At 41.5% G+C, this 144,179-nt stretch overlaps 3 protein-coding genes and 1 pseudogene across 4 annotated transcripts; 2 read left to right on the forward strand and 2 right to left on the reverse strand.

Moving 5' to 3' along the window:
- The first annotated feature begins 4,066 nt into the window (after positions 1-4,066).
- Positions 4,067-6,111, forward strand: gsc (goosecoid). Its single transcript, XM_085343410.1, has 3 exons — positions 4,067-4,382; positions 5,113-5,372; positions 5,962-6,111. The coding sequence occupies exons 1-3, from the start codon at positions 4,067-4,069 to the stop codon at positions 6,109-6,111; spliced, it is 726 nt and encodes a 241-aa protein (XP_085199536.1).
- Positions 6,112-44,476: 38,365 nt separating this feature from the next.
- On the reverse strand, positions 44,477-48,304 carry LOC146611568 (GTPase IMAP family member 9-like; annotated as a pseudogene).
- Positions 48,305-49,029: 725 nt separating this feature from the next.
- On the reverse strand, positions 49,030-52,057 carry LOC146611569 (GTPase IMAP family member 9-like). Of its 2 annotated transcripts, XM_085343689.1 has the most exons (2): positions 52,035-52,057; positions 49,030-49,963 (listed from the first exon to the last, which is right to left on the reverse strand). In XM_085343689.1, the coding sequence occupies exons 1-2, from the start codon at positions 52,055-52,057 to the stop codon at positions 49,030-49,032; spliced, it is 957 nt and encodes a 318-aa protein (XP_085199815.1). The 2 variants fall into 2 exon arrangements, with proteins under 2 accessions (XP_085199815.1, XP_085199816.1); XM_085343690.1 differs by lacking the exon at positions 52,035-52,057 and having other exon boundaries at positions 49,030-49,986.
- A 6,270-nt stretch (positions 52,058-58,327) lies between these two features.
- Positions 58,328-108,725, forward strand: galcb (galactosylceramidase b). The gene is made up of 17 exons (XM_085342597.1): positions 58,328-58,469; positions 58,622-58,690; positions 58,766-58,829; positions 59,155-59,268; positions 59,769-59,908; positions 60,796-60,834; positions 69,923-70,053; positions 94,942-95,097; positions 95,304-95,428; positions 95,814-95,941; positions 96,014-96,103; positions 96,189-96,278; positions 96,367-96,511; positions 96,618-96,798; positions 96,972-97,135; positions 107,222-107,298; positions 107,933-108,725. Exons 1-17 carry the CDS (start codon positions 58,329-58,331, stop codon positions 108,074-108,076), a joined length of 1,998 nt encoding a protein of 665 aa, XP_085198723.1. The 5' UTR covers position 58,328; the 3' UTR covers positions 108,077-108,725.
- Positions 108,726-144,179: the final 35,454 nt, after the last annotated feature.

A 144,179-nucleotide genomic window follows, 5' to 3' on the forward strand; every position in this document is an offset into this window, starting at 1 on the left:
GGCTGGGATGTAAATGACATGGTATTTTGTCTGAGCAGTTTTGTATAAAACTCTGCATGCACTGCACTCTTTGCACTGCAGGGTTGTTGGGATCCATTTAATGGTTTCAACTCATATTTGTGACGTTGTTTGACAAATTTTTTTACATGATTTCAATTTATGCAACACAAAGCAAAAAGTGAATTACAGATTTGTCTGGAGACTGGATTGTCGGGAAGCATCATTCATCACTTTTTTTTTCTAGTAGGCCGGCTTTTTGTGAAAGGATTATTGTGTGTGCAACTTACTTGAAGCTCATGTGCGAAGAAAATGAGTGCTGAACAAAATGACATTTTGTGATTCGCGTCCTTTCATGTGTGAGGCAGATATTAAATTTGTGGTCAGGTTACGGGCACTTTGTGGTTTGCTTTGAGCAAAAGATGGTTTGCATCGGGTGGTGGTGGGAATGATGAACGGAGGAAGGGTGGGCTGCCTCCTTGAACCTAGCAAGTGGTTCTTAGAAACACATGGGTCCCATAGTGGATCCCTGATCCAACAAAAGGAACCAGACTCTACATGACAGATCTGACATGTACATATGTAACTATGTGTGTGTGTGTGTGTGTGTGTGTGTGTGTGTGTGTGTGTGTGTGTGTGTGTGTGTGTGTGTGTGTGTGTGTCTGTGAGTTGATGAATTTGAAGGTCTGTTAATCTAGTTTTCAGTTTCCTTTCAAATAAAATGCAAGTAAATTCAATCACACACACACACACACACACACACACACACACACACACACACACACACACACACACACACACACACACACACATTCCATAATATTCATTTGTTAATGCTGGTACTATGTGTGTTTTTTAGGTTTGTTTATGCATTTTCCTTTGAATTCACATCACTTATGCAATGCTGTTTACAGTAATTTTTCATTTTATGATTTATACAGTTATGGTAGAGTAACGGTATATACAGTGCAATGACAGTAATATACACTGATATGCCACAAGAACTGAACACTGATGACCTTGTTATTACACTACAGTGGGTTTCTTACCTTCATGTGGCTACTTTAACACACACCACACCCAAAAACGCTGTTTGAAACCACACAAATTGTTGCTGACCAAGTGGTTTCCTTAACCAGGACAAAAACAACACATGGACAGTTTGAGGAATGCAATAAACGGCTGAAGCTGACCCATCCTCCAAACTTCCTCTATCTATCTATCTATCTATCTATCTATCTATCTATCTATCTATCTATCTATCTATCTATCTATCTATCTATCTATCTATCTATCTATCTATCTATCTATCTATCTATCTATCTATCTGATAATGTAATTATTCAGCCTTACCATATATTTATCACCTCTTGGAGGGAAGCATTAACAAGTTTGTCTGTTTTTATTTACCCTGTTTAAGCAGGTTTTAAAGATCAGGGCTCTGATATATAAAAGATGCATCTGCTATTGCAGCTTTGTGAGTCTTCTTCAGCTTCCATCTGCAGCCTGATTGACGCTTCTATTCACCTGTAAGTGCTGCCTTCACGGTGCTTTTCAACGGCTTTTAATTTCAAATGGACATTTCGTTTTGTGGCAATCCCTTTTGACTCGTTGCTTTCACTGCCACTTGGAAGTAGAAATATAGAAAGAAATGTGAAAATAATAACAGCACATGGTCCTGTTTTGCTCTCTCTCCCGGTCTCCTCTGAGCTAGAATCAAAGTGTGACTGTATTACAGAAAAGGCTTTCAGCCGCGGGAGCGTGTTTCCAGACCCAAAAAAGTCACACTGATTTCCCACTACACACAAAATCAAAATGTGTCACAATCAAATCAATCAATATCCACTTGAATTTTTTTCATCTGGAATGTAAATAAGTAATGCATTTTATGTATTTTTTAAAAACGAAAAAAAATTATCTTTTGCTTCTTATACTGTATATATGTAATAACCACAGTCATACCAAAGGCCTGACACTGCACACTGCTCGTGTACGCATGATAAAGAACAGAGTAAGTTTAGTCTTTGTCCTGTGAACATCCCCGTGTCCACATCGGCTCCTATCTAAGGTTCGCTTTGTTTTGGTTACATGGCTGATAGATTTCAGATCAAGTGTCATACTTCGAATTTCCCATGCACGCATGCTGCAGCGGGATGAAACGGAAGTAAAAGCTTTGAAAGAGCTTCATTCTGGATAAAAGGCGCATTTTTTTTTATAACATAAGATGCAGTTTTGGGGTTGTTGGCTCAGAGTGCTGCCGTGCACTTATCTGTAAAACAGCGTCCTCAGAGCAGCAGGTTGTAGTTTAAAGGTCAGGCTGCGGCTGAACGGCAGGAGTCAGCCTAGCCTCGCCGGCACAAGCCTACTGAGGGCTGGCAGCAGCGCGCTTAGCTTTCACGATTTTTGCAAAACTGTCAAAGCAAAGAAGAGAGACACACACGGCCCCGGAAAAGCGCCCAAACACAACGTGACAAAAGAAAGGAAAATGCATCTGTGATCACAAACAGTGTCTAAAATGACGCTGAAGGACCAACGCATTTTATTTGCCTTTTTCTACTCTTCACGCGACTTGTTTTTACCTTACAGAAAAGCCATCGTGCTTATCCCAGTGTTACTGTACAGAGGTTTCAACGGAATATCTCTTTCAGGGAAATTTCGTAGTAGAAGGTTAGAGATAATAAATCAATCGTCTTAAATTCAATTGCTCTAAAATTAAGAAAAGAAAAGAAAAAAGAAAGAAAGATTTTTTTATTTCACCCGATATTTCAAACAATTGCAAAAATGTTAAAAATAAACGTTTCTTTAAAAAAAAAAGGTGCAGTGTCTTCGTTTTCCGAAACAGGCTGACATGTACAGGGGTATTTCATCCACATTTTTTAAAATGCTGTAAAAACAATTTGATGGATGGTCTGCAGGTAAGAGGAGTGTAAACTTAGAACAGAGCTTGTGTGTAAACTGTGCGGCCACACAGTGCTAATCACCTCCGTATCTTCACAGCTCAGGCTTATCTGGCCGCCTGACAGCAGCATGTGCGAACATCCTGCAGAGTGTTAAATGCAATCATCGTCCCATTAAGGTCTGAGCTGGAATCCACGTTCCACTGCAGCAGCCAGCGCCCGTTTCCCGACCGCTAAGTCTATGTTGATTAGCCATGTAAATACTTAATAAGTTCCCCTTTCCTTCACTGAATGGAAGCGATAATGGGCCGTTACCTTCGCCCGGTCAGGGGGAAAGAAAGACAACTATGGAGGAAAGCGCTGACTTCCTCCCCACGGAACAGCGAGGGTGGATAATGAGATGACCCCCAGCTTTAATACAGCGTGTTTCAGGGTGACATTTTCATTTAGTCATGCAGGAAGGCAGAGGAGGTAACAGGTAAAGCCCCGGTCACACTTTCACCGCACTCATGCTCACAGATTGTTAATCTAATGGTTTCTTTGTTGTTAAGTAGTCCTAAATGGGCCATTAGTGATAGATATTAATGAGCAACAAAATAACCGTCATGTCTGCTCACTGCTCGAGCTTTAGCGACTTTCTTGCTTTGAGTCAGTAATGATGTCAGAGTGTCCAGAGTGATGGGCACAGCTCACGGAGACCGGTGCACTGGTTTTATGAGGACTTTGATCTGTGCTGAGGGGCACGTTGAAGCAGCCTGTAAACGCTGCTGTGATGTCCTGCACAAAGTCTCGCTGACACCGCGATAATCGGATTACTCTGTAGGAAGAGCCCCCGCGGCCCAGTGACACGTTTCTAAAAGTCTGCAAACACTCTGGATTATCTTAATTGAATTAATTCAATACACAGCTCCGTGGCGCGTTCACGCAGCAAGACGAGCGCAAGGAGACTTGTTGCTGTGACGTCAGCAGTGTATAAGAACAGCCCCGGACTCAGGCGGTTCCCCCAAACCTCCTGTCCGTATTCTCCAGCAGAGAGAGAGAGCACACACGAGTCCCGGAGCCGCGATGACGCAGTTGTAGCTTACGTTCTCCCGGAGCACGGAATCCCGTCAGTCCAGGACGCTCACAGCTGGTTCCCACTTTTCGGAGAGTTCCCGCCGCACACCGGTGTGATGCCCGCCGGGATGTTCAGCATCGACAGCATCCTGTCCGCGCGGCCGAGCTGTAAGGAGCCGCTGCTGCTCCACCGGAGCGGCCCGGTGGTGCTGTCCGCCGGCCTGACGGACTCTCTCTACACCGACTACAACGGACTGTATTCAGCCACGTGCGGGCCCGTGGCCCCCCCGGTGCAGCCCGTGAGCGGGAGCAGGATCGGATATAATGGCTACTACTACAGCCAGCTGCACGTCCAGGGCGCCGCGGCAGGGCCCCCGTGCTGCGGCTCCGTGCCCGGCCTCAGCCCGCAGCAGTGCCCCTGCATCCCCACAGGTAACACGGCCAGTCACAGAGTGTCACAGACTCAGCTAAGACCTACGCAGTGAAGGATCCGCCACGGGAACTTTTTTTTCCCCTCACACTCTGTATTTCTCAGAGAAAGCATCTGTGGAGCGAAGTAGCTTCCAAGCCAGAGGGCCCATCAGCCTCTAGGTCAACGCGCGTAATTCCACCGTGAAGTAATTATTCGTTATTAATACAAATTAATTACAATCATGCGTAATATTTCATCGCTTGCGAGCACTATCTTACAATTAAGATTCAGTGTAAACACGCCTGAAATACGCGTTTGTAAAATTATTTCAGACTCCATGCTGCATTTCAAAGCTTTGTAAAAACTCGCAAATGTTCACGTGTGAAGTCTTTTTGTGAGACATTACTGTCGCTGCTGTTTCGCAATCAGGACGAATATCACCGAGCTGTTCTGGATTCATACACAGGAAGCAGAAGCGCTCAGGCACGTGCGCGAGCTTAACTTTGAATACAGGAAAGACTGGAGCTGAGCTTTTCCATCGCTGGGATCTGTTTTGGTGTTTCCACACATTCTGTCATGCATAAAACAGCCTCTTCCACAGTTCATTTAATGTATTTTATTTTATATTTATTTTATTTTATTTGTTTTGTTTTGTAGTAAAAAACGGAGTGATTTTAATACGCCAAATAATTGAGTGTATATATAGGGTTTCCACCCAGCCATGATGTGTGCTGTCTGTCCGTCATGCAGGCTATGACAGCCCGGGCTCGGTGCTGATCTCTCCGGTGCCCCACCAGATGATGTCCTACATGAACATGAGCAGCCTGTCTCGGACCGAGCTGCAGCTCCTCAACCAGCTGCACTGCCGCAGGAAGCGAAGGCACCGCACCATCTTCACGGACGAGCAGCTCGAGGCTCTGGAGGGCCTCTTCCAAGAAACTAAGTATCCGGACGTCGGCACTCGCGAACAACTTGCCCGCAAGGTCCACCTCCGCGAGGAGAAGGTCGAGGTCAGCGCTTTTATTTTTAAAAGCTATCTTCTTTCAAAGCTTTCACTCCACTCATAAACACACTCACGTGCAGTGAGTTCTAAAACCCGGCTGACACGCGCTCACAATGTTATTATTATTATTGAATAATAATAATAATAATAATTAAAGTTTGCTCACCTTTATTATTATTATTATTATTATTATTATTATTATTATTATCTTTTTTGTTGCTTCAACAAAATTCACAAAAATCACTATGTTAGAGGTTGTATAATATTGAACAGAAATGTAATTTAATTCAATTTTATTAAATGTTTCTGTTTGCAACAGTTTATCTTCTGCCCTGATTCTGAAAACAAAGTCGATGCTTATCTACAATGTGCAGCAAGTAACACTGCTTCAAAGCAAAAACAAAACAATAACAACAACAACAACAACAACAACAACAAAACAATAATAATCATCATCATCATCATCATCACCATCGTGATAGTTATAATAATTCATTGAAAACAATAGATTAAGAATAAGGGGCTGAGCTGTGGCCGTGCTCAGCATCAGTCGCCACACAGACACGTTCAAAGTGTGCTCTCTCTCTGTCACGCAGGTGTGGTTCAAAAACAGACGTGCGAAGTGGAGGAGGCAGAAAAGGTCTTCATCGGAAGAATCAGAGAACTCTCAGAAATGGAACAAATCCACTAAAACGTCCGCGGAGAAACCCGAAGAGAGTAAGAGCGAGGTGGACTCGGACAGCTGATAACAGAGCGGACCTAACACGGCCTCATCGGCTTGTCCCGTGGAAATCGATGTGGACCCCGAGACATTGTGGTGGTGTGGTGTTGCCATGTTGCACAGTTGTATATATATCTACATTTTATTATTGACTGTGTTCATTATTTAAATTTAATTTAAGCTGCTTTTGTAACGTTCCACACACAGGGATGAGACGCCCTCTGAACTGACTGACATGTGTGAATATATCGTGATGTTCTCTATATGTGATATTTTCATGGATATTAAATGTTGTAATTCTATCATTATTATTACTGTTCTTTTGTCTTTGGCAAGAGAAACGTATAAAGGACAGATAAATGTGCGCTCATTTAAACAGTGTGCGCTTTCATTCTGCGCTCGGCGGCAGAACCACAGACTGAAAAGAGCTTGTAAACAGGCTGTGAAATATAGCGCGAAGAAAACGAACGTTCTGGGGTTTTTTGTTTTTAGCTTCCAAAACGTCAGGGAGAAAAGCTGCTGCAGGCCTCCACATATAAAAGCCTTTATGTGAAAGTAAATGAAATGAAAGATGATTTTATTGTTATCACATCTGAACTGTGGCTCTTTTATGTCCCGCTGACGATTTGGGGTTTGTTTAAAACATCTTTTGGGCAATGAGTTAAAAAAAAACAACCCCAGAACAGGACAGGTTAGAGAGGTCAGGTCGATCATTTTAAATGGAAACCGTGGAGAAAACAACCGCCAACAAACAACTGCAGCTATTTCCTTCATTTTTTTTAAAACTTGGTACGTTTATTATCATTGACAAACCAACAACAACAACAGTCCAGAAACGTTTGGCCCGCTCAGCAGATCTGGATCAAAGTGTCAGTGTAAGCTGAAACAGAGGAGCAAAGAGACACCGAGCAAAGAGAAGGTATGAACGCTATCTGCAGAGTGTTGAAGTCCCTCTCTCTCTCTCTCTCTCTCTCTCTCTCTCTCTCTCTCTCTCTCTCCATATACATTGTAGAAAAAATTATTATTATTATTTTATTTATTTATTTTTTACAGTGCCTTAACATTTGCGCTCTTTATGGCCTCCTCTCGATTATTTCCCCCAGTTAAAGGGCTCAGCTCACATTGAGCTCCTCATGTCGTTTAGAATGAGCAAACATGAGCAAATGCAGCTGCTGATAAACACAGCATCAAGGTCAGAAATGCCACATACGAGATAAAGGTCAATGTGATTATGAAATAGAGGGCAATGTGATTGCATCAATAAACTGATGCAGTAAACACACAGCTAAATACAATGATTCATTAAATATATCTACATAGAAATAAAAGTGGCCAGATAAACGAATGGAGTCCGGGCCTCCACGCTTTCGCAATAGCAACTTCATTTTTCGATACAAGTGGAAAAACAATCAAGCTCTAAAATCGGGTTCACCTTTCTCTTTTCAAACACGTGTGGGACATCCACTGTCTTTAAAGTCATAATTCCATATCAAAATGGACTTCTTCAACAAAACCCGCAACCTTTAGCCTTCTTTCTTTTTCTTTTCTTTTTTTTCCTACTCTTGTGTAAATCGTCCTCGGGGTTCTTCAGAAAGGCTATACAAATATGTTATTATTATTATTATTATTATTATTATTATTATTATTGTTGATAATAATAATAAAACAACAACAACAATAATAATAATAATAACAATAATGATAATAATAATAAAAATAATGATAACAACTGTGTTGCGCTGGCTATTGCTCTTTTCACATTTTTCAGCTGGAGGCAACAAAATTAAGTGACCCGGACACTCCAGTATGCTCACAGATGAAGTCTGGCAGGTTCTGCTGGTTCTGGTGTGCTGGTTTGGTTTGAGTCTATGATTCTGAGCGATCGTCTTTAGGTGTGGGTATCATTCACGACTCTTTCCTTGATGAAAATGAAACAGTTGGTCACATGTTCTCACCTTTACAGTAACCAGAGCAGCTCTCACACATGTGGCGGTGAGCTCGGAGTTCTGTTTCCATCTTCTGAAAGAATGTTGCCTGTCGCTTCAGAGCAAATTTCATCAGATGTGGACTATCTGTGCTGAGGAGTAGAAAGATACTGCGCTGGTTTTTCCTTTAGCTGGTTGCTCATTTGTATTGGAAAAAACAATCACGTGTAAACTGACACTTTTATATCAACTGTTAAATCTTACATGAATAAAAGTGTATTCACGAGTAGTTTAGCTTCTATATTTCTGAAAGTTTGTGTTTGTGTACAGCAATGGCGTTCTAAAAGCTATTAAAACTTTGAAATCCACACAGAAAAGACTGCTTGTGATTGCTGTTAGGTCATATTTATTAAAAAGAAAAATTCACACACTTTTTGTGTGTTTTGTGTTGTACCCTTTATTAAAGGGTTTGCGCATTTGTATGGGAAATTTCAAATTTGCTTTATTAAGTGTTCCTAATGAAAGGGTGTTACCCACCTCTTTAGCTGTTTACAGTAAAAGATAAATATTGTTATAAGCTGTTGTTTAAAATGCATTGTAAAAAGTAGTCTCCATGGCAAACTAGGGGTAAAGACTTCTGCTGCATGCAGGTTCTGTTGTAATATAAATGCTAGCACAGCAACGATGACGCATTAAGTTAGAGCAGATGAACCAGTCCTTAAGTACATTATTTCTTTCTTATGAATTCAGTTTTCATCAGAGCCCTGCAGACCTGCTGCCTGACCGTCACGCTGTATGCTGTCTGTATCCAGAGGTGAGTGTCTGTGGTGTTTTTTCATGAACACGATTGATTGCAGACTCAGCGATCAATCGATCGCTCTTGATTGATTGATCGATCAACCACCGATCAATCAATCATCTTTCTGACACCATTTTAAAGGAAAATTACTATTAAAACAAAGGTGTTTAATTCACTGAGGACTGAAGTACAGCTGATGTTGCACGAGTTGCTTTATTTAAACGCAGATATTGTTTTGAGGATTTTTACAGATGACACCTAATTATTTGTCATTAACATTCGCATACTTTCTCTAATTTGTGTTTTGTTCTGTTTGCTGTTCTGTCTTCTATTTTCCTCTCCATGCCTAACCAGTCGTAGCAGATGCCTCTCCTGGTTCTGTGAGAGGCCGTTTGCTCTAAAAGAGGAATTATTCTCGCACCACACTTTCACATCAAGCTAGTCTGGTTGTTGGGATTTTCTCTCTAATATTGTAGGATATCCATCATACAGTCTGGAGACTGGAGACAACTGTTAGAGTCAGCTGGTAAAAATAAAATGTAATTGAACTATATATCGACATTCAAACTGGGTAAGATTATTTAATTCCAATTTACATTAAATTAAATTGACACTTAACCTTTCCTTTAAAACTCCAAATACCTCTCAGCAGGTAAAAGACTGAACCGAGGATTCTTGCAGGAATAATGAAGTGTTATTTTACTTGCAGCCAAACTCTGCTGTAGTGCCAGCATAGATGGAGTCCTTCACCTGTGCAATAAACAGCTTTTATCCAAGCTATGGTTTTAACTACATATTTAAATTTAATTTATTATATTTCACTTAATCTCACTTTATTAGGTCCTACAACAGAGTGCAGAGTCACACTGTCCCTCTGTCATTTTGAGTCAATTTCTCCCCACTGACTTAATATTGTTTTTCAGCTTTTTGTATAGTGTTTTTTTAGCCACACGGTAAAGTCCTCGAGGCACTCAATCCTGTTTGTGCAGTTGTATTAGCTGGGACTATTTACTGAGTTAATGCTTGCCATGTGTTCTCATTTTAAAATATTACATGTCATCATTTTAAAATATTACATATCAAAGGGCACTCTGCCACTCATCCTGAAGCAGAGACATCAGCACATACATGTATCCTTATGCTCTGTCAGTGACCATAAGTGCTGCTTTTCTGGAGGCAGATGATATTGAAAGTCCAAAAAGAAATGTTCGATTTCACTGCAAAAATGATGGCTTTGTATTAAATGTCTTTTATTCCCCCAAATGTTTGTCTTTTCAAATAACATAAGAATTTATGTTTATATTTTTGTTATAATGCTCACTGTAACTTATTCTTGGTGCCTCTGAGAACTTCAGTCGCTAGTCTTATATTATGTCATTTTTGTCATAAACTAGGACCAAGTTTCAGTTTTCCAGCAAAGCAAACAAAAAAAACCACAACCACAACAAAAAAGCCCTTTAAATATAATAATTTAATAATATGTAAAAAAAAAAATGATTATATTATACTGAATTAGAATTTTGAAAATTAAAAAAAACATTATGTTAAAAAATGTAGTAAAAATATTGGCACAGTTAAAAATGACAAACAGATCATACGATAAATTATTTTACAATTATTTTGTTTTTATGCATTTATATAGTTATGAACTTGGAAGATTTGGGTTTAATGTTGCATTTTTGGTATAATTCATTTGCCAAAAAATGACAAAACAAAATAAATGAAGTTTAAGATGAATTTGACTGGGAGTATTAGAGCTATTTTTGCAGGTTTTAGACAGACATTAGCACAACAATTATGAAGTGAAAATCTGATATTGTGACAGCCCTAATCTAGACAGAAAAAGCAGTGAAGCTGTGAATCACTTCTTTTGACAACCAGGAGAGAAGCTGGAGTTCAAAGAAAGGAACACAGCTGGCATCAAGAGGAGCACAAACCCTCAAACTAATGAGTACACCACAACACAAACCACAATGTTCAGCTAAACAAGCACGTTGTAAATTAAGAAAGTACAATTTACAGTTATCAGATATCAATTTTTTACACTAATCAGAGCATGCCTAAACATGATGAGGAATGACATCAGGACAACACAAAGCCTGGTAATGTAGAACAACAAATATAGTTTGAAGTGCATGTTTTTGCTGCCCAGATCCCATCAGTCTATTATACAAAATCAGCTCTAAAAATCATTGTGTTTTCATGGTTATGTTTAGGAAAGTCACACACATGATCAGGGAAAATTATTGCTTAGTTAAAGATTGCAAATAAGTCAATTTCTTTTTAGTTTGACAGAGCATATTTACATTTTCAGTATTTATGCAAATCTTGGTCTAACCTTGACCATTCCGACATGCAAGGACACACAACACAAATCTTCATCGCTGCAGCTCGTGACCTCTACGGTGTCATTCCTGTACGAAACAAAAACATGTAACAATCGTATCTCTTTAGTGCATATAGCTCATATAATTGCCATTTTTATGAGTTCGGTCAGGTTTGGGTGGCAAGAAGGTTTCTGGTTTGAACCCCAGCTGAGGTCTTTCTGTGTGAGGTTTGCACGTGTCTGTGAGCCCAGGTGGTTTTTATTCCCCCCACTGTTCAAAGACAACATGTTAGGGTGGCTGCTGTTGAAATTTTTAGAGGATACAATTGTATACAATACTATAAGAATTTATGGTTACAAGTGCTTTGAGTTGTCAGTAGGACTTGAAAGCTCTACATAAATGCCATTCCATTAATCAGAATGAGAGTATAACGTGAAATTACCCAAACGCTGTCAGGAAGATGGTGTACAGAGAACCCTTTGTTCCCAATCTTAAAACCCTAGAACAAGGAACCATTAAGTTCAAAGAAAGTCATGAAATTAAGAAATCATGAAAATGTAAACATTTAAGGCAGCCTTTTAATGTTTTTAGATCAAACACCTTAACTTTTCTCTGTCTGTTTTTTTTTTTTTTTTTTTTTTAGATTTTTAAGTATTTTTATTACATACCACAACAACAGTTTGCTTATAATAATTTAGTTTTAGGTCAACTCAAACACGACTTTGTTTTTCACATCATTATCTTTTGTAGTCACTGAAAAGCAGTGCCTCACTGTAATCACAGTCCTTTCAGCAATCACTGTAAAATAACAATAGCATCTTAAATTAATTCACTCTTGGTAACACAGCCAGAAATTCACTTTAAAAAGCTTGGTATTTTACAAAGAGAGCATAAAACATTTTCTGTTTCATTAACTCAGAGAGAAAACATCGCAGAAATTCAAAGCTTTAAGTAAAAAAAATAATTTTATACCTGATGACCTGCCTCTTGCCCTATGACAATTGTGATTGTTTCCAGCACCCCAGTGACCCTGAACTGGGTAACTAGAAGAAGATGGATGGATGGGTAATTAGGTTTTCAGTGCCTAATCTAATTAATCACTTTGGGCATTTGTCTTTCCACCACTATAGAGTATAGCTTTTACTCGAGTAAATTTAAAAGAAATTAGAGAATTTTTTTTTAAATTCTCCATCTTTTTTTCCTAACATTATCCTAACTGTCCTAACTGTACATGAATTTATTATTTAAATTCATGTACAGACTTAAATGAAATGGATTACACTTAGTTATTTGCTGACAGAACAAATAAACAAGAATTTTCAAAGTTAGCATTAAACATTTTTCTGTTTTCCATTTAAAACAGAGAGCTATACATGGCTTTTCAATTATTAATAGTACAAAGTGGTGAAAAGTACCTTACATAGATTTTCTTGCCGATCTTGCTTTGATCAGTCTATCAACATTCATATGCCACACAGGCTCCCATCAAAGAAGAAATCACCTTGCTTTGTGGTGGCTGTACTCAGATCATGAGGAGAGTGACATAGAAGCAGGCTGCTAAAGAGACTTTTTAAAAAACAGATTAGAGCCTGGATCAGTTCAAGCTCCCTGAGACTTGGCACCCACACAAATAGTGAAAAACACCATCCCAATTAACTCCTTGTATGGACACCAGTGATTTATTAAGTACCTCTGTACAGAGCTCCAGTGAGATCCATGAGCCCACAGCTAGAGCCATTTATCTTTTTTTCAGCTGCAGTCATTTTCTGTTTCACAAATTTAATGCAACCAGTTAAAAAAAACAAAACATTTTCTTTCTTTGACCTTTTTTATACTGTTCCCAGCACTTGGAAAAACAAAGGTGGAGTCCAAGAAAAATTAGGTATTGAGTTAACTTTCAGAGTAGATAAATCTTTACTCCTTCTGCAAGCATTTTGGGGGGAAAAAAAGAAGTTGTTTTTCATTTTTTTGGATTCTGTGTAATTTTCTGTGGGTGAGCTGCACTTACGTAAGCCCAGCTGATGATGCTGAGGTCTGATTTATTTACTTTTTTCTAGTAAATACCACCACGTCTATAGTATCTGAGCCTGTGCGTGCGTGTGTGTTTGCACGTATACATACACATATGCATGCATACACATCTGCAGTCAGTCAGACACACGCACAAGTGTGTATGCATTGTGCGTGCGTGGATGTGTGTGTGTGTGCAGATGTCTCTGAATGACGCTGTTAGTGTTTGGGGGTCTGGAGAGTTTTAGCAGTCCTGGATTTGGCGGCTGGACTGACAGCTCTTGGGTGGATTCCCTGCTCTAAAGATAGACAGGGGTGTTGGCTGCTCTGTGGTCCACGTCCAGAAACATTTGAGAAAATGGCCTCCCTCATCATGGCAGGCTCAGCCAGTCATGAATGAAAGCTAAGACAAATAATGCATATTTTTACAAAATGTAAACTTCCTCCTGTATTATTACCATATATCACTGGGATGACGTGTGGTTTGAAGTTTGTTTTTGTTTTTGTCCATGACTATCTTTTTGGCCTCTGGATCTTTCTAGAGAGCCTGACTCTTGAGGCCAGATTAAAGTTGGTTGGATACATGGCTACACATAAAGGCATGTACAAATACACAGTGGAAAAAGTCATACCACAGCCATTTAAATACCCAACATGTGGCTGCTCTATGGAGTTGCCTTTTCACTGTCTTACCATCCCTGGTTTTGCTTCCACAGAGATTTGTTGGATTAAAAGCGTTTTCCTTTCATTAAATTTTTTGTGTTAGTTATTGGATTTACTGCAAAACCAATAATATTTCAGTTCAATTCAATGCAGTTGTATTTCTCTAGTGTCAAGTCACAACAACTCAAGTCAAGGCAGCTATCAGCTCAATATTTTCACCCTTATTTAGGCCATAGGTTACACAGTACTCAAATAAAACATGCTTTGGTCACAAATATTGTCTGCTGTTAATGCATAAACATGTCAGCATGTGTATGTGGCTGCAGCTCAGGAGGTATTGCAGGTCACATACTAACTGGAAGATTGGTGGTTTGAGCCCTGGCTGCTCCAGTCTGTGTGCCAAAGTATCCTTGGGCAAGATTCTGACCCACATGCTACGCATTCTTCAGAGTATGAAATAAGTACTTGGATGAACTAGACATGTAAAATGTTGTGATAAGAGTAGAGCAGAATTATATAAGAACCCCTCCATTCAAGTGTTAGCCAGTGCTTGCACTGTTTAGACAGACAAAATTGTGTTACTCATGCTGACATCGTGACACTACTTGTAGGTGTGCTACACTACCAAATAGCTGGATGTCCATTTAGCTGGTTAAATTTGTATTTAACCTTTGTACACAGAAACCAAAAAAATAACCAAAATGTTCATTCTGTTCTTGTAACAAACAACAAAAAATAAGATAAAAATAAATGTAATAATAATAATAATAATAATAATAATAATAATAATAATAATAATAATAATAATAATAATAATAATAATAATAATAATAACAAAAAATTAAAAAAAAAAGATATGCTGGATATGAGCGGTGACTTTGTCTTCTTCTTATGCACAATCAGTGCAGACAAGATGACTATTTATTACAAATAGCAAAATCGAATTGAATGCAATTAAATCTAAACATGATTTATCATCTCCCTAGTCTGATATGTACTGATTTATGTCTTTGTGTTTTCCACTTTTCAGAGCTGTTTCAACTTTAAAACTGCCTTTAAACTATGAAATATAGTTATTGTGTTTTAGTTACTAGATGAGTAAAGTAAATATAGAACAGATGTTGGTGCTAAGCTTTTCAGTCAGTCAAAATGTGTTGGACATTTTCTGTCTAGTCACATACAAGGACTGAATTCAAGACCAGTCTTCATCATAGGTACCATAGTTTCCATTATTATAAAAAGAAGAAAAGTATCACCTTTACATGCATTAAAAAATGTCATGTGTCTGAAGAAAACAAAATTGCATCTCTGGGGCACACATGGAATTATAATTTTAGCTCTGTCTGAAAATTCAGAAAGGGAAAGGGAATTTATTATGTTTTACTCACTCTGTCCTGAAACCTCTTTTAACAGAGATTTTTTTTTAGAGATTTCTTGGTCCAAGGAAGGATAAAGAAATGTACTTACACTGCAGATGTACACCCCACCACAAACATACATTGTATTGAGCAGCGTCGCAGCACTCCCCACGATTTACAAATACCAAAATGTAAGTATCCTTTTATTGGCCGAGTTAGCGCCCGTGAAACCCCTTAACTACTGTAATGTTCTTTCTGACCAGCCGTGTAATTACACTGCTTGTCACCACACAAATCACAGCACACCCGCCATCTGCTGACTTCAATTAGCCGCTCCCCCTGGCACTCCCGCCTGGCTGGCTTAAAATCACTGAGGAACCTTAAATCTGAGGAGCTATAGTGCAGGTCAAAGCCAGGTGCTGCCAATGCTCACTGATCTCTATGGTGGAGGAGGAGATTATAAAGCCTGTGACAACTCAGGTTTAAACCACCGTAAAAGGTTTCAAGGTAAAGCCACGGTAATTCACAAGCCTCCAAAAGAAAGGTTCGTTCTAAAATGTGCATGCTGTAACCTGTAACCATAAATGAAAACTCTGTACTTTCCTGTCATTCTCCTCTTATTTTCCTGTCATTTCTATGTAGCATAAAACTCAACTTAAAGCTTGCCTGTGTTGGGTGATCCAACACTGCAAATATAAACTTTGCTTTCCCTGTTATCAATACATTATTGCTGGCTGTTTCACAGTGGATATTGACTGAAAAGTCTGCAGCCAATTCCTTCAAAGTGACAAAATAACTTTGACATAACTGAAAAAGGAGAGAAGGGACAGAAAAGACGCCATCAAAATATGTTACCGTGGAACTGAATCTCTTAATTTTATTTCCAAGTCACAATTCACAAGCTAAATGTTAATTTTTTTTTTACATGCCTTTAAACGATCGAGATTTTTCAGTAATAAATAAAAATATTATTTTTGAATTTTCAAGAGCTTTACTTTATTATTATTATTATTATTATTACACCTTTAAAAAACAAACCAAATGATACAATAAGTGTGTGTGTGTGTGTGTGTGTGTGTGTGTGTGTGTGTGTGTGTGTGTGTGTGTGTGTGTGTGTGTGTGTGTGTGTGTGGTTTTCTTTCAGTTTGTGAGAGCAAGCCACTGGGATGAATGTCTGACCACATATCACCAGCTGATATTGCAGTTTAGAGGGACAGGTTGTGGTTTGGGGGCTGCAGGTTATAGGGAGAGAGGCAGCAAGAAGAAAGGGAGATACTGATGATGAGTAGGAGGCAGAAAGCAGATTTAAAGAGAAACAATGAAAGCCTCTCTAAGAGCAAAATGTGTAACAAGTTGATCAACAGAGAACAACCCTAAATGATTTTTTTCCTAACACTTTGGAGGCTGAGTAAAAAAAACACAAGGTAAGTGTAAAAAGAGTCAAGTCTTAATCGTCAGATTCCACAGCAGCACAAACAAAGTGAAGCTGTTTTCATTGAAGTCACAACTGAAAAGCAAAGCAAGTATAAAAATATCAGAAACACTTCTTACGTAGTTTTCCGATTGTGGAGCCTAAATGCGTTTGCACAGTCAAGTTATGACGACGACTAGTATTCATAGTTAAGATTATAGCAAGTCTCCTGGAAAAGAACATATGTTGATGTAACGTTTAAAAGAAGAGGAAACCAGAGACTGTAATTTAATTTTCTTAAAATGTTTCAACGTGAAAAATACTAAGTGAACAGACAAAATTCACAGAAATGAGACCATTTTGAGAATTACCAAACACCACTCAACATAAAACCAGCTACTGGGTTTTCTGAGAAAGTATTTTCATTGCAAGTTGAAAAGTAGTGTTTTGCTGCCCTCTATGGCTGAAGGTTTCAGGTCTGTTTCCTCTCTGACCCATTGAGAAATAATATCCTCTGGGCAAAATGTTTGCACCAAATTTTGTTATGATCCATTTAGTCTATTTCAGAACAGATACTGAAACTTGGTTTCCGGAGGTGACTGAGTTTGGGTTTGACCTCTGAAACCAGGCTAAAGTGACTAATTTGACTGCTTTGAACAAAAAGTTTCAATATTTTTAAACACAAGTCTTGTTCTTCTCACCTTTTTATTTATAAAGTATTAAGGCTGAAAGAAATGTAGTATAACTGCCAGCCATGGCATTGCTGCAATACAACCGCATGAAAATACTCAATGTAAAAGATGTAACATAATTACAGCACTGACAGAACGAGCTGCAGAGCTTGCATCATTTTATGTGCTACGTGCAAAATTTGATAGTACAACAATGTGACATAAAATGTGTTACATTTAAAATTTCCTAACTTGGCTGTTCAGAGTGTAGGAATACATTCATTATGCTCTACTCACATCAGAAAGTTATTAAAGTGTAGATAACAAGTGTGACTATGTGACCACAGGAAGAAGCTGTTGCACTGCTGGGGCTGAAACCTAACCACCTTCAGTCTGAACTGAAGCATCATTTGCTGTTTGACTGTGAACAATCTTGTCTTTGTGTCAGCGAATATAAGCAAATTCTGTAATTACTGATGTAAAGCTCAAGGTTCATGAAAGAAGTGTGCGTGTGCACTGAAGACATACATGCTTGTTGTTACACTCTGTTGTGTTTATGGATCAGCGATGGTGCTGATGTGGATACAAATGTTGAACGTTTTAATAAGGAGCAGATTTGAGGATTCTATGATATTAGTTTGGGTAAAATGAGGCTAAATGCATCAGCTCTGTGCTAAAAACAAAGCAGAAATTTTACTTGATTTTTTTACTTGCTTTTTAATTCTACTTCAAAAATTAAAGCTAACAAAAATGTTTTTTATTCCATATTACATTATTATTATTGTTAATTGACTTTTTTCATCATCATTTGTTTGACCCCTCACCCAGGAGCAATTTGCTTTGGGAGACCCTACCAGGGGGCAACAAAAGCCCCCCAACAATATAGCATCTGGTATCACAGTAGAAACAGTGATACCAATAAATTAATGTGAGCCTTGACCCAAACAAGAAAAGCCTGTAGCTCTTGATTTGCTGGGTACGTTGATAAATGACAGTGTGGTGATTGAAGTGTTCTTGCAACTTGTCTGGGCCTTTGTGTTTGGCTTCTGGGGGTGGGTATTGCAGTTGTAGGTGTACATGCCCTGCTGACATCTGGGGGAACGCTCACCCTAAGTTCAATCCCACCCTTGGGCTTTCTGGGTTTTTAGCTGCTGCTTGCCTCTGTTACCAACATGATCCAGAAAAAAATTACCACAGCACCACCTGAAACTAAAAAGCAGCATGTTTATATCAGCCCATCCTCCCCCCACCTAGCTCGACTCTATAAGCAGGGGCTCACAGTAGATCACTTGTTTTTGACCCCAGAGTGTCCCCCCTTGTCCTCCTCCACTCTGTCTCCTAGTTGCTGAGAGCAAGGGGTAAATAAAACAATGTGTGGATTAATGATCATGTGATTTGATGGCTATGTTCTTCCAAGGGCCAGAGCAAACCGCTCTCTATTTACCCAAAGGATAAATCAAAATTATGGGCTGTATCAACAACAGAATTGCACTCCCTAGACACACACACACACACACACACACACACACACACACACACACACACACACACACACACACACACAACCCCCCAGAAAAAGATCATCAATGGAAAAGACTACACCACGAATTGCAAAGAGTCTCTTCTGTCTACTTATCTGATGATAGATGCTTCTTCACATGCGAGAATGTGATACATTTTTCAGTTAAATGCACAGAAATTAAGAAAGCCACTGCTGCTTGTGTTACATAGAATTTTTAAAACACCTATTTAACCTTTATTATTTTTATATAACTGATTATGTGTTTTTTAGTCCGAAAAATCATTTGCACACTTTATTTAGGGTCTGCTCACAAGTCTTTTTCCAAGCTATTAACCACCTTTCATGGTCTTCATCACTGAAGACATGGACTATTTCCAGATTTATTTGTCACTTGATAAGAATGGATGAGGGGTGGGGGGTTCTGGCACATCAAGCACAATCTGTTCATATGATACCAGCAATTGCAATGTTTTTGTGTAGTTGGCTAGTATTTTGCAGGTCACAAGTAAGTCTCATGTCTTTGTTATGTAGTCATGTCCCAAGCCAAAACCAACAAGTCAAGCCAAGTTCAAGTCCTAAACAAGTCAATATTTGTCCATCAGCTCATCTACACTGCCAAATGCACCTTTTCCTTCTGCAAAACTGGCTGACAAATTTACTCCATTGAGTGTTAGTTCATACTCCCCACACATTTATAACACTGTTTTTAGCATAATATTGTAGTGTGACTCATTTGAGTCAATGAGTGTGAAAAAGGCCCTTTTCCAACAAGACAGTTCCATAGCTTCCACACAAAAAGTTTTATAGTAAATTAAAAATGGACTGGTTCTTATGTAGAGCTTTTCTACTCTGCCCGAAAACTCAAAGTATTTAGGACTTTGCAGTTACTAAGCCAGGAGATTGTTGGCAACTTTTATACACTAGCAACACATCAACTTTGAGTGTCGATGCGCTGCTACCACGTGGTGGCTGAGTTTCTGTGGTTCGTAAATATCTCCAATTTATAATATTAACACTTGTTGAGCATCTTGAAAGGAAGAAATTTCACCAACTTACTTGCTGCGGTGGTGACAGTGATACTACAGTACCACACTCGAATTCAGAAAGGTCTTCACAGCAACCCATTCTGTCACAAATATTTGTTGCATTTAAGACTGCATGGCTTGGAACTTGAATTTATACATCATTGGCAATGGGACTGAAAACACTGGAATTCAAAGATTCAGAGATTAGGAGTTGTGTCCCAAGAGCTAAAACTAACACAGAACCTAAACACATTCAAGCAGTTCTATAGCCTGTGTCTCAACCTCTTCTCCTGTATCAGAGAAAAACGCTTGTACTTGCAGATTCTCTGTATTAATACTAAATACAAAATGGTTGAGAGTCCCAGGTGTTTAAGCCCTAGTGGGAGTTCTCCCTTAAGAAGGTAGTTGACCCACTATTGATCATCTGCCTCATGAGCCAAAGTGTGAAAAAAGGCATGGGTCATTATCTGCAGAGGTTTCGAGTGAAATCATTGTGAGACCTTGCCTCACTGTATCATGTGACCCATTGAGATCAACTGATGCAAGATGTAAGTGGGCGTTAAGGAAGGGATCTTAAATCTCTATTATAGAGGTGGCAGACAGTTGGCGTCCTAAGGCACCTCCTCTGTTTATCATTTAGATGCAAGTGTAAATAAATTATCTTTAGACTAAAGACCTATGCTCAGTGTTTCATGTCTTTCAGCATGTATGTCCTATAGAGCTTCTCCTGAAGCTGAAGAACAGCTGCATCTGCTTGAGGCTGACATACAGGGAGTAATTACTAATTGACTTTTGCATTAGATTTGCTTGTCAGGCTGCCAACTTCTGCTTTAAATAACTAGTGGATGGATGTTTAGTGCTGAGGAGAGAGCATGCTCTGGATGCAGAGATGCAGAGGCATATTCAAATCACAAATGTTTAAACTGTTGTTAAAATCTTTGTCTACACAGGCTGCCTGTGCCCTCTTGTGGAATAAAGCTATAATTACAATGAATAAATGATCCGAGTTGTGTAAATATACAACACCTGCCTCATTTCTCTCTTAGAGTGTTTCCTTATTTTTACACTTGTGATTCTAACATGTATATAAGCAGACACGACTAATTCCTATCATCAATCATGGGCTATTATACTTTATAGATGAGTATATAATGATCATAATCTTATGTCACTACAATTCCTCAGCCAGTTTCTTCTCACAATTTGCATGGCTGTAAGGAAAAGTGTATGAAATGTGCTACTCCCTGAACAGAACCAGGCTCAGAGAGTGGCACAGTTTATCAAGTGCTTGTTTATACAATATAATACATACATTACACACTTATAATTAATTATACCATCCTCATTATCAAGCACTTTTTAACACACACACACACACACACACACACACACACACACACACACACACACACACACACACGTAAAGATAAAACATTGTATGTTTGCTTTCTCTCTTTCAGGTGCTGTTATCTCTGAGACTGTGTTTTGTTGCAGCACTTGGTGAACCGTTGGGCTCATCCCCTTTTTTCTCTTTATTCCTTTTTTCTTCCTCTCTGTCAGCTCTGGCATTATTACACAAGACATACATTAATGAGAATAATAAAAAAAAAAAACTTTGAAAAATAAATAAAAAGAATAAGAAACTGGGCAACAAGAGGAGCCTGTGCAGATTTTATAGAGCTCCTCTTAGCAAAGCAAGTGTTCTTGGCACATCAGGGCATTTAGATCATGACACTGCTAAAGCCAACAGCCTCCCACCTAAGCAGCTACACTTCTTCTTCTCAGCAGGCTCGCCACAACTTAGTGCACTGCTTTTGTCCTTCTGGTGAAATAATATCATTGTTTGATTTGTTGTTACTTGATTGCTTTAAAGCAGGTTTTAGATGTATCCTTGATCCAACACAGCTGATTTAAATGGTTAAATTACTTCCTCAACATGTCTTGACATTCTCCAGAGTCCTGGTAATGAACTAATCATTTGATTCAGGTGTGTTGACCCAGGGTGATATCTAAAACCTGCAGGCCCTTGAGTTCCCCAACCCCTGCTTTAAAGGCACAGTCTGTAAAATTTCACAACTAGATGTCAGTAGATTGCAGACAGCTGGATTCTTTGTTAGTGATCTTAATTTATGTGCATAATTGTAGCTTTAGTGACAGCTGTACTACAAACATATTTTAGTCAGCTATGTTTTCACTAGAAATTTATTAGGAATAAAATTATCTTAGTGGGTATCTTAATATCCCCTCGGCTTGCTGCCTGTACGTTGAGGTTTCTCCTGGTGGATAAGAGTGTTTGTTCCCTGCACCATCAGGTCTGGGAATGGGTGGTTTTCTGAGCTTATACGCTGAACAACGGAACAAGAACAACTTCTTGGAGTTCCTGGGCGGGGTTTGAGGGTGTTCCACCTAGGGTCTCTGTGATCCTACTGGGAGACTTCACGGCTCATGTGGGCAACGACAGTAAGAACTGGAGGGGAATGATTGGGAAGAATGGCCTGCTAGATCTGAACCTGAGTGGTATTCTGTGCAAACCACAGTTTGTCCATAAAGAACACCATGTTCGAACATAAGGTTGCCGTTACGTGCACGTGGCACCAGGTCAATGATCCATTTTGTAATCATACCATCAGATCTGCAGCCATATGTTCTGGACACTTGGGTGAAGAGAGGGGCTGAGTTGTCAACAGATTACCACCTGGTGGTGCGTTGGGTGATGGAGCACATCTTCAACCTGAGCCTGAGGGGAGAGTTCCACAGCTCTGGAAAACCTCTTGTGTGGTACCAGTGCCAAAGACTCTACGTCCCAAGGAGCTCAAGAGCTACAGGCCGGTGGCTCTGACATCCCTGATGAAGATCCTAGAGCGGCTGGTCCTGGCTCAGCTTCGGCCCCTGGTGAGCTCATTATTGGACCCACTTCAGTTTGCCTACCAGCCTAGAATTGGAGTGGATGATGCCATCATTCACCTCCTGCATTGTTCCCTCTCTCACCTGGAGACCACTGGGAGCACTTTGAGAATCATGTTGTTTGATTTCTCCAGTGCCTTCAACACCATTCTTCCCACAGTCCTGAAGGACAAGCTGGAGAACACAGGAGTGGACCATCACCTCACAACATGGATACTGGACTACCTCACCAACTGACCAGAGTACGTGAGAACTAAGGGCTGTGTGTCAGACAGGGTCATCTACAGTGCGGGGACCCAACAGGGAACGGTTCTGCCTCCATTCCTCTTCACCATCTACACTGCAGACTTCTGCCACAACTCCACCCAGTGCTTCCTGCAGAAGTTCTCTGACGATTCTGTAATAGTTGGCCTCATCACTGATGGGGACGACAGGGAGTACAGAGAACTGACCCAAGGCTTTGTGGACTGGTGCTAGCAGATCAACAATAGAAAAACCAAGGAGCTGGTGGTACACTTCCACAGGCACAAAAATCCTCCAATGCAGCCACTAAACATTCAAGACATGGACACTAAGGCTGTGGACAGCTACAGGTCCATTGGTGTTTATCTGAACAATAAACTGGACTGGACTCACAATTCAAATGCTCTCTACAGAAAAGGCTGTACTGCTGCGGAGGCTCAGGTCTCAGTAAAGGGCCCACTCCTGAAGACCTTCTATGACTCTGTGGTGGCCTCAGCCATCTTTTACGGTGTGGTCTGCTGGGGCAGCAGCATCTCTGCCGGGGACAGGAAGAGACTGAACAGGCTGATCTGGGGGGCCAGCTCTGTTCTAGGATGCCCTCTGGACCCAGTGGAGGTGGTGAGTGACAGGAGAATGGTGGCTAAGCTGTCATCCCTGTTGGACAACATCTCCCACCCCATACAGCAGACTGTGACAACAGCACTGAGCAGCTCCTTCAGTGGCAGGCTGCGGCACCCACAATGTGGGACAGAGAGATACCGCAAGTCTTTCCTGCCAACTGCTGTCAGACTCTACAACAAAGACTTTACAGATGATCACACACACACACACACACACACACACACACACACACACACACACACACACACACACACACACACACACACACACATCCAATACACCAAGACAGCCTTCACCCAGTCTCTGTAATGTGCAATAGTACCAGTGCAATTTTATTCGAACTTGTATAGTATTTTTATTCTATTTTGTATATTACTTTATTCTATTGGATAAAATATTTTATCCTATTTTGTATAGTATGTTGTTCTATTTTATTTTATTCTATTCTATTGGGGGTTTTTTCTTAATTTTTGCTGCTCCTAACTTTATACTCTCCACTTTCGGCCGTGACCAAAACATTTCCCACTTTGGTACTTATAATAATGGTTTATCTCATCTCATCTTACCTTCATCTGTTAGCCTCTGACTATATTTTTCCTGAGTTTTACACTTAACATAAAATTTGCAGTTCATTTATCTGAGCTTTTCAACCTAAAACAGCTGTATGCTCCGGCAACCATTGATCACTGGTTGATGAAAAGTATGAGGTAAAGCCTGGAAAGCTGTAAGATTATTGATCGTCTCATTTAATACTTAACAGGTTTCAAGGCAATCTGAGTTCCAGATTTTCAGATCTACTTGACAATCACCCAGTGTGTCCCAAAAATGTGTCATTTGATCTGGGTAAAAGAAAAGCCAACACTAATCCAAAAACCGGTGTGATGTTTCATGAATTCACTTAAATGGCAGCTAACATGCATGTATAAATATTCAATGTTAATTTTCAGGTGAGCTGAGTACAAGGACAGCAGGATATGTTTAAAAAAGTATGGGGGGATAAAGTGTTATAATTTGTGACTGCAGTCTTCTCCTCTGACCCCAGAAATAGTGCGGTGTTGGCATCAGTTCTCATGTCTAATCTCCAACTGCTAAGTGAGTAATTGGAAGTGAGAGCTTATGTATTTTGGTAATGAGCTGACAGCATATTTCCACTCCTTGCCCCAAAGGTTTATCTAATCAACATGGTCACTCAGTTTCTCTGTTAGTGACAGCTCTCGCCACAATGACCATGAGAAAACAAAGTGTCAAACAGTGAAAAGGGTGTGTGTGTGTGTGTGTGTGTGTGTGTGTGTGTGTGTGTGTGTGTGTGTGTGTGTGAGTGTCTGTATTTTGGGTGGGCTTCAACTTCTCCCCCAACAGTGTTTCAACATCACTCCTTTTTGTCCATCTGCAGCACTGGACAGGAAGCTGCACATGATAGATAACTTAGATGAATATGCTTAGTATGAATGCAACCTTTATATGTTGTGAACTGGAAGCCCCAAGTTCACAGACACATACCGCAACATTTAGCACTAGATGATGAGTGTTTTCGTGAGAAAAACTGGGGTGGCTGTAGCTCAGGAGGTAGAGCTGATCATCTACTAATCGGAAGGTTGGTGGTTTGATCAACAACTGCTCCAGCCTGCATGCTGAATATCCTTGGGCAAGATACTGACCCCAAGTTGCTCTCTGATATATCCATCAGAGTATGATTATGTGGGAATTTTAGATATAAAGCATTTACAGAGAAAACGCACAAGAAAAAAGTCTTTGTGAAATATGTGAATGAGACATGTCATATAAGGTGCTTTGATTGCTCAGTTAGAGTAGAAAAGTGCTATATAAGAACCAGTCCATTTACCAAAATGTCTATGGTGACTATTTAAGAGAAGAAAATGACTGAATGTGCATAGCATTGGGAAGCCTTTGGAAACAAGGCATGTCTTACATGCAAGATTTAAATTTCCAATCTATAAAAATTTACTTGCTGAACAGTTCTTACATATAAAAATAACTTTTCATCTTTGTCTCTTTATCTTGCTTCTTCTATTAGTTTTGCATATTAACAATTTTCCCTTTCTAGGAAATACAGCAGCTGTATCTTTGACTAGCAGACACATCTGGTGACAAACCCTCAGTAACCATAAGTAACAATTTGTGTTTTTGAAAAGTTTAATGTGAAGTTACCTGGCACTGAAACTCTTTGGTCACTCCTCTTCTGCAACTATCTAGATTCACACAAGTTTAAAAAATGATGTTTTGAGGCTGTAAAAAATGAAAATGTTCAATCGCAAGAGCTTCCAAACTAGGAGTATTCCTTCATGTTTATTATGCAATGAATTTGATACAACAGATCAGAATGAAACCGTCACACTGGCAATTAATAAAAAAAAAACCCCAAAACATTTGTGCTCGGTCTGTGTTCTTAAAGTGAACTGCTTGGGAATTCTTGTTGGATTAAGAATGCTAAAACTGAGAATACACAGAGCTCAGAGGTGAAAAGGCAAGTGGTACAATCAGGATCCTGTCTTTTTAATCTGTAACTCAAGCTGATGGGCCTATGTGGGAAATCAGCTTTGGCTGAAGGCTTCACGGATTAGACTCTATCTTCCATGCTCCCTCGGTCCCTCAAGGCCAGTGCTCCTGACCGCAAAGCCTCAGCCCCATATCTCCATTTAGGGATACATGGGCACATGAGAGGTCACAGTGGATTGTATATGGAGGTGTTCCATTTTAAATGCCAAAACAATTTCCCTCTGGCCTGTTGAAAGCCTGTTTTGAAGGTCATCTGCCACTTGTGACATCAGTGAACCCAGAGTAACCTGCAAAAGGGTTTAGGGCTGCTCTGGACCTGCTGTGGGACTCAAATGCTGCAAACCATAGGCAAGAATGCATATAATACAGTTGTGTCATCAACATCAGAGGCTATCCCAAAGAGTGTTATATGTTTTCTGAAGTAATTACAATCACAGCCATGAGCTCTCTCCCCCCCCCCCCCCCCCCCCCCCCCCCCCCCGCCGCCCCCCATTCGTCCTTGCAGTAATCTGGAGTACTGGCAATTGTACTGCTGAGGATCTGCTATCTGCAGCACAGGGCACCAACCCATGCGTGACCATGTGTAATATAATCAAAAAGTCAGAGCTGTGTTTTATACAACTAATCAGAGCCAATCAGTGTGAGCCCAATGTGTGATGGGAAGGTAGAAAGGGGAGTATAGGGTTTGCTGGGGCCCCAGTTGAGTATGTTACTCATCAGTCTCCAAGGCACAGCGCTCTGTTTGGATTGCTGTGTTTGGATAAAGCAGATTGGTTTGCACTTAACCCTGTAATATATGCAAACTATTCTCCTGATAATACTCTTTAAGGCTGCCCAGTCACCACTGTGGCAGATACCGTAAACGTGACACAGCTTGAAGAAAAATGGCACATAATAAATTGTGACAAAGTCAATGAGTCAGGCAGAGTCTGTGTAGCCCCCCCCCCCCCCCACCCCCCCCCGCCCACACACACACACACACACACACACACACACACACACACACACACACACACACACACACACACACACAGTTATATTTCCATTAAATCATAGGGCATTTCATTGACCTATTTTTTTTCTTTTTTACAGACTAACCTTTTTCTCTCTTAAACCAAGTTAATTAAAAAATGTATTGATTTCTGGTATGGAGGTTGTTTCTTGCATATCTAGAAGATGGATGTACCAACAACATTGATGCGTAACTAGATTAATGTTCTCGCAACATGAGCAATATAAGTAAGCAGATACAACACTCTCCTCTGTAATGTTTCCAGTAAGGATATAAAATATGGGATTGCGATTTACAGATGCCGGTCAAGAGTGTGTATTTGCATTATAGTGCACATTTGAAAATAAAATTAAGTAAAAATTGTTCAAGTTTTAAATTGCAATTTTCATTAATTTCTCACCAGACTTATATATAACAATAAAGCATACATCAAAATATTAATCATAGTATTCATTACTGCAAAAACACACAGAGAAGTCTGTATAAACAGTAACTGATGATAAACATGCTGGATTCTCTATGAGTCATGATAAATACAAGGGAAAGTAAGGCCCTGATGCTCCAGAGGAGACATGCAAATTAAACAGGCAAATAAATCAATTTTTTAGTTCAGTTCAATGCTAATGTATATATTTTTATTTAAATCACAGCAAAAGTCATCTAATGGCACTTTATATTGTAAAGGAAAGACCTTACAATGAGTCGTAGATGAAGGGAAATTGTCTTAGCATGGTGTGAGGGTAGAATGGAAATCAGATGGGTTGGCAAAATCAAAGCCACTTCAGGTGTTACACTCTGGAGTATGTATTATATATGGTTAAAATACATCAAATGTAGGAATTATACACAGTAAAGACAGACAGGAAAGTATACTATTCTTTCATATGAACATAGTCTGTAACTTTGTTATTACCATATTTTTTGGGCTATAAGGCACACCCAAAATCCTTTAATTTTCTCAAAAATCGTCAGTGCGCCTTATAAGCTGGTGCGCCTTATAAGGCGCATTGAGCAAAGCAGAAAACAGACCCATTCATCGACAGAGCGCCTTATAACAATAATAATAATAATGGATTGCATTTATAAAGCGCTTTACAATTCCACTATTCATTCACTCTCACATTCACACACTGCTGGAGGCAGCTACAGTTGTAGCCACAGCTGCCCTGGGGCAGACTGACAGAAGCGAGGCTGCCATATCGCGCCATCGGCCCCTCTGGGCCGCTGAGTGCGCTTCATGGTCCGAAAAGTACAGTAGCTTTAGACCAAAAGATTCAACATTTCAGTTACATAACAAATTTGAATTTTGATGTTATGTACTGTATAGCCTATATAATAAATAAGCATGTAGTCCTCTGTGTCTCCCTCTGTTCCTGCCTTGTTATTGTCTAATCCGTATGTGTGTTTCCCGGTTCAGTTCAGTCAGCTTATGTTCTGTCCATCCAGTCCTTATAATAAACACTATCCACATCCTCAGCCAGCAAGTTCTGCATTTGGGTCCTCTCTCTCCACACTGATGCTGACAAAACTAGAGTGGCAGTAGGGGTAGGAAGAGATTAGTGACTCTACTGTGACTCTGCTGTGGTATAGCCCACCACAGCAGATCTGCCCCACCTACAATACTAGAAACAGTAAAATGTAAAAACTGCTATATGTACAAAGACATTATTTATTACTATTTGGTGTTATTCTTAAAAACCACATTTACTTTACCGTCCTCTGTCAATGATCTGCGGGTGCAGATCATGTGAGGCAAGGTGCAGACCCAGGCACAGACAACGCATGGAAATGGGGAACTTGAAAACAAAAGTGAGCCTTTTATTGAGTGTTGATAATAATAATGGATTGCATTTATATAGCGCTTTTCTAGACCCTCAAAGCACTGTACAATTCCACTATTCATTCACTCTCACATTCACACACTGGTGGAGGCAAGCCACAGTTGTAGCCACAGCTGCCTCGGGCAGACTGACAGAAGCGAGGCTGCCATATCGCGCCATCGGCCCCTCTGGCCATCACCAGTAGGTGAAGTGTCTTGCCCAAGGACACAACGACCGAGACTGTCCAAGCCGTGGCTCGAACCGGCAACCTTCCAGTTAGAAGACGAACTGCTAACTCCTTGAGCCACGATCACAAGAACACAAAAATTACCTAAACTGGAAAAGTACTAAGAAACCTGAAAACCTTAAAGAAATGAGAGGAGGGGAGCAGAGACTTGGACAAAGGGACAAGGGAAGTCTGAAACAATTTTTACACAGAGGGATGACAAGGAAAGCAACAAATTAAGTATAATGAGACAGGAGAAGCCACTGAACACAAAGCACATGAGACAAGGAACTGGCACCAAAGGTGGAAAGTAATGAATTACATTTATTTGTGTTACTGTAATTGAGTATTATTTTTGTGTATTTGTACATTTTAAAGTAGTTTTTAAAATCTGTAATTGTACTTTTCCTTAAGTATGTTTTTGAAAAAGTATTGTAATTCACTACATTTTCAATCACACCTGTTACTGAGTGAAAAAACATAGCGCTTTGGACTCGGAAATACTGCAGGGAATAATGGGTAGAAGAACAAACTGGCGCTAAGGTCAGAATAAAGATGGAGACGGAGGCCGAGGCCGCCTCAAAAGGGAAAGGACCCAAATGCTGGGCGCCGAACAGCACGTAAGTAGTTTCAGTGACAACGTTTATTTTCTCAGTAAGTGTTCACAATCAGGAAACTGGAATGTGAGTTTAACAAGTGCTAAATGCCACAATTAAACCAAAGGGGTTTTAAGCAGCCTGGGCTAAGTAAGCAATCTGGTCGTTGGTCAGTGGAAACAGCTGTTCCAGGGATTGGGCTGGAGGGAGAGTCAAACTGGGTCCGGGGCAAGGGTCAGAGTCACTGTAAATAGAGTACAGACGTTCAGGTATGGTTCGAGCAAGCTATTCAATTAAATTCAATTCAATTCAATTTTATTTATATAGCGCCAAATCACAACAAAAGTCGCCTCAAGGCGCTTCATAGATACAGAGAAAAACCCAACAATCATATGACCCCCTATGACCCCCTATGAGCAAGCACTTTGGCAACAGTGGGAAGGAAAAACTCCCTTTTAACAGGAAGAAACCTCCGGCAGAACCAGGCTCAGGGAGGGGCGGGGCCATCTGCTGCGACCGGTTGGGGTGAGAGAAGGAAGACAGGATAAAGACATGCTGTGGAAGAGAGACAGAGGTTAATAACAGATATGATTCAATGCAGAGAGGTCTATTAATACATAGTGAGTGAGAAAGGTGACTGGAAAGGAAAAACTCAATGCATCATGGGAATCCCCCGGCAGCCTACGTCTATTGCAGCATAACTAAGGGAGGATTCAGGGTCACCTGGTCCAGCCCTAACTATATGCTTTAGCAAAAAGGAAAGTTTTAAGATTAATCTTAAAAGTAGAGATAGTGTCTGTCTCCTGAATCCAAACTGGAAGCTGGTTCCACAGAAGAGGGGCCTGAAAACTGAAGGCTCTCCCTCCCATTCTACTTTTAAACACTCTAGGAACAACAAGTAGGCCTGCAGTGTGAGAGCGAAGTGCTCTAATAGGGTGATATGGTACTACAAGGTCATTAAGATAAGATGGGGCCTGATTATTTAAGACCTTGTATGTGAGGAGCAGGATTTTGAATTCAATTCTGGACTTAACAGGAAGCCAATGAAGGGAAGCCAAAACAGGAGAAATATGCTCTCTCTTTCTAGTCCCTGTCAGTACTCTTGCTGCACACTTTTAGGAGTCCTCATTCACTTCCGCAAGGAACCTGTAGTGGTGGCAGCAGACATAGAACAGATGTTCTATTGTTTCAAAGTCTGCCATGATCACCGGGACTTCCTATATTTCCTCTGGTTTGAGGACAATGACCCCACCAAGCGCATCACGGAGTATAGGATGACCGTGCACGTATTCGGCAACAGCCCCTCTCGCGCTGTTGCCATATACGGCTTGAGAAGAGCAGCTCTGCAAGGACAGGAAGAACACAGTGCAGAGGCAAAAGAGTTTGTTCTAAAGAACTTTTACGTGGACGATGGTCTTGCTTCCTTCTCCACCAATGAGAACGCCATCCAAGTCCTGAAGGAAACCAAGGAAATGTTAGCTGATTCCAACATACGGCTACATAAGATAGCTTCCAACCACAACATAGTAGTGGAGGCGTTTCCACCTGAGGAATGTGCTAAAGAGCTGAATGACCTAGAGCTAGGTGTGGATCTGTTGCCTATGCAGAGAAGCTTGGGTCTCAACTGCCACCTTCAAACCGACAGCTTTACCTTTCTTGTCTCCCAGGAAGAGAAGCCCTTTAACCGTAGAGGTATTCTCTCCACAGTTAACAGCATATTTGACCTGTTGGGGTTTGCAACTCCAATAGTAGTTCAGGGCAAGGCTATAGTCAGAGAGCTATGCATGGAGTATTGCGATTGGGACACCCCAATACCTGCTGAAAAAGGGGTAGTCTTGGAGAGACTCACTGAAGGCACTCGAGCAACTTCACATACCAAGGCAGTATCTACCTGTTTCCCCTGCTTTCCGCACAGCACAGGGAGTTATGTGTCTTTTGTGACGCGTCCACCATGGCCATCTCTGGCAGATGCCTACCTCAGGACAGTTGATGATGAAGGACACTGTCTTGTAGGATTCTGCATAGGGAAATCTAAATTCCTATACTGTGCCCTGTCTAGAGCCGTACTATCAGTTGAGCTGGCTGATATCTTGAGGGATGAGCTAGATGTCGAAATCCACAAAGTGAAGTTTTACACCAACTCCAGAGTTGTGCTGGGCTACATCTACAACGCCAACCCAAGGTTTTATGTGTATGTTGCAAACAGAGTAGCACGCATCCGGAAGTCTTCGCAGCCTGAACAGTGGCACTTTCTCAGTTCGGAACACAATCCTGGTACAAGACCAGTTCCAGCTGCACTGTTGAGAGATACAAACTGGTTTTCTGGGCCGATGTTCTTGAAAATGAAAAGGGAGTTACACTTACTCCACCACAGTTCTTTGAGCTTGTAGAACCAGAAAAGAATGCAGATGTGCGTCCACTGATTGCAACCTTTTCTACGAAAGCTTCTGAAAGACTGCTTGGTTCACACAGGTTTGAGAGCTTTTCCAGCTGGAAGACACTTGTATGTGGCATAGCGAAGCTCATCCAGAAAGTCAGATCCTGTGCTAAGACTCTGGAGGGAGATTCGACAAAGGTAGATGAGCATACACAGGCAACAACAGTGCAGGGAGTGCAGAATTATTAGGCAAATGAGTATTTTGTCCACATCATCCTCTTCATGCATGTTGTCTTACTCCAAGCTGTATAGGCTCGAAAGCCTACTACCAATTAAGCATATTAGGTGATGTGCATCTCTGTAATGAGAAGGGGTGTGGTCTAATGACATCAACACCCTATATCAGGTGTGCATAATTATTAGGCAACGTCCTTTCCTTTGGCAAAATGGGTCAAAAGAAGGACTTGACAGGCACAGAAAAGTCAAAAATAGTGAGATATCTTGCAGAGGGATGCAGCAGTCTCAAAACTGCAAAGCTTCTGAAGCGTGATCATCGAACAATCAAGCGTTTCATTCAAAATAGTCAACAGGGTCTCAAGAAGCGTGTGGAAAAACCAAGGCGCAAAATAACTGCCCATGAACTGAGAAAAGTCAAGCGTGCAGCTGCCAAGATGCCACTTGCCACCAGTTTGGCCATATTTCAGAGCTGCAACATCACTGGAATGCCCAAAAGCACAAGGTGTGCAATACTCAGAGACATGGCCAAGGTAAGAAAGGCTGAAAGACGACCACCACTGAACAAGACACACAAGCTGAAACGTCAAGACTGGGCCAAGAAATATCTCTGTGACTGATTTTTCTAAGGTTTTATGGACTGATGAAATGAGAGTGAGTCTTGATGGGCCAGATGGATGGGCCCGTGGCTGGATTGGTAAAGGGCAGAGAGCTCCAGTCCGCCTCAGACGCCAGCAAGGTGGAGGTGGAGTACTGGTTTGGGCTGGTATCATCAAAGATGAGCTTGTGGGGCCTTTTCGGGTTGAGGATGGAGTCAAACTCAACTCCCAGTCCTACTGCCAGTTTCTGGAAGACACCTTCTTCAAGCAGTTCCACTTTTTGTTCACTTTTTCTTGCTGAGCCTGAGAGAGCACATGCCTGTAAGTAGTTGCTATATGTTGTGTAAGCTTTCCCGCGATAGTTATGTGTAGCAGTTTAGAGTTTTGTGTGAGAAATGGCCGCGATGCTAACACGTTAGCCCGTCTATGGGATTTCCGGACTCCCGGATGTTTATTGTGGCCCTGTTAGCTATCTGTCAAGCTAGAAACCACCCTAATGAGGGCAGAATAACGACCTCTAAAATTTAACAAGACCTGTGACGGATGACACTAACTGAGGTTAGCAGATCACTTGGCGGCAAGTAGTGGTGAATGCTGGTCTTAAATGCCGGCAGCTCAGTTGCTCGCAGGTGTGTGGTAATGCAAGTGCAGGGTGACTCCGCCCAGGGGTGGTGACCACGCTCCAGTGGAAAATCCCAGCACTCACCCGGACCATGACAACTAAATATTCCACAGTCATGTGTTAGTAATAGGGCTGCCACAAACGATTATTTTGATAGTCGACTAGTCACCGATTATTTTTGCGATTAGTTGACTAATCAGATCATGCATCCATTGGACCTAAAACGTACAGCTTACTGCACAAGCATGCATCTGCTCTTATATAACTATCATTAGCTTACAGGTTTAAGTGTGTAAGGTCTGTGCTAACTAAAAATAAAGACAAGATGATAGTTTATTAAATTTTAATGAAATTTGCAGATTGTTTCGGTGAAGTTTAATAAACTCCTTGCTATCTAAAATATAACAGGACACCGGAGTATATTCTCCAGCATCTCACACTTCTGATAATCAGTTGTCTGCTTGACGTTTATCCATCTGTGTAAAAACTATTAAATCAGTCGTCGACAATTTTGATAGTCGACGTAATCGTGACTAGTCGACTAATCGTGGCAGCCCTAGGTAGTAATATTATAACAAATTTTATAACATTAATATATATAGTATATAATATTATAACAAACAGATCACAAAGTGGGGGTCTAGTGCACATAAGTCACCAACTTTCTGCAGAATCAATTGCTACAGACTTCCAAACTCCATGTGGCCTTCAGATTAGCTCAAGAACAGTGTGTAGAGAGCCTCAAGCAATGGATTTCCTTGGCAGCAGCTGCATCCATACCATACCTGTATCCGTGGTCTAAAGCATGCCACCACTGTACTCTAGAGCAGCGGTCCCCAACCCCCGGTCGTTTGGTACCGGGCCGCGAGAGTTGAGGCTCAGGTGTGAAATATATAGTTTTCAGGGTTTTTATCGGTTTTCAGAGTTATTTTGTTATCGTTTTTATCGTTTACTTGGTTTTCCTGGGTCTTTTCACGTGTGTTATGAATAAATCTTCTACCGGTACTAGTTTTATTTTGTTGTATTTATCCGCGACACCTTAAAGGCCGGTCCATGAAAATATTGTCGGGCATAAACCGGTCCGTGGCGCAAAAAAAGGTTGGGGACCGCTGCTCTAGAGGAGTGGAGATGTGTTCTCTACAGTCACGATCACACTTCTGTGTCTGGCAATCCAAAGGACGAGTCTAGGTTTGGTCATTGCCAGGAAAATGGTACTTGTCTGACTGCACAGTGCCAAGTGTAGTTTTATTGTTGGGGAGTTATGTGTAGAGTTATTTTTCAGGAGTTAGTTCCAGTGAAAGAAGCTTTTAAAGCTTCAACATACGAAGACATTTTGGACAATTTTATGCTCCAAGCATTGTGTAAACAGTTTGTAGTTTGCCTCTTTACCAGTGCACAAAGCAAGGTCCACACTGTAAAATCTAATTAGTTCCCAGAACTCAAAAAAATTGAGGAAACTCGTTGCCTCAAAAAAATTGAGTAAAGCTTAGCTAAAAATGACTAAATTAGAACAACTTATTTATTTTGAGTACTCTGTACAAGCTCATTTGTTCCCAGAACTCAAGAAAATTGGATCAAGTTTACGTAAGATGACCAAGTTAGGGCAACTTACTCATTTTGAGTACACTATACAGCCTTGTTAGTTCGCAGAACTCAAAAAAATTAAGGAAACTCGTTGCCTGAACAAAACTAAGTAAAGCTTACTTAAGATGACTGTTAGGACAACTTATACAGTGCAAGTCTACAGTATTAAGAATAACTTGATACTGACTGTACAATACTAATTGTTTACCTACTGACAAACATTTCAAGTTCAACTAAATGAAAAAACAATTTGTGGTAACCTGAATATGATTAAAAATAATTAACAACACTTTTTGTAACGATGTTAAAATCAGCCCAACTTTTATTTTCAAACACAACAAAGTATAAAAGCCAACATACTGGACACTGTTCTGCTGAACAACAAACAATTATATTGCCATCACTGTTGTAATCTTACAATGAAACAAAGTCTCAGATGTAATTATTCTGAAAATAAGTTTAGGCCTACCACAAGTTTGTTTTGTACTTACATTACTTATATAATCAAAATAAAATATTTGTTGTTCTGTCACAAGTGCAGTCTCTGATTTAAACAACACATTTGTTTTGCATTCCAACACATGAGCTGGAATGTTGTAATATTTTAAGGATGGCTTGTTTCCAGTCCAGGCATTACTGCCTGAATGACTATCATGGATCGAGGTGATCCAAATGTAGGTGCAGAAGAAAGTCTTTAACTTCCCTTAAGTACAGTGTCACTGGATGTGGGTTGGAGATGCAATGAGCTTGAACCTGCAGGCGACCATCTTCACTGACCACACCATCTGTGATGGAGGACTCATCTCTCCTGTTGTCCTGCAAGCAAACAATCGTATTTTTTGGAACATGAACTTAATTGCTTTCTTAAAACATTTTTTCTGCATTTGGTATAAACAGACTCAAATTTAGACAATCTCAGGCTCCCTCCCCACCGGAGAGGTGACATTCAGTGTCCCAATTGTCAGTCTGGATAGCCCTGACCACCACCCAACACACAATAATGTCATGAAAGCATCATTTTAAAAAGGGCTATGCAAACATGGCCAATAACTTTCATTCTAATGATGTGCAAAATGATTTGGGCACAAAACAAATTTTGTTGTTAGAAAACTTGCAGACTTCACTATATACAGTGTAGACCCTCTAAACTAAGTTTGGGGGATGTGATCTTTCAAGAAATGCAGACCAAACTGTTGTTGTTTGTTTACTTACACAGCATGTCTTGTAGAATTAACTGGAGTCACCAGCAACAGCATCGCGCAGTCATATCTCAAGTCTAATAACAGAAGACAGGAAAAGATCAGTAAAGAAACAACTTCCCCAAACCAAAGCACAAATAAAACAATAAGTAAAACAGGCTGATCTAAAGTATGATTAAAGTTCAGCCTGATTATTATAAATGTCACTGACAGTTGCTAATATATTGGAAAACCAGAATACTTACTGATGTCTTTCTGTCCAACAGCAGGAGTACTGGTCCCGAGCCTCAAAGACAGTAAGAAGCAAGCAGAGGGAGAAAAAACAGAACATTTTTCAGAAACTGATTTGATCCTTAATGGCTGTGCAATCATTGTAACATGGAGTTTGCTTATGTTGTTAAATAAAGGCTAGATTTGACATTAATAGATGCCACAGATGTTCAAAAGCTGCCACAAAGCATGAAAAAAATGGACGTCTCCGAAAACGTCTGAGCATTTTTGCAAATATGTGATGTCTTGATAAATCGAGCAGATATTTGAACTTTACACAGCTACATTCTCACCTGAAAATATCTTAAAAGTTGATTTTGTGACTCAGAAAAAGTAATAAGTTTTTTAGCCGCGCTCCTCCGCCATTGGCCAATAAGTACGCACAGGCTCCGACAACCACAGCCGACAAATGCCATCCTCCTTTTCCCCAGACTACCCTTTCTGGGTCACAAAATAACCTTTTAAGATATTTTCAGGTGAGAATGTAGCTGTGTAATGCTCAAATATCTACTTAATTTATCAAAATATCACATATTTGCAAAAGTGCTTCCACGTTTTTGGAGAGCTCTGTTATCCACCAGCGCGATAGCTGACCGGGAGGTTAAGGCTTGATAGAGTCCATGAGCACAGCTAACTCCTGGCTTATTGTTTTCAACCCCCTGCGGTCTTTTGCTACTCAGGTTAAACATGATATATATAATTAGTTAGTTAGTTAGTTAGTTATGGCTATGGATTGAAAATACCCCCCACACCACACCCCTAATGGCTGCACCTCCCGAAGAATTTTGTCTGGGCTCTTATCTCACTTTTTTATTTCAAACAATCAACAGAAAATTTCACCGACATAGTTTTATGTAAGGTTTTTAAGGGTGTGTTAATTTTTAAGTAACATGAGCCCAGCGGCAACAGCAACGCTAGGCTAACACTAACTAGCTAGCAAGATTATAAACTTGCTGCTAAACTAAGAGAAGCCACAAAATCAGTTTGAATAAGAGTAAACATTTACTTACCAAGTCAGTGTATCAGGTAAAGATTCACAGCAATGACAATAATCTCTTGAGCTGACGCTTCTCCAGGTTTGCTCAACATATTCCATAACAAATGCTGGCACCATGAACATGCGGACTGATCCAAGAGGGAGGAGGACGGTAGTGACGTGGCATTTTCAAAACACATCTTTCATCCTTCCGCACTGAGAAGCAAAACTTCCAGCTTATTTAGTTTTTCTAAGTTAAGACAACTCAAATAAATTGAGTTTATCAGCGTTTTGCATAAAAAGTACTTGTAACTTATTTAAATTGAGTTCTAATAACAAATTGATAAAAATTGAGTTCAGCTTATTTAATATTTTTAATTAAACACAATATTACATTTTACAGTGCATAAAGACATGAATAAGTGAGTGTTACATCCCCCAGGAGGATGTCTCTTCTCCCTATTAACCCTTTGTTTTGTCCAGGCTCCACCTCCTCTGTCCTGATTGGATGCTGTGCAGAGTCCGGCTGATTGGTAATCAGCAGAGCACTATTTAAGGCCTGTGGAGCTGTGCTTCTGGGCCCTCCGGCCATTTTGGTTGCCATACTGGTGCAGGCTTGCATGCCTTTGTATTTTGTGTGAGCATTATTGTTTCATGTTCAGACTGCTTGTAGGGGAGAGCTGCCTTTTGTTTTGACACCCTGTTTTCTCCTGTTTATGTGTTGTTAGGTAGGTTATGGTTATAGGTTGTATCTTTTGTTTCTTTGGAGTTAGGTAAGTTTCTTTTATTTCTACGTCAGGGATGTTTTGTTTGTTATGTTGGCCTTGGCTCTCCCTGACGTTACACCTCGGTCTGAACCTACGTCCCATCACCAGTATTAAATAAACCTTTTAAATTTACCATCTTGGCTCCTCCTTCTCTATCCACATTTTCGTCCCTTCAACCCCCTAGACTAGCCAGGGGACGTAACATAAATTGGGGGCTCGTCCGGGATAAAAGTCCTGGTTAATCCATTTGTGGATGGTGAAGGTTTGGAGTTGTTTGTTTCTGCTGGTGTATTTGGCAGAGGTAGTTAGTATGGCAACTGGTGTTTTTGCTTTGAGTGCATTTTTGAGTAATCCTTCTTGGGAGGAGCTAAATGCGTGTAGAAAACGTGATTTGTTTGCTATAGCAGCACACTTTGAGTTAAATGTATCAAGGCAAATGGTGAAAGAGGACTTGAAAACTGCTGTTTCAAACAAACTTGTGGAAGAAGGCCTGCTTCCTGTTTCTAAATCACCTCGTTTGCCAGTTCCTCTTGACAGGACCCCTAATGAAGGAGTGAAGCCTGCTGTGTTAAAGGACGAAGGGCAAAACCCTGCTGCTGTGGAGCAACAAACGGTGGAAAATTTAAGCACTAATGGCTCACCTTCTTTTGCTACTCCATCTTCTCCTCGTTCAAGACAAGAAGTATTACTCAAGGTACGTTTGGCTAAATTACAATTTGAGGCTCAGGATAAAGCCCAAGCTCGTCAGGCAGAGTTGGAACTTCGCAGGTTGGAAGCAGAGACAGAAAAGGTGTTAAAGCTGAAAAAGTTGGAGCTGGAGTTGCAGATTGAAAGGGAGGTCAGACTGCGTCAGTTGGAGTTACAGGCACAGACTTCAAGAAGTACTACTACTCAACCTAGTTCTGCAAATTCATCTGTTGGTGAAACAACCTCCTCCCCTGTAAACCCAGGTGGTTTCAATGTGAGTAAAAACATTGTGTTGGTACCTCCATTTCGTGAATCAGAAGTTGATACATATTTCAATGTGTTTGAACGTGTGGCTGCCTCATTGCACTGGCCGAGAGAAGTTTGGCCATTGCTTCTTCAGTGCAAATTGGTAGGCAAAGCACAAGAAGTCTGTTCTGCTTTGTCTTTGGAAGAAAGTTTGAAATATGATGTAGTGAAGTCTGCTATCCTTGCTGCTTGTTCCCGAAGCGTATAGGCAACGCTTTCGCAATCACACAAGAACAGCAAATCAGACTTTTGTAGAGTTTGCTCGTGAAAAAGCTACTCTTTTTGATAGATGGATAACAGCAAGTAAAGTTCCTGACTACAACTCCTTACGTGAACTGATACTGCTGGAAGAGTTCAAAAATGGCCTGCCAGAACGCATTGTTGTACACCTTAATGAACAGAAGGTTTCCACTTTGAAAGAAGCAGCTGTGATAGCTGATGAATTTGTGCTGACTCATAAAACTGTTTTTGTGCAGAAACGTGAAGTTACCACCAGAGAACCTCCCCCACGAAAGGATCCTTCAAGCCCACGACAGACTTTTGCTCCAAGGACTGAAAGGGAATGTTTCTATTGTCATAAACTTGGTCATGTTGTTGTTGAATGTCCTGCTTTGAAGCGCAAGAACCAGTCACCAAAAGGAGTAGGCTTAATTAAAACCATCCGTGCTGAGAGAAGGGACCAAAGTGAAGGAGTTGATCCCTGCTTCAAACCCTTCCTCTTAGATGGCACTGTGTCATTGACTGGGAAGCCTGAGGATGAAAAACCCATTCGAATACTCAGAGATACGGGAGGGTCAAGATCTGTGATTTTATCTGATGTATTACCCCTGAGTGACCATTCCTCTTGTCATGGTAGTATTCTGATTCAAGGAGTCGAAATGGGCTATGTCGAAGCTCCTTTGCATTATGTACACATCAAGTCAAAGTTGGTTAATGGCATCTTCTCTGTGGCAGTACGCCCCTCACTTCCCATAAAAGGGGTGCAGTTCATTTTGGGAAATGATATTGCTGGTGGAAAAGTGCAACCTGTTCCCGAAGTAACAAATGATCCAGAATCAAACTTGAAGAGGAACGACCTAGCAACATGTTTCCCATCTGTTTTTCCTGCTTGTGTTCTCACCAGGGCTCAAGCAAGACGTAAAGCTGCAGAAATTGATTTGTCAGACTCTTCGTTGGCTCAGGCTCTGGCTACAGATGATTTGCAAACCCTGATTGATCTTAAAAGTGGTTCAAAGGATACTACTGAGAAGTGGAAGGATCTACATCTTCCACAGTTAGACTTGCCAGTCACACGTGAAAGCCTTGTTGCTGCTCAGAAGTCTGATCCCTCATTGACTAAATGCTTTACTTTTCTTTCTGAAACAGGAAATAAAAAGGCTTCTTATTTCTTGGAAGATGGGGTCTTGATGCGCAAGTGGACTGCCCACCCAAGTCTAACAGCAGACGTAGAGGAAAGCTGTTCTGATGACTGTGACTGGAGCACTACTTATCAGATTGTTGTGCCTCTTGAGTATCGTCACTACGTAGTCTCCCTTGCACATGAGCACCCTCTGTCTGGTCATTTGGGAGTTACAAAAACGTACAACAAGATACTCAACCATTTCTTTTGGCCAGGATTGAAGGCTGATATAGTTGAGTTTTGCCGCACTTGTAAAACATGTCAGATTGCAGGAAAGCCAAACCAGACAGTTCCTATAGCTCCTCTTCATCCTATACCAGTACTTGGTGAACCTTTTGAACGTGTCATTGTGGACTGTGTTGGTCCATTGCCCAAGACAAAGAATGGTAATCAGTTTTTACTGACTGCAATGTGTACTTCGACTCGTTTTCCAGAAGCTGTCCCACTCAGAAGAATAACTGCACCTTTGGTGATTAAAGTTTTGACAAAGTTCTTCACTACTTTTGGTTTACCAAAAGTAGTCCAGACAGACCAAGGAACTAACTTTCTGTCTAAACTTTTCAAGCAGGTCATGCAGACTCTGGGGATTAAGCATGTTGTGTCAAGTGCATACCATCCTGAGTCTCAAGGAGCATTGGAGCGCTGGCATCAGACACTCAAGGCAACATTGCAGAAATACTGGTTGGATACTGCAAAAGAGTGGGATGAGGGAGTACCTCTGATGGTGTTTGCCATGCGCGAAGCTAAGCAAGAGTCCCTTGGGTTTAGCCCAAATGAACTAGTGTTTGGTCATTCTGTCCGGGGACCTTTGAAGTTGTTGAAAGAACAGTTCTTGTCAACAGACCATGTTGTGAAAACTAATGTTCTGGATTATGTTTCACAGTTCAGAGAGCACCTCCATAAGGCCAGGTTGGCAGCTGCAGAAGCCCTCTCCTCTGCTCAGGGGAAGATGAAGAGTTGGTATGATAAGAAAGCCGTTCCTCGATCTTTCAATCCAGGTGACAAGGTTTTGGTTCTTCTACCAACTGCTAGCTCTGCATTGTCTGCCCGCTTCTGTGGACCATACCAGGTGGATAAGAAAGTAAATGACACTGACTATGTGATTAAAACCCCAGACAGGAAGCGTAAAACACGCTTGTGCCATCTCAATATGCTCAAATCTTTTCATTCTAGAGCTGACTCTCTCTGTGGTCCTGCAGATAAGTCTGTGGCATCTCCGTCCGAGCCAATCTCATCTCCAGAACCTCTCTTGTTGAACTCTTCCTCAGGATTGAGGTCAAGTTTAGATGAAGACGGGCTCAAACTTTGTGATGCCAGCTACCAGAATGCCAGAATGCTTAATTCTGAGGTACTGTCCCAGTTGTCTATATATCTGTCTCACTTGACCCGTGAGCAACAGTTGGACATTGAAAGGCTCGTCACCATTCATTTAACACTCTTTGGGGACATGCCTTCCCGTACTACTGTAATAGAGCACGACATTGATGTTGGGAATGCCGTGCCTATTAAGCAGCATGCTTACCGTGTGAATATGGCAAAAAGGGAAATGATGAACACAGAAGTAGACTACCTTCTGAAGCATGGATTGGCTATCCCAAGCTATAGTCCATGGAGTTCTCCGTGCCTGGTTACGCCAAAATCAGATGGAACACCTCGCTTTTGCACAGATTTCCGCAAGGTAAATGCAGTAACAGTACCTGATTCCTTCCCACTGCCCCGTGTTGAGGACTGTATTGACAGCGTCGGATCTGCTGCTTATGTGAGTAAGCTTGACCTTCTTAAAGGTTATTGGCAAGTACCTCTGACAGAAAGAGCATCAGAAATCTCAGCTTTCGTAACACCTGATCACTTTTTACAATATACAGTTATGGCATTTGGAATGAGAAATGCTCCTGCTACCTTTCAGAGGTTAATGTCAACTGTATTATCTGGTGTGGCAAACTGTAATGTTTATCTTGATGATGTGGTCATCTATTCTTCCAGCTGGTCAGAGCATGTTGACACCTTAACCACTGTGTTCAAGCGTTTAGCTGATGCTTCCTTGACCCTCAACTTGGCTAAATGCGAGTTTGGTAAGGCTACAGTGACCTACCTTGGAAAGGAAGTTGGGCAGGGCAAGGTTCGCCCTATCAGTGCAAAGGTTAATGCCATTCTTAACTTTCCTGTGCCAACAACACACCGTGAGCTGCGCAGATTTCTGGGGATGGTTGGTTACTACAGGTGTTTCTGTAGGAATTTTTCTGAAGTCGTAACACCACTGACAAACCTGTGCAGCCCGAAGGTACCATTCATTTGGAGTCCTGAGTGTCAACATGCTTTTGAATGTGCAAAAGGTCTTCTGTCGAGTTCACCTGTTCTTGTCGCTCCAGACTTTTCTAAACCTTTCAAGCTTGAAGTGGATGCCAGTGAGGTGGGGGCTGGAGCTGTTCTTCTTCAGGATGATGGACAAGGAGTGAGTCATCCTGTCTGCTTCTTTGGCAAGAAGTTCGATACTCATCAAAGGCGGTACTCGACAATTGAAAAGGAGACTCTGGCCATGCTTCTGGCTCTTCAGGATTTTGACGTGTATGTGGGATCTACTTCCCAACCTGTAGAGGTCTTCACTGATCACAATCCTCTCGTGTTCCTCTCTCGTATGTATAACAACAATCAGCGACTGATGAGGTGGGCTTTAATTTCACAAAACTACAACATTGAAATAAAGCATAAAAGAGGATGTGAAAATATTGTGGCCGATGCCCTCTCAAGAATGTGATGGTGTAAGGTTAACAAACTTATACGTTTGTTTTTCTGGGTGGGGGTGTTACATCCCCCAGGAGGATGTCTCTTCTCCCTATTAACCCTTTGTTTTGTCCAGGCTCCACCTCCTCTGTCCTGATTGGATGCTGTGCAGAGTCCGGCTGATTGGTAATCAGCAGAGCACTATTTAAGGCCTGTGGAGCTGTGCTTCTGGGCCCTCCGGCCATTTTGGTTGCCATACTGGTGCAGGCTTGCATGCCTTTGTATTTTGTGTGAGCATTATTGTTTCATGTTCAGACTGCTTGTAGGGGAGAGCTGCCTTTTGTTTTGACACCCTGTTTTCTCCTGTTTATGTGTTGTTAGGTAGGTTATGGTTATAGGTTGTATCTTTTGTTTCTTTGGAGTTAGGTAAGTTTCTTTTATTTCTACGTCAGGGATGTTTTGTTTGTTATGTTGGCCTTGGCTCTCCCTGACGTTACACCTCGGTCTGAACCTACGTCCCATCACCAGTATTAAATAAACCTTTTAAATTTACCATCTTGGCTCCTCCGTCTCTATCCACATTTATGTTCGTCCCTTCAACCCCCTAGACTAGCCAGGGGACGTAACAGTGAGTTTGGTGAGGAAGATTGTGAAAAGTGCGCTTCTGGTCAAAAATTCCAATAAACACACTCCTAAACCTTGTGCAAATTCTTTCCAGAAGAACTAATCCTGTTGTAGCTGCAAAGGGTGGGCTAACATCAGATTAAACCTACATATTAAATCACATTTTAATGAATTAAAAATAAAATGTCACTCACATTTATATGCGTGGTAAAGCAGATGAGCTAATACTTTTGGCAATGTAGATAATGCTTTGTTAAGCAAAGTTGGCTCTGACTAAAACAAGTTAACAACATAGTCTACAGCCAAAAAGCAATATTATAAAAGTAATACATTAAACTAGGCAATAGTTTTTTGCTTCTATGAAGTTAGAATTTCTTATTGCAACAGACATGTTGCATGCTTCACTGACTGTCCTGTTAAATTCATTTCTCTTTTGACTTCAGCCTTTAGGTTGTTCTTTCTCTGTTGCTCTTCATCCTTTCGTTCCTTTGCAAGTCTCTGTTTCTCTTTCTTTGAGGCCTTCTTTGCCTTTTTCAACATGTTTACTGTGTAGTGACCCCCACAATTCTCCACAGTCATTCTGTTAATTTTCTCTAGAAGCTGCCTGATTTGTTCTGGGTCTTCCACTTCGTTATTGAAGACATGATATCTGCCATAGACACCCTCAATGAGCTCTTGAAGTCATAAATTTTTTGAGATGAAATTTTCAGTAGTTTGTTTCTTTAGTTTGTCTCCATGTGTGAACAGAACTAGCGAGTATTTGGCTGCCTCTTTACCAAAAGTACTTTGAATCATCTTCACAGTGTCTTCCTCTTCTTGTGTGAACCTACCAAGCTTTAGGACCATCAGGAAGGCATGAGGGCCAGAAGCAGACAGAGAAATAGATATTTTAATTTTTTTTAACACTTCTTCTTCAGTCACATTATTGTCAAATACCCCAGGAGTGTCAATGATGGTCACCTTTCGACCTTCCACATCTCCCTGAGCTCTCTTGCACTCAGATGTCCAGGAGGGTGGGGACAGTTCAGACTAGAGATGGACCGATCCGATATTACGTATCGGTCCGATACTGACCTAAATTACTGGATCGGATATCGGAGAAAAATAAAAAATGTAATACGATCCATTAAATATCACGAAAGCACCTCACAAAACTTGCAACACGCCGTAACTCACCTCAGAACGTTAGCACGTCGAAGCAGTATGCATCACGTGATAGAGCGGCTGTGGCATGCGGGATCTGTCGGTGGTCTGGATAGCATTTGGAGCTTCGCTAGCAACCCGGCATTTCATCTCCGACAAAGTTATCCCCGAGAGAAGTAAAGCAAGTGTGTAAGTCCATCTCTGAATGTTTGTAAAGCATTCCTGCGTTAAGCTTACCAAGCGACTGCCTCTTCTTGCTGCTACTTCAATCATGAAACTGCTTAATAATCAGCTGATCAGCTTTTCTGTCGTGAGTCCGTCTCTCTTGTTTGGTTTTGGCCCACTTTGCACCAGAAAGAGGAAACCAGCGGATAAACAACAGCAACACGTTTAAGCTTGATAAGCTGTTGTTAGAATTTATTTAATGTTACTTTCTACTCGAGGATCTTTTTCTACGTAGCTGACGGCTGGTAACTGTGCAGGGGCGGATCTAGCAAAGTTTAGCCAGGGGGGCCGATAGGGCATTAACAGGGAAAAGGGGGCACAAAGACATACTTTTCTTTCTTATTCTCATTTAAAATGTCGAGCTTTTAATAAATAATTATCTGACACCCAAAGTTTTAATTTGATGTAAAAGGAATAGAAGTCAATTACTGTATATAGTGACTATTAAGTCTAATATATATACCCTAGTAAGATATAGTACTTTTTCCTTTGGGAAGGTACCATCTGTGCAGTCTGCAATTTTGTTGAAGAAAGATGTTGAATCTATTTAATATTTCTTGAAAAATAATTGATTTCTGTGCATTTTTTTTCACACTGCATCAAATTAAGGTTGATTACGTCGATTAAGCATCATGAGGTGGAGCGTGAGGGGTGGTTCCCTATTTTTTATTTATTTATTTTTGTTGTTGCTGGGAGTTGGAACCCTATTAGTTAGGTTGCTTAATATTTACGCTAAGTACTCTTTAAAATACCAGAATAGGGAGGATGGTGTAGGTTTAAGTTTATTAGATTGATCAGTATTGCTGAACTATGAAATATTTTGTTTTGCATACAGGTATAACAGAATAGCTTTAGTGTAGTTGTTGTTTTAAACTTGAGTTATGAACTTATACAAAATGCAGCAAGATATAAAAAAAAAAAAACAGTTTTGTTGATTAAAAAACACTATATCGGATTCATATCGGTATCGGCAGATATCCAAATTTATGATATCGGTATCGGTATCGGACATAAAAAAGTGGTATCGTGCCATCTCTAGTTCAGACTGAAAATCTTTTCTTCCTAAGATGATGTTTCCTGTTGCACTCTTCCCTCCTCCTGTTTTTCCCACCAAAATAATTCGTAGTTCATCACTCTTCTTCTGCTTCCTAGAACCTGCAGACATAAAACATAGGAACATCTTTTTTCTTTTTCAGTTTTTTTTCTTTTTCTGCCGTCATTGTATAAAATATTGAACTTTAGTGTAGATTGTACAGTGTACAAGTTATTTGCTCACCATCACAGTGTAAGATAAAAGCTGGCCTTTCTAGACTGTCAAGCACCCAATTCTAAGAGACTGAAAAAACAATCTCCATAAACTAATAAAATATGAGTGCATAAATTGGTGCCGACGCTCATTAGCAAATAAGCATTTTTATTTTAACCTCTATCTACCAGGCCACCCACAACAAATCTAGGGTTACGTTACTGACCCTTTTTTTAAATCGTATTTTTACCTATTTGGAACACCCAGATGGAAAAAAAGAAACTTTAAATACAAAAACCCTAATGACACAATGTAAGCAACTTAATTTAAAAGGTTTTGTTTTCACCCTACAAGAACATGCTGACTTACAATTTCTTTAAAACATTTGTGTGTGTATAGAATAGAATAGAATAGAATAGAATAGAATAGCCTTTATTGTCATTGTACAGAGTACAATGAAATTGGAGTGCCACTCCCTTGGTGCAAGATAAATAATAAATATAAATGTAAAATATAAAAAGTACAATAAAATAATCGCAAGTACTCAAACAATAGTAAGTACGATATATACAGGATAACGTGTGTGTTTACAACCCTTCAAAGGTCTGTGTGAGGTTCAAGCCTTGATTTTACTGTTGAAGTCCTTAGAGAGACTGCCAGACAAACATGTCTATACACCTATATACCACCTTGAGCAGACAGTCACTCTAGGGCAGGGGTCTGAAACTCAAATGAGCTGGGGGCCACTGCTAGCACTGTCATCTCATTGGAGGGCCACTCAAGTGTTCGAGAAGTACAAAAAAACAAAACAAAAAATACACTGACAAATATTTATGAAAATATAGTGGGTTTTTTAAATTTTAAATATTGTATAACACAAAACTGCAAAAGTGAGTGCAAATCTTTTTTCCTTACTAGACCCCTGCTCTAAGGCAATCACCGATAGCCAAAACACAACAACCATATATCAGTATATCCATGTCCAAAAGATGAACACTGAACATTTTTGAATTGGGTTCAGGTCATTTAAATGGTGACACATATTTCAAAATAAATGAGTTTCTTCCATTTCAAACACCAGCATCAAAATAATTAATTAGAATTAATCAAGAACTTTGAGTTGAATGTGCAAGTCCATTGCTGATCAACAGCAAGGCAAAATCCCCAGAATATTAGAGAGAATAGTATAGAGCAGCGGTCCCCAACCTTTTTTGCGCCACGGACCGATTTGTGCCCGACAATATTTTCACGGACCGGCCTTTAGGGAGTTGCGGATAAATACAAACAAAATAAAACTAGTACCGGTCTCGAAAAAAGAAGATTTATTCATAACACACGTGAAAAGACCCAGGAAAACCGAGTTAATGAAAAAAACGATAACAAAATTACGCTAAAAACCGATAAAAACCCTGAAAACCATACATTTCACACCCAAGTCTCAACTCTCGCGGCCCGGTACCAAATGACTCACGGACTTGTACCAGTCCGTGGCCCGGGGGTTGGGGACCGCTGGTATAGAGATTTCACATAGATAGCTACATCTCTCCTAGAGCTCACATGTCCAAGGTTGTGGAATATCGTACCAGCATGACTGGCTGGTTTCATGTTTGTGCTTGAACAAGCTTAGAATCAGAGATGGGCAGTAACGCGTAATCCGATTACTTTTTTCAAGTAACTTGACCAACACTGCTTAGAATGACACTTTTTCAATCCAGTCTGACAAAAAAAATACAAAATATTCCCAGAACAGAATTTATATAGATACTGATATTCCATTAGTAAATGCCTGCATTTGTATAGCGCTTTTCTAGTCCATAGGACCCCAAAGCGCTTTACACTACATTCAGTCATCCACCCATTCACACACACATTCACACACTGGCGATAGCAAGCTACATTGTAGCCACAGCTGCCCTGGGGCGCACTGACAGAGGCGAGGCTGCCGGACACAGGCGCCACCGGGCCCTCTGACCACCACCAGTAGGCAAACACGGGGTTAGTATCTTGCCCAAGGATATTTGGCATGCAGCCAGGATGCAGCCTGGGATCGAACCACCGACCTTCTGATTAGTGGCTGACCTGCTCTGCCACCTGAGCTACAGCCACCCCATTAGTGATTATAATCATTTACAAATAATAGTGAAGTTATTAACAGTTGAGTATCTCTCACTTGTACATGTTCAAATTATTTCTCTAAGTATTAAAAAGTGATTAGGAAAGTCGTATTCTTTATTTGTGCAAAAATGTTTCTTGAGATGCAGTTGACCAAAACTGCCAAAATTTTCCTGGGGAATAATTTAATCCTCCAAAATCTTCATTGTATGTGGCAGCAATCTGAGACTCTCACTGCTAAAGCACCAACTGTAGCTCCAACAGCTGCTCCAGCAGCAATTCCAACTGCCAAACCTATCGGACCGCCTGCAATTCCAAGCACACCTCCAATGGCAGCACCACAGGCTGCTGCAACAGCTATTGCTGGTGCTGAAGTGAAGTCATTTGATTTTTCAGCTCTGGCTCTGGCTTCATAATGATATCTCATCTGCACCTTGCACTTCTCTCTGGTGGCCCTTCCTCCATATTTGGCTCCCAGTTTATCAAGCTCTCTCTGCTTCTGTGCTTCCATCTCCTTCAGGAGTCGCTCTTTCTCCTTTTCTATGGCTGCCTCTGCTTTCATGAACATTGCATTGGTATAGTAACCTCCACCATTAACCACAGTCATCTTGTCAATTTTGTCCAGGAGCTGAGAGATTTGTTTGGGATCTTTGATTTCATTGTTGAAGACATGGTATCTGTTACCACACTTTCGAATGATGGCTATGAGATCAGGACTTTCTGAAATAAAGTTTTCAATGGTTTGCTTCTTTAACTGGTCTCCATGTGTAAATAACACCATTGTGTATTTTGCTCCATCTTCACCAAAGGTGGTCTGGATCATCTGAACAGTATCTTTCTCTTCCTGAGTGAACCTGCCCAGCTGAAGAACCACAAGGAAGGCATGAGGACCAGGGGCAGACAGAGAGATGCACATCTTGATCCTATTCAATACTTCTTCTTGAGTGAAATTCGTGTCAAAAAGGCCTGGAGTATCATTGACAGCTACCTTTCGACCGTCAACATTCCCCTTTGCTTTATGGCATTCAGATGTCAGAGAGGATGGTGACAGTTCTGATTCAAAGGCCTCTCTCCCCAGGATTGTGTTTCCTGCTGCACTCTTCCCCACTCCCGTCTTCCCCACAAGAACAATCCTCCTTTCATCTGAATCCATGGCACCTTTGTACCCTGTTGGACAGAAACACACTGTTCATCATACAGTGCTTTGTTGTTCAGGGTGGCATGCACATGCAAAATGCAAAAAACATCTTTTATATGCTGCTTAGAGATGGTGGTAACTCTTAAAGCTGAACCAGTGAGAACCTAATAAGAATCAATAAGAGAACTGATAAGGAAATTCTGACATCCAACAGGTGAAACAGCTCAGAGATTCTCAGTTTCAGTTAATATTGGATTTGAATGCTTATCTCTTGTCTTTGATAATGCCAAAATAAACAAAAAGATTCTAAAGAAATGTTTTGGGGGATTTAAACAGATTTCATGGGAAAAAGGCTTCTCTAGTATTCAATCAGAGTGCTCAAGCCCTGTGTGAAAAGTGATTGCTCCCCTTTCCAGAAATGGCGAAAACATGGAACCATGGTGAAGCTTCCCAGGGGTGTCCAGCTGACCAAGAGTGCAGTGATCACTCATCCAAGAAGTCACAAAAGACCCCAGAACATTTGCCTCAGTTGAAGTCAGTGTTCATGACTCCACCAAAAGAATGTGTCTGGAAGAAAACATCTTGATGATCCCAAAGACCTTTTGGAAAATACTCTGTAAATGAGGGTGTATTGTGATAAACAGCTGAAACACCCAATGAGTTGGGGGTGCACAACTGATGATGTTTCGTATTCGTGACAAATGGTGGTTTACATTAGTCTTCAACTAACTGAAGAATTACATTACTGAAAACACCTAAGGTCAGTTAAAGAAAACTTGCTTCACTGATCCTGTGACAAAGTGGCTGGACTGAATGCCATTTGTCACTTGCATATATTGTTATTTTGTGTTCTGTTATCTTATAGTCAATCATAATGCTTTAATTAGTGATGTGCGATACCACTGATTTCCTTTCCGATCCGACACCAAGTAAAATTCAGGGTGGTATCGACGATACTGATCCGATACTGATACTTTGTACAAAAACGTATTTTATTTATTGCATGGTAAATGGCCTGCATTTGTATAGCGCTTTTCTAGTCCCTAAGGACCCCAAAGCGCTTTACACTACATTCAGTCATTCACCCATTCACACACACATTCACACACTGGCGATGGCAAGCTACATTGTAGCCACAGCTGCCCTGGGGCGCACTGACAGAGGCGAGGCTGCCGGACACTGGCGCCACCGGGCCCTCTGACCACCACCAGTAGGCAAACACGGGGTTAGTATCTTGCCCAAGGATATTTGGCATGCAGCGAGGAGGCAGCCTGGGATCGAACCACCAACCTTCTGATTAGTGGCTGACCTGCTCTGCCACCTGAGCTACAGCCACTCAAATTATAGAGTCATAATGATTACAGGACATTCGATTAATTGTTCTTATCACTTAATAATGCAGAATTCATCATATAGAAATAAAAAAACTGAAGTTGTACGCTATTTGAACACGTTGCCTGCCTGCGGCACTAAAGGGCTCCGTGAAAGACGTCTGTCTCGCCCTAGCAGCACCTGTCCTGTCCCTCTCCTCTCCTCCTCTTCAATTTGCCTCAACATATGCTCATCATATTCTGTGATATGATTTACTCTGAGGTGTTTGACAAGGTTAGTGGAGCTGCCACAACACCTTACTTTTTTGCCACATGTATCGCAAACCACGCCTCGGCTGTTTGTGGATGTAAAATACGTCCGCACATGACTCCATTTATACGCAGCCATTGTTGTGAGTGTGCATGCCAAGGGGCTGCAACACATTTATACATCCGTATTTCGCACATGACTATGAAAGGCGGAAGAGGAAGTAGTTCCTTCCTATGTAGACAATCCGAATGATATAGTTTCTTTCCATTGTGTTCCCATTAATGGAACTGGCCTGAGGATCAGCTCTGAAAAGTCGAAGCTCATGCACGTCAGCTCCATGGACCCACGACGGGGGATCTACATCGGGACACAGCTGCTAGAAGAAGTGGAGAACCTACCTCGGTAGCGCGATTTCCCATGACGGCAACGCGGAGGTGGATGTCAAGTGCCACACTGGAAAGGCAGCTGCGGTATTTCGGAGGATGAACAAGATCTGGTTCTCCCCGACCATCTCCCTCAAGATCAAACTCCGCGTGCTTAATTCGATCGTGATCCCAACTGCCATTTATGCCAGCGAAACTTGGAAGGTATCGGCCTGCATCAACACCAAGCTCGACGTCTTCCAGCAGCGATGTCTTCGCCGGATTCTGAAGATCCGCTACACCGACCACATCACCAACGAGGAGGTCCTGCGAAGGAGTGGCACAGTCAAACTTCACAACATCGTTGCATGCCAAAGACTCCGACTGGCCGGCCATATCCTCCGCATGGATGATGCATGGATTCCAAAAACAGCGATGTGCTGGCAACCCCTGGGCATTAAAAGACCACGAGGACATCCCCGCAACACCTGGTGAAGGTCCATCAAGACCTAAAGACATCGAACATATCATTGGAAGAAGCTGAAGCCCGCACACAAGATCGAGCCTGGTGGCGTTCGTTTGCCACCCGATATGCCACATAAGGCATGGGAGGATCTAAGTCTAAGTAAGTAAGTCCTGTTAATGATAAACTACAAATTTACCCTAAATTACTAAAATATCAATATTTTAATGTGAGAATCGATTCTACAACATAAATGACTGGTATCGGAGGAATCGATATTTCAGTATCAATCAGCACATCTCTAGCTTTAATGTAGACACTGCACATGTAACCTTGGCTCTACATACTATCCCGGGTCTGTTTGTGGTAGCATTGTCTATATATTGAGGCGATCGTGGCTCAAGAGTTGGCAGTTCGTCTTGTAATCGGAAGGTCGCCAGTTCGAGCTCCTGCTCCGACAGTCTCAGTCATTGTGTCCTTGGGCAAGACACTTCACCTGTTGCCTACTGGTGGTGGTCAGAGGGCCCAGTGGCGCCAGTGTCCGGCAGCCTCGCCTCTGTCAGTGCGCCCCAGGGCAGCTGTGGCTACAATGTAGCTTGCCATCACCTGTGTGTGTGAATGGGTGGATGACTGAATGTAGTGTAAAGCACTTTGGGGTCCTTAGGGACTAAATAAAGCGCTATACAAATACAGGCCATTTACCATTTATTCATTACATCTCTGCAAATGTTCTTAAAGCGAAATGTCACTTCATCATTAGTTGATTTGAATCTTTCATTTGTTTATGTAGTTTGGTTATACTTACCATTGTGTGTTCCTTGGTGCAGGTCCTATATGTGAAACAGGTATATGGGAATGGCCGCCCCAGTACTTCCTGATTTTATAGGATATGATGTCACTGATCATATCAATTGGGTGTAACCAAATGAAGGGCTGTTTCTTTTGTGTAAAATTGTTTATTTCATTTAAAATAACCTCACGAGTCAGATTAAGTGAAGAGATTGACTTTTCACACCGTTTAGTTGGGTAAATGAGTTTGTTAAGTGGAAAAATGATTTTATTCCTGTTTCTTTGTCTAGACTGTGTTATTTAGCCTACCCTATATTCTCGATGGTAGAGGTTAATGAGGTTCAGATGTGAATGGAATTCTGTATAAAGCAGGTGAGATTTTGACTGTCAGGTTCTTATGTTTTGTGAAACATTTGTTGAAAGGCAATGCTAGAAAATAAAGAAGACTTAAAAGTAGGGATGGGTATTGATAAGATTTTCACGATTCCGATTCCATTTTCGATTCTGTTTAACGATTCAATTCTTTATCGATTCTCTTATTGATTCTTTTTAAAAAAAAGGAGAACACTAAGGCCGATTAGCTTAGAACTTTGTTTTATATCTTCCCTTTGAACAAGATAGAAATTTAGGAGTAGCATGGCCTTATAAACCCAACAGTGAGATATTAAGAGATCTAGCCTATGGCTCTTCAATGGGGTTTCACAGGGTCCCCGGGGAAAAAAATTGTAAATGTAAAATAATAAAATAAATATTCTTCTGTAGCAATAACAAAGTATAACATAAATTATTCTGTAACAATTACACAAGAATATCCAGTAATGTCCATGCCTACAATTAAACACATTCCCTTACCGAAAATTTGAGGGCATCTGCTGTGGCAAATGGGTGCAAGCCTTTTACCACAAACTGAGTCACTGCTCGGTGACATTCGTCTATCCTGGCCTGAAAGTAGACGCTACCGGTAGACTGCAGCGACAACTGCCAGCGAGCGCCAGCCAGACTCTGTCTGTCTCTCTCATCATGGTCACCTAAATGCAGCACACAGTAATGGCAGGTTTTGTAATAAGGCAGATCACACTAACATAATATGCACTGTTAGTTGATTATTTACCTGCTGCATTAACGGGAGAGGACGTACAAACGTTACCGCTGCTGCTGGGTTGAGATTCATGAGTCTGGAGTGGAATTAAAATCACGACATTCATTTAAGGTCATCGCGTGTTTTGTGAGCAAATGCTTTTGCATATTTGTAGTGTTCCATCCATCCATCCATTTTCATCCGCTTTGTCCGGGGCCGGGTCGCGGGGGCAGCAGCCTAAGCAAAGAGGCCCAGACCTCCCTCTCCCCAGCCACCTCCTCCAGCTTATCCGGGGGAATACCAAGGCGTTCCCAGGCCAGCCGAGAGATATAATCTCTCCAGCGTGTCCTGGGTCTGCCCCGGGGCCTCCTCCCGGTGGGACATGCCTGGAACACCTCACCCAGGAGGCGCCCAGGGGGCATCCTTGTCAGATGCCCGAACCACCTCAGCTGGCTCCTTTCGATGTGGAGCAGCAGCTGCTCTACTCTGAGCCCCTCCCGGATGGCCGAACTTCTCACCCTATCTCTAAGGGAGAGGCCAGCCACCCTTCGGAGGAAGCTCATTTCTGCCGCTTGTATCCGCGATCTCGTTCTTTCGGTCACTACCCACAGCTCGTGGCCATAGGTGAGGGTAGGGACGTAGATCGACCGGTAAATTGAGAGCTTCGCTTTTACACTCAGCTCCCTCTTCACCACGACGGACCGGTGCAGCGTCCGCATTACTGCAGCTGCAGCCCCAATCCGTCTGTCGATCTCCGGCTCCCTTCTCCCATCACTCGCGAACAAGACCCCGAGATACTTGAACTCCTCCACTTGGGGCAGGAACTCATCCCCGACCCGGAGTGGGCACTCCACCCTTTTCCGGCTGAGAACCATGGCCTCAGATTTGGAGGTGCTGATCCTCATTCCCGCTGCTTCACACTCGGCTGCGAACCGCTCCAGTGCGAGCTGGAGGCCCTCACCCGATGAAGCCAACAGAACCACATCATCTGCAAAAATCAGAGATGAGATTCTGAGGCCACCAAAGCGAAAGCCCTCCGCCACTTGGCTGCGCCTAGAAATCCTGTCCATAAAAATTATGAACAGAACCGGAGACAAAGGGCAGCCCTGGCGGAACGCTGGACCAGCTCTTTATCCTCTGCAGGATACTTGAGGGTGCATGGGAGTTTGCCCAACCAGTCTACATGTGTTTTGTGGACTTGGAGAAGGCATTCGACCGTGTCCCTCGGGGTGTCCTGTGGGAGGTGTTGCGGGAATATGGGGTGTCTGGCCCATTGCTACGGGCCATTCGATCCCTATACAACCGTTGCAAGAGCTTGGTTCGCATTGCCGGCAATAAGTCGGACTCGTTCCCGGTGGGTGATGGGCTCCGCCAGGGCTGCCCTTTGTCTCCGGTTCTGTATTTGTAGTGTTTCCTCCCTTAAATTAAATATCTACTATGCAAGTATTGCAAGTTGCCCTGTTGTTCTCGTAAAGTATGACCAAACTTTTTAGCGTTTGCCATGTTTCCTGCCAGGTACTGTAAATGACGCTCTGCAACGTAGTGACATCATTCGGGGTGACTGGAATCGATAAGGAAATTGTTTGCAAAAATGGCAAACAATTCCAAGGAATTGAAACAGTGGGAACCGGTTCTCAACAAGAACCGGTTTTCAATACCCATCCCTACTTAAAAGAAACTTGAACAGTCTGCAGATGCTGTTTTGCTATCACTTTCCATGCTGCTTATGTTATGCTACCTCACACCCCCCCCCCCCCCCAACCCATTCAAGACTTGTGCTAATTATTTTAGGGATTTTAAAATCTGGTCCTATCAAGCAACCCATTTAGTCGCTTCATATTTTTCCCATAGTATAGGTTTATCTTTCTTTGTAAAATCAGACAGCTGCTACTACACTAGTACTTTAATTAGCATCATTATCAGGAGGCTTAGTTTAAAAAGAAAAGACATGTTTTTCACGGACCATAATAACTACTGTTAGAAATTCTGAACCTAAAAATAAATAATGCTTATGCTAATTGGAAAGCAATAAGTATAACCCTGGCAGAGGGTCTGAGGGGGTGTTCAGACCTTTTTGTAATTTTATACAAACCCTTTTGGAAACAGTTCGGATTCAAAGAATTCTAATGAAGCATGTTTCTGTTCTTGTATGACAGCTTGTTCCAATATTAAACCGTAAAGATATTCACAAGTGGATTTCTTTCAGTTCAGTGGGTTTCTTAGATTTAGATTACAATCAAGTATTGATCAAATAAGAAAAAATCCCCAGCATGAGAAAATGAAGCTGACAAGTTTGAATAAAGTATTCCTTGTGTGGGCCTGGTCCTGCCCTGACATAGATCAGCAGGACACAGCAGCAAGCTCAGCCAGAAGCTACACACAGCTAAGTTGATTCCTGAAAGGAAAAGAAAATGAGCTGTCCCCAGACTCTTCTTTGTCAGTGGTATTAAGGAGGTCCTCAAAGTATTCCTTCCACCGCCTGTCTATATCCCCAGTTATAATCAGTATTACCCCAACTGCCACTATCCACTGTGTAAATAATGCACTATATTCCCCTTCTGAATTGTCTGATGGTTTGCTAGAATCGCTTTGAGTCAGACCTGAGTTTCATGGCCTCGCCGAACTACTTTTGCTTCAGCAAGTTCCTGAGCAAGTTCCTAGTTTTCCAGTGTTAATTCCTAGTTTCCATGTTCAGGGTGTTGGTTTGCTTTTCATGTGTTTATTTAATGGAGTGTTTTTCCCAGCAATAAAGCTACCATTTTAAGTTACATTTCCATGTTCGATTCCTGTATGTAGGTCCTTTCTCCTGCCTGCCACACAGCGAAACATGACAACAGTGACCACTGGGTAATTTGTGTTATAAACATGGATAAACATTACTAATTTGTAACGTGGGTTGTATTAAGTGGTTGAGAGGAGGCCGCAGAAACACTCAGCAGGACACTCATGACCACACTGGTACTGGAAATTCCACAGTGTTCGTCTTTTAATAAACACACTCTTCACCAACCGCTGCTGTCTTACATGGAGCAAGCAATGTTCATACAACCTGTAACATTACTTTGAGTTTGGGAGCTGAAAAAACGAGGTCCATCTCAGTCCATGTGTCCATGTGTAAGCACGTTTCTCCCACACTCTACAGAGGGCAGTAGCACATACTTGTGACATCACTAAACATTAACTTGGGTTGTCTTAAAGAGACATCACACAGTTGAGATTGTTATAACTTCCTAATCAGTGTATATGTGTATATGAATTTAATAACCCATCTCAAAATAGACAGAGCCGGGTCCGTGACACAAATCGTGTTATTTTTATTTTTTAACAATGAATATGTCATTTGATGGTTTTTCCTCATTTCAGTCTTGTTTTTCAATTAGACTTGCTTTAATTTGTTTCACAATAAATATATTTAATAACCCATTACTTTACAAGTTCTCTCATTTAGAAGACTTCACTAAAAGGGATATTGTTTATGGACTCATTATGCACAATAGCAAAGATGACTTTCTGGTGAATGCTATAATCACTCTTTGTACATTTTAAATACACAGATCTAAACATACAAAGCTGGCTTTTGTAAAATTTTTATTTCATACTTTAAAGCCCTTATTTTATGAAAACAAAAGATGCAGTGAAACCTTTGAACACAACTGAAGAATGTGATTTAGTTAGTAAGCCCAAATTTACCCCTTTATTTTCTCTTCCTTTTTTTTAAAAAACTGAAAGCTAATTTCTTGTAATCACCTGCTCCAAAGGAATCTTGCAGGAGCCATGTTGTTATATATTAATTCTTGTTTTTGCGTCAATAAAAAAAACAAAACAAAAAAAACTCTTCTAATGCAGCAGACAAATGCCTCACCGTTTTTCCCCGGATTTTAAGGGTGGGTCGTGTGTACCCTTAAAAAAATCATTGCGAACACTGTTTGAAGATTTTTTTTTTTAAATTGCGGACGTTCGTAGAACGAAATAAACGTTTAAAAGTAAGTACCGGTGTGACGGGTTTCAACATCACGTGGCCGCTCAGCTGCGCTGTCATGTGATAGAGAATGTGCGCGCGCGTACAGCGTCTTGTCAGCTAGCGCTCAGGATGGACTGCAGAGAGTCGGCGTTATTAGTGTCCGTTCTCCTCTTGGCTTTGGCTTTGTGCTCTGCTCAGAATTATGTCCTGAGCGATGACGGGGGTCTGGGAAGGGTTTTTGATGGAATTGGAGGTTTAAGCGGCGGAGGGGTGAGTTTAGTGTATTTTACTAGAGTACTTCCTTGTACAACACTGCCTCCACAGGAACAATCTGATCTATGCATGCCTGCCTGCATGTTTCTGTTTCTCTGATTAGCTTATTATTTTACTAACATAACATTTCTACGTGTGCCTTAATGTAGGCGACGTCTCGGTTACTGGTGAGTTATGCGGAGCCGTACCGCAGCCAGATACTAGACTTCCTGTTTAAGGTACGACAGAAGCAACTCATTCACACAGTTCAGTTTTAAGCACGGGAACTCACTGCTCTGTGTTCCTATTTTCAGCCAAACTTTGGAGCTTCTTTGCACATTCTGAAGGTGGAGATCGGAGGAGATGCGCAAACTACTGGTAAAGTACATTTAGTCACACTACATTTCTGACAGTTTCTAATTTGTTACTTGTTACATTTCCATTTCTCTGCTGCCAGGTCTGAAATGCATTATGACACACAGCTAAAGTCCAGCAGAATGACATAAATTCCTTCTTAACAAGGAAACACTTGTGACATCTGCTTCATATGGATCTTAAAGTCTTGTATGGATAGGATATTGGCTATAATTACCACATATTTTGGTGCTGGGGTCGTGATAGACACTTTGGATCATAGTATAACTTCAAGAATAAACTGACTCTCTCCATTTTTTTGGTATTATTGAACCTCTGATTTGATCAGATGGAACAGAGCCGTCTCACATGCGCTATGAAAATGATGAGAACTACTACAGAGGCTACGAGTGGTGGCTTATGAAAGAGGCCAAGAAGAGGAACCCAAATATCACACTCATAGGTAAGAAGGAACATTGTTTCCTTTTCTGTCTGATAACTTGACAGCAGTAAACCAAAACCAGTAGACATCAGAGGGAAAATGTCATAGTAGGAAACTGAGATTTAGAATCTACATGTGTTGTTACAAATGACCACTCCTGCTTTTCTTGGCATGAACACATTTGGTATTACTGGCAAACCTCATGGAATTTCTGCCAGAACTTTCCACCCATTTACTTCTATCCGGAGATTTTGTTTTTTTTTTTTCATTTATTTTTTTTAAAAATTTGAATAAAGTAGTTTTGATATAAAGGTTACAATTCAATGCATGCAGTTATTTTATATGGAATGTAAATAATACAATAATATTATTGATATTATTGAAAACTTTAACAAGTCTGCTCAGTTTGTTGGATAGATGGTGGGGGTGATTGGAAATGTGACCAGATAGTGAAATTTATATTAAATGTAACACAAAAAGAATCATTGTCTTTTCTTGTGTGTCTGCTTGTTTTCATATAGGTTTGCCCTGGGCGTTTCCCGGTTGGGTGGGCCGTGGCAAGAACTGGCCCTATGACTACCCGGATGTCACTGCAACATATGTGGTGAACTGGATCCTTGGTGCCAAGCAGTACCATGACCTAGACATTCAGTATGTTGGGGTGTGTATACCACTTCTCAGATTAGAATGCAGCTCTGCACAAACCCACAAAATTCATGCAATAATCATCTCTACTTCAACACATTGCTTTTGTGGTCCTTACAAAGGCTGCTTCCTCAAAAAGTGAGTGCTTTGCAGCTTGGTGGCTTTTGGCATGTTTTGAACTTTCCTTTCATAACAGGATTATAATTAATTAATATAGCTATTAATTATAATTCTTTGTTACATTTCAAACACACACATTCATTTTTGAGCTCTGGTTAAACTGTTTGAACATCTGACTGCTTGCATTATCTCTCAGTATCTCTGGCATTCTCAGGATTTTAATAACCAAAAGTAGTAATGGTCAAAACTTCTAAACACTAAGCAGTTATTTGCAGCCACCTAGTGACAGTAAATTCTCTAATGTAAGTCCTGTTACCAACTTCTGTATTTCATCAAATATAAACCAGGAATTGGAACAAAGATGGACCTCTAGTAGCAGATGTGAATCTGGTCAATGTGACCAAGTGAAAGCCAGCCCACAAACACAGGGAGGAAAAAAGTAGTTCTGTTAATGTTAAATGTTACTTATTGCTCTCTACAGTAACTTACATGGCTTTGATTCATTCATGTTGTCTTAATCCTGTGCGGCTGTTGTTGCATGGAATTAGCCCTGTTAGAAAATGAAGGGTTTCTGTCCACTAAAGTGTGACTTTAACATGGTAAGTGGGAACATATCAAAACCTTTGTTGTAAAATGTGACAGATGACATTTATTAGTTGCTTAGTACTGAAGGCCTGCCTGGAATATAAAAGCTTTACCACGTGATACTGGATTGATGGATTTGCAGGAAATTGAGCCTGCAAAAGTTTGTTTGCAAACTAAAATTCTCTTTCATCCATTTAGATCTGGAATGAGCGAAGCTTTGACATCAAGTACATTAAGGTAAACATAACTTACTGTTATCTTTCATTGTACTTTTGTCATAATGAGTAGCCTGCAGTGTAAATTGAAGTAGAAAAACAGCCACTAACATTGAGTTGTCCTACTGAGAGATGCAGTGTGACGGTGTTTGGGATGATTTTAAAGCTCTAGCCGAGTTCCACTGAGAGCATGTCTTTGTCGCCAAAGGTGCTCCGGAACATGCTGGATAAAGTTGGTCTAATTGGTGTTGGCATCATCGCAGCAGACGGCGATTGGAGCGTCGCTAATTCTATGATCCTTGACCCATATCTTAATAATTCTGTTGATGTGATTGGGTAAGTACAGAGTCTCAAGAAGTTTGAAATGAAATGCTCCCACTGCGTAAATCATTGGACCAGATGGCACAGTAAAAGCAGAACTTTTACCATGTGCTATAAGTTTACTTGAAGGCTATTTGGTGCTTGACAACTGATTGCGTAAATCCGAAATGTCCACTGAGTTTGGGTGCGTCTCTGTTAAAGCACACTCTTCTTCCACAAGTACCCAGCTGAATGTTTGTGGCTGTTATTTTGCTGGACTTGAAAGATAAAGTCGGAGCTGAATCATGTGTAGGTGTGTTGCTGCTGAAAAAAAAATTTCAGATCTGCCACATTTCTTAGGTGGTTTTAAAGCTGCATTAAAAAAATGTTTTTAAATATGAATATTGACCCAATACAGAAAGTAATCATAAGTGCTGAGAAATTTTTTTATTGAATTTGGAGTCTAATTTGCATCTGTCTCTCCTGGGTGACAGCATGTTGATGTGCTACTGTAGGAAAAAACGAATGACTACAGTTGTGCCACACACTTATACAATCAAGCACCTAGGCATGCAGACTGCTTCTACAAACATTTGTAACAGAAGGGGTCGCTCTCAGGAGCTCAGTGAATTCCAGTGTGATGCCGTGATAGGATGCCACCAGGACAACAAGTTGTTTTTCAAGAGTTGGGTTCAGCCTCTTATTTCCAGTGAAAAGAAACAGTCCATAGATCACAGTTTTGAGCCATTTTATTGATTTATTGGTTTTAACTCAGTAGGCGTGATTGCGGATGCCACGCAGTTGCATCCACACTGCCCCACACACCACACCCCACTACAAACACATAGTGAAACACTGTCAGTCATGGACTGACCCATTAACATTACTGAAGCAGTGTAGGATCATCTTGACAGAACAGAACAAATGGCCTGTAAATGGTAAATGGCCTGTATTTATATAGCACTTTACTAGTCCCTAAGGACCCCAAAGCGCTTTACATATCCAGTCATCCACCCATTCACGCACACATTCACACACTGGTGATGGCAGCTACATTGTAGCCACAGCCACCCTGGGGCGCACTGACAGAGGCAGCTTGTTAAGGAATAAAGGTAACCATACCAAATATCAAGAGTTAGTGTAAAAGCAGATGAAGCTGATCACCAGCCTCAATCCCTGCCCCCCTCAAATTCCCTTTCCTGGACACATGACTGTGATAGCTGGCCTGGTGAAGAGACAGCTGGAGTGAATGCATCTATGTTCCGTTTCCTAGTGTAATATAAAGAAAAAAAAGGAAAGGTTCAAGACTTTACAGTAACATTGTAGCATCAGAGAGCACCAAAATATATCAAACATTATATGAAGGACTGGGAGCCATAACCTCAATGATCACTTATAATATCTTCTCTTCTCTTTTGGCTCTCGGCGAAGGCAGTTGCACTTTTCTCCTCTCCTCCTTCCCCTTATCTTCCCTGCTTAGCCTCTTGTGCCCTTGTCTTGTCTCGTGTTTTTACTTTTCCCTGGAACACTCTCTCACAGTCTGTTCTCTAAAACCTAAAATAGAATTATGGATTTGATCAACTGGTCTCTGAATGCTATTGACACCCTTTTCTCAACGAGAAGTCTGGGCTTGGGAGAGCCCGAGTGCCCTGGAGGTACTTTCCCTGCCGGATACACGATGGACGGGTGGCAGACATGGAGGATCGTGTGCTTGGCGGGACTGTCGATCGAGGACGCTGAAGATATCTACCTATTCGGAACCATGATAACAGGGTTCTTGCTGATCGGAGCTGGCTTGGCCCTGGCTTATCGGAGAATTAAGAAAGCGGAACCGGCTGTTCAAACCCCTCCAAGGCTGCCCACTGGGATTGAAACGGTGGGACGAGGCGCGACTTCTCAGAAAGAGCTCACTGAATGCAGCATGGTTAAGATCTTGGAGAAGCTTACAGCTGCCGTGAATACTCAGAATAAGACCTCTGAGTAGAGCTGGGCAATATAAGATTTTTTTCACATCACGATATGTTTTTTTTCATTTCAGGCGATAACGATATCTATCATGATATAAGCCAAATAACTATATTTGTAAGATTTAAATGTGCCGTTGCTCACAAGTAAAGTGTGAAATAATCAGCAGCTTGTTTTTATTTAAATATTTATTTCCCATAATAAGTTCAACAGGGTAGATGTACTTAAGGAACATGAGACTTTTTCAGATAAATAAAGGCAAATATTGCAAACTACACAAAAGGCTATGGAACGCCAGGACTGCCATAATGAATTAATTAAATACACCATTAAATAATTAATTAAATGTGACAATAATTAATTAAAATTGGAATTAATTAATTAATTAAATAAATAGTTATGACACATGTAATTAATTAATTATTGACACATTTAATTAATTATTTAATGATATATTTATTTATTTCATTTTGGCAGTCCTGGTGCCTGGCTCTCATCTTGAAATAATTTTATCTGTCAGCCTCACCCATCAAACTCAGGGGGCGGGGTTAACGCTGCCCATGCAGCTTCTCTAACATTTGATTGGTTGCCGTGCAAAGTAAGTCAAAACAGGTCGATCCTAGATAATCGATTGCTTGTGTAGACTTGGGGAAGCCAGGTATCCCAGAATGCAGATCAAATCACAGGCAGCAGTGGTGGTGTAGTTTTAAAATACCCCGTTTTTCTGTCACCAACTACACTTTTAACAGTGTTTTAGCCGCGAATGTCGCGCCGTATGTCTGGTCAGGTTGTCAACATAGAACATGTTTGCAAAAGTGCTCAGATGTTTTCAGAGATTTAACTAGCTCTGCTAACAATTAGCATGCAGAGTGCACCCAGGGGGTTACGTTAACCGGTTTGTTTACATATTCCACTCTCCGTGTTCCACATGTTGCATTCGCAGATTCTCATTTTCACCGAACAATCGTCTCTTTCCGCCTGGTTTTGTGTCTCTGTGCTTCTGTAACATAAAGAACGAGCTGACATTTTTCTCACGAAACCAGCGATCAGCTCAACAGACCCTCAGTTTACCTGCATGCATCCTCCTCCTCATCTGTCAGCTGTTTAACACCTGCTGCTAATTCAAGAAACACGCCTACGTTACCTGGTGATAGTCACAGTTTAACTGGGCAGCCGGTGCTCGATATAAAGCAATGTCAGCGCATTTTTCTGCACAAGATAAGTAAATATAGTATTTTTCCCGAGCTGCTGGAGCTTGTTTCCTTACAGAGCACTTTATAGGTGAACAGCTTCATCAGCGGCTGATGTCCAATCACCGGCACACAGCTTTGAAACCTCAGCTGAGTTTTAGCTCTCAGTGGTTAAACGCTGGACTTCATTCACTCAGGTTCTGTCTGTCGGGTCACGTTTACTTCGCTGTTTTATTTACAACTGAGCAAATCGGTTTGGCTGAGGTTAAAGTTACGTTTCATAACTGCATAGTTTCACAGACGTTTAATGGTTCACTGGCACATGTGTTAGACTGAACTATTCGCTTTTCTTTATCTGGTGTGTTTTGGATTTAACAGTGAATTTTGAGATTAAACTGACTTTTATAACGTTTTTATACAAAGAGGAAAGAGAAGGCGCATTTCCACCGAGAGGAGCAGAGTTTGCAACAGCATGTTCATCATGAAGTCTGCAACATGGACAGAAATATTATATCATCTGTTTTTTAATAGTTATTCAACTGTATTCTAAGCACCAGCTGTCTGTTAGAATGAGATTTTTTTTCTTTCTCTCTGTTGGCAGAGGTATAAAAATGCGCAGGAAAATCTGACGTGCATGGCAAACTTCACCGACAATATTTAGGGAGGAATAAACACACATCAAACATAAATGAACCATTTTTTTGCTTTTTCGGTCATGTTATGTTTACCTGTCAAAGGCTTGTTACAAACTATGAAACACATCGTGCAGACTTCTGGATGTTAGAAGAAAACTAATACTGCTCATGAAGGAGACTAAAGGCAGGAAGGTGTCCTTTAAAACTAAACATGTTAATAGGACCTCCCTATTTATATCATAGTTTATGATATAGCACGTGTATTTCAGTAATAGCCTGCTGATTTCAGTGTAGTGGTGAACAGTCGCACAGCTCACATAGGCGTTATCTGTGATACTCCTTAACTATAATTTATCCAAGTTAACTTCAGTTAACCATTCAGACGGTTCTTTTGCAATGAAAAACATAAACACCCATGCTGCCGGTAAGCTTCCTCAGTGCCAGCTGTTAACATTATAGCTGCTTATGCAGTAACCATGGTAACCACGGACTCTGAGCGGCTGGATCGACGGAGGTCAGACAACAATTTTACATGTATGATCTTAAAACAGGACACAGCCACTATACGTGCTGGCCTCATATCAAATGTGAAGGCAGACTGAGTCTATGTTTGACATTTTTTAATATCTAATCTTCCTTTTCAAACATTTAAACAGCAGCGAGTCTGCAGCTGAGGGAATACAAACTCAAATTGTCGGAACAGGTTTGCTCGTTTCTTGGATTCATTTGGTGATTTATTAAATGTATAAATGTTATTCTAATCTGCTGCTGAGTCTCTTACACTTTTCTTTATGCTGTATATTTTCACGTCTCTGGAATAGTTGGCAGTTAGATAGTCAGCTGGGAAACTTTGTGTTAACTCATGGAGCTGAGGATATCGTGGATATGCTGACCTCGCTCCGTGGTGTACAGGGCCGTTTACCCTCATGATTAATATTCACAATAAAAATATTAGCCGAACATCATGAAGTCTGTATGTGTTTCATAGTGTCGAACAACCTTTGTACAGTTAAAGCCAGCAGTTACTACATGACGGAAACACCAACGTTATCTCTTTTATGCGTTTATACACAGATGACGCTGATTACTGAACAAAAACCCAAAGATCAGATGTTAAACAGATTTATTTGCACTTTCTCCTCCTTAAACATGTTTTTAATGTTAGTTATAATTCAGAATTGGCGACTGAAACACGTAGGACACATAAGAACATCAGGAAATAAAACACAGATAAATATAACCTCAGTAAAAGAAGTCAGCGGGGGTTATTACAGCTGTGTACCGGGGCCTGCGCTTTGTCGGTGGGATTGCTTGCGAGGCAAGCGGGTCTATCCCACGCTTTGCCGTGAGACTGGGCAGACATCTCCGAAATCATCGAAACACTTTTGCAAAGAGGCTGTATCTTGGCAAACCGACCAGACACATGAAGATTAAACCACTACATGCTCGGCTACAAAAATATTAAAACGGTATTTGGTGACACACAAACAGGGTTTTTCAAAGTTCAGTTCTGTTAGCTTCCACATGCCGGTTGTTGTGTGCTAGAAACAATGGCCACCAGGCCAAAGCAATGGTTTTGACTCGATCAGCGTTAACCCCGCCCCCTGAGTTTGATGGGTGAGGCTGACAGATAAAATTATTTCAAGATGAGAGCCAGGCGCCAGGACTGCCAAAATGAAATAAATAAATATATCATTAAATAATTAAATGTGTCAATAATTAATTAAATGTGTCAATAATTAATTAATTAAATGTGTCAATAATTAATTAATCAAATGTGTCAATAATTAATTAATCAAATGTGTCAATAATTAATTAATCACATGTGTCATAACTATTTATTTAATTAATTAATTCCAATTTTATTAATTATTGTCACATTTAATTAATTATTTAATGGTGTATTTAATTAATTCATTATGGCAGTCCTGGCGTTCCATAAAAGGCAGCCGCTAAAGCGTTTAAGTTTCAAAATAGAACAAACGAAACAGACTACTAAATTGTCAATTCCACTTAGAAACAAAATATTAATTCTAAAAATAAATCTTAGTTTGTTTTACAGAAGAACAGACAAAACTGACTAACTTTTGTCAATATCAAATAAACTGAGAACTAAAAGGAAATTCTCAATCTCTCCTTGTTGTATAGCTGAGCTTTTCAAACAGTTTTAACAGTTACTTTAGTCTGACAAAAGCCGAATGACGAATTAGCGCTTCCAGTCAGAGACTGAGGCTACGTCCACACGTACACGGGTATTTTTGAAAACGGAGATTTTTCGTTTTAAAAAATAATCCCGTCCACACATAAAGGCAGAAATGAAGGAAAACGCTGCTATGAACATGCCAAAGCAGCAGGTGGAGCTAGATTCCTAACCGTGCAGAAATGTTGGCCAATCAGAAGTCTAGAAGCCTCGGTGGGAAAAAGTAAACAAAGCTGGGGCATAGAAGCAGAACCGAGTCGTATGTGTGTGTCACGCTTGGTTGATTTTTCTAGTCGGCACACTCATTTCCTCCATTACCCGGGCGGTACGGTGGCTGGCTGCTTCCCAAACAAATACACATGTGCGGCTTGGCACTTGTGCTGTACGTAACAAGTCACGTGACGTGACGCTGCGGCTGTGATTGGTTCGGCTCTGTGCTACTTAATTTGGATTGGCTGTTCTTTTTTTTCTTTTTTTGTAAGAGGACAAGAGCGGCGAGGTCTATCGCGATATTTTAATTTTTCTATCGAGAAAAAGTTATATCGCGATACATATCGTTATCGTTCTATTGCCCAGCTCTACCTCTGAGCATATATTGGATTACATCAAGGAGAAGATCACTCAGAATAACATCTCTGAGGGAAAGTTGGATTACATCGTGGAGCAGCTCACTGCAGTCGTGAGTAGGGATGGGTATCGTTTAGGTTTTATCCGATACCGGTGCCAAACTGGTACTTTTGAAACGGTGCTGGTGCTTAAACGGTGCTCAAACCGGTGCTTAAAGAATCGAGAACACAAAATTGGTCGAAAAACCTCTCATGTTCAGCTGTTTTTTGTTTTTTGTAAAAAGATAACAATGTTAGCCTTTTCTGCAGCTATGGGGCATATATGGTATCGCTCTTGGATGGAAGCAGTGCTTAATCAATGGAAAAAAACACAAACTTTGTCCAAAAACCTCTCATGTTTAACTGTTTTCCACTTTTTCTTTGGTCATTTTAGCCTTTTTGGCCAGGGTGAAGGGAGTATCTGCCATCAAACAAGAAGACAGCCGCATGTAGCTATGATGGTGTTTGCTAGTTCACTTTACTGCATTAGGTCAGCCTACTCAACGTAAATTACACACGAACAACATTAAGCTACTCACACAGAGAAGAACGGCTGCTGCTGCCATCATCATCCGTCATCATTTCTGCTACACTGGCAGGGCTAGGGGCCAGGACTCTCCTCTTCGAGTTTTTGGGGGATGTTGCTAACTCCGGGTCCGATAACAGGCGCCACACCCGCAGTAGATGTGCACGGTGTGAGGTCTCGCAGCAAGCTATCAAATACGGTGCATTTCTCGGCTTTTAAAAAAACCCGCTATGCGTCGCCAGGTGTTTCATCGGATATGAGGTGTTACTTCCTTTGACAGTATCACAGTATCAGCTTAAAGCACTTGCAGGCTGCTGAGTTTGCATATTTTGCTGTGAAGTACAGCCAGACTTTTGACCGCTTCGCCTTGGGCATTTTTAATCTGTAGCTCTGCTCTAAAAGAACGTACGTACCTGGGCCCGCCTACTATCCTCGGAAACGTAAAATGATTGGCTAGAATCTAAAGTGTATCACAGCTCAGGGAAAAAAAAGCACCGAAATAAAGCACCGAAATGTGCGCTGCTTTTCGGTCTGGTTACTACCGTTTATGTCAGAACCGGTGCCATCATGGCACCGGATACCGGTAACCATCCCTAGTCGTGAGTTCTCAGAATCGGCTATCAGAGCACAAGAATGACAAGACCACGGAGCGCAAGTTTGATAACATCATGGAGAGGCTCGCGGCTCTCCAACAGGAGATTGAGAGACCAGTGTGTGTTAAAGAGCAGCTTTGAAATTCTCATGAGTTGCTCGCATAAAAGAAAAATCACCATTTATTGCAGCTATCCCTTCGGCGCCAGCTGTGGGCTCAAGGCTGGAGCCGAACAAAAACTCCCTGATAACGACTGTGTTTAGACTGTTCCTTCCCATTCCATGCTAGGCCACCTGGGTTGGCTGGAAGACTGTTTACTTAGCCTGGCAGGCGAAGGACACTGTCTCAGCTGAACTATGGACATGCATACACATACACTGATATGCACACACTCATCACCCCTCCCTTTCCAAACGCCTTCGATGGTTGTTCCCTCCTGGGGAACACGGCGGGTCTGAGCCCGCGCTGGAATGGTAGCGCTGGGCAGGATGGCTGCTGTGTTTGCTTCGGATTACTCCTCACCCCCTACCCATCCCTGTGGCTTGTCACGTGTTACATAATGTTGTGCTGTGGACATTTATGTGCTTTTTTGTGCAGAGGAGTTTTTTTGTTTCTTGTTCTCATGCTGTCCTTCCCGGAGCCCAGCATGAGTAGAGGTCTCTTTTTTTCCTTTTGTACTTTCCCATTGTAGTGTATATTTCAATGTTTTTCTGTAACGCTACCGATCTCCGACCTGTTTCCCCATGTGATGTCTGTGTTGTGTGTGTATGGTCGGGGGGGGGGGGCGTCCCATTTCACTGCAGGGCACCCTGCATGTGGTGAATAAAGCCTTGATTGCTTGATTTATAATAAATTGTCCCAAACATGGACAGAATCACTGAAATGTTAACTGTAGTCAGTAGTTTATCCCTCCTATTGCATCAAGTCTCTACAAAAGCATCTTTAATGCCACCAGTTTCTTGAGAAACTAGTTCTGGATATAAAAGTTTTATGTGGAAAGCAGCAAACATTGTATAGACAAATTCTGAATTGTGCTAGCTGTGAATCCGTCTTCTCTGCTGTCAATCTCCTTCTATGACTGTGACTGTCTGCACCAGCTGCTGCGATACACTCTGGATAAGAGTGGTCTGGAGAGGGTCAAGATCATAGCCAGTGACAACCTGTGGGAGCCCATTGCCTTCTCTCTGCTGCTAGACCCTGAGCTGAGCACAGCTGTAGACGTGATAGGGTAGGATCCTCCTCTGTCAATAGTTTGTATACGTAGCTTATGTTCTCTATCCTCAGCAGCTAAAACTTCAGCCAGCTGATGGTTGCTGCTTAAAAATGAACCACCTACAAGGCTTTAAATGGTTTGGCACCTTCATACCTTTCTGATCTTTTGCACCCTTATGTTCCATCTCGTACTCTCCGATCCCAGGATTCTGCCGTTTTAAAGGTTCCTAGAGCCAGAAAAAAAAAACTATCGGGGAACGTGATTTTTCTTTTCATGCCCCATTTTTGTGGAACAACCTTCCTCAAGATATTAGGCAGGCATGCTCTGTGGAGGTTTTCAAAGCTAAGTTGAAGACCCACTTGTTCACCCTATCCTACATGTCTTAATTCTTTGCCTTTTAGTTTTGTTTTTTGTTTTTTTTATCGTTTTTAACTTTTATTATGTTTTTAACTTGTTAATTTGTGTTTTTAACTTGTATTGCTATGCATCACTTTTATTTATTTATCTCTTTATTTTCAAATAGCTGTACAGCACTTTGTCTGAAAGCACTTTATAAGTTTATAAGTTGTTGTTGTTGGTTATTATTATTATTATTATGTAAACTACTAGCAGTAAAAACAACATGCTTTTTTCTAATGGCAGTATAGCACAGAGTCGTTTGTTATTCTTTCTTTTGCGTTTAAACAAAGTGCAGCATTTAATACCTTCTAAGACGGATTTCATCCACGTTTCAGAGCCCATCACAGCACAGAAACAGCTTTGGTGAAGGTTACAAATGATCTTCTTATGGCCTCTGACAGTGGACTCATCTTTGTGCTTATTGTGCTAAACCTCAGTGCAGCGTTTGATACTGTTGATCACTTACCTTTCATGACCACGTAAACGGGGTGGTAAAATCAGCATTCTATCACCTCAGACGTTTAATGAAGGTTAAGCCCTTTCTTTCCAAGCGTGACTTGGAAAGTGTTATTCATGCCTTTATTACCTCACATTTAGATTATTGCAATTCTCTTTTGTCCCGAATTCGAAAATATTGAGCAATGGAACAAACCAACAGAGGCCCAGAAGAGTGCAGTCAAACAATGATTTATTGAGTACACGCGTGGGAAGATGTATACAGCAACACCAGCATCGATCTTCACCGAACAGCTCAATTCAGAATGGTTTTATTCATGTCAGGGTTCAACCCCTTCTGCGTCACAAATTAACATAATATGCATCAGTTTCAGTAAATGGTCAATCTTAAACCGCTAAAATTAGACAAAGAAGTTCCTTTTTCTATCACATCTTCCATACAAGGCAATTAGGTTCAGACACAGACGGTCCCTCTGGGCTTGTCCTCTTCTTGACTCATCTTCTGTCATCTGTCACTAAGCAAACTAAAATGCAGTTAGAAGCTAAATGAATACCAGGCCTTCAGCCTGGCCTATGTTTAAATCATATGTCTGTAAGCATGAATGCTGTTTATCCTTCTATTGCTCCAAGTCACCTACACAATATATTGTGAAGACATAGCGCTTCACAAAGCTTGAAACCTTTAATAGACTGAGCATCATCTCTGAATGAGCACAAATATGCAATGTGTGTATAAAGTGATTATGGCTGCACCTGTAATAAAAGGTTAATCCAATGCCAGTATCTTTAATAAACATCTTGATGCTATATCAATGCTGTAGGTTATATTATCAATGCAATGTTAATGATAAAGAATATATTGTAGCAGTAAAATAATTTCTTTTATTTCCACACTTTTAATAGGGGTTGGGCAGGGCACTTTGTCACGCTTGCAACTAGTGCAAAATGCTGCGGCACGATTTTTAACTGGCAAAAGGAAATTTGACCACATCACTCCGATTTTGGCCTCTCTACATTGGCTTCCAATTGAATTTAGGATCTGTTTTAAAGTCCTTTTATTGGTTTTTAAATCTCTAAATGGTCTGGCACCTGTTTATTTGTCTGACTTGTTGAAGCCCCATGTTCTCATTCGTTCTCTTTGATCAGCTGAGCATAGAGCTGGGCGATATGAGATTTTTTCATATCACGATATGTTTTTTTCATTTCAGGCGATAACGATATCTATCACGATATAAGCCAAATAACTATATTTGTAAGATTTAAATGTGCCGTTGCTCACAAGTAAAATGTGAAATAATCAGCAGCTTGTTTTTAAATATTTATTTCCCATAATAAGTTCAACAGGGTAGATGTACTTAAGGAACATGAGACTTTTTCAGATAAATAAAGGCAAATATTGCAAACTACACAAAAGGCAGCCGCTAAAGCGTTTAAGTTTCAAAATAGAACAAATGAAACAGACTAAATTGTCAATTCCACTTAGAAACAAAATATTAATTCTAAAAATAAATCTTAGTTTGTTTTACAGAAGAACAGACAAAACTGACTAACTTTTGTCAATATCAAATAAACTGAGAACTAAAAGGAAATTCTCAATCTCTCCTTGTTGTATAGCTTAGCTTTTCAAACAGTTTTAACAGTTACTTTAGTCTGACAAAAGCCGAATGACGAATTAGCGCTTCCAGTCAGAGACTGAGGCTACGTCCACACGTACACGGGTATTTTTGAAAACGGAGATTTTCCGTTTTCGTTTTAAAAAATAATCCCGTCCACACATAAAGGCAGAAATGAAGGAAAACGCTGCTATGAACATGCCAAAGCAGCAGGTGGAGCTAGATTCCTAACCGTGCAGAAATGTTGGCCAATCAGAAGTCTAGAAGCCTCGGTGGGAAAAAGTAAACAAAGCTGGGGCATAGAAGCAGAACCGAGTCGTAAGTGTGGAGGGACAGTAACTGTGTGTATATGTAAGCATTTAAACACTGCAGAGAGTAGAATTAACAGTAACAGTATTGTAGAAATTCATTTCACCGAAACAATAACGTGGCGCACAGTGTGACGCATGCACCAGTTTATTGTATTTCCAGACTTGCTTTCGGCACAATTTACAGTGCACGCTACTCTGTTTTTTGTCAGACTTGAAATAGCCGAAATACCTTCACACTACGGAACTTCTATGGCTCTTCCGTTCGACAATCTCTCCGGCGTTGGAACCATCATCTGTTTTCTCTTCGGTCACGCTCGGTTGATTTTTCTAGTCGGCACACTCATTTCCTCCATTATGCGCTGGCTCCATTACCCGCTGGCTGCTTCCCAAACAAACACACGTGCGGCTTGGCACTTGTGCTGTACGTAACAAGTCACACGACGTGACGCTGCAGCTGTGATTGGTTCGGCTCTGCGCTACTGAATTTGGATCGGCTGACCTTTTTTTTTTTTTTTTTTTTTTTTAAGAGGACAAGAGTGGCAAGGTCTATCGCGATAGCTTAATTTCTCTATCGAGTAAAAGTTATATCGCGATACATATCGTTATCGTTCTATCGCCCAGCTCTAGCTGAGCAGTTGTTGCTTTTGGTCCCAAAGTCACGGCTGAAACTTAGAGGAGACAGAGTGTTCTCTTTTGCAGCGCCGATGCTTTGGAACAACCTTCCTCTCCATATTAGACGGGCTACATCAGTGACAGTTTTTAAGTCCTTATTAAAAAACTATTTTTATTCCCTGGCCTTTAACTCTGTGGGTAACTGACATTTTTATTAATTTTGATGCTATGTCTGATTTCTGTTATTTTATTACTATATTTATATTTGTATTGTACAGCACTTTTTAAAGTGCTATATAAATAAATGATGATGGATTCCCATTCATTTTCTATGACGGTCACTTTTGAACACCACAGATGTAACAAAATTGATTAAAACACTCAAAATTCAACGAAAGAAGTGCTCATCACTTTAATATGTTCAAGTGCATAGTGTGGAGGATGTCATAAGGCCTTTAGGCAATTGGATGTAAAACACAATATTTAGGAGTTTTTAAATTTGTAAATCGGTCTGATTTGACCCGAACACGTCAGGAAATGGAGAGTCCTTTTCACACGCTAAATTTAATTATGGAGTTCCACTGGGTTCTTGATATCCCTATGGCAGTATCATTAGAAGGCATAGCATACCACCAGTTCAGAAGTTTTGGCGCGAGATATGTGAAGGCTACGTTCACACCGCAAGTCTTAATGCTCAATTCCGATTTTTTGATCAAATCTGATTTTTTTTGTCTGCTCGTTCACACTACAATAAAATGCGTTCGCGATGTCTTATCGAGCGCTTCTCCGGCGGTGATAATTGGCGTCTGTCTTGTGTCAGTGACGTAAAAAACGGATTTAATGCGACTTGACCATTTACACAGCAGTCGCTTTCTGAAACATCGGATATGTATCGGATTCAGTACCACATACGAAAGTGACCCAGATCGGATTTGAAAATATCGGATTTGTGCCGGTCACACTGTCATACCATGATCGGATATGGGTCGCATAGGGTCAAAAAAATCGGATTTGATGCGCTTTCGCCTGCAGTGTGAACATAGCCAAAGTGTCTGAAATGTAACATTCCAACTTCCCCTTTAGTGTGTTTGTTGGGCAGCTTAGATAATGTCACTACAGATAAGAATATAGCCCATATGGTTTTCACTGCCGTATGCATAGCCAAGAAAACAGTCCTCATGAACTGGAAAAAACAAAAATAATCTTAATTCTAACCAATATAGAAATTATCTATTAGATTACATTAGTCTCGATACAGCCTCTACCACCACATCAGATCAATTGCTCTGGGCTCCTTTGATTAGCTCCATCACCTAGTGGGGGTGGGGGGTCATAGTTTGGTCCCACCTTCGCTGTAGTGATTGGTGTGGGGGTAGGGACAGGCTTAGGGCGTCGGGGGGTTCCCCAGTAGCATCTTCCTTGGGGGGCTCAACCCGGGGTAGCGGTCATGGCCTATTAGGGGCTCTTAGGTGACGGTTTCCTTGTGGCTGCATGCAGCGGGGCTAGGGGAGGGTCTGTGCTGACGGACGTGGGTTACTGACCTGGTAGCCTGGCTGCCCCTGGGTGGGTCCGGGACGGGCGTGAGGTTCTGGGGCGCTCCGTCTCTGGGCTGGGGCCTTGGCCGGGCCTCGGGGGCTTGGGTCCTGGTTGGTATGTTGCTGGGGTTGTGGGCGGGTGGGTGTATGGGGGCCCGGCCCTGGCGCAGGGTTCCGCCAGTGCATCGAGCCACCTGGGGGGCTCTTCAACTGGTGGGGGAGGTTGTTACATCTTGCAGGAGCTCTCCTCTCTTCAGGAACTCTCTGCAGGAGGGGGAGATACAGGAGAGGTGGAGGAAGATCTCAGCCTGGGCGTCTATTGTCTTGTGTAGTCTGGAAGATGAGTGGATGACGGGGTGGGTGCAGTTTTCTCTGTGGTGGGGTCAGATGGGCTGTCCTGGGCTCTGTGGGGCCGGGTGGCGCTGCTGTTCTGTGCCCCGGTCCGGATGGGCCTGTGCCCCCTTTCCCTGGCGGGTTGCAGAGTATGGGGGTGCCTACTGGGGTCAGCGGGGGAGCTGGCCCCAGGGAGAGGTCACTTGCCCCTCCCTTCCTTCCCTCCCCATCTCCAGCTGCCTCCCTCTTCCCGCTCCACCACAATCACCCACACATGCAGGGCCTTGGAGTAGGGGTGTGTCACCAGGGTGCAGGGGAAGCATCCCCCCTCTGTCCCCTTCTGGCTTCTTGTGCCTCAATTTTATCTCACAACTTAGACATTCACATTATTCACACTCTCATAACACATACATATAGGATCTTGGGGGTGGGCACGCTACACGGACTCCAAAAGACCATCAGGGTGTACACCTCACCCCTGGCGTCATTGCCCACCTCTCAATTTTAAATACACGTAGACACTGAGGGCTATCAGGAGGGGCTATGCGCTTACCTGCTGCTCTCTGGCAGGTAGCTCCATGCCCTCCTGGGTTTTAAATGCACCTTAGAACACACATGCATCAGCACTACATATGAGCGGGTGGAGGGAGGTTTGGAGTCTTCTCTCACCCCCGTTCTCTGCGACCTGCTGGAGCGGGGGGCCAGGAGGAGGAGTTGGCCGTCCGACTGGGGTCTGGAGTGTGGGGCCTCCCTGCTGCTGCGGAGTCGGGGCGGTCTGCTTTTCCCCACTTCAGGGAAAAGGGTAACACCACCTGGGTCTGGGTGCAGTTTCCCCCTCCAGGGGCAAAGGTACCTAGACCCGGTTCTTAGAGTACGCTTGGGGAGTGTGATTGTGTGTACAGTGTCTCTCTATGTCTGTCTCCACGTTGGGTGAGTGTTGAGTAATTGCATATGAGAGCATAAGGGTGGGAATGGATGTTTGTATCTGTGTGTGCCTGTATGTCTGTGTCTATATGTCAGGTTGGGTATCAGACGCCACCTCTCTGGGGACATCTCAGGCCCTCTAAGGTATGGAGGCCTATCTCCCCCCACCACTTCCCCTGCCAGTGGCAGACGCCCTCAGACATCGGTGCTTTGGTGGTTCTTTGTGTCCGGGGATGGGCGCCCGGGTACACACCGGCTCACTCCTTGGTGGCTGCTTGTCGGGGCCTGGAGCCTGGGGCTCGCTTTGGCCACTTCGGGGGTTGGGTGCCCTCGGCCTCTCGGCCTGGGGCTCGGTCACTCTGGCACAGCTGGCTGCCGGCGGAGCTCACGGGCACGTCACTGCAACCCCCCCCTCCTGGCTTCTGCTCCGCGGCTGCTGAGTGACCCCTCATCTGGGGCTGCCCCTGTGTTGGTCTTCCTTGGTCTCTTGTGTTCTGAGGGCCTCTGGATGTCTGGAGTTTTGATCTCCTCCATACCTGCTTCATGCCCTGGTGGACGGGGCTGTGCCCCCCCCCCCCCCACACACACACACCTCCTCTAGCAGATCATTACATGAAGGAACCTTTTAAAAACAAGCGCGTCCATGCTCACAGGTGTACACACGGGTGATCACACACACAAGCTACACCCTTTTTGGCTCCTACCTCAAAGCACACTGTGCGCTGTTGATATTACGTGCTGCACAATAATGTTTAATATTTAGTATTTACTGTCATATTCCCATATATCATCGTGATGTTGTTTATTGTATTGCTCTCCTTTTCTTCTGCTGTTTTTCTTTTTTCTTTCTCAGGTGATCTAGGTTATTGTATTGTATGTATTTTTTTTTTGTCTGCTTATTTAGTTTTTTGTTTTTTTTGCCCTTTATCCCCGTCTGTCTTCTCCGCTGTTTTCCCCCCCCCCCCCTCTTCCTTTCTCCCTTTTCTTTTCCTCATTCAAGTCTGTCCCGTATCTAGCAAGTGTAAATAAAAAAATAAATAAAATAAACAATAAAAGGTGAATCAAATAAACCATTACGGCAAAGGCTGGGATGTTCAATTTGGTAAAGTAAATCCGTTGGGCATCTTTCTTGGCCTTTAGACAATAATTCTGATGGCAAAAGAACCAAACGGGACAGGCAAAACAAAAAAAAAGACAGCATACATTTTCACTGCCATGCAGATGACACCCAGCTTTATCTATCCATGGAGCCAGATCACACACACCAATTAGTTAGACTGTAGTAATGTCTTAAGAAGCTCATAAAGATGTCTCATACTGACCTTGATGACCTCTAATTTGTTTTTGCTTCTAGTATCAGAAAAATGGTATCTAACTAGATGCTTACTCTGGATGGGATTACCTTGGCCTGGATGGCATCCTGGATTTAGGATAGGTACTTCTTCCACAATTGTAAAAAGTTAATCAATATTTGATCAGAGCATGTGTTCACTGTTCATCAAAACAGTGATCAGTAATTTTACTAATAACCAGGGAAGTACAGAGCAGAAACAGCTTTTTAATATTGTTCTTGCTCGCACCTTTCTGAACACTTTTAAGATTTAAAATAAACAAATATATAAACTTATTAAACAAAAATTTAAAGAATTTCAAGGAAATTGTGCAAATATTTGTCAGACAGCTAATAGATGTGTGATGTTTCCCTGTGGTCTGCAAGTCCAGGCCCAGAGACCAGACTGATGGATCTAAAACAGATATAACTAAAGTTAATCCAGTGGTTACCTGCACAGAGATAACCACAGAGCATAAACAACTTAGCTGCTGCAAGCTAGGTGTGCTACGAGCTTGCTGTGTAATGTAATATAATATAAGATTTACACAGCATGTTCAGACCAATGAGCTACTTACTAAAGATGTCCAAACCCTTTTCTTTCCAAGCTCCTTAGACTATTAAAGAAACCCTGTCACATCCTTCTCTTCTGTCCACTCCACAGATTGTCTGTTCAGGTTCATCTAGGTAATATTTCAGGCTCTCTAAACTCACAGTTAGTGGAGCTCTGCAGCCAGATGTCTAAGAAACAATTTTACCTTTCTTAGGAATGCTGCATGCTTAAATCATAGAAGCTATGTAATGCTATGTAATTCTGTGCAACAAGCACAGAATTACACAGCATCAATGGGACAGCAGTGCAGAGGATTCAGAGCTTATCTTAGAATCCTCGGGTTTAAAATATTGTTTCAACATTAAAGTAATCCAGTGACACACCAAACAATAACTTGATTGTTCCAAGCTTTATTTTTCAAATTGTAACCAAATGCAGTTTAAAAATGTGATAGCGACAAAGAAAAACTATTTCTTCTTTCCAAAACAAAAACTGAGAAAGGAGTCAAGGATTAAATGGAATTTTAAAAAATATATGATTTTTGTAACCGTATCATCCAATTTCAATAATATTATAATTCTTTTCTGTTTCTCTTGTTTTCCCCTCTGGTAAATAAATCAGTTCCCTTTCAGTCTATTCACTCAGTACACATAAGTATGGGATAGCCCTCGCACATCCTGCCGAAGAAACCTTTATTCACTCCTTCAAGGCAGATGACCTGTGTTGACATGCACACAGCCCCACCTGCACATATAACCCCTATCATCACAGACGTCTCTCAGTTCTTACGCTCTTCCCCTCGCTGAGAACACCTCTGCTGAGTTGGGCTAGCTATCTGCTGCTAGTTAGGTCCGTTGTCTGCTGACTTGAACTTAACTTAACTGCCGCTGTTGGTGTTAGTCTCCATCGCTGGTTCCTGATGACAAGCCCGCTGGCACCTCTTCTTAACGAGGTCAGAGTTGCCACGGATTACATCATCCATGCGTCCCGCTGTGCAGTGCTCTCCCTGGGCAGAGGGATGGCTTCGACAGTAGTAGCGCAGAGGCACCTGTGACTGACCTTCTCTGGCGTCCCGGATAGGGACAGGGCTGTATATCTGGACTAACCAGTGTCTGCGGCTAAGTTATTCGGACATTCACTAGATTCAATCTGAGGAAGAAGCAGACAGAAGCTTTGCGCGACATCATCCCCAAACGTCAGGCGAAACCCAAACCCACAGCTACCTCGCACAGGCCCGCCACTCCTCTGCCAACTGGCAAAAGACCGGCGCCCACTGCTGCAGTGGGTGTGCCGCCAGCGGGAGCACATCCTCCACCCTGAGCTCCGCACCAGTCAGCCTGGAGCAAAGGACAACCCTTGGACCCCCGGCGGGACCCGACGCCCAGGAGGAAGCCTCAGCCCTCCTACAGTGGCTTGCAAAAGTATTTGGCCCCCTTGAACTTTTCCACATTTTGTCACATTACAGCCACAAACATGAATCAATTTTATTGGAATTCCATATGAAAGACCAATACAAAGTGGTGTACACTTGAGAAGTGGAACGAAAATCATACATGATTCCAAACATTTTTTACAAATAAATAACTGCAAAGTGGGATGTGCGTAATTTATTCAGCCCCCTTTGGTCTGAGTGCAGTCAGTTGCACATAGACATTGCCTGATGAGTGCTAATGACTAAATAGAGTGCACCTGTGTGTAATCTAATGTCAGTACAAATACAGCTGCTCTGTGATGGCCTTAGAGGTTGTCTAAGAGAATATTGGGCGCAACAACACCATGAAGTCCAAAGAACACACCAGACAGGTCAGGGATAAAGTTCTTGAGAAATTTAAAGCAGGCTTAGGCTACAAAAAGATTTCCCAAGCCTTGAACATCCCACGGAGCACCGTTCAAGCGATCATTCAGAAATGGAAGGAGTATGGCACAACTGTAAACCTACCAAGACAAGGCCGTCCACCTAAACTCACAGGCCGAACAAGGAGAGCGCTGATCATAAATGCAGCCAAGAGGCCCATGGTGACTCTAGACGAGCTGCCTCATTTCCGCAGAGTCGTAAACAAGACAGTCAGCATCAAAGCAGCAGGAAGAAAATAAAGGTGCTATTGCAGAAAAGAGCAATACAAGTACAGCCGTTAGTTTGTTCAAAAAAAAAGGGGGGAGGGCTTCATCCCATCCACAACCTGTGAGTCTTGAACATGTATCTACGAATGTACAAGGTCAAGATGCTAACACTCAGACAGCTCTTGAATGCAGTTGGTCCGGGAGATTGGTTTGCAACAATCGATCTAACAGATGCTTATTTTCATATGACTATACACCCGAACTACAGGCAGTTTCTGAGGTTTGCATTCGAGGGCGTAGCCTACAAATACTTGGTGCTGCCTTTTGGGTTCTTGCTTGCTCCTTGCACCTTTGCAAAATGTGCCGAGGTGGCGCTAGCACCCCTCCGAGAGAGAGGCATCCGCATCTTAGCCTACCTAGATGACTGAACTCTCGTAGCTTGCTCCAGAGAGCAGGTGGAGACTCAGTTGTCACTGGTTTTGTGACACATTCACACACTGGGTTTCTCTGTGAACTTTCAGAGCTCGCTAATCCCGAGTCAGCAGATTTATTTCCTCGGTTTAGAAATATGCTTGCTTTCCAGCCGCTCACGTTTGTCAGAGCATCGCTTCCTCATTCAGGTTCAGCTGGGACGCAGACTGCATTTCCAGATGATATTAGGTTTGTTGGGCATGATGGCATCTATGATCGCCGTAGTGCCGCTTGGACTTTTAAAGATGAGTGTTTCAGTGCTGGATTCTCTCTCATTGCCTGTGGGCATCGTGTCACCTCGGGAGGAGGCATGCTAGCTCTCCGTCCCTGGAGGAAGCCCAGGCTGTTGCATCAGGGCTCTTGGACTGGGAGGGTGTTGTTTTGCTAGGTGGTGTCCACAGATGCTTCCCTAAGGGGGTAGGGAGCGCTGTGCGGTGCATCAGTGAGAGGGATCTGGTCCCCAGCCCGGTGCGAGCTGCACATCAACCACTTAGAGCTGTTAGCAGTGTTCTTAGCTCTCAAACATTTCCGTCCAGTCCTGGAGGGCCAACATGTCCTAGTCAGGACGGACAATTCAACAGTAGTCTCTTACATAAACAGGCATGGAGGAATACGCTCCTCTCAACTGTTGAAGCTGCCTCGCTCTGCTGTTATGGTGCAGTGTTCATTTTCTGTCTCTAAGAGCCATCCATGTTCTGGGTTACCTGAACTTGGGGCCAGACCTTCTCTCTAGCGGGGGGTCCTCTGGTGAGGGAATGGAGGTTGCACCCTTTGATAGTGGCTCAGATTTAGGATCTGTTAGGCAAGGCACAAGTAGATCTTTTTGCCTCCAGGGTAAATACTCACTTCCACATGTTTTTCTCCATAATCAACCACGATGCACCGTTGGGCATGGACACGTTAGCACACCAATGGCCAGACGTGCTCCCTTGTGCATTTCTCCCAGTGAAAATGACATCTCCAGTTCTGGAGAGAGTGCATCAGCAGTCGCTCTCTCTGATTCTAGTGGCCCTTTGGTGGCCCACAAGGTTGTGGTATGCAGAAATAATCAGCCTGCTAGCAGCGAGTCCTTGGCAGCTTCCTCTCCGCGGGGACCTCCTCTCTCAAGGTGCGAGGAGAAGTGGTTCATCCACGCTCGGATCTGTGGCGGCTTTATGCTTACCTGCTGAGAGGTCAAACTTGATTGCTAAGGGTCTGCCAATAAGTGTGATAGCGACAATTCAGAGCATTAGGGCCTCATCCACTAGAGGCTTGTATGCTTACAAATGGTGAGCTTTGAGCAATGGTGCCAGGATTGCCATACTCTCCCATTTCAGTGCTCTATTGTGGTTGTTTTGACATTCCTGCAGGAGCTGCTAGATAAGGGCCTTTCATTTTCAACAATTAAGGTTTATTTAGCAGCTATATCTGCTTGTCATATTGGCTTTGACGGGATGACATCAGATGCATCTCCCCTTGCCTTACGTTTTCTGAAAGGGGTTCACCGGCTGAGACCCATGCTTCTGCCCAGTGTCCCTGCTTGGGTCTTATCTTTGGTGCTGGAGGCCCTTTGTGGCCAACACTTTGAACACATTGAGACTTTGGATATGAAATTTCTCTCATATAAGATGCATTACTTCTCACTTTGGCTTCACCAAACACATGTCTGTGTATTGCGTTCAGATGCTGCCTTTTTTCCCAAGATCATGCCAGCATCTTATAGCTCAATGGAGTTTGATTTGCTGAGCTTTTGCTCCCCTCCTTTTGTATCTGAGGAGCAGAGAGGGCTACATTCTCATTGTCCTGTGCGTGCGCTACGTACCTACATTGAGCATACTCAGAATATGCGTTTATGTAACCAGCTGTTCATCTGTTTCGCTAGTCCAGCCAGAGGTTCCACCAGGGGGATGGCAACTTCATGGGCTCTTTTGGGGTGCCTATAGCTGATATTTGTGCAGCAGCTAGTTGGGCATCACCACACACTTTTGTGTGGTTTTATTGGTTCGACATTAAAGCCCCTTTGGTGGCTCGCACTGTCCTTTCTGCTGGGTCTACTGCACACTAAGGTGGTGGTGGTCCAATTCCAGTTCAGTGGCTGCTCTGCAGGGTGTGTATATATCTTCCATACTTATGTGTTGTACCTCGCTCCTCTCCTTCAGGGAACAGAAGTTATAGACATAACTGTGTGTTCCCTTTCAGTTGATTCACTCGGTACAACACAAGGTGGCCCCACTGAGCAGTTTGGCTCGGTGAAGAGCGGCTATCGAACTGAGGGATGTCTGTGATGACAGCGGTTATATGTGCAGGCGGCGCTATACGCATGTCATCACGGGTCATCTGACTTAAAGGCATGAATAAAGGTTTCCTCAGACAGGACACGTGAGGGCATGATATCCCATACTTATGTGTTGTACCTCGTTCCTCTCCTTCAAGGAACAGAAGTAATAGTGATAGGTTTGTAGCATAAACCTATTCGCTTGAACGTTAAGGACAACTTACTACACAGCAAAAGCAAGACACAAGTAGGCAAAGTTCTCTGTGTTACTCATGCATGAGGGAGGCCTGCCTGGAGCCAAGTGTCGTTCCACCCACTTGACCTCCGTCAGACTCTCAGCCATAGCACTTCTTTTATTGTGGTTACATGAATATACATAGGTTCATTAACATATGACGTCTACATACACACAAAGAGTACCTTGCCTGTGCGTTGTGTAAGTGTCTCCACAGACTACTAAGGATCAAACCTCTACCAACACGACATTGATTATAAAACTCTAAGCATAAATGAGTAGATATTTCTGTTGCAAGAAGAAGCTAAAGCAGATATTAAAACCACCCGAGACGAACTCATGGGAAAAGTTGAACAGCTGTTCACTATGCAAGCAGAGGCAGCGAGCACACAGAAAGAGATGGAGAAGTCCCTGAGTGACACGACTGACAGGCTGACAACACTGGAAAAGTCCTATATGTCTCTAAAGGCAGACCATCAGAAGCTACAAGAGAAATGCACTAACTTAGAAGATAGAAGTCGCAGACAGAATATCAGAGTAGTTGGTGTTGCAGAAGGCGCAGAAGCGAATAACATCACCGATTTTGCCGCAAAGTTTCTGGCGGAGGTCCTCGGAGCAGACAACTTTGACTCCCCTATTGTTATTGATCGAGCTCACAGAAGCCCCAAACCACGCAGCGGGGAGCGACCGAGGCCCATTATTATCCGATTGCACTACTTCACAGACAAGGAGAAGATCCTGAGACTGTTTCGTAATAAAGGAAACTTACGCTTCAACGGGTCTCCAGTTTATATTTTCCCCGATATAAGTCCTGAGGTTGGGCGGATGCGAGCAACCTTCAATCAACTGAAGCAGAAACTCCGCAGCGCTGGCATCCAATACAGCCTGTATTATCCAGCCAAATTGGTGATTACGGCAAACGGCTCCAGATACACGTTTACCGACGCACAAGCAGCTGAGAAATTTATCTTGTCCAACAAGCTGATCACATCGGAAGATGAAACTGAATGGGAGGCGCTGGCCAGCTGATCGAGAAAGACATTACTGGATGGTCACACTCACTGACTGAGTTGATAAACTCTTATTCAGGTGAAATATATTATTATGCTGTTGAGGATATTTTTACATCTTCTTCCTTTCTTTGTTCTGTTTTGAGAGAATGAATAAGTTTATAGAAGGAGAATGAATTAGAATGTGTTCGCAAGAAAATTCATAGTTAATATTTAAATTGATTAATATTAAGGTAATTTAAGTTATAAGATGATGTTTATTCTCTTACCAATGTAATCTCTTCTTGTATGTAAACCATCATAATAGGAATTAAGGGTAATGGCAGAGCCTGAACTACTTTTTTCCCCCCTTTATTTATTAATTTTATTATTATTATTGATATTATTATTACTGTGAGTGTGCTTTATCAAAATTAAACTGGATATGAATAATATAATTCTTTAGGAGCTTAGTGGTAAGTCAGATGCTCATATCTCTCTCTGAGTTGAGACTTAAATACTTTTGTTGTATGGAGTCCCCTCTCTGTCCAAGCTCTGTTGGAGTGCTTTGGTCAGGGAGGAGCAGAGAGGAAGTAGGGACTGTTTTTGTGGGGTTTTTTGTTTGGGTTCTCACCTGCACTTTTGTTTGTATTTTGTTTGGAGGCCATTTTATTAAAAAAGGAGGGGGGAAAGGGTTTAATTGGGTTGCAAATCTTTATTTATAAGTTAAATAATGGTTATTGATAATTATAAAAACCTAGTAAATTTTGTGTCATGGAATTGTAAAGGACTCAATAGTGCTGTTAAGCGGGGCAATATTCTAGCACACCTTAAAAAACTGGGGACAAATACTGTATAGGATATTTGCAGGAAACCCATTTGAGAAATCAGGATCATCAGAAGCTATGTAGCAGATGGATTGGGCAGGTGTTTCATTCTAACTTTACAGCTAAGAATAGAGGTGCAGCCATTATTATCAAAAAAGGGATTCCCTTCATAGCGTCAAAAGTATTATTGGACCCTCGTGGACGTTACATCATAGTTACAGGAAAACTTTATAACAATCAGGTTACACTAGCAAATATTTATGCCCCTAATGTTGAGGATGCAGGTTTTATTAAATCATTTATATCCTCTTTACCTAATATGGACACCCATAAACTGATAATTGGTGGCGATTTTAATTTCGTTTTGGATTCTATTCTAGTCTTGATAGATCATCACAAAGATCAGTATTTAAATCAAAATTTGTGAAAACTATTCAAGAATTTATGAAGACATATAAACTGATAGGGGAAATAGCTCTAAATGGATCTAACTCTAAGCAATTTTCATTTTTCTCTTCTGTTCATCATACTTATTCTAGAATAGACTTTTTCTTAATAGATTATAGATTTCTTACACAGATCCAAAGTTGTGACTATAAGGCAATAGTTTTATCTGACCATAGTCCAGTATTGCTACAACTAGCAATAGGAGATAGACCTACTGCACCAAAATGGAGATTTAATAATGGTTTGCTGTTAGATAATATCTTAGTAAATGAAATAAAGGATCAAATCAAGCTATTTATTTCAATAAATGGCACACTTGAAGTTACGAGATCCATACTATGGGACACATTAAAAGCCTACTTGAGAGGCCAAATTATCTCATTGAGTAGCTATAGGAATAAGCAACGAAAAGAAAGAGAGTTAAACATAACAATGGAACTTTTAGAAATAGACAAGGAATATGCTATCTCTCCTTCATCGAAACTTTATAAAAAGGTCCCATTGCAGACAGAACTTAAATTGCTTTATACAAATGACACGATAAGATTACTTACACAACTTCGACATAAATACTATGAACACGGGGAAAAAACAGGTAGTTTACTAGCAAGGCAAATTAAAGAAGTTGCAGCTTCAAGACTGATTACAGAAATAAGAACTAGTGCAGGGCAATTAACAACTGACCCAAAGAGAATTAATGATGTATTCCGAGAATATTATAAAGCACTTTACTCTTCAGACTTAAAAAAAGATCCAAACATAATCGAAAGTTTTTTCGATTCTATTCAAGTTTCATCTATCAATATAGAACACAAACTATTGTTAGAACAACCAATAACATTAAGGGAGATAAATCAGGCTATTCAAAGTATGCAGTGCTCGAAAAGTCCCGGTCCAGATGGGTATAGTGCTGAATTCTATAAGACCTTTAGTGAACAAATTTCACCCGTTCTTTTGGAGGTATATAACGAAGCTCTAACTAAAGGATGCTTACCTTCAACCATGTATGATAGCACTATCTCTCTAATCCACAAGCCTGGTAAGGATCCTTTGGAACCTGGTTCGTACAGACCAATAAGTCTATTGAACGTAGATAATAAAATATTGGCAAAAATTCTGGCTATGCGATTAGAGATAGTTCTCCCAACAGTTGTGTCGGAGGACCAAACGGGATTTGTAAAAAATAGACAGTTATCTTTTAATATTAGAAGGCTATTCAATATTACTCCACCAGTAATATTGAATAGCCTCCACCAGGCCCAGGATCCTGCAGCAGCCACCAGGCCCAGGCTCTTCCAGCAGCCACCAGGCCCAGGCTCTTCCAGCAGCCACTAGGCCCAGGATCCTCCTGCTCCACCAGGCCCAGGATCCTCCAGCAGCCACCAGGCCCAGGCTCTTCCAGCAGCCACCAGGCCCAGGATCCTCCAGCAGCCACCAGGCCCAGGATCCTGCAGCAGCCACCAGGCCCAGGCTCTTCCAGCAGCCACCAGGCCCAGGCTCTTCCAGCAGCCACTAGGCCCAGGATCCTCCTGCTCCACCAGGCCCAGGATCCTCCAGCAGCCACCAGGCCCAGGCTCTTCCAGCAGCCACTAGGCCCAGGATCCTCCAGCAGCCACCAGGCCCAGGCTCTTCCAGCAGCCACTAGGCCCAGGATCCTCCTGCTCCACCAGGCCCAGGAGCGTTAAGATGCCGCCTAAGAGGAGCAACGTTAATGAGGAGGAACTGGAGGACATAAAGAAATCCCTAAACTTTATGTCTGAAGAAATAACAACAATTTCAAAACAACAAAAACTGATACTCAATTTAATGGATGATATTAAAGAACTAAGAAGGCAGAGCGAGGAAAAGGACAAGAAGATTGCTATGCTGGAAGGACGGGTGTCAGATCTGGAACAATATTCAAGAGTAAATGATGTGATAGTGACAGGACTGGAAACCAAGCATCAGACATACGCACGGGTAGCAGCAGCAGAGAGAGGGGAGCCACCCGAGCAAGAGCTACGCTCTTTGGAAGAGCAGGTAATGGCCTTCTTTAAAAGCAAAGGTATAGAAATGGACAGTAAAAATATTGAGGGATGCCATCCTCTTCCGAGAAAAAATCAAATACCTGCCATTATCATTCGTTTTGTTAATAGAAAACAGAAAAAAGAACTGCTCAAGCAAGGAAGAAAGCTAAAAGGTACAAATGTTTATTTAAATGAACACCTAATCAAGAAAAATGCAGACATTGCAAGACAAGCAAGAATATTAAGAAAACAGAAGAAAATACAGTCAACTTGGACGTCAGACTGTAAAATATTCATTAAGTTAAATGGAACACCAGAGCAGGCTAAGGTTCTAGTCATCAAAGAGATGACGGAACTAGAAAAATATAACCGATAAATGCAAAGCAGTGCTAAATATGATGGGACCGTCCAAGTGCACAACCAACGCAGATGTCTGACAATTTTCAACTAACAACTCATATAGATATTGAAAATAAGACATTGATGTATGACAGCAACATAGATCCTGATTGTAATTTCTTTAACAATAAAACAAATGAATGCAATTATTATACAAATGAGCAACTTAAAAAGGAATTCAAGGTAGAACAGGGTATAACAATGGTTCACTTTAATAGTCGAAGCTTATATGCAAACTTTCAATCCATCAAAGACTACATAACACAGTTTGAACAGCCATTCAATGTGATAGCCATATCGGAGACCTGGATAACTCCTGGAAAAGAAGAAGACTTTAAAATAAATGGATATGAATTCCTTCATGTAGACAGGATCAACAAGAAAGGAGGTGGGGTGGCACTTTACATTGATAAAAACCTAAAGTACAAAAGAATGGGAAGAATGACAACTGTTATTGATGGAGTGATGGAATGTTTATCAGTGGAAATAATTATAGAAAAAAGGAAAAACCTAATTGTCAGTTGTATATATAGAACACCAGGATCTAAGATTGAGATATTTAAGGATAATATGGAGGACTTATTTACAAATATAAATCAGAAAAGAATGTTTATTTGTGGGGACTTTAATATTGACTTAATGAATCCAAATCATAATAAGAGTACAGAAGAATTTATTGATTCCATGTACAGCATCGGTTTATTTCCACTGATAACAAGACCGACCAGAATAACATCTCATTGTGCAACTCTATTAGATAATATATTTACAAATATAATAGAAGGAAAGATAAAAAGTGGGCTGTTAATCAATGATATAAGTGACCATTTACCAGTCTTTGCATCGTATAATTGCCATTATAAAGTGAACAACGATGGACATAAGATTATTTACAAAAGAATAAGAACAGAGAAGACCTTAAATTGTCTTAGAAATGAACTTTTAAAGCAAGATTGGAATATTGTGTATGAACAAACAGAAGTTAATAAAGCTTACGAAGGATTTTTAAGAACATTTAACACATTACTTGATAAAAACTGCCCAGTAATTGAAATCAATAGGAAACACAACTATGCAGGAAGACCATGGATGACAAAAGGACTACAAAATGCCAGCAAAAAAAAGAATACCTTATATCGAGAATTCATAAAAAAGAGAACAATAGAAACTGAAATGAAGTATAAAACTTACAAAAATAAATTAACTAATATAATGAGATCCTGTAAAAGAGAGTATTACATTAAAAGGTTAGAACACAATAAAGATAACACAAGAGATATATGGAATGTATTAAACAGAATAATCAAAAATGAATCAAGGAATAATGATTACCCTGGATACTTTATAGAAGGGACAAGAAGTATTAATAACATGGAAGAGATAGTAAATGGCTTTAATGAATTCTTCGTAAACATAGGGCCAAAACTGGCAGAAGAAATAAAGGTTGATGGAATAGAAAGGGACACTGGTGAAAATATTGAAAGGAATAGTAGCTCAATGTTTTTAAGAGCAGTGGAAGAGAAAGAGATTTATGACATGGTTAGAGGACTTAAGAACAAAACCAGTACAGACTGGAATGATATTGATATGGTAACGGTAAAGACAGTTATTGATGGTATCGTAAAACCATTAAAATATATATTCAACTTGTCGTTTCAAAAAGGAGTTTTTCCACAAAAAATGAAAGTTGCTAAAGTTATTCCCATTTACAAAACCGGTGAAAGACATAATTTTACAAACTATAGACCAGTGTCAATACTCTCCCAGTTCTCTAAGATACTGGAAAAACTCTTCATAAAAAGATTTGACAGTTTTGTGGAAAAATATGAATTAATGACAGATAGTCAGTATGGGTTCAGAAACAACAGATCAACAGCTTTGGCACTGATAGATTTAATGGAAAAGATAACGGAATGTATGGATAATAAGAGGTATGCGCTCGGAGTTTTCTTAGATCTAAAGAAGGCGTTTGATACTGTTAATCATGAAATTCTATTAAAAAAACTGGAAAAGTACGGGTTTAGGGGAGTGGTTTTGGAATGGTTAAAAAGCTATGTAGGGAATAGGCAACAATATGTACAAATAAATGAATATAAATCTAATTTGATGGATATAGCTTGTGGAGTACCTCAAGGTTCAGTACTGGGTCCAAAAATGTTTATTATGTACTTAAATGATATCTGCAGAGTATCGGAGATTTTAAAGTTTGTAATATTTGCAGATGACACAAATATACTGTGTGCAGGTGGGGAATTGCCACAGGTTTTGGAAATGATCACACAGGAATTAACGATATTAAAGAAGTGGTTTGATATAAATAAATTATCATTGAATCTCGATAAAACCAAATTTATGTTGTTTGGAAACCAAAAGAAAAACATCGAAGTAGAAATATGTGTTGACAATGTATATTTAGAAAGAGTAAATGAAATAAAATTTCTTGGGGTGATCATTGACCACAAGCTCTGTTGGAAGCCACACATTACTTATGTTCGGGGGAAATTGGCACGGGGCATTGCCGTCCTGGGAAAAGCAAAGCATATGTTGGATCAGAAAGCACTGCACATTTTATACTGTGCTTTACTACTGCCATATATGAGCTACTGTGTAGAGGTCTGGGGAAACACATACAAAAGTAACACACAAACAATAACTATAATACAGAAAAGGGCCATTAGATTAATAAATAATGTAGGGTACAGGGACCATACAAATGCACTCTTTGTCAAAATGCAAGCTATTAAATTCCAAGACTTGGTGAAGCTTAAAACAGCGCAAATAATGTATAAAGTCAGAAATAAATTGCTTCCCAAAGAAATCTGTAAATTGTTCATAGAAAGAGAAGGTGGGTATAACTTAAGAGGGAAATGGAATTTAAAAATACAAAGTGCTAGAACAACTTTAAGAACTATGTCAATCTAAATTGCAGGAGTTAAATTATGGAACAGTCTAACAGAAGAAATAAAAGACAGTCAAAACATAAAACAGTTTAAAGTAAAATATAAAAACCTAATTTTAAATAAGTATAAGAATGAAGAAAACGGGGTTAACCCAGGATGGTAATGTTGCTGGTAATGGTGTTGCGGTTCTTTTTTGGTTGTTTTTTTTGTTTTTTTGTTTTGTTTTGGTTTGTTGTTTTTCCATAACTTGTGTATCTGCAAATATACACATTCTGTATTTTTCATATGAAAGCAACTATACTGTGGTGGGGCTTGCTAATTTCTTGTTTTTGATTTATGTATGTTATGTTTTGTTTTACTTCATATGTTTATATGTTTCATATGTTGTTTGTTTAATTTAAGACAAAAAAAAATTAAATGAATGAGAGGTAAAACTTGAGGGGGTAGGGACAAATAAGTAAATACTTCAGCCTACTCCTTTTCAAACAAATAATGGAATGATATTTTGTAATGATTGTGAAGGCACATGTTTGAAATGTTTGAAATAAAAATGAACTGAACTGAACTGAACTGAATATTATATACAGGGAGTGCAGAATTATTAGGCAAGTTGTATTTTTGAGGAATAATTTTATTATTGAACAACAACCATGTTCTCAATGAACCCAAAAAACTCATTAATATCAAAGCTGAATGTTTTTGGAAGTAGTTTTTAGTTTGTTTTTAGTTTTAGCTATTTTAGGGGGATATCTGTGTGTGCAGGTGACTATTACTGTGCATAATTATTAGGCAACTTAACAAAAAACAAATATATACCCATTTCAATTATTTATTTTTACCAGTGAAACCAATATAACATCTCCACATTCCCAAATATACATTTCTGACATTCAAAAACAAAACAAAAACAAATCAGCGACCAATATAGCCACCTTTCTTTGCAAGGACACTCAAAAGCCTGCCATCCATGGATTCTGTCAGTGTTTTGATCTGTTCACCATCAACATTGCGTGCAGCAGCAACCACAGCCTCCCAGACACTGTTCAGAGAGGTGTACTGTTTTCCCTCCTTGTAAATCTCACATTTGATGATGGACCACAGGTTCTCAATGGGGTTCAGATCAGGTGAACAAGGTGGCCATGTCATTAGTTTTTCTTCTTTTATACCCTTTCTTGCCAGCCATGCTGTGGAGTACTTGGACGCGTGTGATGGAGCATTGTCCTGCATGAAAATCATGTTTTTCTTGAAGGATGCAGACTTCTTCCTGTACCACTGCTTGAAGAAGGTGTCTTCCAGAGACTGGCAGTAGGACTGGGAGTTGAGCTTGACTCCATCCTCAACCCGAAAAGGCCCCACAAGCTCATCTATGATGATACCAGCCCAAACCAGTACTCCACCTCCACCTTGCTGGCGTCTGAGTCGGACTGGAGCTCTCTGCCCTTTACCAATCCAGCCACGGGCCCATCCATCTGGCCCATCAAGACTCACTCTCATTTCATCAGTCTATAAAACCTTAGAAAAACCAGTCTTGAGATATTTCTTGGCCCAGTCTTGACGTTTCAGCTTGTGTGTCTTGTTCAGTGGTGGTCGTCTTTCAGCCTTTCTTACTTGAGTGGGATTTCCTCTTCTCGACCCTATCAAAGTATGGCATAGGCCCTAATTATATCTCCTTTGTTAAGCTGCTTTACACAAAACCTAAGGCCTCGGTTAATACAAGTAATATATCTTCTAGTCCTTTCCTCCTCCACCGCTCTACAAGACAAGGGTGCCCTTTGTCCCCATTGCTATTTGCACTTGTCATAGAACCTCTTGCCATTCAATTACGCTCTACAAAAGATTATAAAGGAATAAGGAGATTTGGTGTAGAACATAAGGTCTCTCTATGCAGATGATTTTTTTGCTATATATCACTGACCCTACTAAATCATTGCCAAAAATTATGACAGTTTTAACTGAATTTGGGAAAATTTCTGGATACAAAATCAACTTAACAAAAAGCATATTGTTTCCGATTAGTTCTTTAGAAAAATTAGATAGCGCTACATTGATCTCGTTTCCTTTTACAATCTCAAATACCTTCAAATATCTTGGAATAACTGTAACCCGTGAATTCTCTGGCCTTTTTAAACATAATTTTGTTAATTTATACCATCAAACTGAACAGAACTTGGAAAGACTGTCTAAACTGCCCATCTCGCTTGCTGGCCGAGTAAATATCATTAGGATGAGCACTTTACCCAAATTGTTATTTTTGTTTCAATGTATCCCAATATTGATCACAAATTTTTTTTTAAGAAAATAGACCAGTTAATCTCTCAGTTTATCTGGAACAAAAAGACACCCAGAATAAGAAAGATATTTCTCCAAAGATCCAAGATTACAGGAGGAATGGGGTTGCCTTGTTTTCAGTTTTATTATTGGGCCTGTAATATACGTTGTATGTCATTCTGGGGCGGGGAACATAGACCTGATTGGGAACGGATGGAAAGTATGACTTTTTTCTCCAATACTCTTAAATCTTTGGTTCATTCAAACTCAGATCTGGGTAAGCATAAATGTAAAAATCCGGTAGTGTCTGACTCACTAAAAATTTGGTCTCAAATTAGAAAGCATTTTCATTGGCGTCAATGTTCAATCTTTACACCATTAATTCATAATCAAGCATACACATTGCTCTCAGGATCAACATTCCAGCTATGGAGTTCCAAAGGGATACACACAATCAAGGATCTGTTTATTGATAATCTTTTTCCTTCGTTTCAACAACTTCAGCAAAGATTTTCCATAGAAAACAGAGATTTTTTTCAAGTATTTACAAATACGTCATTTTTTTAAAGAAACGTTTCCATCCTTTCCCAATGAACCACAAAAGCTAGTTTCAGATGATCTATTCTTAATGAACCCGCTAAAGAAAGGAGCTATTTCTAGGATCTACAACCAACTTTTGCAAATAGACAGTACAACTACATTGGACCACTTGAGATATGCTTGGAGTGAAGAACTGGCTACTAACATCACTAAAGATCAATGGACTAAGGCACAAGAACTGGTTCACTCCACTTCTGTCTGCTGCAGGCACAGACTACTACAATTTAAGGTCTTGCATAGGCTCCATCTGTCTAAATTGAAGGTTTCAAGGATGTTTCCAGGGGCTGACTCAAGATGTGATCGATGTGGCCAGAATTCTGCCTCATTGTCACATATGTTTTGGACATGTCCTAATATCGCTACCTACTGGTCTAAAATATTTAAAACTTTGTCTGATATTTTTAAAAAACAGCTCCCCCCAGACCCAGTAATGGCACTATTTGCTGTAGCTACAGTTAAAAACTTAAATAATAAACAAATTCGTGCTCTGAGTTTTATAACATTGCTTGCAAGACGCCTTATACTTCTAAATTGGAAAAATAAAGCCCCCCCAACTCATTCTGCTTTATTAAGAGACACAGTGTATCATTTACAGTTGGAGAAAATTTAATTTTCATTAAGAGATAATGTTAAACAGTTTTACCTAATTTGGCAACCCTTTATAGATTACTTTAATAAGTAAAACTGGGAGGTATGGCCTCCTCCCATATCTGCCCCAAGATTATATATATATGGGTCTACGCAGGTGTTGTTGTTTTTTTGTTGTTTTTTTGTTTGTTTGTTTGTTTGTTTGTTTTTTGGGGGGGGGGGGGGGTTCGTTTGTTTTGGTTTGTTGGTTTGTTTTTGTTTGTTTTTGTTTTTTCCCTCTCTCCCTCCTTTGAATATACTTATTTAGGATAATAAATGTGTATGTATAGACATAGATATGATTGTTTATATAATGGTAATTATATTTTATGTAAAAAGGATGGGGAGAGGAAGGGAGGGAAGGGGGAAAAAGAGGGGAGGGGAAGGGAGAAGGGGAAAAAAAAAACGATGTCAATGTAAATGAGATATATACTTTGTTGCCTGATTTGAATAAAGAAAGGAAAAAAAAACAAACAGAGGTGACCATGCCTTTGACATTACCGCCCCTAGACTCTGGAATAATCTCCCAGTTGATATCCGTAAATTGGAATCAACTCAGTCGTTCAAATCATGCTTAAAACACACCTGTTCAACTTGGGGATGGCAAGTGTCCTGCACTACACCATGCAATGTAATTTTAATTGTAACTGTACTACTTGTTCCTTGTTCTGCCCGCATTGCAGTACACTAGTCTTTCAAATGTGCTATAGAAATTAATTTTGACTTGACTTGACTTTTGTATGTGGTGATCAGGGCTCACTACCCGGGTACCACCACAATAACAGAGGCCCTGAAGACACAGAAGAAGCTGTGGTCGTCAGAGGACTACAGCACCTTTAACAATGAGGTGGGAGGAGGTTGTTGGGCTCGTATCCTCAACCAGAACTATGTCAATGGACAAATGACAGCGTAAGTTAAAAAACAAGCAGTACATGCCAGTAAAAATATTAAACATTACACAGAATGTTTTTAAATTTATTGAATTTTAATCAATTTGATGGTAAGTTTATTTTTAGTTAGAATAAAGTGTAAACTTGGTGAATACATGCTTTGGACAGACTGTTAAGCCTTAATGTTGAACAATGTGGTTAATATGACTGTGATCCTTCCTCCAGCACCATCTCCTGGAATCTGGTGGCCAGTTATTATGAGGATCTCCCATTCGGCAGGGATGGGCTCATGACAGCTGAGGAGCCCTGGAGTGGCAACTATGTGGTCGAGTCTCCAATTTGGATCACGGGTCTGCATACAGAGACAGATAGTTTGAAAATGTGTTTCAGATCAACATAACATTTCTCATAATAGCAAAGTTATTAGAGAGTGGTCAGTGGTCATAAAGGTCAGCAGTGTACTTTTAAATCCAGAAATCATGACACCAACCCTTAAGGTTCTGAGTAAATATAATTCATTATGTCACTGCATTTTTAGTGTTGACTGTATGTTGCATACTGATGGGGTAGACTGCATAGAAGACATCTCACTTGTGAGACAGATTTGATGGGTTGGCGAAAGTTTTGGCATGAAAGCAATCTGATTTTTTTTTAGAAGTGAATTAGTTTGGTAGTTGTTAGGTCTGGCTGAGTGATTGTTTTGTAACCCTTTGTTTTCAAATGTTTTCCTTGCAGCCCACACCACACAGTTCACCCAGCCAGGATGGACCTACCTGCAGACTGTTGGACATCTGGCACAAGGTGGAAGCTATATTGCCTTGACTGATGGGAAGGGAAATCTCACTGTTGTCATAGAAACAATGGTAAGTTAGTTACACACACACACACACACACATGAATGCTCCTTTTAACAAAGCTTTTTGTTTCCTTTATAGACTCACAATCATTCAGTGTGCATAAGACCTCCACTACCTCCCTTTAATGTAACATCCCAAAATGCAACTTTCTGGCTAAAGGGGTCTATTGTAAGTTCATGTTATCTTCTTGAATCTTGCTTAGAGTTTCTGACTTGTACATCTCTCATGTTCAAGATTATTTATTTCTTCTTAGGCATCCATTAAAGAGCTCCAAGTGTGGCGGTCACAGTTTGACTTTAAGACGAACAAGCCCTCCTTTTTTGAGAAACTAAAACCCCTGAAGGTGCTGTTTACACTCTGAAGAAAGATGCACCTCAGTGATATGTGGGCACCAGTTTGTCAACTGTAACACTGTCTTTATATGACATTAGCTTGTAGATGGCTCGTTTACCCTGAATCTGGCTGAAGACGAGGTTTACACACTGACCACTGTTAGCACAGGAAGCAAAGGCAGCTATCCCGACCCACCTCCCTCAGCTCGCTTTCCTAAAGTGTACAAGGATGACTTTGATGTTCGTAAGTTAACCATGTGCATGAACCCAAAACTCACCGAATTTTTAACGTCCATTAAAATGACATAAAATGTGACCTTTATTTTAAATCTGCTTCTGTGTATGTATAGGAAGCCCACCTTTTTCAGAAGCTCCATACTTTGCTGATCAGACAGGAGTGTTTGAGTACTACATTAACCTGACTGATCCTGGACCTCACGTTTTCACCTTAAGACAGGTTCTAACAGAAAGGCCCATCACATGGGCAACGGATGCTGATCAGACCATTAGTGTCATCGGAGACTATTACTGGTGAGTAGTCCTGTGACTACTATGATTACCTTAGTTGGGTTAGTCACTACTATCACTAACCCAACTAAAGTAATTCATGGGGTGTCTGTGGCTGAGGAGGTAGGCAGACACACACAGACACACAAAATATATATTTTTTTTTCTCCACCCTGTTACATTGTTATTTTATACAGGCAGAGCCTGACAGTGACATGTGACGTCTTCATGGAGAAGATGAATGCTGGTGGTGTGTTCATAGCAGCCAGAGTGGATAAAGGGGGACAGTCAATCCGCAGTGCTAAAGGAGTCTTCTTCTGGGTGTTTGCTGATGGCACCTACAAAGTTACCAATGATCTTGGTCAGTACAATCTGTCTCTGCTCCAACCTTCTATAAGAATGATCAAAGATGTCCTACCATTAGTTAATGATTGAGTCTTAAAAAATGATCAATCTGTCTTTATTAATGGGCTGTGTACCACAGGGTTTTGATGTTCCACTAGTTAAACCATTACTTACAAAGCAATCACTTGATCCCGCTGTCTTAGCTAGTTCTAGGCCAGTCTTCAACCTTTTGAAAATTGGCCTAACATTAATATTAGATTTGTCAACTCTTTCTCAAATTTTTGAAAGAATAGTCCTAAAACAAGTAACTGATCATCTACAGCGGATTGATTCTTATTAAAAATGATAATAATACATTTTATTTAAAAGGCGCCTTTCAGAACACTCAAGGACACTGTACACAGCAGAATAATAAAAGTAACATAAAAGCATGCAGTTTACATAATCATAAAAACATAAGACATAACACAAATATAAAATTAGAATAGTTTCAGTCAAGTTTCACAACTTATCAAAGTACTGAAACAGCATTAGTTAAGGTTGCACATCATCTCAGTACAGCGTTCCATACTGTTGCCCATTAGTGATGGGATTTCCGGCTCTTTTTAGAGATCCGGCTCTTTCGGCTCGGCTCACTAAAAAGAACCGGCTCTTCAGGTTGGTTTGTTGCTTTAATTAATTTATTATCAACAATAATATAAAATTATGCGCAAAAGGAATTACTAATGTAAAAAAGTGGTTTTATTTATATATGTTTAAATATAAATATATGCGGTGGCCCCTAGAGACAAAGCACGTGCAAACTCTAAAGCATATACAAACTCCAAAACACATTTCTAGCGTTAACTGAACTTCCAAAACAGAGCTACCTAGATCACTTAAATTACACAATTGAAAGCATATGTGTATTGTTTGTGTATTTATAGACAAGCACTTACATATATTCAAATATTTTTTTTAAAAAAAAGTTCATTTACCTGTTTCAGCTAAACGGGCTGGCCTCGTTTTGCGCCGACAGAAATGCAGCTCTGTGTGGTAAGACTCGCGGTGGCGGCTTGTGTGTTTACATCAACGCGAAATGGTCCAAGAACTCTGTGCTAGTTTCTAGTTATTGCTCATCGCTGGTGGAGTTTGTGACTGTTAGATGCAGACCTTTTTATTTACCACGGGAATTCACCACTGTTTTCATTATCGGAGTGGCGCTTAGAAGAGCTAGGGCCGAACTTTCTCGGGCCATCAGAGAGGCGAAGCGCGCACACGCCCAGAGAATCCACAACCACTTCAAGGACAGTGGCGACACACGGCGCATGTGGCTGCTGAGCATCAACGGCTCCTCTGTGGAGATCGTCGACAGCACCAAATTCCTGGGCGTCCACATGGAGAAGGACCTTGGCTGGTCCCTCAACACCAGCTCCCTGCACAAGAAAGCCCAACAGCGTCTCTTCTTTCTGAGAAGACTGAGAAAGGCTCGGCTTCCACCACCGATCCTGACCACCTTCTATAGAGGAACTATCGAGAGCATCCTGAGCGGCTGCATCACTGTCTGGTTTGGGAACTGTGCCATATCGAACTGCAAGACCCTACAGCGGATAGTGGGAACAGCAGAGAAGATCATCGGGGTCTCTCTCCCCTCTATTGAGGACATCTACACCACACGCTGCATTCGCAAAGGCACCAGCATTGTGGCTGATCGGACACACCCCTCTCACACACTCTTCACACTCCTGCCATCTGGAAAAAGGTACCGAAGCATTCGGGCACACACATCCAGACTGTGCAACAGCTTTTTTCCACAAGCCATCCGTCTCCTCAGCAAAAAGGGACTGGACTGATAAACACACACACACACACACACACACACACACACACACACACACACACATTATCACTCAGCTTAACTCAACTACCTCAAAACATTGAGACTGCCCTGACTAATCAACACAAGTGCAAACACACTGACCTACACCACCAAACTATCGTACACACCAACCTATTACTGGACTTTTTGCACTAACTTCTTTACTTCCTAATTTTTGCTGCTACACTAAGGAATGTTTACTGTTCCTCCTCTACCTCAACTCATCATCACAAAACCTTATTATTATGTTACGTTGTGTTTTTTTGTCACACTGTCACTTTGCTGCTCTTGTTTGCACATTTACACGTGCACTTTGTTGTCTGCTGTCTGTTAACAAGAAAAAAAAAGTCTTCCTTAGATAGTTAGATAGTTAGTTTTTGTTAATTTATGTTGTAATTTAAGATAAGATAAGATAACCTTTATTAGTCCCACACGTGGGAAATTTGTTTTGTCACAGCAGGAAGTGGACAGTGCAAAAGTTATGACGCAAAAATTAGAATACAATAAGAATAAATACAGTACACAGCTGTACAGAATAGAATAAAATAATATACTATATACAGTAGAATAAAATAGAATAAAAATATACAATAAGATAAAAATAGAATACGAATGCTATATACAACTGAGTAAAAATACAACGATGCCAGAAAAGATTATTGCACTTAGTGTTATTGCACATGTGTGGATGTGTGTGTTTGTTCAGTTAAAGTCTTTGTTGTGGAGTCTGACAGCAGTGGGGAGGAAAGACCTGCGAAATCTCTCCGTCCCACACCGTGGGTGCCGCAGTCTCCCACTGAAGGAGCTGCTCAGTGCTGTCACAGTCTGCTGCATGGGGTGGGAGACGTTGTCCAACAGGGATGACAGCTTAGCCGCCATTCTCCTGTCACTCACCACCTCCACTGGGTCCAGAGGGCATCCTAGAACAGAGCTGGCCCTTCGGATCACCCTGTTCAGTCTCTTCCTGTCCCCAGCAGAGATGCTGCCGCCCCAGCAGACCACACCATAAAAGATAGCAGAAGCCACCACAGAGTCATAGAAGGTCTTCAGGAGTGGGCCCTCCACCCCAAACGACCTGAGTCTCCGCAGCAGGTACAACCTGCTCTGCCCTTTCCTGTAGAGGGCGTCTGAGTTATGAGTCCAGTCCAGTCTGTTGTTCAGATGAACACCAAGGTACCTGTAGCTGTCCACAGCCTCTATGTCCATACCCTGGATGTTCAGTGGTTGCAGTGGAGAATGCTTGTGCCTGCGGAAGTCTACCACCAGCTCCTTGGTTTTACTGGCGTTGATCTGGAGGTAGTTCAGCTGGCACCAGTCCACAAAGTCTTGAGTCAGTCCTCTGTACTCCTTGTCGTCCCCATCAGTGATGAGGCCGACTATTGCAGAGTCATCAGAGAACTTCTGCAGGAAGCACTGGGTGGAATTGTGGGAGAAGTCTGCAGTGTAGATGGTGAAGAGGAACGGAGCCAGAACCGTTCCCTGTGGGGCCCCCGTACTGCAGACGACCCTGTCCGACACACAGCCCTGAGTCCTCACATACTGTGGTCGGTCGGTGAGGTAGTCCAAAATCCAGGTAGTGAGGTGATGGTCCACTCCAGAGTTCTCCAGCTTGTCCTTCAGAACCGAGGGAAGAATAGTGTTGAAGGCACTGGAGAAATCAAAGAACATGATTCTCACAGTGCTTCCAGCGGTCTCCAGGTGAGCGAGGGAACGATGTAGGAGGTGAATGACGGCATCATCCGCTCCAATGCCAGGCTGGTAGGCAAACTGAAGTGGGTCCAGTGATGAGCTTGTTAGGCGCCGAAGCTGAGCCAGGACCAACCGCTCCAGGGTCTTCATCAGGTGGGATGTCAGAGCCACCGGCCTGTAGCTGTTGAGGTCCTTGGGGCGTGAAGTCTTTGTTAGTCTATGTTAGGTCAGTCTGTCTTGTCTCTGCTAGCCAGCTAACTAGGCCTCTTAGTTAGCTAGTTTAGTGTTTTCTGTTAATTTATGTTGTAAATTTATGTTGCATGTAGCACCTTGGTCCTGGAGGAACGTTGTTTCGCTTCACTGTGTACTAACTGTATATGGTTGAAGTGACAATAAAGCCAACTTGACTTGACTTGACTTACTACCACACACCAAATCCGATTGTTGATACTTCCTGGCTTGTGTAGCCACTAGGTAACAAAAGCTCAACACTGCGCCCTAGCATCCTGGAGCACTTCTGTTGTCTTTTGTATGTGCTTCAGAGTTTGTACATGCTTCTGGGTTTTTACGTGTTTTGGAGTTTGTACGTGATTCTGAGTTTGTACATGCTTCTGGGTTTTTATGTGTTTTGGAATTTTTACATGTTTTGGAGTTTGTACGTGCTTTGTCTCTAAGGGCCACCATAAATATACTTTATTTATTCACTCCACATAAAATGTAATAAATAAATCATATACAGTGGGGCAAAAAAGTATTTAGTCAGCCACCGATTGTGCAAGTTCCCCCACCTAAAATGATGACAGAGGTCAGTAATTTTCACCAGAGGTACACTTCAACTGTGAGAGACAGAATGTGAAAAAAAAATCCATGAATCCACATGGTAGGATTTGTAAAGAGTTTATTCGTAAATCAGGGTGGAAAATAAGTATTTGGTCAATAAGAAAAATACAACTCAATACTTTGTAACATAACCTTTGTTGGCAATAACAGAGGTCAAACGTTTACTATAGGTCTTTACCAGGTTTGCACACACAGTAGCTGGTATTTTGGCCCATTCCTCCATGCAGATCTTCTCGAGAGCAGTGATGTTTTGGGGCTGTCGCCGAGCAACACGGTCTTTCAACTCCCGCCACAGATTTTCTATGGGGTTGAGGTCTGGAGACTGGCTAGGCCACTCCAGGACTTTCAAATGCTTCTTTTTACAGAGCCACTCCTTTGTTGCCTGGGCGGTGTGTTTTGGATCATTGTCATGTTGGAAGACCCAGCCTCGTTTCATCTTCAAAGTTCTCACTGATGGAAGGAGGTTTTGGCTCAAAATCTCACGATACATGGCCCCATTCATTCTGTCCTTAACACGGATCAGTCTTCCTGTCCCCTTGGCAGAAAAACAGCCCCATAGCATGATGTTTCCACCCCCATGCTTCACAGTAGGTATGGTGTTCTTGGGATGCAACTCAGTATTTTTCTTCCTCCAAACACGACGAGTTGAGTTTATACCAAAAAAGTTCTACTTTGGTTTCATCTGACCACATGACATTCTCCCAATCCTCTGCTGTATCATCCATGTGCTCTCTGGCAAACTTCAGACGGGCCTGGACATGCACTGGCTTCAGCAGCGGTACACGTCTGGCACTGCGGGATTTGATTCCCTGCCGTTGTAGTGTGTTACTGATGGTGACCTTTGTTACTTTGGTCCCAGCTCTCTGCAGGTCATTCACCAGGTTCCCCCGTGTGGTTCTGGGATCTTTGCTCACCGTTCTCATGATCATTTTGACCCCACGGGATGAGATCTTGCGTGGAGCCCCAGATCGAGGGAGATTATCAGTGGTCTTGTATGTCTTCCATTTTCTGACGATTGCTCCCACAGTTGATTTTTTCACACCAAGCTGCTTGCCTATTGTAGATTCACTCTTCCCAGTCTGGTGCAGGTCTACAATACTTTTCCTGGTGTCCTTCGAAAGCTCTTTGGTCTTGGCCATGGCGAAGTTTGGAGTCTGACTGTTTGAGGCTGTGGACAGGTGTCTTTTATACAGATGATGAGTTCAAACAGGTGCCATTCATACAGGTAACGAGTGGGGGACAGAAAAGCTTCTTACAGACGACGTTACAGGTCTGTGAGAGCCAGAGATTTTCCTTGTTTGAGGTGACCAAATACTTATTTTCCACCCTAATTTACGAATAAATTCTTTACAAATCCTACCATGTGAATTCATGGATTTTTTTTTTTCACATTCTGTCTCTCACAGTTGAAGTGTACCTCTGGTGCAAATTACTGACCTCTGTCATCATTTTAGGTGGGGGAACTTGCACAATCGGTGGCTGACTAAATACTTTTTTGCCCCACTGTAATATGTCTGTGAAGGTTCTCAGTCATCCAGGTCATCGTAGTCAAAGGAGCTTGCAAAGAAAAGCGTCTGGACTTCTTTAAGTTGCTTGAAGACGTTTCACCTCTCATCCGAGAAGCTTCTTCAGTTCTAAGGTCAAATGGTGGAGACAAAACGCCAAAACACAAACTTAACAATGTGGTGTATGCTGTACAGTGCAGCGAGGAATGCTCAGACCTCTACATTGGAGAGACCAAACAGCCACTTCACAAGCGCATGGCACAACACAGAAGAGCCACCTCCACAGGACAAGACTCAGCAGTCCCTCTGCATCTTAAGGATAAAGGACACTCTTTCGAGGATGCCAATGTTCACATTTTGGACAGAGAGGACAGATGGTTTGAAAGAGGAGTGAAAGAAGCCATCTATGTCCACTGTGAGCGACCATCTTTGAACAAAGGCGGGGGTTTACGACACCAACTCTCTGCCATCTATAATCCAGTTTTGAGATCCCTTCCCAGACGCCTTAACGCCCACTCACATCCTGGGCCATCTGACCTCAGGAATTCGCATGATAAGGTGGGGCCAGGTTTCACAATGAACTCACCCGAAACTCTGGCTGATTGGGACCCACACCCAGTTTCACACCTTGGCTCAGGCGAATAGAGAATCATCAGGGGGTCCTTTTGTCCCTCTGTGGGGGGTTACTCCCACTAGGTTTATATCTGGGACTCTCCACCATTTGACCTTAGAACTGAAGAAGCTTCTCGGATGAGAGGTGAAACGTCTTCAAGCAACTTAAAGAAGTCCAGACGCTTTTCTTTGCAAGCTCCTTTGAAATCATATAATACAAAAACCAACTATTTACATTTTAAACTTTTAACAATTTAAATTTTCAGCTTTTTCCTTTTAAACAATTTTAAAGTGAAACAACACAAAACACTGCAAACCACAACACAATTAAATATAAATTAAAATATAAAAACAAAAAGAGCTTGCATATTCTGTCATATGGGCCTGCATGAATAAGCTTTCTGAATCCGTTATCATCCGCAACTGAAAATAGTTGTGGATGATTACTATACCTTTCTAATGTGACGTTATTGTCCCTGGCTCTCTTTCTCTCCCGCTCTGTTCCTGTGCTACTGCAAGTGTAACTACCGCCCCTCCCCCCTCTTCCCAGCACAAAGTACAAGCCTCGCATGCGGAGTGAAGCGGAAAAAAGGTGCGAGAGAGAGAGAGAGGGTGAGAGAAAGAAAAACAACCCCACGGCTCGCGATAAGGAGCCGGCTCGCGTCGTTCACTTCAAAGAGTCGACTCTAAGAGCCATTTCGTTCGCGAACGACACATCACTATTGCCCATAATATTCTATTAGAGCAGTTAAAGCATGTCGTCCCTCTCTGAAACAGCAGGATGGGTGTTGGTGTCCCTGTTTTGTTGGTCAAAGCGGGCAAAAAACTGGTTTAGGGTGTCAGGTAAGGTGATGTCCGGGGAGTTTGTGTGCGACTGTCCTTGTAGCCAGTGAGTGTCTTGATCCCCTGCCACATGTTTCTGGAATTGTTTGTGTTAAAGTGTTCCTTGATGCACTGTTTGTATTTCCGCTTGGCTTCTTTTATGCGTTTAAGCAGAGATTGGCGTGCCTCTTTGTTGGTCTCCTGATTTGAAGGCACTGTCCCATGCTCTTAGTAGGGCTCGCACCTCACTGTTGAGCCATGGCTTCTGGTTCGGGAACACTTTAACAGTCTTTGTTGTTGTTACACTCTCGCTACAGAAGTTGATGAATGAGAGTACAGCAGATGTGTGGCCCCCCAAGTCTGATCCTTCTGCAAATGCACTCCAATTCATGTTATCAAAACAGTTTTGTAGGGCCGTGGTGGCTTCCATGGTCTACTCTCGTACTGTTTTTACAGATGGTTTTTGTCTTTGAATTAGAGGTTTAAAGGGAGGGATCAGGGACAGAGAGAGATGGTCTGAGAGTCCAAGATGAGGCAGTGGGGTGGCTTTGTAAGCATCTGGGATGTTGGTGTAGACCTGGTCAAGTGTGTTGTTTTCGCTTGTTGGGAAGCTCAAGTTTTTAAAGAATCCAGGCAGGACAGATTTCAGGTTTGCATGGTTAAAATCTCCTGCCATGGTCACAGCGCAGTCCGGGTGCGTTGTTAGCTGTTTATTAATCGAGCGCTGGAGTAGCTCCATGGCTGACTGCACTGCAGTGGTTTGAATTACATTCATCTAATACAGGGAGTGCAGAATTATTAGGCAAGTTGTATTTTTGAGGAATAATTTTATTTTTGAACAACAACCATGTTCTCAATGAACCCAAAAAACTCATTAATATCAAAGCTGAATGTTTTTGGAAGTAGTTTTTAGTTTGTTTTTATTTTTAGCTATTTCAGGGGGATATCTGTGTGTGCAGGTGACGATTACTGTGCATAATTATTAGGCAACTTAACAAAAAACAAATATATACCTATTTCAATTATTTCTTTTTACCAGTGAAACCAATATAACATCTCCACATTCACAAATATACATTTCTGACATTCAAAAACAAAACAAAAACAAATCAGCGACCAATATAGCCACCTTTCTTTGCAAGGACACTCAAAAGCCTGCCATCCATGGATTCTGTCAGTGTTTTGATCTGTTCACCATCAACATTGCGTGCAGCAGCAACCACAGCCTCCCAGACACTGTTCAGAGAGGTGTACTGTTTTCCCTCCTTGTAAATCTCACATTTGATGATGGACCACAGGTTCTCAATGGGGTTCAGATCAGGTGAACAAGGAGGCCATGTCATTAGTTTTTCTTCTTTTATACCCTTTCTTGCCAGCCACGCTGTGGAGTACTTGGACGCGTGTGATGGAGCATTGTCCTGCATGAAAATCATGTTTTTCTTGAAGGATGCAGACTTCTTCCTGTACCACTGCTTGAAGAAGGTGTCTTCCAGAAACTGGCAGTAGGACTGGGAGTTGAGCTCGACTCCATCCTTAACCCGAAAAGGCCCCACAAGCTCATCTTTGATGATACCAGCCCAAACCAGTACTCCACCTCCACCTTGCTGGCGTCTTGCTAGAGCTCTCTGCCCTTTACCAATCCAGCCACGGGCCCATCCATCTGGCCCATCAAGACTCACTCTCATTTCATCAGTCTATAAAACCTTAGAAAAACCAGTCTTGAGATATTTCTTGGCCCAGTCTTGACGTTTCAGCTTGTGTGTCTTGTTCAGTGGTGGTCGTCTTTCAGCCTTTCTTACCTTGGCCATGTCTCTGAGTATTGCACACCTTGTGCTTTTGGGCACTCCAGTGATGTTGCAGCTCTGAAATATGGCCAAACTGGTGGCAAGTGGCATCTTGGCAGCTGCGCGCTTGACTTTTCTCAGTTCATGGGCAGTTATTTTGCGCCTTGGTTTTTCCACACGCTTCTTGCGACCCTGGTGACTATTTTGAATGAAACGCTTGATTGTTCAATGATCACGCTTCAGAAGCTTTGCAATTTTGAGACTGCTGCATCCCTCTGCAAGATATCTCACTATTTTTGACTTTTCTGAGCCTGTCAAGTCCTTCTTTTGACCCATTTTGCCAAAGGAAAGGACGTTGCCTAATAATTATGCACACCTGATATAGGGTGTTGATGTCATTAGACCACACCCCTTCTCATTACAGAGATGCACATCACCTAATATGCTTAATTGGTAGTAGGCTTTCGAGCCTATACAGCTTGGAGTAAGACAACATGCATGAAGAGGATGATGTGGACAAAATACTCATTTGCCTAATAATTCTGCACTCCCTGTAGACTCCAATTTTTCCTGTTAAGGAGTCGTCGTCTTCATACAGTAAGGTTAATTATGGAGTTCCACAGGGCTCTATGCTTAGGCTAATTGTATGTACATTATGCCTGCTTTCTTTAGGAAGTGTCATTAGAAGGCATACTATACTGTAATTCATTATTATCAGGATGTCCTAAAAACTCCCCGAAAAGCCTTCAGATGATCCAAAATCCTGCAGCAAGAGTACTGACAGTACTGACAAAGAAACTTGAGGCCACTGCTGTTAAGATTTGGCACTGTATAAATAAAATAGAATTGAATTGGTTCATCACACTTAACTCCAAACTGAAAACCAAAATCATCACTTATAGTCTTTTATTTCGTAGACAGTTTCTCCATAATTTCCATAGTTGGACAGTTTGTTGTTTCTGTGCCTCTCATCACTGTTCTTTTGTCAACAGTTGGCGAGACTGTACTTGCAGAGGGACAGTCTGGTACTGAGGTACATAGCTGGTACACCTTGTCACTCACTGTAAAAGTAAGTAGACACTTTTTACTATTTCTAATGTTTCTTTATACTCTCACTTCTTCCACTGTTATGATGATTAAAGGAGTTTGTAATCCAATAAACCATGTTAGGACGTGGAGATTAGATCAACTCAGATTAGCTACTCTCATTATCAATAGTATTTTGAGTCAGCATCTAAATCACATGAGAGATTTAAGATGATGTATTAGCAAGACAGAGCAAAAAATCTGCCTTTTTCCTACTTGGATTTTATATGGAGGTTTGTTTGTTTTTTAGGTGATTTGTAGATTTGTAGGTGTGTTAATACAGTATGTCAAAATCAAGAAATAACAGACGTCACACTTGAGGTTGTTCTGAAAAAAGGCAAGGTAAACAGTTTGTGATCATATATGAAGACAAAATAAAAGTGAAGGATTATAACCTTGACGACACAGTTAACTGGGGCAGTAATCAGTCCTGCTTGCTGGTAGCTGTGCAGGAACAGTCCTTTCTGGTGTAGGTTATTGTGTTGACACACTGTAACTGAACATTTCAGCAATATGCCTGTCTTGTCACAGCCACATTAATTTACGAATTAACCTATGAAAAGTCTATCTTTTTGCACGGATTTGAAAATGTAAAGATGTTTTTCTCTTTACTGTAGGGACAGTATGCATCAGGGTCACTGAATGGATACCCTCTGTGGAAGAATGCTGTGATACTGACCCCAAAGGCTGGCTGGGCTGCCATAGGAACACGCTCATTTGAACTGGCCCAGTTTGATAACTTTGCTTTGGTGGCTGAGTGATGAATTAACTTTAAATCATGATTTACACTATGCTGAATGTCCTGATTCATTTATGGACTTGATTAGTACTTTACAGCCGATAGCTTCAAGCATAATAATGTTGTGTGTAAAATTTTGGGCGATGTATTGACAGAAATGGGTTATAGTATTTAATTACCATGTAATTATGCATCACTGTGTTTTTTTTTTGTTGGAATGATCCTGTCATATCAAACCTCAGTCCTGAACAGAAATTAATGTCTTTCTACAGCTCACAGCCAACAAAACACTGGTTTAAGACCTTTCTTTGAAGAGATGCCAAGACTTCAAGATAAGGCTGGAATTGTTTTGGGGCATAACTTGTAGTGAATCGTGTGTTTGTAGCACATCAGAATCCATCACACTTGTACAGGATGTGCCTTATAGCCTGGTGTTAGAATCAAATGACCATATTAGTATTTGGTGTTAGCCGTGTAGTTGGCTTGTCACTACCATAGGAGCATCCCTCAGTTCCCTCAATGGGCTCCACCCCTCATTTGTTGCATCTGTTTTCAAAACAGCTAAGTTTCAACACACCACGCTTCTCGGAAATAATACTTAATGTCTTGGTGGTTTCCTCCATCTCCATCTTTTTATATACAGTGTATGTGGAGGAAAAAAATATATCATATGGCACTGAATCCTGGAACTTTGTTTGATGTGATTGTAAATGATTTTATAGTTTGACTTTATATTGTCTTAACTGCTTTGAATAAATCAAATAGAAAGCCAACCACAAGTGTAGTGTAATCCGTGACTCCCCATTAATCATGTCTGCTCCCTACTCCCATATAGCTAACTGCACAGTCACCAGGATAACCTAAGATGGCAACACAAGCACTACATTTTAATTTACATTCATTAAAATCAGCTAAATTTAGGGTCCAATCCTGATTTATTCCCTGTGCTTTGAATACCCTAGTTGTCAAAAGTGGAATAACGCTGGGATTTGGTTTAGTCAGTAGAATCTCCAGGTTAGGATTAGATATACAAATTCTGTGGAGAAGGACAGGGAAAACTACTGGTCTAGGTGTTTGTCTTACTCATTTTTCCAGTCCTAGATTGTCCAAACTAATGTAAACTTCTGAGTACCATGGCCAAAGGATATGGAAATCTTAATTTCAGAAACTCTTATAACACTGTTGCATCCCATGAATATGAGAATTTAAGCAGGCTTACCAAAGGTGATCACATGTTTTGTTTTTGTGTTGTTTTTGTGTTTGTTTTTTTAAACACTCACTCTACTCCATGCTGTTCATGACATCTGTGTTCTTTCTTTGCACCATGATTGGGGTTGTTGAAAAGTCCAATCATCAAGCTCTTCTCACAGTTCCATTGTTCCATGCTGGTCCGGTGTCAGGCTTCCAAGCTCCAAAGTAGAGCTTTCAAGTTACTCTGCAGCTATTTTCATTGAAGAACCTTACACACACAGAACAAGATGGAAAAAAAGTAGCAACAGTTGCCTCTGTTTTCTTGCAGTTTGCATAAGGCTCCATGACACAACAATAAACAAGGCAGCGTTCCCCACTAAAATGTATAATAATATTAAGAAAGCTCAGAAGCTGTTAAAAATCGTGGGATTAAAGTCAAGGATTTAGGTTTAGGTTAAGCTCCATGGGCGTAAACGAAGTTTTATTTTTTATTTGGGGTGGGGAATTTAAGGTATAAGGTTTCAAACCTATATTCAGACGTAGACAGCATATTGAGTGGGTTGGTCAGCACGTACCACATTGCATCTGGCAGATCTGCCCTTTATACTAGTAAATGGACGAACTTTATAAATTGCCTTTCTACAAAGGTATTGCTCATCATTCACACATCACTAATAACTAATAATAACTAATAACTCCAATTTCCTTGGCAGCACCTGGAAATTGGAGTTATGGCAGACTGCACAATTTCCCCTCTGGCATTTATCATGGCAATGGAGTTGGTTATGCAGGTATCCCAGTGGGTAGTGGGATGTGAGAGACTCAAGAGTGGCCTTCGTCTTCTACCCATTAGGGCCTACATGGATGACATGACCATCATTACAACAACAAAACCATGTACTAGGCGATTGCTACAGAAGCTCCAGGAAAACATAGAATGGGCAAAAATGGAGTTTAAGCCAAGTAAATCTTGCAGTATCTCCATCATAAAAGGAAAACTGACAGCCTAGCAATTCTATATCAGTGGAGAACCAATTCCAGCAGTCTTAGAGAAGCCCATAAAGAGCCTGGGATGGTGGTATAATGCAGACCTCAATGATACGTGGCAACTAGAACAACTAAGGCAGATCTTGGCTGATGACCTCAAGCAGATTAACAACACTGCACCCCCAGGGAAACTGAAGCTCTGGTGCTTCCAGTTTGGGTTATTACCCAGACTACTGTGGCCGCTGACAATGTACGAGGTCTCACTCAATCATGCCAATCAACTAGAGAGGCTAGTGAGCTCCTACATTAAGAAGTGGCTCGGACTTCCCAAATGCCTCAGCAGCGTTGGACTCTACAGCGATGGGATACTGTCATTGCCTATCCCTAGCCTGGTTGAGGAGATTAAATGTGCAAAAGTAAGGCTTGAGATGTCACTCACGGGCTCCCGGGACCCCATAGTGAGAGGCACTGCTCCCACCCTAGCAACGGGGAGGAGGTGGACCACAGCCACATCTGTGCTACAGGCGAAATCCGCTCTTCGGCACTGTGATGTGGTCACGTCCAACAGGGTAGAGGAGGATTTGGTCTTGGCGCAGTAACACCTTGGTGGCAACAGGCATCTGTAACTGTTCTGGTTACAGATGCCTGTTTTATTGTTGTGCCTGAAGAATAAATTCCTCGTTTAGAGCCTCTGGGTCTGGGACTGATCCAGCATCGACACTGTCAGCAGAGGATGGTCCAGCTGCTAGTGTAGAACTTTTAGCAGGAGGTGAAGCTGAAAAATGTTAAATATTAAACATTCATTAAAATGGGTTGAAATAAATGTACAGTACACATAATAAGTAGTGATTTGCATGTTTTCAGTTAAGTTTTTACTAAAGTTACAACTTTTAAATATTGGCATCAAATAAGTCATCTCACACACTCACTGACCCAAATCATTCAGTACAAGTGCCCTCTAGGGTAGTGTGACATCTGTAGTGCTTTTCTACATTGTACATTAATAAATTAATGAGTGTGACTATAAATCCAGATAGCTAATGACTTTTTGACACTACTTTCCTGACTTTGTAGTAGAGCTGGGCGATATAAGATTTTTTCATATCACGATATGTTTTTTTCATTTCAGGCGATAACGATATATATCACGATATAAGCCAAATAACTATATTTGTAAGATTTAAATGTGCCGTTGCTCACAAGTAAAATTTTAAATAATCAGCAGCTTGTTTTTATTTAAATATTTATTTCCCATAATAAGTTCAACAGGGTAGATGTACTTAAGGAACATGAGACTTTTTCAGATAAATAAAGGCAAATATTGCAAACTACACAAAAGGCAGCCGCTAAAGCGTTTAAGTTTCAAAATAGAACAAACGAAACAGACTAAATTGTCAATTCCACTTAGAAACAAAATAATAATTCTAAAAATAAATCTTAGTTTGTTTTACAGAAGAACAGACAAAACTGACTAACTTTTGTCAATATCAAATAAACTGAGAACTAAAAGGAAATTCTCAATCTCTCCTTGTTGTATAGCTTAGCTTTTCAAACAGTTTTAACAGTTACTTTAGTCTGACAAAAGCCGAATGACGAATTAGCGCTTCCAGTCAGAGACTGAGGCTACGTCCACACGTACACGGGTATTTTTGAAAACGGAGATTTTCCGTTTTCGTTTTAAAAAATAATCCCGTCCACACATAAAGGCAGAAATGAAGGAAAACGCTGCTATGAACATGCCAAAGCAGCAGGTGGAGCTAGATTCCTAACCGTGCAGAAATGTTGGCCAATCAGAAGTCTAGAAGCCTCGGTGGGAAAAAGTAAACAAAGCTGGGGCATAGAAGCAGAACCGAGTCGTATGTGTGGACGGATAGTAACTTTGTGTATATGTAAGCATTTAAACACTGCAGAGAGTAGAATTAACAGTAACAGTATTGTAGAAATTCATTTCACCGAAACAATAACGTGGCACACAGCGTGACGTAAAAAAATGCGCACACCTTTGACGCTGTGTTTTCTCAGTTTTTCTAGTCCACACGTAAATGCAAAAACGGAGTTTTCAAAAATATCCACCCTGGCCGGAGTTTTTAAAAATCTCCGTTTTCAGTGACCAAAAACGCCGTTTACATGTGGACAAAAGGTGCAAATGCATAGAAAAATCTGCGTTTTCAAAAATACCTGTACGTGTGGACGTAGCGCATGCACCAGTCTATTGTATTTCCAGACTTGCTTTCGGCACAATTTACAGTGAACGCTACTCTGTTTTTTGTCAGAGTTGAAATAGCCGAAATACCTTCACACTACGGAACTTCTATGGCTCTTCCGTTCGACAATCTCTCCGGCATTGGAACCATCATCTGTTTTCTCTTCGGTAACCTTCGGTCACGCTCGGTTGACTTTTCTAGTCGGCACACTCATTTCCTCCATTACCCGGGCGGTACGGTGGGTGGCTGCTTCCCAAACAAATACACATGTGCGGCTTGGCACTTGTGCTGTACGTAACAAGTCACGTGACGTGACGCTGCGGCTGTGATTGGTTCGGCTCTGTGCTACTTAATTTGGATTGGCTGTTCTTTTTTTCTTTTTTTTCTTTTTTTAAGAGGAGACGAGCGGCAAGGTCTATCGCAATAGTTTAATTTTTCTATCGAGAAAAAGTTATATCGCAATACATATGTTATCGTTCTATCGCCCAGCTCTACTTTGTAGTGCATAACATTTGACACTTCAAACTAGTACTGTGACTTAAGAGTTTTGTACAATGATGATGCTAACTACCTCAGGGAGGTAATCAGGTAACCTCTTAAGAAGTATATAAGTTATATAAGAATCTTGGTGTTCATATTGGTAACATTATATAACATTTGTTATACTAGAAAGTCTCGAAGAGAATTATCAGGTCTGGTTTTCATGAAGATTTTTAAAATTACATTTGTATATACATGAGTGTGAAGACCATACTACACACACACACAAAATTGTTCAGGTGGGTAACACCAGAGGTTCAGTATGGCTAGCTTTGGTGATGTGAACGACACACGGGGAGGTAATAAGGCATATATAACACTATTTTCACGTTAGCAACAGGACATGTAGGGCAGCTGTCACCTCACAGCAAGTAAGTAAGTAAGTAAAATTTATTTATATAGCACATTTCACAGATAAAAATTAGAGATGGACCGATCCGATATTACGTATCGGTATCGGTCCGATACTGACCTAAATTACTGGATCGGATATCGGAGAAAACTAAAAAATGTAATACGATCCATTAAATATCACGAAAGCACCTCACAAAACTTGCAACACGCCGTAACTCACCTCAGAACGTTAGCACGTCGGAGCAGTATGCATCACGTGATAGAGCGGCTGTGGCATGCGGGACCTGTCGGTGGTCTGGATAGCATTTGGAGCTTCGCTAGCAACCCGGCATTTCATCTCCGACAAAGTTATCCCGAGAGAAGTAAAGCAAGTGTGTAAGTCCATCTCTGAATGTTTGTAAAGCATTCCTGCGTTAAGCTTAACAAGCGACTGCCTCTCCTGCTGCTACTTCAATCATGAAACTGCTTAACGATCAGCTGATCGGCTTTTCTGTCGCGAGTCCGTGTCTCTAGTTTGCTTTTGGCCCATTTTGCACCAGAAAGAGGAAACCAGCGGCTGAACAACAGCAGCACGTTTAAGCTTGATCAGCTGTTGTTAGAATTTATTTAATATTACTTTCTACTCCAGGATCTTTTCTACGTAGCTGACGGCTGGTAACTGTGCAGGGGCGGATCTAGCAAAGTTTAGCCAGGGGGGCTGATAGGGCATTAACAGGGAAAAGGGGGCACAAAGACATACTTTTCTTTCTTATTCTCATTTAAAATGTCTAGCTTTTAATAAATAATTATCTGACACCCAAAGTTTTAATTTGATGTAAAATGAATAGAAGTCAATTACTGTATATAGTAACTATTAAGTCTAATAAATATATATATATATATATACACACACCCTAGTAAGCTATAGTACTTTTTCCTTTGGGAAGGTACCATCTGTGCAGTCTGCAATTTTGTTGAAGAAAGATGTTGAATCTATTTAATATTTCTTGAAAAATAATTGATTTCTGTGCATTTTTTTTTTCCACACTGCATCAAATTAAGGTTGATTACGTCGATTAAGCATCATGAGGTGGAGCGTGAGGGGTGGTTCCCTATTTTTTATTTATTTATTTTTGTTGTTGCTGGGAGTTGGAACCCTATTAGTTAGGTTGCTTAATATTTATGCTAAGTACTCTTTAAAATACCAGAATAGGGAGGATGGTGTAGGTTTAAGTTTATTAGATTGATCAGTATTGCTGAACTATGAAATTTTTTTTTTTTGCATACAGGTATAACAGAATAGCTTTAGTGTAGTTGTTGTTTTAAACTTGAGTATGAACTTATACAAAATGCAGCAAGATATTTAAAAAACAGTTTTGTTGATTAAAAAACACTATATCGGATTCATATCGGTATCGGCAGATATCCAAATTTATGATATCGGTATCGGTATCGGACATAAAAAAGTGGTATCGTGCCATCTCTAATAAAAATCACAAAGTGCTTTACAATAAGATCAGACATACAAGAAGGTTACTGGTCTGAACCTTGGCTGAATAATAGAACAGAATAGAGTAGAATAGAATAGCTGGTGACTGTTAACTATCCTCATCCTCACCATCTTGTTTGTTTCTGTGTACCCCGTGGTGATCTGCCTTCTTATCTAGGGTGTACTATGAGTATCACCCAAAGACAGCTAGGATAGGCTACCTGATAAGGACACCTGGTTACAGATAATGGACTCATCTTCATGAGGATGTCACGTGCAGCACCTTCCGCTGGTTCGATCTGAGTGATCACGTCCCCTACTATAAGGCCCTTACGGTCAAACTGTCCAAGAAACAGAATTGGCTGGTAGCCCAGGGCATGTAGTTTTGAAACCTGCAAGAACAACAAAGAAAAACATGCAGCCAGTCTTTCATGTAAGAAAATTGATGTATAACAAACCTTTAAGTTTCACATCTTTGTTGTTTTATTGTTGTAGATAGTTAAAAAGTATTTATGGTGACCAAACCTGTAAATGTATGATAAAATCCATCTTAAAATGTTTTGTCTCTCAGTTAATAGCCGATTAAATTAAAAATCAGAAGTAGCTTAAATAAAAAGTTTTTAACAAGTTTTTTCTAGTTTGATGTCTTTAGTGTGATGATGTTATTCTGATGTGAATAACTTTTTTTTATTTATGCTCTTTTATAAATTAATAGTTTATGTGTATATACATGTCTTGTTAGTTTCTTACTTCATGATATACAAGAAAACATTGACAACTGTGATTAATAAAGAATTGTCTAGCAGACCAACCATCAGAACTTTTAAACTTACTGACAACTGGGCTGAATTAACCACCCTGCTCGCATTTCTGTTTTTTTTAACAGAGGCAGCCCAGTTACTGTTTTTAAACTGTTCTTGTTTTTTTTTTTCCAATCCCTCCTTTACATTCAGGCTGCCCAGGCATCCACTGCATGTCTTCCTGTTGCAGGTGCTTGGAGCCTGACAGGAAGGGCATGGTTTGGTTTTTGGCTTTGTCATTTCTGCAAATGAAAATGGAACATGTAGTGATTATTTCAGGTCTGTTTTGGTTAAATTATTACAAAAATAATTTATGACCAAAGAAATAACTTGTATTACGAGGCAGTATTACACCATATTTAGAAAAAAAATCAATTACGAGATTAAAGTCATTAATATTGAGTTAATTACGTGAATAGGGTTAAAAAAAAACTGAATTGATTACAGAAAAGATAAATTGCTAAGCAAGTGTGGCCAAGCAAGTGTCTTTCACATGAGAATACATCACAAAAAAAAAATTTAATAAACTTTTGCAGAAGTAGTTCTCTTGGTACACAGACTGCTCTGTGAAAACATTTCAAGTTTAATATCAGTTTAATATCACTGAAATTAATATTTCAGTGAACATGCAAATAACCCACAGTTTGTCACAACTTACTTAGGTAGGATCTGCCTCGTGTCGAGTCGAAAAATTCGCTGCAGGACCGTGAGTTGAAAGATACATTTACTACGACTCCCAAGATGCATTGCAGTAAAAACCATCCAATCGCCTTGCTTAAGATCTGTTGACGTGTCGCTAAAGGCGCGCTGTAGATAAATATTGCAATTTGAAAAAAATAAAATAAAAAAATAAAATTTGTAATTACATCATTTAACACTGGGCCAGTTTATTTTCGTATTATCGCTGGTTATTATTTTAGAGTAAATAAAGGAATAAGATAAGATAAGATAAGATAAAACTTTATTAATCCGTCGGGTGGGTTCCTCTGGGAAATTCGGTTTCCAAAAGCACAGCACCGACAGAAGTTACAGTTACAGAATATTATATATATACCCACCCGGAATGGCTAACTGAAGGCCGGACGGTCCTGATCCCCAAGGACCCCAAGAAGGGACCGGTCCCCTCCAACTACCGACCAATAACCTGCCTCAGTACTACATGGAAGCTCCTGTCAGGCATCATATCGGCTAAGATGAACAGGCACATGGGTCAATACATGAGCGGGACACAGAAAGGAATTGGCAAGAATACCAGAGGCGCAAAACACCAGCTACTGGTAGACAGAACAATCAGCCGAGACTGCAAGACCAGACTGACCAACCTGTGCACTGCCTGGATTGATTACAAGAAGGCCTATGACTCAATGCCCCACAGCTGGATACTGGAATGCCTAGAATTGTACAAGATCAATGGGACCCTAAGAGCCTTCATCAGGAACTCAATGGGGATGTGGCGTACAACACTAGAGGCCAACTCCAAGCCCATAGCACAAGTCACCATCAAGTGCGGGATCTACCAAGGAGATGCTCTGTCCCCACTGCTGTTCTGCATAGGCCTGAACCCCCTCAGTGAGATCATTAACAAGACTGGCTACGGATACCGACTACAGAACGGAGCAGTTGTCAGCCACCTCCTGTACATGGATGACATCAAGCTGTATGCCAAGAGTGAACGAGACATCGATTCACTGATCCACACTACCAGGCTATACAGCAATGACATTGGAATGTCGTTCGGACTGGAGAAGTGTAGTCGGATGGTAACAAAGAGAGGGAAGGTAGTCAGAACTGAGGGGATTGAACTACCAGAAGGCAACATTGCAGACATAGAGGACAGTTACAAGTACTTGGGGATCCCACAGGCGAATGGGAACCATGAAGAGGCCGCTAGAAAAGCTGCAACCACCAAGTACCTGCAGAGGGTCAGGCAAGTCCTGAGGAGTCAGCTGAATGGTAAGAACAAGATCCGGGCCATCAACACGTACGCCCTGCCCGTGATCAGGTACCCTGCTGGGGTAATAGGCTGGCCAAAGGAAGAGATAGAAGCCACTGACATAAAGACAAGAAAGCTCCTTACCATGCATGGAGGGTTTCACCCCAAATCCAGCACCCTGAGGCTGTACGCTAAGCGGAAGGAAGGGGGCCGGGGACTGGTGAGTGTCAGCACCACAGTCCAGGATGAGACAACGAACATCCAAGAATACATTAGGAAGATGGCCCCAACTGACCGAGTGCTCAGTGAATACCTCAGGCAGCAGAAACCCAAGAAAGAGGAGGGAGACGAGGAACCATCATGGAAGGACAGGCCCCTGCACGGTATGTACCACCGGCAGATAGAGGAGGTGGCTGATATCCAGAAATCCTACCAGTGGCTGGACAAAGCTGGACTGAAAGACAGCACAGAGGCACTAATCATGGCAGCACAAGAACAAGCTCTGAGCACAAGATCCATAGAGGCTGGGGTCTATCACACCAGGCAAGACCCCAGGTGCAGGCTGTGTAAAGATGCCCCAGAGACAATCCAGCACATAACAGCAGGGTGCAAGATGCTAGCAGGCAAGGCATACATGGAACGCCATAACCAAGTGGCCGGCATAGTGTACAGGAACATCTGTGCCGAGTATAACCTGGAAGTCCCGAGGTCAAAATGGGAGATGCCCCCAAGGGTGGTGGAGAATGACCGAGCTAAGATCCTGTGGGACTTCCAGATACAGACGGACAAAATGGTGGTGGCTAACCAACCGGACATAGTGGTGGTAGACAAACAGAAGAAGACGGCCGTAGTGATCGATGTAGCGGTTCTGAATGACAGCAATATCAGGAAGAAGGAACACGAGAAGCTGGAGAAATACCAAGGGCTCAGAGAAGAGCTCGAGAGGATGTGGAGGGTGAAGGTAACGGTGGTCCCCGTGGTAATCGGAGCACTAGGTGCGGTGACTCCCAAGCTAGGCGAGTGGCTCCAGCAGATCCCAGGAACAACATCGGAGATCTCTGTCCAGAAGAGCGCAGTCCTGGGAACAGCTAAGATACTGCGCAGGACCCTCAAGCTCCCAGGCCTCTGGTAGAGGACCCGAGCTTGAAGGATAAACCGCCCGCAGGGGCGTGCTGGGTGTTTTTTTTTTTTTTTTTATATATACACACACACACACACACACACACACACACACACACACACACACACACACACATATATAAATACAGAGACATATATAAATAAAATATATGAAGGGGATAAATAGAATAAATAGGAATAAAAATAAAAATACAAGTGAATTGCACATTTCAAGTATTGAGGTCTATTGCACCATTGACTATTAACAAAAGTATTGCACAAAAGGTATTGCACAGTGAAGTGAAGAGGCACTACAGCTTAGTTGTTCCCCCCTCCTTTGTCCTCCTGTTTCCCCTCCCTCTCCCCTCCAGAGAGGAGTTAAACAGTCTGATGGCGTGTGGGACAAAGGAGTTTTTAAGTCTGTTAGTTCTTGTCTTGGGGAGAAGCAACCTGTCACTGAAAAGACTCTTCTGGTTGTTAATGGCCGTGTGCAGAGGATGCCCAGCATTGTTCATAATGTCTAGCAGTTTTTTTAGTGTCCTTTTCTCTGCCACTGTCACCAGAGTGTCCAGCTTCATGCCGACCACAGAGCTAGCCTTCCTGATCAGTTTCTCTAGCCTGCATGAGTCCTTCTTTGCTGTGCTGCTCCCCCAGCACACCACAGCATAGAAAAGTACTCCAGCAACCACCGACTGGTAAAACATCCTCAGGAGCTTCCTGCAGATGTTAAAAGACCTCAGCCTCCTGAGGAAGTATAGTCGGCTTTGGGCTTTTTTATACAGGTGCTCTGTGTTGCATGACCAGTCCAGTTTATTGTCCACCAGCCCGAGGTACTTGTACTTGTTGACCACCTCCACCTCCTCCCCCTCTATCTGAACCGGCAGTGGACCTTCTCTGGACCTCCCGAAGTCCACAACCAGTTCCTTAGTCTTTGAGGTGTTGAGTTGCAGGTGGTTTGTGTGACTCCATGCGACAAAGTTCCTCACCAGACTTCTGTACTTCTCTTCATGATCGTCCCAGATACACCCCATGATGGCTGTGTCATCTGCAAACTTCTGAATGTGGCATAATTCAGAGTTGTAGCAGAAGTCAGAGGTGTACAGGGTGAAGAGAAGAGGGGACAGCACGGTTCCCTGTGTTGCTCCTGTGCTGCTGACCACAGTGTCAGACGTGATGTCCTTCAGCCTGACGTACTATGGCCCTTGTTGAGGTAGTCGGAGATCCAAGCCACCAGGCGGGGGTCCACCTCCATCCTGTTCAGTTTTTCCTGAAGCATACAGGGCCGGATGGTGTTAAAGGCACTGGAAAAGTCAAGAAACAGGATCCTGACCGTGCCTTTTCCCCCATCCAGGTGTGAGTGGGCTCTATGCAGGAGGTACAGGATGGCATCCTCCACTCCGACACCCGCCTTGTATGCAAACTGTAGTGGGTCCTGGGCATGTTGTACCTGTGGTCGGAGGAGGTTGAGGAAGAGCCGCTCTAGAGTCTTCATAAGATGTGACGTCAGTGCCACCGGTCGGAAGTCATTCAGCTCATTGGGCCGGTTCCTTTTGGGGACCGGGATGATGCAGGATGTCTTCCATAGGGCGGGCACTCTCCCCAGTCGCAGACTGAGATTGAAGACTCGTTGTAGCGGCTCCCCAAGTTCAGCAGCACGGGTAGCACCAAGCTGTTTGAGCTAAGATGTTAAAGTTATTCACATAATGAAAACCTATACTTTGTTTCGGGCGAGTTCCCCATTAAAATGCATGTAATAGTCAGAAACGCACTGTCTTGACGAAATAAAGCGTTTTTGTACAACTGTCCCTGGTGTAATGCGGATGGCCTCAGCCAACATCAAAGGCCCTTGGTTGGTGAAGATTGCCTTACAGGAAGCACTCTCCCTGGTGTAATCTGGATGGCCTCAGCCAACAACAACATTGGCCCTGATGAAATGTGGATGGTATTGGCCAGCACCAAAGGCCCTGGTGTAATGTGGATGACATCAGCTAGTAACGCAGGTTCTGGTCAAATTTACATGGCCTCAGAAAGCAGTACAGGCCCTGGTGTGGTGAAGATGGCCTCACAGGAAGCAGTGGCTTTGGTGTAATGTGGATGGCATCAGGCAGTAGCACAGGCCCTGGTGTAATTTGGATTTTCTCATCTAACAATACTGTCCCTAGTGAAATGTGCATGATATTGGTCAGCAGCACAGGCCCTGGTGTAATGTGCATGCCATCAACGAGTAGCACAGACCCTGGTGAAATGTAGTTGGCCTCAGCCAGTAGCACAGGCCCTGGTGAAATGTAGTTGGCCTCAGCCAGTAGCACAGGCCCTGGTGAAATGTAGTTGGCCTCAGCCAGTAGCACAGACCCTGGTGAAATGTAGTTGGCCTCAGCCAGTAGCACAGGCCCTGGTGTGGTGAAGATGGCCTCACAGGGAGCACAGGCCCTGGTGAAATGTAAATGTCCTCAGCCAGTAGCACAGGCCCTTGTGTGTTGTGGATCGCATCAGCCATCAACACAAGCCCTCTTGAAATTTGGATGGCATGAGCCACCAACGCAGGCCCTGGTGAAATGAGGATGGTATCATCTAGTAGCACAGGCCTTTGTTTCGGGCGAGTTCCCCATTCAAATGCATGTAATAGTCAGAAACGCACTGTATTGACGAAATAAAGCGTTTTTGTACAACTTCATATAAATAGCTGTAACTTTTGATAGAAGATTCAGATATACGTATTCATGGCTTTATCTCAATATCCCCGTGCTGGGCAAACAGGTTTTGCAGCTGTGGGAGCTAAGATTTTCAAGTTATTCACATAATGAAAACCTGTACTTTCTTTCGGGCGAGTTCCTCATTCAAATGCATGTAATAGTCAGAAACGCACTGTCTTGACGAAATAAAGCATTTTTGTACAACTTCATATAAATAGCTGTAACTTTTGATAGAAGACTCAGACACGCATATGTATGGCTTAATCTTATAATATTCAATATCCCCGTGCTGAGCAAACAGGTTTTGCAGCTGTTTGAGCTAAGATGTTAAAGTTATTCACATAATGAAAACCTATACTTTGTTTCTGGCGGGTTCCCCATTCAAATGCATGTAACAGTCAGAAACGCACTGTCTTGATGAAATAAAGCGTTTTTGTACAACTTCATATAAATAGCTGTAACTTTTGATAGAAGACTCAGATATACGTATGCATGGCTTTATCTTATAGAATTCAATACCCCTGTGCTGGGCAAACAGGTTTTGCAGCTGTTTGAGCTAAGATGTTAAAGTTATTCACATAATGAAAACCTATACTTTGTTTCTGGCGGGTTCCTCATTCAAATGCATGTAACAGTCAGAAACGCACTGTCTTGATGAAATAAAGCGTTTTTGTACAACTTCATATAAATAGCTGTAACTTTTGATAGAAGATTCAGATATACATATTCCTGGCTTTATCTTATAATATTCAATATCCCCGTGCTGGGCCAACAGGTTTTGCAGCTGTGTGAGCTAAGATTTTCAAGTTATTCACATAATGAAAACCTATACTTTGTTTCGTGTGAGAACTCCATTCAAATGCATGTAATAGTCAGAAACGCACTGTCTTGGCGAAATAATGCGTTTACAACTTCATGAAGACAGGTCTAACTTTTGATAGGAGACTCGGATATGCATATTTATGACTTTATCTTATAGACTTCAATATCTCCGTGCTGGGGAATATACTTTGTTTCGGGCGAAACAGTATGTATACGTGGATGGATCAGCCAGCAACAAAGGCCCTGGTGAAAGGTACTTGGTCTAAACCATGAAACACCGGGCCTGGTGAAATGTGGATGGCCTCAGCCAGAAGCACAGGGCATGGTGCTGTGAAGATGGCCTCACAGAGAGCACTGGCTCTGATGAAATGTGGATGGCATCAGCCAGTAGCACAGGCCCTTGTGTATTGTGGATCGCATAAGCCAGCAATACAAGCCCGGGTGAAATTTGGATGGTATCAACGAGTAGCACAGGCCCTGGTGTAATGTGGATGGCCTCAGCCAACAACACTGGCCCTGGTGAAATGTGGATGGCATTGGCCAGCAGCACAGGCCCTGGTGTGGTGAAGATGACCTCACAGTGAGCACTGGCCCTGCAGCAATGTGGATTGAATCAGCAAGTAGCAAAGAATCTGGTAAAAATGTGGATGGTAACGGCCAAAACCAAAGGCCCTGGTTGTGTGTATGTGTATGGCATCAACGAGTAGCACAGGCCCTGGTGAAATTTAGTTGGTCTAAGCCAGCAACACATGCCCTTGTGTAAAGTGGATGGTGAAAGAAAACTCTGTCCCGGGTCATCCGTGGATCGGGTTTCCTCCGAGGCGTGGGCACCTATCAGCAAAGATTGTCCATGACCTATAGAACTCAAAGGAATATTCTCAAGTAACAGTCAAATATTTTCTCAAGTAATAGTCAAATATGCCATTCAGCGTGTTAGTTACAGCGCCGGGAGTAGCTTGGGAGAACAAGGAAACACAGACTGCTTCAGGTTGCCTTCCCAAACCAACTCAAAGTTTATTTGTCATACAACAGTTTATATAGAGGAAAAAGGTTCGTGTGTCAGCAGATTCTCAGTTCAAACCGGTACAGACCAAATAAGGAAGCGTCTTCCTGCCCTCTGAGCAAAGAAGTATCCTTCGTATAGTTTATCAGTTCAGCTACAATTTATGATTATCCCAGCGAAATACACTCCTAGACATAGAATACAGAGTTCTTTCATTAGTGAATTTTGAAACAAACCACCTGGCCTTTAACAAGCCCTTTTCTAAGAGATAAAGAAGGGAGGATGGGAGTAAGGGAGTGATCTCTGTGGTATTTTCGACCTTGAGGTACCAGCCTGTGATTCTTACACATCAATTCTTGGGTCACAGAGAAAGAGAAAAACAACTAGTAAATGGGCCTTATTAAGTAACAGTTTTCCTGTATAATATCACTATAAAACAATATCCTGTAAATGCTCCCATGGTGCTAAAATACATAACAGTTCCACTCTTTTATTATATTTAAAATAATAACTCAATATAAAGGAAAATCACAAATGTAATAACATAATATAAAGACAAATCATAAATGTGAAGTAAATCATAAATGTAACTGGTCCTTCGAGCAAGCTTAATATCAAAATTCTGAACGAACCTTCATTCCCTTCTTGGATAACGGAGTAATTCACAACCTAATGCTCAATATATACATCAGGATCATCATTGGTGACATCTGGCACATCATCAGGGTCAATTTGTGCTAATTGTAAATATATTGAGGTAGCTGTACTAGGTGGGTGTCCCGCCAAGTGGAGCATGAAGTATTGTCAGCAAAATGTGGCTTGCAGAAATATAAACATGGTTACAGCTTTCAATACAAAATAGTAAATAAAAAATCCTAAAGTTAATGCGATCGATACAACAATCAACCTAAAAATATAAAACATACAGTTCTTCTGTCGTCTCCTGGCCTGGTCCCAGGTTCGAGAGACCTCGTATAAGTGTCGAGTGATGACAATGGGCATTTCATTTTCTCTATTATCAGGATGGAATGAGTCAGCTCAGACATTGTGTGGTACTCTAGGCTTTCTGTTCCTGCTTGATGTTCGAGTACCTTGTTGTTGTTCAGGTGGGGGATCAAAGAGCTCTCTGAGTCTTGGCTTTTTCAGGCGTTGTGTGTATAGAGATTGACAGACCACGTGACTTTCGCGCATTGCATGCCGTGAACTCGTGGCAAAACAATCCAAGTACCGCATCAAATGCAAGCATTTGCAGCACCGCAAAACGTTCATTCTTCGGTTCCAATAAATTCTTGCTTTTTCTTTGCCCCCCAAAAAGGTATGTACAAAACGAAGGAGAACAATGCCGGTCCGTACAAAGACAGACTTGATGAAAAGTCAAAGAAAAGATACGAGGAAAAAAATCAAGCCAGTGAAAGGGTCAGACCCGTACGAGCACACAGAGTGACAAAATACGTTAGCGTGCTGCCCAACTTTCAGATTTATAATTATACGGTTCTTGGAGTGAGTGCATACACTCGTGAAGTTTAGTAACTTCAGGTCACTGCAACAAGCCCAGGTACAGTTTACCGACGGATGGGTACAGGACCTTGAAATGCACCGTGTAGAAAGTAAAGACCATCGTACACATCATAAGTTTACCAGTCTCACAAATTGTCTTCATAAATACACATTCGTTAACCGTTTATTAATAGGACCTTTAAGCTCAACGGTAATTAATTAGTAGTGGAAATAATTTCTGGTACGCATTACAGAAATGTAGCAGTTGTGGAGCAGGGAAATTATTTTACTGCTATTGTTAAATAATCATCATTATTACCATTGCATTAATAATATAATCTGGAGTTTATATTGCATTCACGGGTTGAACAGTGTGTGTCTTTCAGAAAGACTAAGTGGCAGGCTGACAGGAAGTTGCAGAGAGTTTGCAGAAGTGAAAGCAGGAAGTTATTTTGAGCAGCAGGCTAAGACGATCATTGCTTTAACAATGTAACAGATAGCTTTAAGATGGCCTTAAGATGTTTATGATGATTTTAAATTTGTATTTCAGGTGCAGTTATGGCTATTTTGTACACATTGCATATCTGTGCTTATTTGAGTTGATGTTCAGGTTCTTTAAAGGTCTTAAGCTTCACTAGTGAGAGTGTCTAGATGATCCATGCTGAGGGAAAACTAGAACATAGAAGGAATTGCAATACATGCTTACAAAACACTTATATCAGGTCATTTTATATTAAGGTTTTAGTAGAGGTTCTTGGTTAAAACATTTATTTAGTAGAGGACATATACATAGTCTCAGTTAGGTTGTAACACATAAGGATGAGCCTCTGGTCTGGTAAAAGGTCAGAAGTGCGAGAGGTGACATAGAGGCTGAGTGAGGTCGTGACACACACACATGAGTTAGAATTATTTATAGGAAAGAGGTTCGTCATGTCTGGTTGGAACTGCGAAAGTGTCTCGGTAAAAGAGGAACCGTCCTTGTCGTCTCGGCAAGAAAGAAGAACTGAAAGGTAGAAAGGAAGTGCCGGCTATGAAAATAGAAGATGATGTTCTTTCAAATTGGGTTAAAAGTCATTGTGGTGTTGATCTGATCTATGTATAAAATGTATCTGTGACGTTAAAGGGGCGTCATTAAATTTAAGCCCTGACAGTATAAAAATCTGTGTATGCTTTGAGTAAGTTGAAGATCAATTGCTGTCTGCGTACAGAGTTGTCTTCCCACACGTGTGTATTCATTAAAAATCATTGTTTGACCAAGAGCTTCTGGACCAAGGGTGGTTTGTACTCTCCTTCCTCAATTTTGAACCTTAACACAGTGACAATAATATTGTATGCTGTAATCGTACTGGGCAATTAGTGATACAAAACAACTGTTTTATCCTGTGAATAAAAGTATATGTTTTTGTCAATGTACCATGGCAATAACAGAAGCGAAACGCAATATTGTGTCAGGACAATTCACTATTTATGCACAATAAACAAAGGCGCGACAATTTCTGTTCAGCGCCAGACTTGCTTGTAACCTATATCACTAATTATGTTAAGAAAAATGACGCATTAACTACAACAGCAGACTTGCCTTCGTGTAAATGCTTGGAGCAGACTAACCTGTGAGCTGGGGTGTTCTGGGACGTTATATTTGGTCTTTGAATGGCTGCAATCCAGTCGCCTCTTTGTTACTTCGGAAACATGGCTCGAACAATTTCTCTTCAACGACGTAATCCGATAAAAAAAACGATCTCTTTACCTGTCAGCTTCCCATGGCTGTCATGCGACCGGCTATTGCAGTTAATAATACAACAGCTTCTTGCCATTTTTTGTGTTTCTTTTTATCGCTGTGTAACTAATTTCAATTGAAAACCTGCGTGCGCTAGTACCTCTTGCCACGAGTTCCCAGAATTCTTTGCGGTTTTACCCCTGAGTGACGTCACATTTTCAATCTCTATTGGATCCGGGCGCTGGCTCGCCTGAGTCGTTATCTACCTGTGTGTGTTTATTTGTTTTGGTTCCCGGCGCTGGCTCGCCTGAGTCGTCGTCTGCTTCATCCGACACCTGAGGTGGTCTGGTTGGGCTGGTCTTAACCCTGCTGGCATGAATCCACTGAGGTTGTCCGTCTGTGAGGATGCTGGTTCTCGTCACTGCCAGTACAGTCTGGGGGCTGGAACACGCGGCCTCCCCGAGTGGCCCTGGTTTTAGCGACTTCACCAACATCGCGTCTCCTGGTTTCCTGAGGAAGGGAGAGGCTGAGAGAGACAAACTTTCTGATGGTTATTATTCAGTGTTTCTACCAGGTTGTGAACATAGTCCGACAATGCAATGTCTATGTCCCCTTCCAATAGCGGTGCCCCTCTGGAGGCTGACCATGGTGTTGGGAATGGTCTTCCCATGATTATTTCAAATGGAGATAATTTGGTTGCTGCGGATGGAGTCATTCTAATCTCGCAGAGGACTTGAGGAAGTAATTTGACCCAGGTCATTCCTGTTTCTATCATTGCTTTAGTCAGGCGATTTTTTTATGGTCCTATTCATTCTTTCTACAACTCCTGAACTCTGAGGGTGGTATGGCACATGATATTTCCAGTCTATTCCTAAAGTTTTAGCACACTTTTGAATTACTTCTGATGTGAATGAAGGTCCTCTATCACTGTTAATTTGGTGAGGTATTCCGAATCTGGGTATTATTTCATTGCACAACTTTTGACAGACTACTACTGCAGTTTCTTTTGATGTTGGATAAGCTTCTACCCATTTACTAAATTGATCCACTATCACCAGTAAGTACTTGATGCTTCCTTGTGCTGGCATATGTGTAAAATCAATTTGTAATGTATGAAATGGAAAATCTGGTTGTGGTAAATGCTGATGTTTTGCTTTTGGTCTCCCTACATTAGTTCGTGCACATGTTAGACAGGTTGCTAATATGCATTTTACTGCGTGTGATGTTTTCTCAATTACAAATCTTGATTTTATTGCTCCTATTACCCCTCTTTGTCCGACATGACTCACACCGTGAAAATGTCGGACAAGGACTGGCAGTAGGGAAGATGGGAGGGCAATCAAACCCTCAAGATTTTTGTATAGGCCATCTCTGTCATCTAAGGTACAGTCATTATCCTCCCAATAGGTGTAATCAGATGCAGAGGCCTGCTCTTGTCTGGGAGTGTAACAAGTGGCAGCTGTAGGGGCACAGATAATACTTCCTGTGGAGGTGGGAGCTGTGACGCAGCTGCAGCCTTGGCAGTCACGTCTGCTAGGGCATTACCTGCTGCTTCGTCTGTGTCAGCTGTACTGTGTCCTTTCGTTTTAACGACTGCAACGGCCGATGTTAGCTGTATAGCCTGCAAAAGTCTTTGAACAAGATAAGAATTAGCAATTGATTTTCCGTCAGCAGATCTGAAGCCTCTCTGTCTCCACAATGTGCCAAAGTCAGGTACCACACCAAACGCATAACGGCTATCAGTATAAATTGTCACCCGCTTATCTACATGTAGCTCACAGGCGCGTATTAAAGCTCTGCTTTTTGTCCTGAGTGAAATGGTAATGAGTGAGCCTCTAGTATAATGTCAGGCAATGTCACCACCCAATAGCCACAAAGAAATGAGTTGTCATTTGGTTTTGAACAGGATCCGTCCACATAAACAGTGATAGGTGTCTGCTCTAAATCTGGGCGTGGTGCTGTAGATTCTTGTATGCGTGTCATGCAATTGTGAACATCAGGCCCGTCTGAACCATCCTGTCGGTCAGAGGAACACAGCATACGAATAAGTAAGTGTGCTGGCGAATTGAGTGTGCTGCTTGCTTTTATAGTGAGATTTGCTGTTGAGGTCAGTGTAGCTTCATAACCTGAGCGACGTTGTGCGGTCATATGTTAAGATAAGATAAGATAAGATAAGATAAGATAACCTTTATTAGTCCCACACGTGGGAAATTTGTTTTGTCACAGCAGGAAGTGGACAGTGCAAAAGTTATGAGGCAAAAATTAGAATACAATAAGAATAAATACAATACACAACTGTACAGAATAGAATAAAATACTATATACAGTAGAATACAATAAAATAAATATACAATAAGATAAAAATAGAATACAAATACAAATACTATATACAACTGAGTAAAAATACAACGATGACAGAAAGGATTATTGCACTTAGTATTATTGCATATGTATGGATGTGTGTGCTTGATCAGTTAAAGTCTTTATTATGGAGTCTGACAGCAGTGGGGAGGAAAGACCTGCGAAATCTCTCCGTCCCACACCGTTGTGTAGTTATGTTTGCTAGAATGGTCGTGACCTGATGATTGGTGTGTAGAATAGTGTCATGTGAGAGTGTGAGCTTCTCGCAGTCCCTTATCATGATAGAGCAAGCTGCTACTGCCCTCAGGCAGGCCGGCATCCCCTGAACAACCACAGGCAGCACCTTTGAGTGGCGGAGGTCAGCGCTCCCTTTAATGCATTGAAAGAGGCAGTCATTTCTGTGGACCACAGTATTCGAGGAGGCTTGTCTTTTTTACAACAGTCACGCAGAATGTGGTCATGAAAAGAACAGTCTGGTATCCACTGTCTGCAATAGTTCACCATGCCTAGGAAGGACAGCATTTCCTTCTGTGTAGTGGGCCGAGGGACGGAGGTCACAGCTTTGACCCTGTCTGCAGTCATGGAATGTTTTCCGTGAGACAGTGTGAATCCCAAATATTGAACAGAAGTCTGACAGTACTGCATTTTCTTTGCCGATGCTTTGTGGCCAGTCTGTTGGAGGTGCTGGAGAGGCATGTGTGTAGCAGTTTGACATAGTTCCTCACTCGGAGCACAGAGGAGGAGGTCATCCATATCCGTACAACATTAAAAAGTTTTTGCATCTCTGTGTGTGGAGTGAAGCTGTGGAACAGACTAAGTAAAGATATGAAGCAATGTCCAAGCATGGCGCAGTTTAAAAAGGTTATGGTTTTTACAGGGTACAGGGAAAGGTAGAGATTTGATAGGGTGTTCTTGTCTAATATTTTCATGTGTGTGCGGGTGCACGGGTATGTTGGTATGGGTATATATATATATATTTGTAGGTTGTGTATCCTTGAGGTGAAAATGTGTATATGTGCGTATGTGTATATACGTATGTATGGATAGACAGAAACATATATGTATATATTAAAAAAAAACAAAAAAAAAATTACACATGACATATAATGTAATTGCAAGGAGGTATTTTTGTAGTCTATTGATACTATATAGTGGAAAAGGGGTGGGATTAAATAAGCTTATGCTTCTTCCTGCTCCTTTTTGAACATGAACTTTATTTGGAGTTGTGGTTGCTTGTTTTCCTTTTGTTTTGCTTTGTTCATTTGTCTCTTTTAATTCTATTTTGTTGTACTTTTTCAACATGTTCAAAATAAAGATTCAATCAATCAATCAAACCACGTACTGTATCAAGGTACAGCCCTCCGGAGGAGTGAAGCTGTCCAGGGTAGCACGGACCACCATTGAGAAAGCAGCAGGGCTATCCACCATGCCTTGGGGCAGACGAGTCCAGGTGTACTGCTTATTTCTATGTGTGAATGCAAATATCGGCTGTGTGTCTTCATGCACAGGCACTGAGAAAAAAGCGGAACACAGGTCCACCACGGTAAAATGTGTAGCTGTGGATGGAATGGATGTCAATATGCTGGGAACGTCTGGGACGAGAGGTGGCAGAGGCATAATGACTGCATTAATTTGCCTTAAGTCTTGTGTGAAACGCCATACGCCAGGTTTGTTAGGCTTTGGCACAGGATTGACAGGAGTGTTATATGGAGATACTGTGGGCTTTATTACTCCTGTAGTCAATAAATCTCCTATGATGACATCTAGGGCTGCGGCTTTTTCGGCGGAAATGGGATATTGCTTGACATATACTGGCTTGTTGTATTTCAGCTGTGCGTGATAAGGTATACAGTCAATAAATCCTACATCATTCTCAACTTTTGACCATAATGTCATATTCTGGTATTCAGCTGGCAACGTAACTGCAGAAATAGTACAGTGGATAGGGTAGGTTAGATCTATGTGTCGACATGGTGTAGTTATGTCATAACCTATGTCTGAGTTATGTGACAAAACCACTGTTTGACCTTCACTGGTGTGAGCAGTTATCATGTTGTTGAACAGTGTGAGAGAGACAAAAGTGTGGCTCCCAGGCATGGGGTTACCTGGTAGTGGTGTCTGTACACGTGTTTGGCACAGTGTGTGACATGGAGTACCGGACAAAAAGATGTTGAGTTCATTCTCTGCTGAGGCGTCCAGCTGACACAGAGGCTGTTCCTTCTCCATGATGTCGGTGCATAGGGCAGAGAAAACATAGCTGTTATCAGTGTCAGCAAACATTTCACCCTTTGTGTTAAATGAAATACACAAATTCATTTTTGCCATTAAATCTCTGCCTAATAGATTCACAGGCGAGTTTGGAATAATTACGAATGGATGATATGGGATTTCATCTGGTTTTGGGCCCCAGCGTGTCTTTAGAGAATGAGTTTTAGGGCATCGCACTACAGTTCCGTTAATTCCCATAGTGTTGATGCACACAGAGGAAACAGGCCCATTATAGAATTTTCCAGACAGTGAACTTTTAGTGGCTCCACTATCCACTAAAAATGGGTATTTCTTACCATCTATTTCTATACCTCTAGTATGGGCAAGTGCTCTGTGTTAGGGGACAGTTGCAAATGCAGCATCGTGTGTAGTGCTTCACACTGCTGTCCCTCATCCTCACCTGGGCCTCCCTATTGGCGGTCCAGCCGGGGGTTATCAGATGATGGGAAGAGATCATGGTGGGAATTGTAACGCACTCTCTCCCATTCTGATTCATGCTCTGGGTGTCTGCGGCTGCTGGAAAACTGAGCTAAATTTGCACCTCTAGCTTGTCTACCTTGTGGGTTAAAATGCGGATTATAAGGCTGCTGCCTAGATGTGGGGCCATTATTGCGTGATTCCTGTTGTTGCCAGTTACCTTTACTGGAAGAGCTCTGCTGACGCCTAGTGGCAGGAACTTGTCCTGCGTTTTGTGGTTGAGGCTCGCGTGCTCTATTGGAAGCTGCAAATTTGCATTCCCTAAACCAATGTCCTATCTTTCCACAGCAAAAACACACATCTCTACTCTTATCTTTCCGCCCTCTGAAACCTCCCTGCTGTGCTGGGGCAGGTGGTACTCCTGCATACATTAGTTTCTCACTTTCTTCTGGATCTGCAACATCAAAATTCAGCATCATTTTAACACTTTTAGCTTTCGTGGTAGTAGGGAAAAGTTCTGCACTGGCCTTCAGTTTTACAAGCTTTAAAAAAGCATCTTTACTCAGTTCATAGAGATTATTAGTAGCTGTCACTTTTAGCAACTGAGAGCATTCAGGGTGGATATTGTTCAAAAAGGTAGTAATGAAAATCTGATCATTTCCATCCTCAGGCATGCATGCCTCATTGGTCCAACAGTGCATAAAGCGTTTTATGAATACTAGGATAGATTCATCAGGCTTTTGTTTACACATAGTTACTGCATTTAAGTCAATTTTGTCTCTGGACATTGTTAGCAGGAATCTCTTTAGATTCCTAAAGAAATCGGTGATTTTGTCATCATTTACCCACAAGAACTCTGCAGTTGTGGATGCTTTATCATACTTTGGATCTAGATCATAGAAGAGTCACAACTCTTCTATGAGTTGTGACTCGGTTACTCCAGGAATGCATTGACACAATATGTACCTGTAATCCGGAAGTGGGAGTCGTACTGAGCCGTTATTTGTGACTTTATATTTTATTTTTTTCGGTTTTACAGTTAATTTAGATTTTTCCTCGGACCTGTCTGAGGTCTTTGAATTATTCTGACCCATGTTCAGTGATTTCCAGAGGGGTTTACGCTTGAAGGATTTAAGTTAGTATTTTTGCTGTGGCATACCTGAGGTTACTTGATTATTGCTAGCAATTTTATCTTTTCTTTTTTTTTTTTTTGGTGAGCAGCTTCTCACTCTTTAATGAGCAACTTCTCGTTTTATGACAACAGGCAACTTCCTGTGTCCTTTCTGCTGGTGAGCAACTTCTCACTTTATGACAACAGGCAACTTCCTGTGTCCTTTCTGCTTTATTTTACTTTATTCGGGGACTAAGGAAGATTCGTCAGTGTATCCCATTTATCTGGGCCACTGAGGAAAGCTTCGTCAGCATGTCCCGTTTCTACGTGGGTCACTGAGAAAGGCATAACACAGTCTTTATAAATAAAATTAAGAAAATTGTGTTTTAGTAGCTGTGTTTCGATTAATGTATCGCATTATATTGTTGGGAATGTTAAATGCTAAAGTGAAGAAAAGTTTTGATTTCACTCATGACTGAGCATGTTATTATTAACCATAGCAGGCCACTGTAAAGAGTCAATTAACTTTTATAGAGGTAAAAAAAAAAAAAAAAAACCCAAAAAAAAAACCCAACCCTCTATTGAGGTCTATGAATAACAGGGGAATGATAGACTTGTCACACTCAAAATGGAGATATGTAATAATAAACACTGGTCCCCGTCTTTTGGGTGCTTTCTTTATATTTTATTTTTTTCGGTTTTACAGTTAATTTAGATTTTTCCTCGGACCTGTCTGAGGTCTTTGAATTATTCTGACCCATGTTCAGTGATTTCCAGAGGGGTTTACGCTTGAAGGATTTAAGTTAGTATTTTTGCTGTGGCATACCTGAGGTTACTTGATTATTGCTAGCAATTTTATCTTTTCTTTTTTTTTTTTTTGGTGAGCAGCTTCTCACTCTTTAATGAGCAACTTCTCGTTTTATGACAACAGGCAACTTCCTGTGTCCTATCTGCTGGTGAGCAACTTCTCACTTTATGACAACAGGCAACTTCCTGTGTCCTTTCTGCTTTATTTTACTTTATTCGGGGACTAAGGAAGATTCGTCAGTGTATCCCATTTATCTGGGCCACTGAGGAAAGCTTCGTCAGCATGTCCCGTTTCTACGTGGGTCACTGAGAAAGGCATAACACAGTCTTTAGAAATAAAATTAAGAAAATTGTGTTTTAGTAGCTGTGTTTCGATTAATGTATCGCATTATATTGTTGGGAATGTTAAATGCTAAAGTGAAGAAAAGGTTTGATTTCACTCATGACTGAGCATGTTATTATTAACCATAGCAGGCCACTGTAAAGAGTCAATTAACTTTTATAGAGGTAAAAAAAAAAAAAAAAAACCCAAAAAAACCCCCCAACCCTCTATTGAGGTCTATGAATAACAGGGGAATGATAGACTTGTCACACTCAAAATGGAGATATGTAATAATAAACACTGGTCCCCGTCTTTTGGGTGCTTTCTTGAAATAGTCAGCAATTTAAAAGCGGGATAGAACCGACAGGGGCATGTGCTGAGAGGTGGCGCTGCACAAGAACAAGAGCAAAATAAAGAAAAATTATTGTGTTTAGCTTTGATAAATTCAAATTAAAATGTACCATTACACTCAGAAGATCAATATGAAATTCGATATATGCTAATTTTGTATGAAGTACATGACTGATAACTGTTCTGTCCTGAGCTTTTGTTTTTACAGCACCCACTTGTCCACACCAACAGTTTCTCGCCACCAACAGGGGGTACTTGCAAAGAATAGGGAGGAATATCATCAAAAATGGGAAAGGTAAGCCCCGAATGGGGTGATAATACCATAACTTTCACTTATGGTCAAATTCTCAAAATTTGATCCCAAACTTGAAAATTCTTCAAACATTTAGAGACAGAGTGGATAAACATAATGTCGCAAACCACATAAGGATGGAGCATTTGAATCGATAAGATGGTGAAATAACATGCAGTAAAATGTTGATCATGTTGATTATGTTTATTCCAGTGTGCAGAGCAAGGTTATTATTATTAACGAAAACAAATGAAATAACGAAAACTAGAAGTGAAAAAACATTTTCGTTAACGGAAATATAATAAAAACAAAAAAGGAAAACTAACTAAAACTGTAATGAGTGTTCACAATACTAACTAAAATTAACTGAATTTACAGCAAAATGTGTTTCGTTTCATTGATGTGTTCGTGTCCTACAATAGTTAAGGGTGAAAATGAAGTTTAGTTTCCAGATTTTTGCTTGCTGTCTAATTATGCCAGCAGGTGGCAGTACATTAGTTGAGTCGTCTGTGTTGCTGCTCCGTCCACGCGCAGAATCATGTCAGGAAAAGTCGGGGGAAAGCGCCAGAGTCCAATTTGAATATGACTGTGTTTTGGATAAAGCAAGTGTCTGTTGTAGTTGAAAGAGACAAATTATGAGGGACATTTCTAATGGGAAAATTCCCACAAACCTTAAAATGCACTTGAAAAGCTCACACAAGAAGGCTAACCTAGCTTACCTTGAGAAGGTAAGGGAGCACACTCAACCCTCATCCCCAGAAAACAGAAGCTAACCCCAGGCAAGGCAGCGTGATGCATCCCGAGACAACAGGACGGGGACATCTATATAACTGTGTGAGTCAATTGCCTTCACAAAGTTTATCAATTCAATTGAACCAAAATTAGGAACACCCGGTGCTGTAAGAGTTAATAGTCTCAATACTAGGGCTGGGCCATATTATACCGTTCACGGTAATACCGGTATAATGTTAGGCAACGATAGGAAAATGAAATATCTCGATAGAATGGGAGTAAAACGCGCATGCGCAGTGCCTTTGTTTTCATACGCACATGGCCGATTGTTGAGTGAAACAAATGAACCAGAATTGGTTTGTAAAAATGGTGCAACTTCAGTGATGTGGAACTGGATTGGTGTTTGTCCGTCAGATACACAACAAAGCACATTTTTTGCAGAACATGCAAGCGGCCGTTGTTATTGTCATATTTATCAGACTAAGATGCTCTTAAATCTGGGAGTAATCTGGGTCCTAAACTCTGTATGCTTCAGGTCAAACAACACTGCAGCATCACTGAGAGTTAAAAACTGTCTAAATTCTTTCATCTGTAATAAAACGATCAGCATCGCTGCTTTACCAGGTGTAACTATAAAGTTTAACTTCCAGGCATCCATGAAAACAAAAGTTATTACATTTAACAGGGTTAGAAGTTAGCAGGAAGCTAGCGGAAGTTAGCTCGCTAGTTTCGCTAGTTACCTAAGCATGATATTGCATGTTCTGACTGAGATTTCTGAAAAAAAATTAAACGTACAGCTCTGCTATCACTTCCAACATAAATGAAGACAGGAAACTAAACAGCAGTGACGTTTGTAGGGTTACTGAAGTAGGGCTAGCTGGTATATAATGATGTGCTACGTGATCGCTAGCGACACCGCTATGTTAGCATAACATAAACAGTGAAGCTGGAGGACGAACACTAACACTTTTCCACTTATAAAAGTTAATGTGAAGGTTCCTCATGGTTAGAGACAAATGCAATCGCATGGCAGGATGCTGTAAACCAGGGGTGTCAAACTCAAATACACAGTGGGCCAAAATTCAAAACTGGAACAAAGTCGCGGGCTAACATTAATATTTATTGAAATATATTTATTCCTCCAGATATAAGAATGAATCTTTTCTTATGGACTCAAACACGTTTTGCTGAAAAACTGAATATGGAACAAGCAAAGCTTAATTTTAAACAATATATATATTAGCTGTATAATACCAGTAGGCCAGCTCTGATAGTAATTTGGTATGGCTTCACAGGCCAAATGTAATTAGGTTGCAGGCCAGAGTTTGACACCTATGCTGTAAACGGACCAAACTTCAGTCAGGAGAACAACTGAGATAATCCATCCACAATACAAGGTTAGTCATTAATATACTGCAACAACATGGGAATAGAGCAGCTGCCAGAGAATTCAACATTAATGAATCAATGGTACAGAAGCGGAGGAAGCAAGAAGAATGAGTTTAATAAAGTTTGATTTATCTGACTGCTTTGTTTCGCTTAATGTGCCTTATAATCCCGTGCACCTTATGGTCCAAAAAATATGTACTGCACACTGCAGTTTAATGTTGCAAAGCACCTCTTTTTAACTTCAGTGGATATTATACATGGTTATGCTCGGGATATGTCAGCCCATTTCTACTGGAAATGCCTTTTGGTTAAACTTTCAGCAAGGAATTTCCATTTGCACTGTTACATTTTTATAAAGCTTTAATGTACATAAAAACCAGCTTCTTGTTTAAGTGAAAATAAATGGAAGGGAGTCTTTTTGCGCTAGTAATGTTGTGGAGTTGTATTTTGTCTCGCATCAATTATATCGTCAGTTATATCGTTATCGCAAATTTTCAAATATATATCGTGATAAATATTTTTGGCCATATCGCCCTGGTCTACTCAATATCCGAGGATAAGCAGAAGAGCATTACTGATATGATGAAACTGGGATTTTGTTACACTTAATTATCGCAAACACAACCAAAACTAAACTGAAACTAATCAAAACTAGACTAAACTGAAACTAAGGATTTTCAAAAAATAAAAACTAAACTAAACTAGCAAACAATTGGTAAGAACTAATTAGAAACGGATGTAAAATTGAAAATCTGGAGTCAAGACTAAATAAAAATAAAAACTAATGAAAATTGCAAAATGATTAAAACCCTGGTGCAGAGATTGGCTAATCTGACCAGGAAATGTTATAAAATGGATTGTCGGAACAGTCAGCGTTAAAGTCACCTTTGACAGTCCAGACTAAGATGTCCGACGCCATGTTGGACATCTTCAGGGCGGAAAAGGGTTGGTGTGACCAAGGTGTGGTTTGGCTTGTTGTATGTATATTTCAAGATCATATGGCTCTGGATGGACCAGTTACCAGGGCATGGAAGGAGGACAGACTCATTAAATGAGGAGAAGGAATTTCCTGGGATTGAAGATCCTCTGGGTGAGTGGTTGACTGAAAGCATGCATAAAATAAAAGCTATTTTTCGTTATTGATTGGTAATACATTGATAATTGGCCACATTTACAGCTGTATTGACTTGTTGTGGACGTAGTCTACTTCATGTTTAAGCACTCTAATTAACAGATTGAACATAGAGACATTAAAGGAAGTGTATGCAGCTCCACCCTGTTAGATGCCAGTCACGGTGGGGCTCAGTGATGAATCAGGTGAGCTGGATTCATGGCTGAATCAAGACAAAGATTCCCCTGCTGTGGTCAGTAAGGGAAAAGCAGGGGGAAATAAAATTTAAAAGAGGCATTTATAAACGTTTATGTGTCAAGTTTATAAACGGGATAAAAAGGGGGTGTTATTTTAGCATCAGCATTATTATTGCATCAGAATCATATAACAAGCATTGCATTGATCATTTATTGAAGCTTCTGACATTATATTAACATTTGTGTTCCAGTGATTGTTATAACCTCAGGTTAATCTTCTATTTACAGGTGTCAGGATAATCATATGATCTTTCATTGCAGGTGTAACCATGATCATTTTTATACATATTGCAGTTTGTTGCTCATGATAGAGTTGTGCTCAAGTTAATAAGGGTTAAAAGCTACAGTCACCGCGATGTTTGGCTGATCTATGGACTGGAGTGACATTGGGCATGGAAGGCCGCACGCGCTTACATAACACTGATATCATGCTTTTCTTTGTGATCTTTTATTCGGTTATGTCTTTTGCTAAGTTTTAAGTAGTGGCAGTTAATTAAACGACATTCATTTAATATAACATACCTGATTCGGAGCATTACACACAGATCAACTTAACAATCTGCAAAACCTTGTAGCTGCAATATTGTGTCTCCATAAGGGACAGTTGGCTCCATGAGATAAGTGGGAGTCAGTGCCTGTCCTCGAGAAGGAGAGAATCTTCCTTTGCTGTGTCACAAGTAGTCAACAAGTTCATATAAACGTGAAGTTCATATTATTACAGGTTTTGTTTCTTGGCAATTCTGCAGATGCAGGCTCTGGGCGGAGCCAGGGGTTGAACAGATCTAACATGACAATTAAATTGATTTCATTCCCTGACACAGGATGACAGGACTGGAGCGACGACACTGGATAGGAGGAAGTCTCATACTTTCTAAGATATGAGGTCACTAACCTTTTCTTTCAATTTTCTAGCTCCGTTGATTTGACACATGGGAATGTGTCAAAAAAGGGGGAGGAAGTTGAGTTTTAACATCAAACAAGGGTTATATGAACATTTTTATGACTTCATTTGTGTTTTAATAACTTAGGTATGGTAAAACTTAGGCTAATAATGTCCCAAAAGGTTTCCAGACTTTTTTAGAGAATCAGTGAGAAGCATTAATCATTATTTCCATGTTTAAGCATTAATTATTGAAATGAACTGAATAGCGTTTAGAAGATAAAATGCCTGTGTTCATGAGAAGCTGAGTATCACACTGGAGAGGAAACCGTGGGACAGTAGGCGGAAGCAAACACATGATTTTTGGGGGGCAAATGTTAGGATTAAAAATGGCTAATTTGTTTTTGATGTCTTTTGTTAAAATGAGTGGTTTTAATAATTTTCAGACACACCTTGCAAATGTGCTTATAATGAGTTAGCACTTGGTCTTTTGAAGGTCATAAGCTTCGTTCGGCGTGATGGTCCGGACTGATAAAGTGTAGGAAATGCCTTGAGTGCAGAGGGCTAAATGCAAACACGCTTACACACACACAGGATATGATTAGAATAAGTCCCTGGGACATTCTGAATATTCTAAACCAATTCTGAATCACCAGAAGGTCAGTAGATAACAACATTAGATTATTAGAGCTAGGAAGAGAGGTGTTTTGGTTTTCTGTCTCTTACAGAGAAAGGAACAGACACCAGACGAGGTCACAGATATACGAGGATCCTTCGCAGCAGAGACAGACACAGTGACTGCTGAGACACCAAATGGGTTCAAGTGTCATGGCGTTTGGGGTCCGATTAGTCACCTCAAAAGGATGGATCCCATAAACACACAACCATGAAGGGGTTGGCGGAAATCCAGGAACACCAGACCAACGAGGTTCGAGAGGCTCTTGGGCAAAAGGGGGACACGTTCCTGTTCCTTTTTCTGGGGGATACACAGGATACACAGGACAAACAGGACCCGAGGATACACAGGTCGTTGTTTGAAATCGGGGCAGAATAATCCCCTGATCTGTGCAACGACTGAAGGGTTGTCTAACCCCTGAGGTTGAAGAAAGAAGAGCAGAAGATCACCCAACTGGACGACACTGGTGGCTGCAGCAATAAAATAAAGACTAAAAGCTCCTTGGACAGAGGTTCTAGTCTGAGTACGTCTGAAGGGTATAAGGTAGCACCAAAATAAAGCTGTGGAAGAACTGGGGAGTGTCATCTGTACCTGCTATTGTTGTAATAATAGTTTTTTTGGCATCTGAACTGTGCAAAGACAGAGGTCATCTCACATATGGTTCGCCAAACAGGGGGACAAAGGGCCTCAGGAGTGAGAAGAAATGAACCTGGCCACACTGGATTACAGGGTGTAGGTGAGCTCTCTATTCTAAAGAGCTCATCAGGGGGAGTGTGAGATTATAATATTATTTTATGCCATGTTATACCCCTAATTAAAGATTGTGAATTATTATGTAGTTTTAGTTTGCATTATTCTCCTGAATTAGAAGAAGGTGGTAACTATTGCATTTGTTAAACTGATTTGCATTACATTAGACTGCTGATTGATTGTGAATGAATGATATTGTTTTATGATGCATTATACTGCTGAGTTATAAGAAATACTGTTCGCAGAAAGTCTTCGCCTTATTTGTGCGATTAGAAGAGAACAGAACATACTGGAGTTTTCTGCCCCATCTCAGCAGGAGCAGATAAACAGGGAGCCAAGGTCGTAGCTTAGGCGCTGTGTGAGAGAAAGCATGTGAATGTTTAGGCTTTTATGATTAGATGGGGGCCACTAGATGCTATAAGAGTTTGATCAATGCTCCACCATTTTGAGATCTGATGCTGTCTGCGTACGGTGTCCATCTCCCACGCGTGTGATCATTAAAATCATCGTTTGACTCAACCCGCCGGACCAGTGTTGTTATTGTGGTTTTTCCTCTTGTATCCATCCCCAATATTTGAATCAGTAACAATGGCCTGATCTAACAAAACTGTCCCTGTTGAAATATCGATGGTATTGGTCAGCACCCCAAACCCTGGTGTAATGTGAATGGACTAAGCCAACACCACTGGCCCTGGTGAAATGTGGTGGCATCAGCCAGTATCACAAGCCCTTGTGTATTGTGGATGGTTTTGGACAGCACCACATGCCCTTGTATAATGTGGATGGCATCAACGAGTAGCACAGGCCCTGGTGAAATGTAGTTGGCCTAAGCCAGTAGCACAGGCCCTGGTGTAATGTGGATGGTATGACCCAGCAACGCAGGCCCTGGTGTGGTGAAGATGGCCTTAGCCAACACCACTGGCCCTGGTGTAATGTCGATGGCATCAGCCAGTATCACATGCCCTTGTGAAATGTAGTTGGCCTGAGCCAGTAGCACAGGCCCTGGTGTAATGTGGATGGTATGACCCAGCAACGCAGGCCCTGGTGTGGTGAAGGTGGCCTAACAGGGAGCATTGGCCCTGGTGCAATGTGGATGGCCTCAGCCAGCAACGCAGGCCCTGGTGTGGTGAAGATGGCCTTAGCCAACACCACTGGCCCTGGTGTAATGTCGATGGCATCAGCCAGTATCACATGCCCTTGTGAAATGTAGTTGGCCTGAGCCAGTAGCACAGGCCCTGGTGTAATGTGGATGGTATGACCCAGCAACGCAGGTCCTGGTGTGGTGAAGGTGGCCTAACAGGGAGCATTGGCCCTGGTGCAATGTGGATGGCCTCAGCCAGCAACGCAGGCCCTGGTGTGGTGAAGATGGCCTTAGCCAACACCACTGGCCCTGGTGTAATGTCGATGGCATCAGCCAGTATCACATGCCCTTGTGAAATGTAGTTGGCCTCAGCCAGTAGCACAGGCCCTGTTGTTATGTGGATGGCATGAGCGAGCAATGCAGGCCCTTGTGAAATGTGGATGGCCTCATCTAAAAACACTGTCCCTGTTGAAATATGGATGGTATTGGTCAGCACCACTGGCCCTGGTGTAATGTGAATGGCCTTAGCCAACACCACTGGTACTGGTGTAATGTGAACGGCCTTAGCCAACACCACTGGCCCTGGTGTAATGTGGATGGCATGAGCAAGCACCGCAGGCCCTGGTGAAATGAGGATGGCCTCAGCCAGCAACAAAGGCCCTGGTGTTATGAAGATGGCCTCACAGGAAGCAGTGGCCCTGATGTAATGTGGGTGGCATCAGCCAGTAGCACAGGCCTTTGTATATTGTGGATGGGATCAGCCACCAATACAGGCCCTGCTGATATGTAGTTGGCCTCAGCCATGACCACACACCCTGGTGTAATGTAAATTTTCTAAGCCAGTAGCAAAGGCCCTGGTGTAATGTGAATGACCTTAGCCAACACCACTGGCCCTGGTGAAATGTGCATGATATCGGTCAGCACCACAGGCCCAGGCGTAATGTGGATGGCATCAACGAGCAGCAGAGGCCCTGGTTTGGTGAAGATGGCCTCACAGGAAGCAATGTCCGTGGTGTAATGTGGATGGTAGAAGTCGGCATCACAGGCCCTGATGTAATGTGGATGGCCTCAGCCAAAAGCACACTCCCTGGTTTGGTGAAGATGGCCTCACAGGAAGCACTGTCTCTGGTGTAATGTATATGGCCTCAGCCAACAACAGTCGCCCTGGTGTAATGTGGATGATATTGGCCAGCACCACAGGCCCAGGTGTAATGTGGATGGCATCAACGAGCAGCAGAGGTCCTGGTGGGGTGAAAATGGCGTCAAAGGAAGCACTGTCGCTGGTGTAATGTGGATTGTAGAAGCCGGCTTCAGAGGCCCTGGTGTAGTGTGTATGGCCTCAGCCAACATCACTGGCCCTGGTGAAATGTGGATGGTATTGGCCAGTGTGGCACTATGTTAAAGACAGAGACATGAAAATAGTAGCCCCCCATTTTATTTGATGCTCAGAGACATTTTCTTTTAGTGAGGCCACTGCAATGTAAGTTTTACTGTTGTATAAGTTCCGCCAGCAGAGGGCGCTCGGTCCTGTACGCATCGGTAGGTGACGCTACACTATAAGAAGTAGTGTCAGTGGTGAAGAGGCAGCGTACGGCCTGCACACCAAAGAGAACTGATTGTCTTATTTTTCTGTTTTTACAGGTAAGCTGGGTGGTTGATAATATAAACAGATGTTATAAAAGTGACAGACAGCAGTGGCGATTAATGATAAATGTCTTGTGTGTGGTAAATGTTAAGCTAAAGAGCTAATTTCCAAGTTGGTCCAGTTGTTATTCTGTGCCGATTAAAGTGTTAGACTGTACCGAAACTCTGTGAGCTCGGTGCGGTGTATTTTTGGGTTAAAGTTGCAATATATATGTTTTGCACAATAAGAGAAAGTGTGAATTGCTTTATGTTTAGTTCATGAAGAGTGGATGCTATAGAAACATGTTAAGAAAAACATTTATTTGAAAGAGATCTAGTTTATTAAATACAGTTAAGAAGACAGGTTCATGAATAGATTTAAAAAGTAGTAAAAACAAGATAAAACTGTAATGAGTTCACTATGTTGTTCATGTGTATAGTAAAATGTATTTGTGTGATTTAACCAGTTTACAAAGGTGGTGCATGTGAATGTGAAACTGTATAAGTTACTTGTATAAAGTAATGTCAGCTACACTAGAAGAAGTAGTGTCAGTGGCGAAGAGGCAGCGTGCGGCCTGCGCGCCAAAGAGAACTGATTGTCTTATTTTTCTGTTTTTACAGTTTTCTGTAAAAATAAATGTGTTGCACGGGAGATGAGTTGGCCCATCATTTCAACAGTGTAACACCAGCACCAAAGGCCCTGGTGTAATGTGGATGGTATCAACGAGTAGCACAGGCCCTGGTGAAATGTAGTTGGCATTAGCCAGTAGCACATGACCTGGTGTAATGTGGTTGGCATGATCCAGCAACGCAGGCCCTGGTGAAATCAATCAATCAATCAATCTTTATTTATAAAGCACTTTTCATACAGAAAAAATGTAGCACAAAGTGCTTTACATAGTTAAAAGCAGCCCACCCCACCCTCCAACTCACTCCCCACACTCTCAATACACATATATCCCCCCACCCACACACACATACACACACGCGCACACTTAAAGAGTAAAAATTGGGCTGGGCTCGCATGAACCAAGTGAGGAAACATTATAACAGAGAGCCGTCTGCACCGGGAGCCGGTCACAGACCGCAGCCTCCGGGCTGGGCACACAGCAGGAGGGAGGCCAAGGAGCCCCCCAACCAGCCTGAGAGGACCCCAGAGACCCAGCAGCCACGGTCAATAACAGCCCCGGTGCAGAGAGCGCCCTCCGAGGAAACACTGGAGATATGACGCAATACGAAATGAGGATGGCCTCAGCCAGCACCACACACCCTGGTGTAATGTGAATGGACTTAGCCAACATCACTGGCCCTGGTGAAATGTGCATGATATCGGTCAGCACCACAGGCCCAGGTGTAATGTGGATGGCAT

The sequence above is a fragment of the Diplotaxodon limnothrissa genome, linkage group LG19 (genome assembly GCF_057381915.1).
Source record: "Diplotaxodon limnothrissa isolate DT_005_m linkage group LG19, D_limnothrissa_male_GT1.1, whole genome shotgun sequence".
Lineage (NCBI taxonomy): Eukaryota > Metazoa > Chordata > Actinopteri > Cichliformes > Cichlidae > Diplotaxodon > Diplotaxodon limnothrissa.

Coding starts and splice junctions, on each gene's coding strand:
- LOC146611569 (XM_085343689.1), bottom strand. CDS start 52,057: ATGGTCGGGGAGAACCAGATCTT. Junction 49,964..52,034: donor GTCGGGGAGAACCAGATCTT/GTTCATCCTCCG, acceptor TTCAGATGAAAG/GAGGATTGTTCTTGTGGGGA.
- galcb (XM_085342597.1), top strand. CDS start 58,329: ATGGACTGCAGAGAGTCGGCGTTATTAGTGTCCGTTCTCCTCTTGGCT. Junction 58,470..58,621: donor GAGGTTTAAGCGGCGGAGGG/GTGAGTTTAGTG, acceptor GCCTTAATGTAG/GCGACGTCTCGGTTACTGGT. Junction 95,942..96,013: donor CTGTTGTCATAGAAACAATG/GTAAGTTAGTTA, acceptor TTTCCTTTATAG/ACTCACAATCATTCAGTGTG.
- gsc (XM_085343410.1), top strand. CDS start 4,067: ATGCCCGCCGGGATGTTCAGCATCGACAGCATCCTGTCCGCGCGGCCG. Junction 4,383..5,112: donor GTGCCCCTGCATCCCCACAG/GTAACACGGCCA, acceptor TCCGTCATGCAG/GCTATGACAGCCCGGGCTCG. Junction 5,373..5,961: donor TCCGCGAGGAGAAGGTCGAG/GTCAGCGCTTTT, acceptor TCTGTCACGCAG/GTGTGGTTCAAAAACAGACG.